Source organism: Schistocerca piceifrons, chromosome X, assembly GCF_021461385.2.
Source record: "Schistocerca piceifrons isolate TAMUIC-IGC-003096 chromosome X, iqSchPice1.1, whole genome shotgun sequence".
Taxonomy (NCBI): Eukaryota; Metazoa; Arthropoda; class Insecta; order Orthoptera; family Acrididae; genus Schistocerca; species Schistocerca piceifrons.
In genome coordinates, this window is record NC_060149.1 from 404,398,879 (window position 1) to 404,543,057 (window position 144,179).

Consider the following 144,179-nt stretch of genomic DNA (forward strand, 5'->3'; position numbering starts at 1 on the left):
GGATTGTAGATAATAAATTTCGTAAAAGATGTCCTGTGAGGCTGCAGTTAATATCCCAGCTGTTGACAGAAATGTATGCAGGACGTACAGTTGTGAACCCCACACACAATACTAATTACATTGTTTTATGCAACGAATAATTTTTGGGCAAGTGAAGAGTTACCCAGCATATGCTGTAGCATATTAGTGAATGAAAATGTGTGACATACGTTAACTTACTAGTTTTTATATCACCAAAGTTTGCACTTATTACGGCAAAAGTAGCCGAATCGAAATATTTTAGCAGGTCTACTATATGGTTTCTCCAGTCAAAATATGTACATATAAGAACTTCCTGCTGTGTTTATTATTTCTTTACAGTATACTAGCTTAATAAGAGGTGAGCTACTTGTGTTATTACAAAACTGGACGAGCCTTATTTTTTCAAAGTTTAAAGCTAGCCCATTTGTGGAAAATTAATTAGTATCTTTCACAAAACATAATTCATTATTTTCTCCGTTGAAACTTCTTCGCCCGGCTTCATAACAGATCTTGTATCATCTGCTCACAGGAGTAACTCTGCGTCCTGATTAAAATAAAATGGCAGATCGTTAACGTACAGCAAGAATAGTGCAGTATTGGGTAGTGAGCTAAGTAATTAAAGCAAAAAGTCAGATATTCTAGTATACACAACTAAATGCAAGTGCCTAAATTTCGATATTGAGCAATATGTATAATAAAAATAAAGGTTTCTAAAAAAAAATTAAAAAACTGAAAATTGTGTAGGCCCAGGAGCGGTTCAATTCAAGTCGGTACGAGAATTTTTTGCCGCTTACCGCTTCCTCCACCTCCGACAGATATATTTCAATGCGACAAATGTTGATTTGTACCCCAGTTTACAGTCCACGTTAAGGGGGCTGGTTAAGTCAGTTCCTAGGTCGGAGGAAGGCAAGCGCACACGACCTCCAATAGGAGCATGCCTAGTTACGGCGACATTCGAACCAACCATTGGGTGGGGTAGAGACCCACCCTTGCTAAGCACGTTTCCTTTTCTGTTCACGAATGTAAGGAGGGAAATTCAATAGTAATTTCCCTACTACAACTACATTTCTCTACGTTCTTCCGTATCTTGTGTTTTCCAACTTCCTCTATGAGCTGTTGTGGGTTCCATGATTATGAACTGTTCAAAGTTGCTACAGCACGCCTCAGTTATCTCGTATTGGTGCGAAAATCACCCTGCTCTTTTCTAGCACGGTATCCTGCTAACCACGTATGAAGTAGAGATGGCAGTTATCGCTGAAACAAATGGTCTGCGGTTATACGTTTTTTTCAACGACCATTTAACCGGAATGTTAAAACCGCTAAATTACTCAAAAATTAGGATGTAATCGGGGATCATACTACTACTACTACTACTACTTTGACATTAAGAATTCACAGCTAATGGGTGAAAACTGAGGTTTACAAAAAATTTTTCATGTTAATTTGTTCGTTTTCAAGGGCTACAGGCTGATAAAGGCATGTTATGTAGACACAGGCAACATATCAGCTGCTGACTATTTTTACTGTAACTACTAATTAACTGTTAGGTTTTCTCAAAATGGTTCAAATGGCTCTAAGCACTATGGGACTTAACATCTGAGGTCATCAGTCCCCAAGACTTAGAACTACCTAAAGCTAACTAAAATAAGGACATCACACACATTCACGCCCGAGGCAGGATTCGAACCTGCGACCGTAGTAGCAGCGCTTAGGTTTTCTCCTTATACACTGAAGTGGACAGCTAAGGTAGGGTAAGGAATGAGGTGGTTCTGCACACAGTCGCAGAGGAAAGGAATATGTGGAAAACACTAACAAGGAGAAGGGACAGGATGATAGGACATCTGTTAAGACGTCAGGGAGTGACTTCTATGGTACTAAAGGAAGCTGTAGAGGACAAAAACTGCAAAGGAAGACAGTGGAATACATCAAGCAGATCATTGAAGGCGTATGTTCCAACTGCTACTCTGAGATGAAGGGATTGTCGCAGGGGAATTTGTGGCGCGCCACATCAAACCAGTCAAAAGACTGATGGCTCGAAAAAGATGAAGGGCAACAGGCAGATTTCATATTACTGGATTTCTGGGAAGTCTGATACAGTGCCACAACACAGACTAGTAGCTAAGGTTAATGCATACGGAATAGGTTCAGATACGTGATTCGAAGACTTCTTATATAACAGAAACTAGTACGTTGTCCTGGATAGCAAATGTTCATCAGAGACGTAGATATCGTCAGGAGTGTGCCAGCCAAGTGTCACAGGACCGCTCTTGTTCTGTATACAGGGCGTTCAACGATTCCAACTGCAGGCTTCTCAGGGTAGTTGTTTTGGTAAGTAACCCAGAAATATGCCGGTGGATGTAAAATAAGTTTGGAGATCGGATCGCTTTCCAATCTGCCGTCTCACATTAGGGAATGAGCTCTGACCTGCGTGCTCTTCAGGAGCTGCTCCCCACGTGCTACACGTGTCCGCGCAGCGCAACAACCAACCAACCCTAGTTGCGAACGTACCAGTTTCTCGCAGCCGTTGTTTTAGTCGGGTGAAAATGGTGTGAGTGACAGATGATCCGGAAAACTTTCTCGATATTTGTTTGTGCAGCTCTATCAGTACCTACCATGTGGTGAAGAGAGGGTAGCCTGAGCAGCAACCTGCAACTGGTTGCTGGTGAAGCTGCAGTGATGGCAAATTTGAATGACTAACATAATACAAGGTCCTTCCAGTAAGGTGGTGCAAGGCCGTCGCGTTGAGCAGAGATTATGTTGAAAATTAGATTTTGTGGCGATAAGTCTGAGAAATAATATGGTGTATTGAAATCCTGAATGAAACCAACCTGTTTTCACGAAAAAATGTATTGGATTACTTACTGAACACACCTCTTAAGTTAATGGAGACGTATGGGGAAAGAAAATATATAATTTTCTAACATAGTATTAGTGGTGTGCGGCTTGACAGAAATCTATTAATATTTAGGATGCAACGCTGCAAAGCTATATGAAATGCAACGAACACCTAAGGACGGTAGTAGGGAAGGCAAATGGTCGACTTTGGTTTACTGGGGGAATTCTAGGAAATGTAGCTCCCGCGTAGAGATCACTAGTGCGATCCATTGTTCAGTGCTGATAGCGTTCGTGATCACCACGAGGTCAGGTTAATGTAAGGCCTTGAAGCAATTCAGTGGCGTACTGCCAGATTTGTCACCGGTAGGCTCGATCAACATGCGAGTATTACGGAAATACTCCGTGAAATAGAATGAAAATTCGTGGAGATAGGACCACATTCTTTTCGTGAACCACCATTAAGAAAGTTTAGACAATCGGCACCTGTGAGTCTACAAAACGACTCTTTTGCCACCAACATAGTTCTCTTGTAAGGAACGCGAACAAAAGATAAATTGGGGATCGTAGGGAATCATATAGAAAGTCGTTTTTCCCCCGCTCCATTTGCAGGTGGCGGAGGAGAGGGAATGACTTAGCAGTGGTACAAAGTCCCCTCTGCCATGCACCGCAATGTGGCTTGCGGTATACGTAGAGAGATGCAGATCGGTGAACCGTATGCGGCAGTCAGTTACCTCATATTTTAGACGGCACCATGAATGGTCACAATCCGTCATTTCCTGGAGAACGCCTTCGGTTCCGGTTGAGAGCGGATTCCACGACCGAACCTTACGCAATGTGTGTCGCGTACAGAGGAAGGGAAGACGGAACGTCATCAGGATCTAAATTCCGAGACAACGTCGAAGACCTCAATCATATCCTGCCGATGACTCTTCAATTTGGTGAAACAAGCTTCCTGAACACTAGCGTGGCAATCCGACGGAGCAAAGAGCCCAAGTATCAGTGGAGCTGTCGTCGTCAACGTCATATCTATCCCGCCCCCTATGAGGCCAGGCCGTTTCCTCTTATCTTTCGATGCGGCTGGTCCCGGCGGAGGTAGGTGTGTGTGTGTGTGTGTGTGTGTGTGTGTGTGTGTGTGTCCTTAGGATAATTTAGGTTAAATGGTGTGTAGGCTTAGCGATTGATGACCTTAGCAGTTAAGTCTCATAAGATTTCACACACATTTGACCATTATCTTTCGAAACCCAGCTTGCTTTGTTCGTTCATGAAATCCAGAGCACAGTAAACAAAAGGTGCCCTCGATGATGCCGTGTTCCTTCACTTTCGGAAAGCGTTCACTGCAGTTCCACACATTCTTTTAGTATACAAAACAGAACCTTAATGAGTAACGGGCAGATTTGTATTACTCGGCAAAGTGAAGTGGTAATCTCGCCAGTGGCAGCACCGTTGTGTTTACGCCTGAGAAACAGAGAGGGGGGGGGGGGGGGGGAAGTAATATTGATGTACAGTCCAGTATTCCTACAAGTGGAATGCTGTCACACGCCTCCAGGATCACCACGTTTACGAGCGACACAATTTGTGGAAGACGAAAATCTAATTTCGAAATCCGAACGCGATGTTCGCTGTCACGTTCACAAGTGAGGCCTGAATTTATTTTGACAAACCGATCAAATATCGGGTTCCCAGTGTCACGTGTTTTAAGATGTGTTTAAAAATCTTACTCTTGCGAGATCTGCCACTCCCGCCTGACGAGGCGCATTATTGAAAGTAATTGCTAAGTGATCACTGGTTTAACATTGGGTTCAAACATTTTGTAAACTTCCAATAGCTAGAAATGTTCAGAAATGGCAGAGATACTGCGATTAATCAACAAAAAGTAGTTCGTGGATGGTCTAGACCATGAAAATTAGTCTTATTGTCTCAGGCAGTGGTGTAGTGTAAGAGGGTAAAGACATTCGTGAAGAATCTGTACAGGTACCCTAAAACTTTAATTTTTAATTCTTCAAAATGACCATTATCTTTATTCAATTTCATTTCATTTCTTCTCTGCCACGCCATTTTAATCATCGCATTAACTTCATTTGCCCTCCACGTTATAGAAGGTTTCAAAAATTTGGTCCCTTCCTTTACATTGTGAGTTACCGAGTGCTTCGTCACCAGCAAATGTTTGTGGATGAGAGCGTTTGCCAGTAAGAGAAACTGAGTATAATGTTTACAAACTATCCTATTAAGGCTAGTACGATTGTCAGTGTTCTTAATTTAGATAATATTTGAGCATTTGTGTATCTTTTTTCGTCAAAGAAATATGAAATCTATTTCCTCCTCAAATGAATACAGGAAAGACTTCATGATCGACTTCTGAGTGACAGTCGGCTATTTTGGTTTTTGGTAAGAGAATCCTTAATAAACCCACATTACCGCCCGCATGCACAGCAATGAAATGCTGACCGATATCTTCATTCGACAATACTCCGAGCACGCTGCCACGTTGTCAACATTTATTTACAGTGTAATATTTTATGTAAGTAAGCTACTGGTCGTTTGGATTGTGACGATTCATTCTTCAGTAAAAACCTGATTTAGTATCCCTTTTTGCAACTATGTCCTCTCGTTCGCACGTAAAAATTTTATTGGCACCTTTTAAAATCTAAATCCCATAGGCAGAACAATTTTTCTACGAGTTCATTGCTGGCCTTTAAGTTCAGTTATGTGCGGCAAGAGGTATATAGTTTTCGCGAAACTTATTTCTTTCTTTATATTTTTCGTAATAGCGTAGAAATTACTGCTTGATAATGCGTTTATCCTAATTGCTTGTGGAATACTTACTGTGGGCACCTTGCTGCTTCGTTGGTGCGGAAATTTGAATTCCTTCTCTGCTCGGTTTCGTATCCTATTTGTAATTTGCAAACCGTCTTCATGCTCATCCTTTTCCGTTGCTTTCTCGGTCACTACGATAGATGCCTTCGCTTTCTCAGCATCAACAAATTTAATTACGTTAATTGGAAGCCGTCGCGGCTGCTCGCGAAGACATTTTTTCACGCTCACCTTCATTGCCTGCACTGCGGCGTAACAATGCGCATTATTTTAGTAGGACTGTCTATACCTAGTCACGTGACCAATTTATCTCCTGTAGCTACCACCGCATCACCACTTCACCTTTCCGAATAATAAACTGGTATAGGGTTTCCATGGTAACAGAACTTAACACGTTGCTCTTAACAAACAAAACTAGCCGGCCAGAGTGGCTGAGCGGTTCTAGGCGCTACAGTATGGAGCCGCCTGACCGTTACGGCCGCAGGTTCGAATCCTGCCTCGGCCATGGATGTGTGTGATGTACTTAGGTTAGTTAGGTTTAAGTAATTCTAAGTTCTAGGGGACTGATGACCTCATAAGTTATGTCGCATAGTGCTCAGAGCCATCTGAGCCAAACAAAACTAACAGACGTACACGTAATTTCTGGAGTACTCGAAGGGTGTGTTACAGAGCCGTTAATGTTTACAATGTATGTAAATAATCTAGTGGATATCGCCTGAAGGTCCGTGAGGCTATTCGCAGACGATGCAGTTTGTTGTGTATTGGAAGGTTGCAACGCCGAAAGACCTTACAAAAATGCAGGAAGACCGAAGGTAGATCGATGATTGTGCTCCCTGCCGCCGTTGGATAAGCAGCTGCAGCAGCCAGTCGTATACCCCTAGCTTATTTATTTGTTACATAGTTTAATTCTTAATTTCTTTGCGTGTTTTTGGGTGATTGCATTGTTTAAATCATAAATTTCGATCGTATTATAGTATTTGACAGTTGTAGCATCGCGCTTTAGTGTTTACTTCGTAGATTCTTAAATTGCGTGGAGTTTTGTATAGGAGGTGTAATTTCGAGTTTTAGTTACTGTAATCGTAAATTCAGGCAGATTGTAGCGCAGTCGTTAGGCATTTGTACATGTTAGTTAATACATTCTTTGCGTGTTTCTCTTGCGTTATCTAGGCACGGACTCTTGTTTCAGTAACTGTTGTTCAACAGATTAGAAGGGACAGGGACTGTGATTGCTGTGTTCGGATGAGGGCTGAGTTGGCATCCCTTCGCTCACAGCTGCAAGCGGCGCTGACTTCGGTCGCGCAGCTTGAGCCTGTTGCCAATGGGCACCACTGTGGGGAGCCGGACTTGGGTATCACGGGGTTGTCAACCTCTTCCCGTCTGTCCCCAGATCCGTCTGCCGCTGTGGTTGCCCCGGTTGCTGTCCGCAGTGGGGCTGAGCCCTCGCCTGTGGTTGATTGGGAGGTCGTTCCAAGGCGTGGCAGGCAGCGAAAGACGTCCCCGGAGGCTGATCAGAAAGCCTCTCCGGTGCGTCTGACAAACAGGTTTCAGGCACTGTCTCTGGCTGAGCCAGATGCAGCTGCCTGCCCTGTTTCAGAGGATGAATGTCAGCCTTCAAGGTCCGGGCAGTCACAGAGGGTGGGCTTATTGGTAGTTGGGAGCTCCAATGTTAGGCGCGTAATGGGGCCTCTTAGGGATATGGCGGCTAAGGAGGGGAAGAAATCCAGTGTGCACTCCGTGTGCATTCCGGGTGGAGTCATTCCTGATGTGGAAAGGGTCCTTCCGGATGCCATGAAGAGCACAGGGTGCAGCCAGCTGCAGATGGTGGCACATGTCGGCACTAATGACGTGCGTCGCTTTGGATCTGAGGAAATTCTCTCTGGATTCCAGCGGCTATCTGATTTGGTGAAGGCTGCTGGTCTTGCTTACGAGATGAAGGCAGAGCTCACAATCTGCAGCATCGTTGACAGAACCGACTGCGGACCTTTGGTGCAGAGCTGAGTGGAGGGTCTGAATCAGAGGCTCAGACGGTTTTGCGACCGTGTTGGCTCCAGAGTCCTTGACTTGCGCCATAGGGTGGTGGGGTTTCGAGTTCCGCTGAATAGGTCAGGTGTTCACTACACTCAGCTGGCAGCTACACGGGTAGCGCAGGCTGTGTGGCGTGGACTGGACGGTTTTTTAGATTAGAAGGCCTCGGGAAAGTACGGGGTGGGCTGCAATCTCAAAGGGTGCATGACAAATACAGGACGTACTTGGATCAAGGAACAGTCGGAATTGAAGTCGTAAATTGTTTTAGTTGTGCTGGGAAAGTCCCTGAGCTTCAAGCGCTAATAGAAAGCACAGAAGCTGAAATCGTTACAGGTACAGAAAGCCGGCTAAAGCCTGAAATAAGTTCTGCAGAAATTTTTACCAAGTCTCAGACGGTGTTCAGGAAAGATAGATTAGGCAGAATTGGTGGTGGAGTGTTTGTGTCTGTCAGTAGTGGTTTATCTTGTAGTTAAGTCGAAGTAGATACTCCGTGCGAATTGGTATGGGTGGACGTTATACTTAACAGCCAAACTAAGTTAATAATTGGCTCCTTCTACAGGCCCCCAGACTCCGATGATATAGTTGCTGAACAGTTCAGAGAAAATTTGAGTCTCGTAACAAATAAATACCCCACTCATACGGTTATAGTTGGTGGGGACTTCAACCTTCCCTCGATATGTTGGCAAAAATACTTGTTCAAAACCGGTGGTAGGCAGAAAACATCTTCCGAGATTGTCCTAAATGCTTTCTCCGAAAATTATTTCGAGCAGTTAGTCCACGAACCCACGTGAATTGTAAATGGTTGCGAAAACACACTTGACCTCTTAGCCACAAACAATCAAGAGCTAATAGAGAGCATCAGGACTGATACAGGGATTAGTGATCACAAGGTCGTTGTACCTAGGCTCAATACCGTTTCTTCCAAATCCACCAGAAACAAACGCAAATTAATTTTATTTAAAAAAGCGGATAAAGTGTCACTAGAAGCCTTCCTAAGAGACAATCTCCATGCCTTCCGAACTGACTATGCAAATGTAGACGAGATGTGGCTCAAATTCAAAGATATAGTAGCAACAACAATTGAGATTCATACCTCAAACTGGTAAGAGATGGAACTTATCCCCCGTGGTACACAACAGGTCCGAACGCTGTTGCAGAGGCAACGGAAAAAGCATGCGAAGTTCAGAAGAACGCGAAATCCCGAAGATTGGCTAAAATTTACAGACGCGCGAAATTTGGCTCAGACTTCAATGCGAGATGCCTTTAATAGGTTCCACAACGAAACATTGTCTCGAAATTTGGTAGAAAATCCGAAGAAATTCTGGTCGTATGTAAAGTACACAAGCGGCAAGACGCAGTCAATACCTTCGCTGCTCAGTGCTGGCGGTACTGTTACCGATAACTGTGCCGCTAAAGCGGAGTTATTGAACGCAGTTTTCCGAAATTCCTTCACCAGGGAAGACGAATGGAATATTACAGAATTTGAAACACAAACAGCTGCTAGCATGAGTTTCTTAGAAGTAGATACCTTAGGGGTTGCGAAGCAACTCAAATCGCTTGATACGGGCAAGTCTTCAGGTCCAGATTGTAAACCAATTAGGTTCCTTTCAGATTACGCTGATACAATAGCTCCTTACTTAGCAATCATATACAACCGCTCGCTCACCGATAGATCTGTACCTACAAATTTGAAAATTGCGCAGGTCGCACCAGTGTTGAAGAAGGGTAGTAGGAGTAATCCATCTAACTACAGACCAGTATCATTGACGTCGGTTTGCAGTAGGGTTTTGGAGCATATACTGTATTCAAACATTATGAATCACCTCTAAGGGAACGATCTATTGATACGTAATCAGCATGGTTTCAGAAAACATCGTTCTTGTGCAACGCTGCTAGCTCTTTATTCGCACGAAGTAATGGCCGCTACGACAGGGGATCTCAAGTTGATTCCGTATTTCTACATTTCCGGAAAGCTTTTGACACGGTTCCTCACAAGCGACTCTTAATCAAGCTGCGGGCCTATGGGGTATCGTCTCAGTTGTGCGACTGGATTCGTGATTTCCTGTCAGGAAGGCCGCAGTTCGTAGTAATAGACGGCAAATCATCGATTAAGGCTGAAGTGATATCAGGTGTTGCCAAGGAAGCGTCCTGGGACCTCTGCTGTTCCTGATCTATATAAATGACCTGGGTGACAATCTGAGCAGTTCTCTTAGGTTGTTCGCAGATGATGCTGTAATTTACTGTCTAGTAAGGTCATCCGAAGACCAGTATCAGTTGCAAAGCGATTTAGGAAAGATTTAGGTATGGTGTGGCAGGTGGCAGTTGACGCTAAATAACGGAAAGTGTGAGGTGATCCACATGAGTTCCAAAAGAAATCCGTTGGCATTCGATTACTCGATAAATAGTACAATTCTCAAGGCTGTCAATTCAACTAAGTACCTGGGTGTTAAAATTACGAACAACTTCAGTTGGAAAGACCACATAGATAATATTGTGGGGAAGGCGAGCCAAAGGTTGCGTTTTATTGGCAGGACACTTAGAAGATGCAACAAGCCCACTAAAGAGACAGCTTACACTGCACTCATTCGTCCTCTGTTAGAATATTGCTGTGCGGTGTGGGATCATTACCAGGCGGGATTGACGGAGGACATCGAAAGGGTGCAAGGAAAGGGCAGCTCGTTTTGTAGTATCACGTAATAGGGGGGAGAGTGTGGCAGATATGATACGCGAATTGGGATGGAAGTCATTACAGCAAAGACGTTTTTCGTCACGGTGAGATCTATTTACGAAGTTTCAGTCACCAACATTCTCTTCCGAAAGCAAAAATATTTTGTTGAGCCGAACCTACATAGGTAGGAATGATCATCAAAATAAAATAAGAGAAATCAGAGCTCGAACAGAAAGGTTTAGGTGTTCGTTTTTACCTCTCGCTGTTCGGGAGTGAAATGGTAGAGAGATAGTATGATTGTGGTTCGATGAACCCCCTGCCAAGCCCTTAAATGTGAATTGCAGAGTAGTCATGTAGATGTAGATGGTGAACGTACTGGCAGTTGACACTGAACCTAAATAAATTTAATGTATCGCACATAATCAGGCAAGATATCTACTACTGTTCTATTACCACTGGACACAGTAACTATACTAAGACACCTAGGAGTGACCAGCTGGACGACCTCCAATTAAGTAACTTCATAAAACCAATTTTAGGAAACGCATATGCCAGGATGATGATCGCTGGGTAAATCTTAAGGAATTTTATTTCATCCACGAAAGCAGGGGGCTTACAAAACACTTGGTCCACCGATTCTCGAGTACTGCTCGTCAGTATCGAACAGTTATTAGGTTGGAGCAATGGAAGGGAAGATGGGAGTGACATCCCGTCACGGGAACAAGAGCGTTTAATGAGCTCTGAGAAGCACTGTACCACAGTGAAGACGTTCTGGGAGTGTACGTCCAATGAAAGTAGGGAAACGGCTTTCTCCCGCCGAACAATGTCGACGAAAAAATTAAGAAACTCCGCCACACACGTGACTATCTGAGCATACATGTGGATGTTAATCTCTGGAATCCAGCAAAGAACTTCCTTAGCTCATCTACCACCCATTCGAACGGCATATTGTGAGAGCAGCCTCACGGACCTTCCAACGTTCTCCACTAAACTTTTTTCCATACATTGTAAACATCAGCGGCCCTGTAACACACCCGCTGTGCACTCCCGAAATTACCTGTACGTCTGTCGATTTTGTTTGGTAAGATCAATGTGCTAAGTTCTCTCAACAAGGAAGCCCTGCACCAATTTATTAAATGGCTCTGAGCACTATGGGACTTAACTTCTGAGGTCATCAGTGCCCTAGAACTTAGAACTACTTAAACCTAACTAACCTAAGGACATCACACATCCATGCCCGAGGCAGGATTCGAACCTGCGACCGTAGCGGTCGCGCGGTTCCAGACTGTAGCGCCTAGAACCGCTCGGTTACTGCGGCCGGCACCAATTTATTACCCAGCAAGGCGAAGTGGTGATGTGACGTTAACAGGAACCGACTTGGTCACGTGACTAGGTACAGTCGCACTCCTATTAAGGTAGTGCGCGTTGTTACGTCAATTTCATTTCTGTTACGGTCAGAATTTTATCTTTCACTCCATTCTGTTCCTTGGTACGTTAGTTCGTGTTCATTTCTCTCCTTGTAATTCGTATCACACCCCTTTTCGTTTCTCACTGAAGTTTTGAATAACTTTCGCTTTAGAATTCCACTTCCTATCCTCTTAAGTCAAAACTGGTAATAACAGGGCCCTATTTAGACTGTACAGACATCTAGGCTGAATCTTTCGTTCGGGCTAATTTTGTAATAACCCACAGATATAGCGCGTGAAGTTAATTTCGAATTAATAGTCTATTACGCAGAAGTTAAGGAGTGTTACTTAACTATGTAAAATTTAGTATACACTTCATGATATAATGACTTCAGATAATAGAAACAAGGAACTGCAATTGTTAAGGTATTAAACAGGATTTATTAACCTGACTGAACAACTATGTTAAGAAAAAAACAACAGAAAGTTAAGGTACGTGTCCATGTTCAAATTAGGAATTCAGTTTTCAAAATAAGATATTGTAACACGAGCAAACATTTGTTAGGCAAACGCAATATAAATTATCAACAAAGCAAAATTTATCTATGCTTAATTCAAATGCAATACCTTCCCAAATAATCGGGTCTAAAGTGAAAGTTTTAAATAATCTTATTAGCTAATTGGTTCGCGTCTTCACAGCCTGCTAACGAAGGTACTTACCTGTTTCGTGACTAATAAATGCTGGGTACTCGAGAACAATTACACACGAGTCATCCACGACGAACGTTTCTATATTTCTATAGCGAATCATGAATCATGTATTGTGGGAAATGCTTACGACGTGTCTCAAGGTCTTTAAGAGGAAGAGCATTCTGCAGGTACGAACTTTTGTGTAATGAGCAGAAATGCACCGCCGGAAAAAAAAGAGAAAATCGATGACTTCTGTGTTACCATTAATTCTTAGAAAGTCTGATTTTATGGGGGCAGGTTTTTACTACTCCATAAATTTATTTATGAAGTCAAAAAGAACCTTGAAATTAGAATTAATGTAGTAACCATTGGCCACAATATAATGACCACACTGGCAGCAATAGTACAGTGTCCTCTTGGGCTACTTCTTTTTCGAAGTCCGATCGGTTGCGATATGGAAATCTCAGTGGAAAAACATGTAATTTGCAACTTTTAGCTACTCCTTCCAACTACTCAACAGACGCCGCTCCGACTTAGACAATTCTGTCGTAGCGTGGTACCAACTTTCCACTAGCCTCAGAAGGCAGCCGCCTGTGCTTTCAGTCAAATCTCTACGCTAGTCTACAGCTTGTCATGAAATTTCGAAAAACGAGTGACTACACAGAAATTGTGAACCGATGATCCCCTCTAATCTTCTGACCCACTCGCTGAATCATATCATAGCTTCCCTTCCTATCCATCCGCATCATTAACCTCTGTACGTCCTGCATCATTGTCGTACTTTGACATCACACATACATGGGCTGCACGAAACTGAGCGGACCCCTCAGTATGAAGATATCTAATGACAGCACGCACTTCACACTTGATGGGATATCAATGTTCCAGCCACCTTTGCGTGCTCACTAGTAAGTAGACTGGGACAGTTCAGACTCCCTCTGCACTGTTGCCATACTTCCTAAGTCATCTATGATGGCACGCACTGCTGCCAGATTTTTGACAAAGGCCAGTTGCCCTATGTATAAAAGAATGGGAAATTCAGATTTTAGTGCGAAATTCAAAAGTAGCCCTATTGAACTAATGTGTGCTCCACATTCCCAAGTTCTCACAGTATGTAGGACTGTTGTCTTAAGTACAACCGGGGGGGGGGGGGGGGGGGGAATTTATTTAAGGTGGCACACTGACACCCTGGAATTCAACACGGTTGACAAGGCATATTGGCCCAGCCTGCATTGTTGTCAGATTTCCCCCTCAGACATAGGATGTTTGTTTCCGCTACAGGTCTAAGCCTGTGTGGTTCTGTAAGTGCGAGGTCAGCCCCTTCTCCCTTACACCAGTTCCAGGATAGAAGGTGTTCATTTGTCCTGTAGGTGCAATCCTGTCTTATACTAAATATGCCAGTCTGCTGAGCTACCCAAGATGTTTTCCCCATCATCCACTCAGTTATACTTTAATTCCTGCCTACTGCTCCTGCTAACTCCAAATCCTTTAAATTCGGTTCTTGCTACTTGTGCTATGTTAAATATACAAACACCACAATGTAGATGGAATGGGGCTCCGCACATCTGACCCACACCACGCAATGTGGGTGAGCAGGGCTGGACCATTGCACTGAGATGACACCAGCCACTATACACTGGGACATGCAGAAGTCACTCTGGCCAGCAGTGGCTCGGACCCAGAGCTAGTGCCAAGTGCATCTGTCACTGGGTGCAGGTGTTCATACTTCAACACAATTAATGAAGTGTAAATGCACCCCTCCTTATAGAAAGGGTGTGCGCTATGGAGATGTGTTCCTACTGTAAAAAAAATCATTTCATGTAGATATATGCATTCCTCTATAATAAAAATTGAAGTGTAGCTGAATCTCATATATGCTCACAATCCAGATATACCTGGCTACTGTAAAAACGGGGCACTTTATGCAGATATGTGTTTGTTGTATAGGGTTGGGGTCGACTGTTCATCTCTCTCAAAATCCCTGTGTAACACAGATCAGCATGTGTTTAAGTAATATCATCCAGTTACCCTTAGTTACACTTACATAAGCTGTTTAAATATTTAAGTTTTGTGTTGTAGGAGTTTATGTAAGTGTGTATTTACTTGCTTTAAACAAATGCAGGACATGCCCATGAGCAGTCCACATCTTACAGATGAGCAATTTATATTCATCCCACACAGCATCTCATCACACCACACATCACTCAGTGATCCAAAACAGATGGTTCGTTTTCGTTCTCTCTCTCTCTCTCTCTCTCTCTCTCTCTCTCTCTCTCTCTCTCTCTCTCTCTCTCTCTCTCTCTCTCTCTCTCTCTCTCTCTACCCTCATTGAAGTGTTGGATATACCACTAGTTGGAGTGCCACATAATGTGTTTTGGAGTCTAGACAGATACGTGCCAAATTGTGTTACGAACCATGCATGCCAACTGTGTGGTGTCTGTAGTGTAACCTGAGATACTCTCCATCACACTCAAAACCTGCATACTTTCATTGCAGAAGTGTAAATGTATTTCTTCCCACCTTGTATCAAAATCATTCTGACAAATGTCACCACACCTAAATCAAGCTGAATAGTGAGAGTACATTAAACTTCCCTTGCATAATTTTAACAAAAACTTAGGCTGCACTCAACTATACATTGAGCAGGAACCACTCTAGTGTTAACCCCCCAGTAACCAGCACAGTAACTGTTTGATGAAACATGTGATTTTCGCACACAGCAGCTGTAATGAAGGTAAAACATCACAGCAGTTTACATGTTAGTACAAAGTATGGAGTAAAAAACTTAGCCCTACAATGACATCAAACTGTTGTTAATGAAGGGTACGTATCTTTCTTTATGAAATATTTGCAGAGTATACAGTGTCTAGCAATACTATGGATTATTAATGCAAATGACTCACAGTTTGTAATCCTATCAACAATCACAAGACACTGTACCTAGCATGTACAGGGTGTTTAAAAAATGACCGGTATATTTGAAACGGCAATACAAACTAAACGAGCAGCGATAGAAATACACCGTTTGTTGCAATATGCTTGGGACAACAGTACATTTTCAGGCAGACAAACTTTCGAAATTACAGTAGTTACAATTGTCAACAACAGATGGCGCTGCGGTCTGGGAAACACTATAGTACGATATTTTCCACATATCCACCATGCGTAGCAATAATATGGCGTAGTCTCTGAATGAAATTACCCGAAACCTTTGACAACGTGTCTGGCGGAATGGCTTCACATGCAGATGAGATGTACTGCTTCAGCTGTTCAATTGTTTCTGAATTCTGGCGGTACACCTGGTCTTTCAAGTGTCCCCACAGAAAGAAGTCACAGGGGTTGATGTCTGGCGAATAGGGAGGCCAATCCACGCCGCCTCCTGTATGTTTCGGATAGCCCAAAGCAATCGCACGATCATCGAAATATTCATTCAGGAAATTAAAGACGTCAGGCGTGCGATGTGGCCGGGCACCATCTTGCATAAACCATGAGGTGTTCGCAGTGTCGTCTAAGGCAGATTGTATCGCCACAAATTCACGAAGAATGTCCAGATAGCGTGATGCAGTAATCGTTTTGGATCTGAAAAATGGGCCAATGATTCCTTTGGAAGAAATGGCGGCCCAAACCAGTACTTTGAGGATGCAGGGACGATGGGACTGCAACATGGGGCTTTTCGGTTCCCCATATGCGCCAATTCTGTTTATTGACGAAGCCATCCAGGTAAAAATAAGCTTCGTCAGTAAACCAAATGCCGCCCACATGCATATCGCCGTCCTCAATCCTGTGCACTATATCGTTAGCGAATGTCTCTCGTGCAGCAATGGTAGCGGCGCTGAGGGGTTGCCGTGTTTGAATTTTGTATGGATAGAGGTGTAAACTTTGGCGCATGAGACGATACGTGGATGATGGCGTCATTTGGACCGCAGCTGCAACATGGCGAACGGAAACCCGAGGCCGCTGTTGGATCACCTGCTGCACTAGCTGAGCGTTGCCCTCTGTGGTTGCCGTACGCGGTCGCCCTACCTTTCCAGCACGTTCATCCGTCACGTTCCCAGTCCGTTGAAATTTTTCAAACAGATCCTTTATTGTATCGCTTTTCGGTCCTTTGGTTACATTAAACCTCCGTTGAAAACTCGTCTTGTTGCAACAACACTGTGTTCTAGGCGGTGGAATTCCAACACCAGAAAAATCCTCTGTTCTAAGGAATAAACCATGTTGTCCACAGCACACTTGCACATTGTGAACAGCACACACTTACAGCAGAAAGACGACGTACAGAATGGCGCACACACAGACTGCGTTGTCTTCTATATCTTTCACATCGCTTGCAGCGCCATCTGTTGTTGAAAATTGTAACTACTGTAATTTCGAAAGTTTGTCCGCCTGAAAATGTACTGTTGTCCCAAGCATATTGCAACAAACGGTGTATTTCTATCGCTGCTCGTTTAGTTTTTATTGCCGTTTCAAATACACCGGTCATTTTTGAAACACCCTGTATATTTCTCAACAGTCCGACACAGTGTTAAAAACAATCCAAGATGACACTTAATGGCAGACATGTGAAGCATAGCTCACATAGCTCTGTGAGGTTTCTACTGATAATTATACCCAAACACATCCTAACAGAAAAGTTTCTCTTCAGTGTAGATGCAGTATCAGTATAGTGAGTGGATATAGACGAACTACAACAGATACAAAAATATTAACATAACACCAATTTATTGTTAATTACTTAAAAATTCATGATTTGATGGCAGAAACATCAGCATGATCATCATCATTGTCACCATCATCATTGTTATCAACCACAGCGTTGAAGTCCCCACCTGCAAACACACACGAACACAAACACCTCTTCTGAAAAATTGTTGTTGAACACTCACATCGTAATGACAAACCACGCCATACGGCTACAGATGTAGGTGTTTGATTTCCACACAGATGCCTGAACTCCAGCAACATCTGTACAGATTCGTGAAGGTATGTACCGTCTATGCAAATAAATGAAGACAGTTTGTTGCCATACGCGTTTCGCTTCACTTATTTGGGAAGCATCATCAGTGTCCTGAAATACATGTTTCTTTTTATACATACAATAAACGTATTATGTGATAGATATATTATGCTGATATATTACATTTTGTCGTTTTTCTTGCGTTTTAGGTTAGTAGAAACTTTTGTAGGGCAAGTTTCATATTGTGAATGTATCGTTTGGTATACTTACGATTTCCAGCACTGTTAACACGTGTGTGTTCCTGAAAATGTATTTGTTGGTTTTCATACTCCAGCTGGCCGATTTCTAGTGTTGTTTCACACACACTTAAAAATATCGCATGTTTACTTTCACTTCCACTTCCACTTGGTGATCAACATGTTTGTGTTTTTGGTGTGCAGTGTTGGCAACTGTTGTGTGTGATGTTTTTCGTGTGGGGGAGGGCAGTGGGGAGAGGGCAGAGGGGAGAGAATTAAGTTTCTACCACACACCACTTCGAACTGCAGTAAATACAAGAGATTCCATTCTTTTGCTTCACTTGCAGTACCACTCAGCAGTCATTATCAATATCATTTTCATTACAACAACTATACTTCTTGAATACTCAGAAATATCAAGTGACTATATTTGGCGATTAGTAATGTCAACTTTAGCTCTTAATTTATAAAGACTGGCGAGGAATAGGGGTGGTGACTCGAATGAGAAGTATAATTGTAAAAGGTTGATTCTGAACAGGGTTTTCTTTTGTCTTGGTGTATTGTAAAACACATATACTGTATTTTAAAAATAACCTGATTTCCATCACACTTTATCCAGGCTTTGGACTGGCTAAAGAGCAAAAGTCATTTAGGCGTGTTTAAAATCGGCTTATAAGCATCGTCAATATTTTTTAATTTTTATTATCTTTTATATAAGTTGCTACTTACATTTGAACACTATTGTATCTATATACATCTTCTGATAAATTCATGCAGGTTTCTGTAGATAGGATATGGCATTCAAGCAATCCTTGATCTCACCATCCTCTTCGTATTTTTTTACTATTTTTCCCAACCTTTTATCATGTTTCATGTAGACTATTTTTTCCGTTTACCATCCATGCTCAGTTCTGCCCCCAATGTGCACGCTGAATTTTCTGATTCTCTTTTCAAACACCTAATAACGTCAATTTTCGGATTTGGTTTAGCAAGTATGATATTAATTTTGTGGTGCCAACCTTCTACAGTATTGATTGTTCGGTGGCGCATTTCGTAGCAACTCCAAAGGTTGATAGGGATTTCTTCATTTTCCAACCATCTATCTACGAAGTAGTCAAAAAATTCAGAAAGTTTGGGGATATCCAGTGGATATGAATGTATCTCCAGCCAACCAGCGCATACATCTTCTGGCCGTAGAAACGCCAGCGCAACACACATGCTAATATGTTGTCTCACTTCTTCGTTTTCTTTGTATTCATGAGTAAGTCCTAGCTCTTTAACTATTCTCCAGACACACTTTTTCATATGGAAATAACATCCATGCACTTCAGCTGTCGGATATACAACTTTAATTGCTGAAATCGCAGCTGATTCGAAGTCTACTGTCACTTTTCCAGGTTTCCATTCTGGAATTTTTTCCATCACATTTCGGAAAAGACGGACGTACGTCTCTTCTTTTGTTTGGCAGTAGTGCAAAGGCAACTCGAAAGATATTTGTCTCATCATTTGTACTACCAAAGTCTGCGTGAATGGTGTATACTTGCGAAAACTGTTTGCTGCCTTAGAGCTTCTCTTCCTGCCCTTCCCCTAAAAACTATTATCCTCTCTCCTAGTTTGACGTCGCTTAACAGAAAACTACTGCCATCGTTCATAGTTAGCAAATCTGCCTTTAGGTCAATTTCTTCTCTTGTCTGATCTCTCTCCTGCGATTTTGCCCGCTGGTAGTACAAAGCTCTCTTCGTTGTTTGCTGCTCTGGCATTTCAGTGACAAAATCATAGCCTCGATTATGCTGGCAACCCAACTCCTCTGAATATATTTTTGAAATATCCGCCTCTTCGTCTCTTGCCCTCTTCTTTGCGTGGTTCGAAGCCTTCCTTACTTCCAACCAAGCGACATCCGGAGGTCCACATTGATGCTCGAATGAAAAAAGCCCTGTCGAAATCTTCATTTTCAGCATTCCTCGGCAGTGGTTTGCTCTTTGTCTTTAACAGCGCCACTTTACTGTTCCATCTTCTTTAGTTCTCTTCACTATGTAAGAATAACCTTCGTAGTGGCAACGTGGCTTACCGTGATTAGTGGTTGAAAATTCCATATCTGAACTACCGTGTCAAAAATACACGAATCGCACGATGTGACCTCTTCGACAGCCAGAGCAGCACTAAGGCTGTATTTGTGTATCACACAGTCGGCGGCTGTGCCTAGTACCGGTGGTGGGGGGGGGTGGGGGGGGGCAGGTCCTTGTGCCAGAGGAGCAGGTAGTTTATGGTGATTAGGACGGCCCGGGCGCGGGTAAGCCAAACACAAAGGGAGCAGGTATTGGGCGCGAATTTCACGCATTTCTCGTTGGGCGCGAATCTCACTGGGCGCGATTTTCATAGATTCCTTACCCATTGCAATTGCTCTTTGTATGTGAAAGCTTTCTTTCCGTACAGATCTTTCTAATTCTGGCATTAATCCCTCTAGCAGCTTTCCACCACCAACATCACAACCTGTAACATGTAAAATCATTGTATCAAACCCTTATTCAGCTATTACCAGAGTATGAATGTTTACACTACACTTATTAATACACAGCATGTATCACAGAATATTTCATTCTACACTGAGTAATGTGTGTGGACATCCTAATCAGATGAGATGTTTATAATATCACAGTTGTCGGCAGCTATGTGGATAAATAAAAAATAATCATTAACATCTATGATACCAAATATACACACAGAGATTACTAAAAATACAAATATATTAAAATAGTGGTGGTAGTAGCGTAACGTCGTCCACACATTCATTGTTATCTGAGTACCACTTACCTGTCACATCAACTGATATACTACTGATGAACATGATGGCATCAGCTATAGAGATAACAAAACAATAACTCGCCAAAATTCATGTGTTACTTCTTCATAAATACCGACTTCTGTGCTGATAAATAAAATTACACTAAATAACTGCTGAGGAAACAAAACTTTGAAACCACCTACCACAGAGCTAGGAGAATGTCATATTGAGCGGGTAGCTAGGTAGGACAGCAGGGTTCATTCAGCCATAGAGACAAGAGAGATGAGCACCCCATCCCCCCCTCTCCCACCATGTCTGGTGGTATGATAATTTAAGTTATGAGCAGTAGTTATCAGTGCCAGATCTCTCTGATCTGGTTGTAACCAGTTCCTTATCTCAAGGTCACTGACAAACTCCCATTGTCAGGTTTCACACTTGGGTGATCAAGGTCAACTCCCACTGACCACCTCCTGCAGAACATGAATGTGGTACATTCCATGGTATCAACATGAACTACCATCCTATCCATGCAACTCAGGCAAGTGGACTAGTCCGTGACGTAACTAGATACCAGTCCCGTTGTATAAAATTCGTGGGGAAACATCTGGACCAAAAGGATTTGCACTCCCCTTTATCCTTCATAGCTAGCTCAGTTGTGTACCTCCATGAAAATACAAAAAGGCAGTCACTATGTTTTCAGCTACCTACGTAGTTTCAGCTGCTTTTCGTTGTCACCCACATACCCAACCGAAATATGCATGTAAATCGATGTAAATAGGCTTTTTAGGATTATGGTGGGTTAGCAAATAAGGAAATCTTGTACAGAAAATTTAGTTTTTTGCATACACATTTAGACACACAAAAATTGTTCATATCTGTTTGGTATAGTTTTAATGACGTCCATTTTAATGGTAACATTCAATTTAAATCTACATTAAAATAACCTATTTCTTTTTCCAGTAAGTAATAAGAAGAACAAAAGGGTATATTCTAAAATTCTACAATTTTTGAGAGGATTCAGGGATTTTAATTTTGCCTCTTTTTCCTCTAACAGTGCTGTTAAAGTCCTCCACATCTTCCTTTATGTACACTGGTAACTCTTGTGTTCCACATTCTTGCAGAATTTCCATACAGAACTTTAAATTCACAGTTTTTGCAAATGAATTACCATTAAATGTAGTTATCACATCAGATTTAAATTATGAACAAAGTTGTTCTGTGCTAGGTGCACAACATGCAGATGCGATGTAACCTTACTGTTTAAGCAGATCCAGATAAGAATGGAGCGTTATGAATAGATTTTCCACTTGGCCTTTGCTGTAGTAAATGTCCTCCAATCTACTTTTGGCCAGTACTCCAAAGTATGGCCAGATACCATAGCTAGTAACAGCAATGCTAATATATTATTCGACTAGTATCCACATTTTCCTCACAAACGGTCGTTAAATGATTTGTAGTGTCTTATCTGCCCATGTACAATGGCTTCTTTTTCTGGCAGTAGTTTATGCTCTTCTGTCCTGTCAGTTGTCTTTGACATATACACCTGTTTCACACATTTTTAATTCATTCTCTTAAATTTTCCATTTTCTTTTTGATACACAAGACGCTGACTACATTTAAACTATTTCCCAGTTAAAAAATTACTCCTTTAAGTCCGTGCAATTTATTTTCCCATATTCTGAGAATGCGTGGTATAACATTGTTTGTGGGAACCAGTCCTAAATTGGCAATAGCTACATCTGATGGTAATGTGTAGAAGAATTTCTGGATTGAGATAAGTATGTTTCTCCTCCTTCCCCCCTCCCCCCCCCCCCCCCCCACCACACCACCCTACCACCCATGAACCATAGACCTTGCTGTTGGTGGGGAGGCTTGCGTGCCTCAGCGACACAGATAGCCGTACCGTAGGTGCAACCACAACGGAGGGGTATCTGTTGAGAGGCCAGACAAACGTATGGTTTCTGAAGAGGGGCAGCAGCCTTTTCAGTAGTTGCAGGGGCAACAGTCTAGATGATTGACTGATCTGGCCTTTTAACACTAACCAAAACGGCCTTGCTGTGCTGGTACTGCGAACGGCTGAAAGCAAGGGGAAACTACGGCCGTAATTTTTTCCCGAAGGCATGCAGCTTTACTGTATGGATAAATGATGGCGTCCTCTTGGGTAAAATATTCCGGAGGTAAAATAGTCCCCCATTCGGATCACCGGGCGGGGACTACTCAAGAGGACGTCGTTATCAGGAGAAAGAAAACTGGCGTTCTACGGATCGGAGCGTGGAATGTCAGATCCCTTAATCGGGCAGGTAGGTTAGAAAATTTAAAAAGGGAAATGGATAGGTAAAAGTTATGTATAGTGGGAATTAGTGAAGTTCGGTGACAGGAGGAACAAGACTTTTGGTCAGGTGAATACAGGGTTATAAATACAAAATCAAATAGGTGTAATGCAGGAGTAGGTTTAATAATGAATAGGAAAATAGGAACGCGGGTAAGCTACTACAAACAGCACAGTGAACGTATTGTTGTGGCCAAGATAGACACGAAGCCCACGCCTACGACAGTAGTACAAGTCTATATGCATACTAGCTCTGCGGATTAATAGTCATAGGTGACTGGAATTCGAGAGTAAGAAAAGGGAGAGAAGGAAACGTAGGTGTATATGGATTGGGGGGAAGAAATGAAAGAGGAAGCCGCCTGGTGGAATTTTGCACAGAGCATAACTTAATCATAGCTAACACTCTGTTCAAGAATCTTGAAAGAAGGTTGTATATATGGAAGAACCCTGGAGATACTAGAAGACATCAAATAGATTATATAATGGTAAGACAGAGATTTAGGAACCAGGTTTTAAATTGTAGGACATTTCCAGGGGCAGATGTGGACTCTGACCGCAATCTATTGGTTATGAACTGTAGATTAGAACTGAAGAAACTGCAAAAAGGTGGGAATTTGAGGAGATGGGACCTGGATAAACTGAAAGAACCAGAGGTTGTACAGACTTTCAGGGAGAGCATAAGGGAACAATTGACAAGAATGGGGGAAAGAAATACAGTAGAAGAATGTGTAGCTTTGAAGGATGCAGTAGTGGAGGCAGCAGAGGATCAAGTAGGTAAAAAGAAGAGGGCCAGTAGAAATCCTTGGGTGACAGAAGAAATATCGAATTTAATTGACGAAAGGAGAATATATAAAAATGCAGTAAATGAAGCAGGCAAAAAGGAATACAAACGTCTCAAAAATGAGATCGACAGGAAGTGCAAAATGGCTAAATAGGCATGGCTAGAGGACAAATGTAACGATGTAGAGGGTTATCTCACGAGGGGTAAGATAGATACTGCCTACAGGAAAATTAAAGAGACCTTTGGAGATAAGAGAACCACTTGTATGAATATCAAGAGCTCAGATGGAAACCCAGTTCTTAGCAAAGAAGGGAAAGCAGAAAGGTGGAAGGAGTATATAGAGGGTCAATACAAGGGCGATGTACTTGAGGGCAATGTTATAGAAATGGAAGAGGATGTAGATGCAGATGAAATGCGAGATATACTGCGTGAAGAGTTTGATAGAGCACTGAAAGACCTAAGTCGAAACAAGGCCCTGGGAGTAGACAACATTCCATTAGAACTACTGACAGCCTTGGGAGAGCCAGTCCTGACAAAACCCTGCCATCTGGTGAGCAAAATGTATGAGACAGGCGAAATACCTTCAGACTTCAAGAAGAATATAATAATTCCAATCTCAAAGAAAGCAGGCGTTGACAGATGTGAAAATTACCGAACTATCAGTTTAATAAGTCACGGCTGCAAAATACTAACGCGACTTCTTTACAGACGAATGGAAAATCTGGTAGAAGCTGACCTCGGGGAAGATCAGTTTGGATTCCGTAGAAATGTTGGAACACGTGAGGCAATACTGACCCTACGACTTATTTTAGAAGCTAGATTAAGAAAAGGCAAACCTACGTTTCTAGCATTAGTAGACTTAGAGAAAGCTTTTGACAATGTTGACTGGAATACTCTTTCAAATTCTGAAGGCGGCAGGGGTAAAATACAGGGAGCGAAAGGCTATTTACAATTTGTACAGAAACCAGATGGCAGTTATAAGAGTCGAGGGACATGAAAGGGAAGCAGTGGTTGGGAAGGGAGTGAGAGAGTTGTAGCCTCTCCCCGATGTTGTTCTATCTGTATATTGAGCAAGCAGTAAAGGAAACAAAAGAAAAATTCGGAGCAGTTATTAAAATCCATGGAGAAGACATAAAAACTTCGAGGTTCGCCGATGACATTGTAATTCTGTCAGAGACAGCAAAGGGCTTGGAAGAGCAGTTGAACGGAATGAACGGTGTCATGAAAGGTGGGTATAAGATGAACATCAACAAAAGCAAAACGAGGATAATGCAATGTATTCGAATTAAGTCGGGTGATGCTGAGGGAATTAGGTTAGGACACGAGACACTTAAAGTAGTAAAGGAGTTTTGGTATTTGGGGAGCAAAATAACTGATGATGGTCAAAGTATTGAGGATATAAAACGTAGACTGGCAATGGCAAGGAAAGCGTTTCTGAAGAAGAGAAATTTGTTAACATCGAGTATTGATTTAAGTGTGAGGAAGTCGTTTCTGAAAGTGTTTGTATGGAGTGTAGCCATGTACGGAAGTGAAACATGGACGATAAATAGTTTGGACAAGAAGAGAATAGAAGCTTTCGAAATGTGGTGCTACAGAAGAATGCTGAAGATTAGATGGGTAGATCACATAACTAATGAGGAAGTATTGAATAGGATTGGGGAGAAGAGAAGTTTGTGGCACAACTTGACCAGAAGAAGGGATCGGTTGGTAGGACATGTTCTGAGGCATCAAGGGATCACCAATTTAGTATTGGAGGGCAGAGTGGAGGGCAAAAATCGTAGAGGGAGACCAAGAGTTGAATACACTAAGCAGATCCAGAAGGATGTAGGCTACAGTACGTATTGGGAGATGAAGCTTGCACAGGATAGAGTAGAATGGAGAGCTGCATCAAACCAGTCTCAGGACTGAAGACCACCACCACCACCACCACCACCACCACCACCACAACAGCAACGTGTTTCTCCTGCTTTCAATAGCAAAAATGGTTCAAATGGCTCTGAGCACTATGGGACTTAACATCTATAGTCATCAGTCCCCTGGAACTTAGAACTACAACTTAACTAACCTAAGGACAGCACACAACACCCGGTCATCTCGAGGCAGGGAAAATCCCTGACCCCGGCGGGAATCGAACCCGGGAACCCGGGCGTGTTTCAGTAGCACTTCTGATTAATATTTATATCGTCTTTGTTGGAATTACATACCTCCATGTAGTTTACAAGTAGATAATTTAAACAGTATTCAGATGGCACATAGTTTATAATTTTTTCTCAGTCTTTAGTGTCCGGAAGTTTATTTGTACACCAGTCAGTTTTTGATATCTTAGAATTCTAGCACACAAACTGAAAAACACTGTTGTAAGGCACACAGCTGCTCTTCTGTAAGTTATTCGTTATTTGACACCACAAAAACTGGCAGGAAGTACAGTGGGGCATACTGCAAATACTGTCTGTTGGTATTTAATACACTTTCAGAGTAACGCACAGGGTCAAATACACGTTCTATTCTGTATTTTTAGTCTCCAGCTTGGTAATACCATGTTGTTTAGCCAAGGAGGCTGTAGAAGTTTCTCATAGTAGCATGTCTGAACACACTAAAATCTGTTACGTGGTTACCAGAAACTATGTTCATCCCCAAACTTGATTTGATATTGATACTTGTCACATATCTTTCCTGCACAATTGAAGGTCATCCACATTAAACCAATCACCCTAATTGTCTTCTCGATGTATAAAGTAACATTGCTATTCCCTGCAAGCCTCCTTACATGCAAAAGTTGTGTCTGATATTAGGTAGTCCATGATTTACATTTTATTAAAAATTCTGGCGAAATCTTGGGATATATCCAAAACAAAGGTAATAGTCTCCTACACGTAGCTGCTGCAATATTGCAAGTAGCTCTTCCATTACAACATCCATTTCAATGTCCTCTAATTTCACTTTATATGGTAAGGCCACAGGATTTTTGTATTTCTTTGAAATGGTTTCTACTACTTCCTTGTCGATTTTTTTCGGTATTCCTCTTGCTGCCACATTGTCGTTCCCATTTAGTAGAAATGGTAGCTTCGTCTTGACACTATCTCGCAGTGACTAACTTTGAGAATTTAACAGGTAGATAGCTGTTAAATGCACCACACATTTTTCTTCAACATCACAGGTAGTCCTTTCCGGGTTATTAACAGTCCAGTCGATTGCATAGTAACTACCATAACGTTATCGCAAAATGTTTCTGTAATAGGCGTAAAATTATTCTTGCTAAGGAGGATACCATTTTCGGTGTAATTTGTTGCCAGTAACACTAGCAAGCGTGTCCAGGTTCTTCAGTAATATCCAGAAACCGAAGCATCCATTTATTGGCCTCTACTTCCTACCTAATATTTGAGGGGTGGTTCGCGCGTTGGAGGAAATCAAGTTGACACTTTCAGCTACCACAGAGGCCCGATCAGTTGCAGCTGTCCTTTCATGCTGTAAAAATCTACGACAGCGGCATGTCCAGTCACATGATCTTCTGGACCTGTCTTCTGAGCGTAGTTTATCTTGCAATCCATGGATTGCAATTACGCTATTTTGTGACTATTTATCGCGGGGCAAACCACTGTCCAGAGTAGGGTTTGGAAGTCGTCTGAAGGTATTTTCATGAGTGTTAGGCCCAGGATACTGCGTAAGAATTGGGCAGGACGTAAAGAAGGAACCACACGCGTTTTCTAAAGGGTAGTATCTGAATGCTAATGAATTGGACCCTTTAAAATATGATACAGGGTTAGGGTCTGAAGATGGATCCACTCCCGTAGGCCCACTGGGGAAGAGGGTGGATGAGTGGGGGCTCTTCTGAGAAACAAAAAATAGCGTATTTTCAATCCATGGATTGCAAGTGCAACCAAATTTAGAAGGTACATCCCGAAGATCGCGTGACCCAAAGTGTCACTATCTCAGATCTTCACAGTATAAAGGGTGTACTGGCAGCTGTAGCTGATAATTCTGTGGCTGCTGAGTGTGTCAACATGGACATCCCTCTACTATTAGAGAAAGAGGAGACCAATCAATGTATGCTTTGATTTGTGGATATTACTGGAGAAAAAGTAAAATCTTGCTATTGACATTGGCAACCAGTAACACAGAAAATGGTGTGCTTCTTAGCAAGAATTTAATTTCACGCCTATTACAAACGCATTCTGCGGTTACATTATGGTAGTTACTCTGCAATCAACTAGATTGTCAACAGCAATCAGAAAAGGGACTATCTGTAATGTTGAAGGAAAATGTGTGGTCCATCTAACAGCTATCTACGTGGTAAATTCTCGAAGTTTGTCACTGCGAGACATAAGGCAAAGCTACCAGTTCTGCTTGATGGAAACGACAATGTGGTAACAATAAGAACATCGGAAAAAAATGTGCAAGGTAGCACTATCGTTTTACCACGTAAAATGGAATTATCTGATATTAAAATGGATGTTCTAGTGGAAGAGCTGCCTGGAATATTTAGTAAGCTTCGTGTAGTCGACTTTTTTAATTTGGACAACGCAAAATTTGCCAGAGTTTTTAGTAGACTGGGGATGTGGGACTACCTAGCATCAAACCATGACTTGAGCATGGCAGCAGACTGTCAGAGAAATAGCAATGTGACTGTCGAAAACGTTGAGGCAGTTTGAATAGAATGTTTAACATGGACGACCCCAAATTTAGACTCATTTGAATGCGAGAAACGGTTCTAGGCGCTCAGTCCGGAACCGCGCGACTGCTACGGTCGCTCCCGCCTCGAGCATGGATGTGTGTGATGTCCTTAGGTTAGTTAGGTTTAAGTAGTTCTAAGTTCTAGGGGACTGATGACCTCAGCAGTTAAGTCCCATAGTGCTCAGAGCCATTTGAACCATTTTGAATGCGAGAAAATATGTTGTTTGTACTTGTTAAATTACTTTTTCGAGAAAGAAATATGTCATTCTAACGCAGGTAAGATGAACATCAACAAAAGCAAAACGAGGATAATGGAATGTAGTCTGATTAAGTCGGGTGATGTTGAGGGTATTAGATTAGGAAATGAGACACTTAAAGTAGTAAAGGAGTTTTGCTATTTGGGGAGCAAAATAACTGATGATGGCCGAAGTAGAGAGGATATAAAATGTAGACTGGCAATGGCAAGGAAAGCGTTTCTGAAGAAGAGACATTTGTTAACATCGAGTATAGATTTAAGTGTCAGGAAGTCATTTCTGAAAGTATTTGTATGGAGTGTAGCCATGTATGGAAGTGAAACATGGACGGTAAATAGTTTGGACAAGAAGAGAATAGAAGCTTTCGAAATGTGGTGCTACAGAAGAATGCTGAAGATTAGATGGGTAGATCACATAACTAATGAGGAAGTATTGAATAGGATTGGGCAGGAAAGTTTGTGGCACAACTTGACCAGAAGAAGGGATTGGTTGGTAGGACATGTTCTGAGACATCAAGGGATCACCAATTTAGTATTGGAGGGCAGCGTGGAGGGTAAAAATCGTAGGGGGAGACCAAGAGATGTATACACTAAGCAGATTCAGAAGGATGTAGGTTGCATTAGGTACTGGGAGATGAAGCTTGCACAGGATAGAGTAGCATGGAGAGCTGCATCAAACCAGTCTCAGGACTGAAGACCACAACAACAACAACGCAGATTTAAACTACAATTAAAAATTTAAACTGGATGTTATTAAAACTACATAATGTATACGCAAAAAATTAATGAAGTTTACTGGAAAAGATTTGTTTCTTATTCGCTATACTACCAAACATCCTAAAAAGTCTACTATTTATACTGATCTACGTATGTCTTGTACGGGTAGTTGGGCGACCTTGAAAAGTAGCTGAAACTAGGTAACTGAAACCATTAATATTATCATATAGCCTCTTAATTTTTCTCATAACCTACTGCTTATCAGTTATGGAGTTGATCGCCAGATCTGATGCGCTGCCCGATGTTTATCTGTGCTCATACCTATCCCGCTACTGTACTTATCTGTATCTTATCAAAAAGAAAGGGTGCAAATATAGGAACAGATCACTAACCACAATAAAAATGGTACTTTTTCCACAAACGAGGATTCGAAGTAAGGGCATAGGATACAGAAAATGACATTGAAGCTTTGGACACGAAGAAACAAGAATTTGAGAAATGGTTAAAGAGAGACTCAGCAGACAGGGAGGAGATTAAATCAAAAGTAGTCAAAATGGCTGTAAGTAGCAACATTCAACAGACGCAAAAAGCACAGATGGTGGAATTAACTGTGTGAAATGCATTAGTGTTCAAAAAATGCAAACAGGCCTCTACCAAAACAAGTAAAGGCTATCAGCTTTAAACAATAAAGGTGTAAAACACAAACGGTAAGGGCTGTCAGGAGGAAGTTTTTAAAACAACCAGCGATCACTAACTGACAAAGACTTCCAAAAGAACAATACAACCAGTGTCTATAAGACTTTTGAACAAAGCCTTCAAACTTCCCAGCCACCTAACTTGTGCTTCAAAAAGGAAGATGGAAAATTAACCCCGAACAACCATGGAAACCGAAATATTAGCAAGGTGCTTTAAGAAGTTGCTAAATTGCGAGGCACACAGTAAAATTTCTAAAACAAAATCCAGGATGCACTAATACAAACTCAGAACCCTCACCCCCACCACCGTAAAATGAAATCGAAAATATCGTAAGGTGTTTTAAGAATTATGATGCCCACAGGGAAGATTAAGTAACTGCTTACATATGGAAAATGGCAACAGCTAGAACAGTCAAGAAACTGTATGGGGTCTGTCAAAAGGTCTGGGAAACAAGCTATACCAGGAGATTGGAGAAGAGCATGAATTTAAAAAAAGAAAAAACGCGGGGTAAAACTGACCCAACGACTACAGAAGAATTCCCCTCCTTCCAATGACTTACAAAATTACTTCAGAAGCATTTCAAAACAAGCTGGAAAGCGAACTAGATCAGCAATTAGGGGTACCAACGTGAGTTAGGAAAGGACGACCCTGTGAGGAACGAATTTTATATCTGTAATTTATAATCGGGTATGGAGGAATGAGATCGAAATGCATTTATAGAACACGCCGAGTGCCTAGCGTTGTCCACGTATGTAGTCATTCCCGTCTTCTATTTAGCTGCTCTCCCCCATCCCTATCTCAAACCCCCACCCCCCATATCCATCACCACCTTCCACCTGTCTATCCACTTTATCGCTCTCATCCCAGGAGGAGGATGGTGGTTCTTAGCCCCCAAAGTATCTCTTTCCAGATCATAGCTAATGTGTGTACCTAACGACTGAAATCGTTCCAGGGGTTTAGGATAAGATTTTAACCCATGGCTTTGCCTACATACGCACATATCAAATATATTTCCACATATATTTTAAATATTTCATATCTGTACACACATTTCACCTTTATCGATTTCAGCACTATCTCCAGAACTATTTGTCTTACAGTGACTTCATTTTGCTGATACGTCCAGTAGCATATGTGAAATGTGTCGTGGATACAATTAGCAATAAACTAATAATCAAAATGTCATTCTGATGCGGCAGTTTTACTGCATAAACCGCAATAATTTTTTCCTTTCATCATTTTGTAGTGGGTTGTCAGAGGAAGTTTCGTAAAGGTTTGAAATTATGTGTAATGTTTGTTACAAATTATTATGTGCTCACATTCTTCTGTGGTAGCTTAGTGTCTCAACATGGATTCCTCCCAAACTGTTCAACATCCCTCAGCTATTAGGGAGGAAGAGGAGACCAATCTAGGGATGCTTCGGTCTTTAAAAATTACTGTAGAACCTGGAAAAACTTGTTACTAATATTGGCAGCAAATTACACCGGAATTGGTATGCTCCTTAGCAAGAATAATTTAATTTTATGCCTATTACAGAAGCATTCTCGGGTAACATTCTGGTAGTTACTCTACAATCGACTGGACTGTAAACAAGTTAGAAAAGGAACTATCTGCGATGCTGAAGAAAGAAAAGTGTGGTGTATTTAACAGCTACCTACGTGTTAAATTCTCAAAGTTCGTCACTGCGAGACAGGGTCAGAGCGAATCTGCCATTTCTGCTACATGGGAATGACAACGTTGCAGCAATAGGAATACTGGAAAAAATCGGTAAGGAAGCACTGGAAACCATATGGAAGAAATATAAACATTCTGTGGCTTCACCAAACAAAGTGGAATTAGACAACGTTAAAATGTATGTTATAATGGGAGAGCTACCTGTAATATTGCAGCAGCTACATGTAGACGGCTATTATCTTTCATATTTGGACATAAAATGGAGATCAGGTAGTACCTAATAACGAACCACTTCTGCACGAAAGCAGAGTGTCAGGGAATAGCAGTGTGAATTTAAGCCATGAGAAAGTTCGAATGAACTAACGTGGATGACCAATTGTGCCTACGTCAAATCACAAGCCTGGGGATGAACAAAGATATTGGTGATCACATTACAGATTTAATAGTGTCTGATATGGTGAAAATTTTTTGCATCTACCTTGTCTAAAGAACATTCCATTACCACACTGGACGTTAGAGTTTACAACTACAAAATGGACTGAGTTTGACCCTGTACAAGACAGTTTAAGTATTAAACAGCAACAGACAGTACTTACTATGAAGTTAAAATCTTATGGGTTATTAGGTCGCGTCATATTTTTACTAATATGATAGACCTAATAACCCAGAAGATTTTAAGTTCAGTGACAACGGCCACGAAAGCCTGCAGAATTAAGTACTTACTACGTTCTGCGCTGTACTGTCAATCACATTCATGTTGGTTTTGCTAATAAATAACTCCGAGAAGAGCTGCTGTGTGGTGTTTAACAGAGTTTTTCAGTAGGTGTGTTGGAGAATACAAGAAAACTGACTGGTGTGCAATGCTAGCGTTGGCGTCTGCGCAGTGCTGCCTCTGACATTGTGAAGCTGACGGCAGCACAGCGAAGGTTTGCAACAGACGCTGAGCGTCACGTGGAAGAGACCGCCCCTTGTGGTGTTTGTTTTAATAAAGATGCAGTTTCTCCTATCCTATTCCTACTAAACATGATAGTGAAAATGATACAGGCCGCAGGAGCGAGCTTTTCAGTTTTAAAGTTAAGTCAAAAACCAGCAGGCTACGCTGTATTTTAAACCTGGAGTAAGTGGAGTTTCTCACCATTTTAAAGTTATCGCAACTGATGTGGAGGGATATTGTTCCGACTGTAGATTTTCAGAGGAATAAGAAAATCTATACAGCTCATAATTACAATGTCAAATAGTAGACTACTTTTAACATCCGTCCCGATCCGCTCTCTCGTTCTCGCTGTGTGTACGCGCGTCGTCGAAAGGGCAGATCAGGCGGCTTTTCACAATATATATATATGACCTAGTAGATAGTGTAGGAAGTTCCATGCGGCTTTTCGCGGATGATGCTGTAGTATACAGAGAAGTTGCAGCATTAGAAAATTTTAGCGAAATGCAGGAAGATCTGCAGCGGATAGGCACTTGGTGCAGGGAGTGGCAATTGACCCTTAACATAGACAAATGTAATGTATTGCGAATACATAGAAAGAAGGATCCTTTATTGTATGATTATATGATAGTGGAACAAACACTGGTAGCAGTTACTTCCGTAAAATATCTGGAAGTATGCGTGCGGAACGATTTGAAGTGGAATGATCATATAAAATTAATTGTTGGTAAGGCGGGTATCAGGTTGAGATTCATTGGCAAAGTCCTTAGAAAACATAGTCCATCAACAAAGGAGGTGGCTTACAAAACACTCGTTCGACCTATACTTGAGTATTGCTCATCAGTGTGGGATCCGTACCAGATCGAGTTGACGGAGGAGATAGAGAAGATCCAAAGAAGAGCGGCGCGTTTCGGCACAGGGTTATTTGGTAACCGTGATAGCGTTACGGAGATCTTTAACAAACTGAAGTGGCAGACTCTGCAAGAGAGGCGCTCTGCATCGCGGTGTAGCTTGCTCTCCAGGTTTCGAGAGGGTGCGTTTCTGGATGAGGTATGGAGTATATTGCTTCCCCCTACTTATACCTCCCGAGGAGATCACGAATGTAAAATTAGAGAGATTAGAGCGCGCACGGAGGCTTTCAGACAGTCGTTCTTCCGCGAACCATACGCGACTGGAACGGGAAAGGGAGGTAATGACAGTGGCACGTAAAGTGCCCTCCGCCACACACCGTTGGGTGGCTTGCGGAGTATAAATGTACGAACGAGACTGCTGCGGCACCCAGGGTGGCCACAGCAGAACCACAACCGTAACGCCGTGTGGCCGCTAGTGGCCACGACAGAGCCTCAGTGCTGAAGCCATGAGTCTGGCCTCGCCTGGCTGTGAAATATCCACCACTAAGCATGTGGTGGTCAATGTGTTAAGCATAGCACAATTTGACTTACGGAAAATATGGGATCCCGATTTCTGAGTCGAAGAAACAATACTGTATGACACGTGCCGACCATTTTGAATTTACCACCAACCTTGAATTTGGGATGACAATTCCTTAAACTGTGAAGTCACAAAGGCAAACCTGGGAAATCCATACTTAGAACAAGTGACTTAACTGCTATAAACAGCCATGCACGTCAGAATAACAGCTTGGGGAAACATGTTAAGAAGGCCACAGCAGGTAGGTTAAGATTATTGACCTCTCTTTGTCCTAGTAACTTTGATTCTGGTATCACAGAGCTGTGTCAGTATTCCAGGTCATCCTCCTTTGCGCAAGTGACCTCCTTATACCAGCATGACAGTGCACCATCTTTGATTTTGAATTTCCTGCTAATTTATACTTCGGGAACCATCCCAATTTCCAAGTCAGAGGAGAGGAGTGGTGTGGTAACGATGTAGGACAACTAGGGTATTTTTGAATGTCTCGCCATTTTATACATAGGGCAATTGGTCTGTCATTGGGAAGTGAGACGGGAAAGCTGGTTGGAGTGCATGACATCTGAAATTTGGCAAAATTTTACTCTCTGCCTGAACGCCATAAGCCTATATACAGGGGGGGGGGGGGGGGGGAAGGGAGGGAGGTGGAGAGGAGGTATGTCTCCAGGACAGAAATTCTACGGACTAGCAACACACAATTAACCTCTTTTCGTGACTTTACTGCTTCATTCATTTAATATCAGCTAAAACATTATGAATTTTAGAAACGTCGTTTGTTCAGAGTTGACTCACCGTATTGATCCCAGAACGAGATGGGCCATCCTAAATTCCTAATCAGGCTGTCACGCAACAGAATTCATTTCCAGTATCGTCCTAAGCTTTACAGTCTTTCCGGAGAGGAAACTGGAGAAGAATATGTCACACAAAAATGAAGGCTTAGTAAAATATCCGGCAGTACAAACAATTGCATTTCTTCCGACATCTTCACAGAGCTGCTTCGATGTCAGTTTATTACAACAAGGGTGGATTCTTTGCTATTTACATTTAAAAAGAAACCGATTTTAAATGCGAATATTTTCATCAGCCTCGTGGTATTTCGTTAAGAACTACTGAAATATGTTGCTTCAAATGTTCTCAGTGGAATATTTAAAACGTTAAACATTGAGGTGACGAAAGTCATGGGTTACCTCCTATCATCGTGTCGGACCTCGTTTTGCAGCAACTCGGCGTGGTATGGACTCAGGTCATTGGAAGTTCTCTGCAACGAAACTGAGCCATGCTGGCTCTATAACCGTCCATAATTGCCAAAGTGGTTCCGGTGCAGCATGATGTAGACGAACTGACCTCTAGATTATGTCCCATGAATGCTGGATGAGAATCATGTCAGACGATCAGGGTGGCCGGATGATTCATTCTAATTGTCCGGTATGTTCTTTAAACCAATCGCGAACAATTGTGGCCCAGTGAAATGGCGCATTGTCATCCATAAAAATTCCATCGTTGAATGGCTGCAAATGGTATCTGAGTAGCCTAACAACAATTTCCAGTCAATGATCGGTTCAGTTGGACCAGAGGTCCCTGTCCATCCCATGTAAACACAGCCTACGTCATTATGGAGCTACTGCCAGCTTGCACAGTGGCTTGACAACTTGGGTTCACGGCTTCGTGGGATCTGCGCCACGCTAACCCTCCCATCAGCTCTTACCAACTGAAATCGGGACTCATCTGACTAGGCCACGGGTTTCCACTCGTCTAGAGTCCAATCGACATGGTCACGAGCCCAGGAGAGGTGCTGCAGGCGATGTGCTGTTAGCAAAGGCACTCGCGATGGTCGTCTGCTGCCATAGTCCATTTCGCCGTACGTCCCACATTGATTCCTGCGGCTATTTCACTCAATGCTGCTCTGTTAGCACTAACAACTCCATGCAAACGCCGCTGTTCTCGGTCGTCAAGTGAAGGCCGTCAGCCACTATGTTGTCTGTGGTGAGAGGTAATGCGTGAAAGGCTGTATTCTCGGCGCACTCTTGACACTGTGGGTCTCAAAGTATTTAATTCTCCAACGATTTCCAAAATGGAATGTCCTATGCATGTAGCTCCAATTACCATTCCACTCTTTCGGAAGGGCACGGCTGACCACCTTTCCAGTTCTTCCCTAATCCGATGGGACAGATGACCTCGCCATGTTTCATCACCTGTCACAATTCTTCCAAGAAATTCATCTCCATCATTCTCTTACTGTTCCAAAATGTCGGTGCATACCGTTTTTCTTGTTTCCTTGTGAGCCACTGTCAACATCCTGGGAAACCACCTGGCACAAACTTTTTTTAACGCCAACACTTTCAGTATTCTGCAAACACTTCCTTCCCCTATCCCAACGTAGCGTGACAATTCGTTCACTGTGATGCGTCTGTCAGTAGTCACCAATTCGTTAACTCTCTGCACATTGTCTGGAGTGTGTGCAGTACGAGGCCTGCCGCCGCGAGAACAATCCTCAATATTTCCATGCCCGCTTTCATCACGTAACCTGCTTGCCCACCGACTAACTGTACTGCGATCGACAGCAGCATCTCCGTACACCTTTTACAACCTCTTGTGGATGCTTCCCACTGTCTCGTTTTCACAGCACAGGTATTCTATAACAGCACGTTGCTTCTGACGCACGTCAAGTGTAGCAGCCATCTTTAAGACACGCTGTGACGGCGCCACGCAAGGGAACAGGTTTAACTAAGTTTGAAAACAAGCTGGAAGGATGGATCTACACACTAAAACTTTCACACATTCAGAATGAAAATGTATTTTTACAAAAATAGTATGCATTTCTTTTGGAGTGTCCCTCGTATCACTGGTGGCGGGTAACTGTTTGTTACTGGCTTCTCCTCCTCCTAAAATAAGCAGGGAGGTCAGAACCAACCTGAAAAGCTTGTAAGGGTGTTGCAGTATAGGTTGTGCTGAGAATCATTAAGAACAATATTCGACACGTTGCGCCCTTTCCGAGTTGACTGGCATTGAAGTTCGGTCATCAGCCCGTTGTGCGCACGAAGTCAAGCGGCCCGCCAAATATCGTTAACATAGCGTAGGTGATAGCACACGAGACTGCACAGACTACGGCTCGGGTTCGACTCTTACTACCACGCTGTGTTCATTTTAAGAACCCAAACGGACACGTGAGCCGACACGTTCTCTAGCGTGCGCTTGAATCTGTGCGCGCAACAGCCTAATTGGTTAACTTTAATACTAATTAACTCAGGACTCGCGCAACGTATCAAATTCTTTTTCTGAACAGTTATTTCTCGGCATAACCTACCCATTAACAACCTTACAAACTTTTCAGGCAGTTTGTGATCACCTGGTACAACGTGCGGTCACCCTCACAATATGCAACAAATGTGTTATTAAAATAATTATGTATATAAAGTGCTTTAATATACCAATAATAATAATAATAATAATAATAATAATAATAATAATAATAATAATAATAATAATAATAATAATAATTCCCGTGGAGGCCCGGGAAAAGAATAGGCCTCCGGTATGTTCTGCCAGTCGTAAAAGGCGACGAAAAGAACAAACCACTAATAGGGCTAACCCCCCTTTTAGTGTGATTAGTTGGTTCAGGACAGAACTAATGAAGCCTCGGACAAGTGCCGTCATGGTCGGGGACGACGCTTGAACTCTATGCCCGCCCACAATGGTAACGACACTGCTAGCCAACTGGAAAATGATTCAAATCCAAATAGAGGTGTTTTGCAGGATATGCTTCCTGCAACCACTCTAGAAGGAAACCAAAGAGGATGAGATGGTAAGATGAAGTTAATCGACACCTCATGTTCTGTTATTACCAAGCAACAAACCTAGGAACCAACACAACTGGATACAGATCACAAGTATACACAACATTTATTACCAGATACCCAGAATTAAAATTTTTAACAGAACAACGACTAGCTGATCAGATCCGTGCAATAAAAAAAACAGGATACCCCAGTCAGAATTAGAAAACATCAAACAACAAGTACAACAAATACTGGAACAAAATAATGTGCAATCAGAAGAAGAAACATCCCAGAGCAAACAAAGAACAACACGCATCAGTTAAACAATCAGAGGAAAACGAAATCTTAAGACAGCCACCAGAACAAGCACAAATAGAACACGAAGTGACACACATGTTAGATATAGAAGAAAAATTTCAGCTGACATATATAGAATACAAAGACACAAATACAGACATTAGACCATTCTTGCATAGACCGCCAAATAACCCACAAGTCGAAACAACAATAAAAACTATCAACACAATCATACACAACAAAATAAATAAAAACAACTATGGAAGAGTTACAACTACTGGTTTATATAGGAGCACTTACTACACTAAATATATACACTAGGCAGAGATCAGAACCAACGAACACACAGAAAAAACCCACAAAACCAGCATGGCAACACAGGCTACAGATCAGAATAGAAAAACTGAGAAAAGACATCGGACAGCTAACACAATTTATAAGAAATGAAATGTCACAAAAAGAAACGAAAAAGGTTACGTAAAATCTCACAACAAGAAGTGATACAGCAATTAGATGAAAAGAAGCAGAAATTACAAACATTGGCCAAACGACTTAGAAGATACAAAAAAAAAGTGAAACCAACATTCAACATAAACCAAAAGAAATTTTACCAGACAATAGATACACACATTAAAATAGACAATCCACCAAACATAACAGACATGGACCACTTCTGGAGCAACATATGGTCAAACCCGGTACGACATAACAGCATGCACGGTGGATACAAGCAGAAACAGACACATACAAGATGATACCACAAATGCCTGAAGTGATAATTTTGCAACATGAAGTCACCTGAGCAATTCTATTCACAATTGGAAAGCCCCTGGAAAAGATAAAATAGCAAATTTCTGGCTAAAGAAATTCACCTCAACACATTCACATCTAACTAAATTATTTAACAGTTACACTGCAGACCCATACACATACCCTGATACACTTACACATGGAATAACTTATCTCAAACCTAAAGATCAAGCAGACACGGCAAACCCAGCTAAATATCGCTCCGTAACATGCCTACCAACAATACACAAAATAACTTCAGTCATTACACAGAAATTAATGACATACATAGTAATGAAAAATTGGAAAACCACACTTAATATCCAAACAAATTCAAGTAATATCACATCACAGCCAATACAGATTAAGCGTGGAATATACCAAGGACACTCATTAAGTCCTTTCTTGTTCTGCCTTGCTCTGAACCCACTATCCAACATGCTAAATAATACAAATTATGGATACAATATTACTGGAACATACCCACACAAAATCACATCTGCTATAGATGGATGATCTAAAACTACAGGCAGCAACAACTCAACCAATTACTAAAGATAACAGAAGTATTCAGCAATGATATAAATATGGCTTTCTGAACAGACAAATGTAAAAAAATAGCATAGTCAAGGGAAAACACACTAAACAAGAAGATTACATATTGGATAACCACAGCGACTGCATAGAAGCGATGGAAAAAACAGATGCCTATAAGTATCTAGGATACAGACAAAAATAGGAATAGATAATACAAATATTAAAGAAGAACTAAAAGAAAAATATAGACAAAGACTAACAAAAATACTGAAAACAGAATTGACAGCAAGAAACAAGACAAAAGCTATAAATACTTACGCTATACCAATATTGACCTACTCATTTGGAGTAGTGAAATGGAGGTACACAGACCTAGAAGCACTCAAACTTAGACGATAACAATGCCACAAATATAGAATACATCACATACATTCAGCAACTGAAAGATTCAGATTAAGCAGGAAGGAAGGAGGAAGGGGATTTATCGACATAAAAAACCTACATTATGGACAGGTAGACAATTTAAGAAAATTCTTTCTAGAACGAGCAGAAACTAGCAAAATACACAAAGCAATCACTCATATAAATACATCGGCTACACCACTGCAATTTCATAACCACTTCTACAACCCTTTAGATCACATAACATCAACAGATACGAAGAAAGTAAATTGGAAAAAGAAAACACTACATGGCAAGCACCCATATCATCTAACACAGCCACACATCGATCAAGACGCATCCAACACATGGCTAAGAAAAGGCAATATATACAGTGAGACGGAAGGATTCATGATTGCAATACAGGATCAAACAAACACCAGATATTACAGCAAGCATATTATTGAAGATCCCAATACCACAACAGATAAATGCAGACTTTGCAAACAACAAATAGAAACAGTAGATCACATCACAAGCGGATGTACAATACTAGCAAATACAGAATAGCCCAGAAGACATGACAATGTAGCAAAAATAATACAACAGCTTGCCTTACAACATAAACTTATAAAACAACATGTTCCCACATACAAGTATGCACCACAAAATGTACTGGAGAATGATGAATACAAATTATACTGGAACAGAACCATTATAACAGATAAAACAACACCACATAACAAGCCTGACATCATACTCACCAATAAAAAGAAGAAATTAACACAACTAATCGAAATATCCATACCCAATACAACAAACATACAAAAGACAACAGGAGAAAAAATTGAAAAATACATCCAACTGGCTGAGGAAGTCAAGGACATGTGGCATCAGGATAAAGTTGACATTATACCAATTATACTATCAACTACAGGAGTCATACCACACAATATCCACCAGTACATCAATGCAATACAGCTACATCCAAACTTTTATATAGAACTACAGATATCCGTAATTATTGACATTTGTTCAATTACCCGATAGTTCCTAAATGCAATGTAACATATACCGTACAGTTAAAAGGAAGTCACGCTTGATCAAGGTCCGCGTCACCTTCCATTTTTAACCAGACATAACGTCTGAGACAAGAAAGAAATAATAATAATAATTTATTAGATGACGCTTATTACATCACTTGACACAACTACCAAGAACCTGCGATTCAGAATTTGAAAGCCATTCATTCGAAAAATCAAAGTTTACAGCTGTCAAGCAGTTTATTTAAGAACTGTAATAGCAACAGACTGACAACTTTGACTTAGTCGTAATTTACACTGAGGTGAGAAGATTTGTGGGATAGCGCGAACAACTCATAGGGATGACGGGAGTATCGCGTTCACAACATATAAAACAGCAGTGCATTGGCGGAGCTGTCTTTTGTACTTGGGTGATTTATGTGAGAAGGTGTCTGACGTGATTATGACCGCACGAAGGGAAGTAACAGACTTCGAACGCGAAATGGTAGTTTGAGCTAGACGCATGGAACATTCCATTTCGAAAATCGTTAGGAAATTCAATATTCTGAGATCCACCGTGTCAAGAGTGTGTCGAGAATACCACATTTCAGACATTATCTCTCACCACGGACAACGCAGTGGCCGACAGACTTCACTTAACAGAGAGCAGCGGCGTTTGCGTGCAGCTCTCAGTGCTAACGGACAAACACTGCGTGAAATAAGCGCAAAAAACAGTGTGGGACGTACGTTGAACGTATTCGTTAGGACAGTGTGGCGGAATTGGCTGTTGCCACACGACCGATGCGAGTGCCTTTGCTAACAGCACGACATTACCTGCACCGCCTCTCCTGGGTTCGTGACCATATCGATTCAACCCTAGACGACTGGAAAACCGTGGCTTACTCAGGCGAGTCCCGATTTCAGTTGGTAAGAGCTGATGGTAGGGTTAGCGTGACGCAGATCCCACGAAGCCATGGACCCAAGTTGATGTCAAGCCACTGTTCAAGAACATGGTGTGGGCCACGTTTACATGGAATGGCAAAGTCCTATGGTCCAGGTGAATCGATCATCGATTGGAAGTTATGTTCGGCTACTTGTCAGTCATGGACTTCATGTTCCCACACAATGATAGAATTTTTATGGATGACAATGTGTAATGTTATTGGGCCACAATTGTTCGCATTTGGTTAGAACATTATGGACGATTCGAGCGTATGACTGGGCCAAGGAGATCGACCGGCATGAATGCAATTGAACATTTATGGGACATGATCGAGAAGTCAATTCGTGCACATCATCTTGCACCGGAAAAACTTTCGCAGTTATGGAGGGCTATAGAAACGTGGCTCAATGTTTCTGCATGGGACTTCCAGCGACTTGCTGAGTCCATGCCACGTCGAGATGCTGCACTAAGCCAGGAAAAAGGAAGTCCGACGCGATATTAGGTGTCCTATGACCTGTCAACTCACTACTTGATATGAAGTCCATATGCTGTTCAAATGGCTCTGAGCACTATGGGATTTATCTGAGGTCATCAGTCCCCTAGACTTGGAACTGCTTAAACCTAACTAACCTAAGGACATCACACACATCCATGCCCGAGGCAGGATTCGAACCTGCGACCGTAGCGATCGCGCGGTTCCAGACCGAAGCGCCTAGAAACGCTCGGCCACACTGGCCGGCCCATATGCTGTGTTTCTGATGTTTCCGCCTACATCAAACTGCTTTTTCTTATAAGGAAACAGCACCAACTTAATACATGTTAAGGACAGAAAAGCACACATGCATGGTATCGATTCCAGTGATCTGTTCTACAGCAAACTTTGGACCATAATTCTGATAACACGCATTTATGAGCTCCTGACAGAACAAGTTTTAAAATTTCGTGTGCACTGTGTTTATCACTCGCCCTGCCCCATTTCAGCTGCCAAATGCCCGAGCGCGAATTAACCGACATTGGAAAAAACCTGAGCTAATCGCATGATGCGGAAGGTTAGAGAAGAGGGGGACAGTGGACACAGCTACCGAATATTTTTTGAAATCTTGTTCAGAACATCTTTTTTGGGCGAAAAATAGTAAATAATGTAAGTACGTAGTATGTCAACCGGACGCACGTACACATTCAATATTATCTGAACAATACTGCCGTATTGATAATCTGCCTCTACGTATTTGCCTCAAAATCAGAATGAATAAACCTAAGCAACTTAATAATTATTGTGAAACGATGGTAATCTTTTTCGGTTAACAATTTAAACATGCTAATCACGTTACAGAACTGCTTATCTCCTGTAAATGTACTTCACTTTAAAAACGCCAGTTTTAAAATCAAAAGAAAATGTACGACAGCGATGTAAATAATTAAACAGCGCTACGTTACTTCTTTAATGACACACATTTGTTTCATTCGTTTAGACTGTATTTGCTAACCACAACAAAAACGTTAAATTCAAAACAAATCTCTCTCAACTACAAACTGGAAAACATGCATTTTGACACAATGAACAAATCATGTTACCAATGCCAAAATAGTATTTCGCAAATCTACTTCCTCCACTGTACAGTACGTTGCGCTCAGACACTAAGCGGCTGCAGCGGAGCGGATCGAGTGAAACAAACATGTGCGCGCGGAAGTTTAAAAGCTTTACTCGGCAGGCGATAACTGCGTAGTAGCAGAATTATGGACCACATTTTCGAGCGGGACTGATTGCTGGGGATGATATCTTGCTAGTGTACTTTTCTTCTTAAAATACACTGAAGCACAAAGAAGCTGGTATAGGCATGCCTACTGAGATACAGAGAAATGTTAACAGGCAGAATACGGCGCTAAGGTCAGCAACGCCTATGTAAGACAAGTGTCTGGCGCAGTTGTTAGATCGATTACTGCTGCTACAAAGGGCGTGATGACTGGGTGTTGTGTGCTGTCCTTAGGTTAGTTAGGATTAAGTAGTTCTAAGTTCTAGGGGACTGATGACCATAGATGTTAAGTCCCATAGTGCTCAGAGCCATTTGAACCTTTTTTTTGCTACAGTGGCATGTTATCAAGATTTAAATGAGTTTGAACGTGGTGCTATAGTCTGCGCACGAGCGATGGGACACAGCATCTCCGGGTTAAAGACGAAGTGGGGATTTTCTCGAATCACCATTTCACGAGTGTACCGTTAATATCAGGAATTCGGTAAAACATCAAACCTCTGGCATCACTGCGGCCAGAAAAAGATCCTGCAAGAACGGGACCAAAGACGACTGAAGATAATCGTTCAACGTGAGTGAAGTACAACTCTTCCGCAAATTGTTGGAGATTTCAATGTTGGGCCATCAACAAATGTCATCGTGCGAATCATTCAACGAAACATCATCGATATGGGCTTCCGGAGCCGAAGGCCCACAACTGTATCATGGATGACTGCAGGACAAGGCTTTACGCCTCGCCTGGGCGCATGAAAACCGACGACCGACACTGTTGGACTGTTGACAGGAAACATGTTACCTGGTCAGACGTGTGTTCCTTAAAAGATTAAATATTTCTCTTTAAATAGCACAACATTGTATCGAGCGGATGGACGTATACGGTTATGGAGACGACCTCATGAATCCATGGACGCTGCATGTCAGCAGGGGACTGTTCAAGCTGGTGGAGGCTCCGAAGTAGTGTGGGGCATGTGCAGTTGGAGTTATCTGGGACGCCTGATACGTCTAGATACGACTGACAGGCGACACGTACGTAATCATCCTGTATGATCACCTGCATCCATTCGTGTCCATCGTGCATTGCGTATGATTTGGGCAATTCCAACAGGACAGTACCCCACCCCCACACGTCCAGAATGTCTCCAGAAACACTAAGTTTAAACGCTTGCACTGGCCACCAAACTCCTCAGACATGAATATTGTTGAGCATATCTGGGATGTCTTGCAACGTGCTGTTCAGAAGATCTGCACCCCCTCGTACTCTTACGGATTTATGGACAGCCCTGCAGTATTCATGGTGTAAATTCCCCCAGCACTACTTCAGACATTAGTCGAGTCCATGCCACGTCGTGTTGCGTCACTTCGGCGTGCTCGCGGGGGCCCTACACGATATTAGGCAGATGTGCTAGTTTCTTTAGATCTTCAGTCTATTAGGTCACGTTGGTGATGTTTCCTTGTTATTGGTGAATCTTCGTCTTTACTTTCCTTTGGTTTTCTGCATCTACCGGTGGACTAGTGCCGGATTTGTTGTTGGCAACATGTACCGCTTAGCCTCTGAACGGCCGCCTAGCTGGGATGTTTTCTGCAACCGGTCACGCCGCATACCGATTCCTACAGCTACGTTTTGCAAGGTGCGGAAATTTATACCAGCGCGCTGCGGATTACGCTTGCGTCTTCCGCTGTCCAATGCAGGCAGCGGGATGCTGCGTCAAACTTTTTCCTTGACGCGGGGCGGAGCGCGTCAAAAGGTAAAAAATGAAAGTTGTGCTTTTTATAATGTGACAATTACACATGATACAGTGATACGGGAACTACCTTCCGACACCTTTCTTTAATTCAATGAAATTTTTGTGCTATTTAAAGAGAAATATTTAATCTTTTAAGGAAATCTGATTTTGCCGGCCGATGTGGCCGAGCGGTTCTAGGAGCTACAGTCTGCAACCTCGCGACCGCGCGACCGCTACGGGCGCAGGTTCGAATCCGTGTGTGTGTGTGTGTGTGTGTGTGTGTGTGTGTGTGTGTGTGTGTGTGTGTGTGTGATGTCCTTAGGTTAGTTAGGTTTAAGTAGTTCTAAGTTCTAGGGGACTGATGACCTCAGAACTTATGTCCCATAGTGCTCAGAGCCATTTCAACCATTTTTTTTAAATCTGATTTTTCGTGATACTCAGTATTTATCACTCTGTATCTCCTAAACTATAACATAATTTTATAGTCGCTTTGAGAAGTATACGCTGGTAACGTGTGCATACTTTCTGGCCAACTTTCTGGTCAGTAGCAATGAAGCAATAAATTTAAATCTCAAGTAGACGCGAAATTTTTACCAAACCAACATACGAAGTAGTAAACGCCGAACTTTTTGCCTTTACTTTTTCTGTGGGGGTGAAAGTGAGAAAAAGTTCCGGAAAGGTATGAATTTATTTTTACAGTTTGTTGGAAGTCGGCGGGAGCTACAGTTTCCCTAGACGAGGGCAGTATTGTGTGGTTCGTTGGCGCAACGCGAGTTCCAGCGCACTGCGAGAAACCTTTTGCTATTACAGGCGACGGGCAATGCGGCGCGACAGTAGCGGAAGCAGCAAAGGCAAAGCATGGAGGGCAGTGACCGATATAAAAACCGGTTAATGTTGGCACTCCGAAAGTACGTGCAAGTTGGTGAAGAGAAGGAAGGTGTATACTATTTGGAAGAGTAGTGATGAAGTGCAAAGCCGTCAGACAAACTGAAACGTTCTTACATCGTGAAGAAGGAGCGTATAACATTTTACTAACGAAACAGTTGCTCGACGATGGGGAGGAATGCCAATTCCCACTGCCTTAAAACGCAGACGTATCAGAAATTAATGAACTGAGTAATTCACTGAGAGGCGCGGGTTGGAAGATTACCTCAACGGGAAGAATTTTGATCGTCGTTCACAGTGCTGGTCACAATAATTTGTAACTCCTAACTATGCTTAAAGGCTCAGTACAAATACACTTATAAATGGATTACAGTGGACATAATGACATTTAAGAAATGTTTCATTCATTTTTCTGCCCAAATTAATTCCTTTTTCGTTTGGTTTTTCAACTCGGTGTCAGCCATGTTCTACAAAATATGCTGTTCGTATACCAACTCGATAAGATGATCATCCTCAGACAGAGAGGGGGTCAGCCGACATTTATGGCTAATGTTTCAGTAATTAGATAGCAAGAATTAGCTTCTCTAATACTGACCGTGCGCACGAAACAAGCACTGCAGCTATCGCGTAGTAGTTTGCTGTGGCCGAGTTCAGTTTCCCCCAAGCGAACAAATCGCTGCAACGTGCAGGACAGGCGTCTCCCGACGCATGTAAGCGTTTCTTGCAGGTATAGCCCGCATCGGAATTGCGTAGCCCGCACCCTACGAAAATGGTCTGCCATTTTTACTTTGTGCATGTGAGAGCGCGGTCTTGCACGCGTTTTACGCAGCACGTTGCGGGAAATTCCCGCAGCTGGGGAAGCGTAGCTGAAGGCAACCGAATGGGCAGTCCAGGTAACGTCTGTGGCGCACGCCCGTGACTCACTTATCGACGTGACTGCACGTAGAGATTAGCCCTTCTATCGCCCAGGAAGATCCTGATACTCATTCTGACAGCAGAGAGTGGACCCAGAGGTGCCTGGATAGACTTGAAAGAGGAAAATCCACGTCTCCACCTGAGACTGAACCGGAAATTCCAGGGCAGCAGTCTTCTACTTGCTCGATCACAACGGCCACTAAATGTGTGTGTGTGTGTGTGTGTGTGTGTGTGTGTGTGTGTGTGTGTGTGTGTGTGTGTGTAAGATTATAATCTTTTTAGAGTCCTCACAGTTTTCGACAGTCCTGGTTTTCATAGCACTTTTTTTCTGCGAAAAGTTGCTGAGAAAAGTGAAATGGTGCTAGCCGTTTTGGCAGCCAGCGTGCCATTTTCGCTGCTTGTTTTTAACAAGCGATTGCTTATTTGGTCTGAAGGTGCTTAGACCCCGTTTCAGACCTTTTCACAACACAAAAACCTGAGGTGGTCACCAGGAAGTGAACCTGACACCTCCGTGTCAGTTTCCTGCGACACTAGCCACGTGACCAGTGGTCGTCAAACTGCTGCCTGCCGAGAAGTGGTCCAACTGTAGTCCGATTGGAATTACTTGATAGTTGACGTCCGTCACTCGTCGATACGGTGTTACCACATCGGTTGCCGGCTATTGCTTTGCTATAGGTGACGCTCAAACACGGCGGGTCCTACACAAATGTTAATGTGTAACGCGAAGTAATGCTGGAAGTGGTCACCGCAAGGCATGTCGGAAAAGAGAGATGCTCTGTCGACGGCTAATTTTAAGCGACCAGTGAATGAACTGCGCCAGACGACGCGTTTTGTACCCCTGAATTTAAACTCGTGTCTTCAGGTAACCACAACCTCGCCAAGTGCAACTTTTCTACGAGGAAACGGCAGTCAACAATCTGACAGAACTAAAATCACGATCGCTTTGTTCACAGTGGTTAAAGTTAACCTCTACGGGAAAATTCAGTTTCAAAGCAAAATTTATTTTCTCGCGATCATTTGTTACCTGAAACTTTCCTTAAACTGGCTAGACGAGTTGCCGCGTTAGCAATCGATGAGAAGTACTCGTTGGCACTTGGTTCCAGATTACTGGCGTCACAGGCAGAGTCCAGAGGAAAAAGCAATTATAGGACAAAAAATAAGACCAAACAAAAAAGTTTGGATGAAAATGACGCGGCAAAGTATTAGAAAATCAAAATACATTTAAACCAATATACTGAATAAAAATAAACATCTTTTGATTAGCCCTAGAAATAAAAATAATCTACATCTACATTTATACTCCGCAAGCCACCCAACGGTGTGTGGCGGAGGGCACTTTACGTGCCACTGTCATTACCTCCCTTTCCCGTTCCAGTCGCGTATGGTTCGCGGGAAGAACGACTGTCTGAAAGCCTCCGTGCGCGCTCTAATCTCTCTAATTTTACATTCGTGATCTACTCGGGAGGTATAAGTAGGGGGAAGCAATATACTCCATACCTCATCCAGAAACGCACCCTCTCGAAACCTGGACAGCAAGCTACACCGCGATGCAGAGCGCCTCTCTTGCAGAGTCTGCCACTTCAGTTTGTTAAAGATCTCCGTAACGCTATCACGGTTACCAAATAACCCTGTGCCGAAACGCGCCGCTCTTCTTTGGATCTTCTCTATCTCCTCCGTCAACTCGATCTGGTACGGATCCCACACTGATGAGCACTACTCAAGTATAGGTCGAACGAGTGTTTTGTAAGCCACCTCCTTTGTTGATGGACTACATTTTCTAAGGACTCTGCCAATGAATCTCAAACTGGTACCCGCCTTACAACAATTAATTTTATATGATCATTCCACTTCAAATCGTTCCGCACGCATACTCCCAGATATTTTACAGAAGTAACTGCTACCAGTGTTTGGTCCACTATCATATAATCATACAATAAAGGATCCTTCTTTCTATGTATTCGCAATACATTACATTTGTCTATGTTAAGGGTCAATTGCCACTCCCTGCACCAAGTGCCTATCCGCTGCAGATCTTCCTGCATTTCGCTAAAATTTTCTAATGCTGCAACTTCTCTGTATACTACAGCATCATCCGCGAAAAGCCGCATGGGACTTCCTACACTATCTACTAGGTCATTTATATATATTGTGAAAAGCAATGGTCCCATAACACTCCTCTGTGGCACGCCAGAGGTTACTTTAACGTCTGTAGACGTCTCTCCATTGATAACAACACGCTGTGTTCTGTTTGCTAAAAACTCTTCAATCCAGCCACACAGCTGGTCTGATATTCCGTAGGCTCTTACTTTGTTTATCAGGCGACAGTGCGGAACTGTATCGAACGCCTTCCGGAAGTCATGAAAAATAGCATCTACCTGGGAGCCTGTATCGAATATTTTCTGGGTCTCAGGAACAAATAAAGCGAGTTGGTTCTCTCACGATCGCTGTTTCCGGAATCCATGTTGATTCCTACATAGTAGATTCTGGGTTTCCAAAAATGACATGATACTCGAGCAAAAAACATGTTCTAAAATTCTACAACAGATCGACGTCAGAGATATAGGTCTATAGTTTTGCGCATCTGTTCGACGACCCTTCTTGAAGACTGGGACTACCTTCGCTCTTTTCCAATCATTTGGAACCTTCCGTTCCTCTAGAGACTTGCGGTACACGGCTGTTAGAAGGGAGGCAAGTTCTTTCGCGTACTCTGTGTAGAATCTAATTGGTATCCCGTCAGGTCCAGTGGACTTTCCTCTGTTGAGTGATTCCAGTTGCTTTTCTATTCCTTGGACACTTATTTCGATGTCAGCCATTTTTTCGTTTGTGCGAGGATATAGAGAAGGAACTGCAGTGCGGTCTTCCTCTGTGAAACAGCTTTGGAAAAAGGTGTTTAGTTTTTCAGCTTTACGCGTGTCATCCTCTGTTTCAATGCCTTCATCATCCCGGAGTGTCTGGATATGCTGTTTCGAGCCACTTACTGATTTAACGTAAGACCAGAACTTCCTAGGATTTTCTGTCAAGTCGGTACATAGAATTTTACTTTCGAATTCACTGAACGCTTCACGCATAGCCCTCCTTACGCTAACTTTGACATCGTTTAGCTTCCGTTTGTCTGAGAGGTTTTGGCTGCGTTTAAACTTTGAGTGAAGCTCTCTTTACTTTCGCAGTAGTTTCCTAACTTTGTTGTTGTACCACGGTGGGTTTTTCCCGTCCCTCACAGTTTTACTCGGCTCGTACCTGTCTAAAACGCATTTTACGATTGCCTTGAACTTTTTCCATAAACACTCAACATTGTCAGTGTCGGAACAGAAATTTTCGTTTTGATCTGTTAGGTAGTCTGAAATCTGTCTTCTATTACTCTTGCTAAACAGATAAACCTTCCTCCCTTTTTTATATTCCTACTAACTTCCATATTCAGGGATGCTGCAACAGCCTTATGATCACTGATTCCCTGTTCTGTACATACAGAGTCGAAAAGTTCGGGTCTGTTTGTTATCAGTAGGTCAAAGATGTTATCCCCACGAGTCGGTTCTCTGTTTAATTGCTCGAGGTAATTTTCGGTTAGTGCACTCAGTATAATTTCACTCGATGCTCTGTCCCTACCACCCGTCCTAAACATCTGAGTGTCCCAGTCTATATCTGGTAAATTGAAATCTCCACCTAAACCTATAACATGCTGAGAAAATTTATGTGAAATATATTCCAAATTTTCTCTCAGTTGTTCTGCCACTAATGCTGCTGAGTTGAGAGGCCTGTAAAAGGAGCCAATTATTAACCTAGCTCGGTTGTTGAGTGTAACCTCCACCCATAGTAATTCACAGGAACTATCCACTTCTACTTCACTACAGGATAAACTACTACTAACAGCGACGAACACTCCACCACCGGTTGCATGCAATCTATCCTTTCGAAACACCGTCTGTACCTTTGTAAAAATTTCGGCAGAATTTATCTCTGGCTTCAGCCAGCTATCTGTACCTACAACGATTTCAGCTTGAAGTTCCGGTACTTTACCAACGCAGCTTCGACAGTTTACAATGACAATACCGATAGCTGCTTGGTCCCCGCATGTCCTGACTTTGCCCTGCACCCGTTGAGGCTGTTGCCCTTTCTGTACTTGCCCAAGGCCATCTAACCTAAAAAACCGCCCAGCCCACGCCACACAACCCCTGCTACCCGTGTAGCCGCTTGTTGCGTGTAGTGGACTCCTGACCTATCCAGCGGAACCCGAAACCCCACCACCCTATGGCGCAAGTCGAGGAATCTGCAGCCCACACAGGCGAACGGTCTACCCGACGGGAGGCCGTAGCCACAGGACATTTCCGTATTTACGGTCGCAGAACCGTCTCAGCCTCTGATTCAGATCCTCCACTCGGCTCTGTACCAAGGGTCCGCAGTCAGCCCTGTCGACGATGCTGCAGATGGTGAGCTCTGCTTTCATCCCGCTAGCGAGACTGGCAGTCTTCACCAAATCAGATAGCCGCCGGAAGCCAGAGAGGATTTCCTCGGATCCATAGCGACACACATCATTGGTGCCGACATGAGCGACCACCTGCAGATGGGTACACCCTGCACCCTTCATGGCATCCGGAAGGACCCTTTCCACATCTGGAATGACTCCCCCCGGTATGCACACGGAGTGCACATTGGTTTTCTTCCCCTCTCTTGCTGCCATATCCCTAAGGGCCCCATTACGCGCCTGACGGAGCTCCCAACTTCATTTCGCGAAATACGAACCTACGACCATTTGCACGTCAACTTGATACGCTAACCATTGCACTACGCTACAACAGGACTATACTCTGCTCATCGCAAGAATAAGTCTGATGTAAACATTAAGCGATATATTCTTCCGCGTATGCTTGAATCTCATTGGATTTCGTTTCACGTGGAGGGGAAGCCAAGTTTTGACCGGCCCAGTCAATGGCGATCATAAGGATAAATTTTATGCTGTTACACGCACAAAGACTGAGCGATAATGAGGGACATCAGCATTAGCGGCGCATTAAACTTGAACAGCACTGGCCAGCCAGCGGTCCAACTAGCCTGCAATGATGTGAGCAGTTGCAGTTCACACGTAGAAAGACTGGTAAAGAAAAATAGCTTCGAATGACATTTGATTTTTAAAGAGAATGAAATAATAATCGGCGAAACTCCAGCACTACCGCGTGCTTGTTAGGTGACCGGACGGAAAGCATGAAATGCGCTCGTTCTCACTTGACATAGTATTGTAACCACAAACATGGGTGATGAAAATTCCTGACTTAAAAACAGCGTAAATTCTCTGGGCGAGCTATGTGTAATACAAAGTATACTGCAGGGATTTCGCCGTACTGTTTAATACTGAAGCCACTGAAGGTATTACAGTCAGTCGTCTGGTAATCTCTTAGCTCCTTCCTTATCCGAATCCGAGAAACACATTTCAGTACTGGGACTGTCATCAGCTACGTCGGTAAGGAGTTGATCAATAAGAGAACGCACAAAGCCACCCAGGCGCCGCATTTTGTCCTCGTTTATGAGGTGTCATTCTGTATCACGCCAACGTTCGGCAATGACATGAAAATGTTGCGTGCGTTCGATCCAGTACGTCTGGCAGCATAACAGTCTTGTTATTTCTCAGGACAAGTCCCTTAACTTGGCTTCAGTTCAGTTCTGTTGGTATCATATTGTAATGGTACAGTGGCAAACTTAAAAATGCAGTATTTGTAAGGTGTTCAAAAATGGTTCAAATGGCTCTGGGCACTACGGGACTTAACTTCTGAGGTCATCAGTCCCATAGAATTTAGAACTATTTAAGCCCAACTAACCTAAGGACATCACACACATCCATGACCGAGGCAGGATTCGAACCTGCGACCGTAGCGGTAACGCGGTTCCAGACTGTAGCGCCTAGAACCGCTCGGACACTCCGGCCGGCTTTGTAAGGTGTGCTCGCTGCTGTGAAAATGATTATTTTTCACGTTTCTGCGACATCTGTTGTATAAAACAAAGAATATTTAGTTTCTCATTTTTGCCTTAAAAAATTAAATCGTTATGTTTTCTTAATTTAAGCAACCATTATTAAGAGGCTTTCATAAAATGTAGATAATTGAGAATTTATATTTGAAAACAGGAATTTCCCGTGCAATATGTAATTAAAAACAAGAAGACGTACATCATTCATAAAACATTATGAATTTTACAATTACGAGATTTAAGTAATTCAAAATGAACGAGAAAAAAATGTCTCAGGAGGGACTAGCAACAGAGAAACCATGTACTGCAATCTGTCACCAAACTTATGCTACTGATTGCGCTGTACATTTAATTTCTATTTGAGATGCAACTGTAATACAGTCCCTCGAAAAACTTCGAAGCCGATTATTCCTGTAAATTTATGACAAACATTATGAACAACCTATTTCTCGGCACTTCTTAACCGTGTATCACACGCGTGTTTTGTCACACTACCGAACAGGAAGCAGCCCCAGCCATTTTCATACTGCGTATTAAAAGCGCAACAATTAGAGCACAACAATGCAGAGTTAAAGTTTAAATTAATGTCACTTAGTAATACATCTAATACGTAAGTAGGGCCGGCCGCTGTGGCCTTGCGGTTCTAGGCGCTTCAGTCCGGAACCGCGCGACTGCTATGGTCGCAGGTTCGAATCCTGCCTCGGGCATGAATGTGTGTGATGTCCTTAGGTTAGATAGGTTTAAGTAGTTCTAAGTCTAGGGGACTGATGACCTCAGATGTTAAGTCCCATGGTGCTCAGAGCCATTTGAACAATTTTGAACGTCAGTAGGACCTACTTTCAAGAGCGTAACAACATCAGTGTACATGTGCTACGGCTTCTGGTCTGTAATCGTAACTGTTTGTTTACGTTAGGTTTATTCTTATGAAGAAGAGAGTATAGCAGTTATATTTATGATCCGGGATCCAAACTCATCAAGAAAGAACGCCGAACAAGAAATTAGACGTGAACTGGCTAATTATCGTGGCAGTTTGGCAACGGCAAACGGTTCGGACGTTGGCGTTGTAATTAGAGGAAACCCTCTCCAGCACGTGAACTGCCAACTATCAAGTAACTTTGATCAGACTATGGTTTTAACTTACACTGCAATTTTTGTCAGGAAGACTGGCAGAGGAAGCTTGTTCCGTTATTTTTTAGTAAAAACTATTTTCTTTTTGAGTCGTCTGATGTAAGGTAAGCCATTTATATTTTTGATGTCTCATTTGTATGGAGAGTAATAATTTTTTACAATTTCAGTGTTTAAACATTATCATTTGGCCAACAAATTTAGTTCCTTTTTTTTCAGTTAGATAGTTTCTTCCGTGGATCGGTAATGCCGACATGGCATCCAATCGGGAAAAGTGGTCGCACGACTCATCGGGAAAACTAACAGAAGTGTTTACGCCAATAAGAGTTACTTACAAGGGAACCTCCCCATCGCACCCCCCTCAGATTTAGTTAAAAGTTGGCACAGTGGATACGCCTTGAAAAACTGAACACAGATCAATCGAGAAAACAGGAAGAAGTTATGTGGAACTGTGAAAAAATAAGCAAAATATACAAACTGAGTAGTCATGTGTAAGACAGGCAACATTAAGGACTCTGTGAGCCCAGCAGTGCCGTGGTCTGGTGGTTAGAGTGAGCAGCTGCGGAACGAGAGGTCCTTGGGTTCAAGTCTTCCCTTGAATGAAAAAGTTTACTTTATTTTTGCAAAGTTATGATCTGTCCGTTCGTTCATTGACGTCTCTGTTTACTGTAATAAGTTTAGTGTGTTTTGCGACCGCACCGCAAAACCGTGCGATTAGTAGACGAAAGGACGTGCCTCTCCAATAGGAACCGAAAACATTTGATCGCAAGGTCATAGGTCAACCGATTCCTCCACATGAAAACACGTCTGATATATTCTATACGACACTGGTAACGGCATGTCCGTCACATGACAGGAATATTTTGTCGACCCACCCAACATTTACATTTGGCGAATCGGTAAACAGATTCTTCTATCTTGCCCAATACTACGGCGCAGTTACCTCGCATCGGACGGACGGACGGACGGACGGACGGACAGATAATTGTCTGAAAATAAAAAATTAAACTTTTCACTCGAGGGAAGACTTGAACCAAGGACCTCTCGTTTCACAGCTGCTCGCGCTAACCACGAGACCACGGCGCTCTTGAGATCATATTATCCTTCATGTTGCCTATCTTGCACATGGACTACTCAGTTTGTGTATTTCGCTTTTTTTTTTTCATAGTTCCACACAACTTCTTCCTGTTTTCTCGATTGATCTGTGTTCAGTTTTTCAAGGCCTATCCACTGTGCCAACTTATAACTAAATCTGAGGGGGATGCCATGGGGAGGTTCCCTTGTTAGAAGAAACACGCACAATGCATGTATAAAACTGACTTCTATACCCTTTCATATTCAGAGTTATCATCCGCCATTCTATCCCTCTGACAATTTTGAATTAAGTTGCATTACTGAAAACCGTCACTGTTCTGATATATAAATACGAAAGTCCGATTGAAAATGGTCTGCAGCAGCCGCTTAGTATTCTTTCAGATAACAGGTCGTGAGAATGTCTGAAACGTGTGATGTGCCTAGAAATCAGATAAACAAACATGGAATCCTTTTGCGATGGAACTGGCCACAGTACCCGATAAGGTACTGAAAGTTTATTGATTGGCGACTCCATAGTGTCCTGTGCACTACGACCAGATAATGGGTATACTTGGAAGAAGAGTTTGGCACTATGCAATCATGTAGCTCAAATACATATTGTTTGATTCACAAATATTAGGCAGGATACTTTATAATACCTAGATTCAAAACGTGTAAGTGGTAAGCTATCAATAACCATGGTTTGGTGAAAATTGAATTTTAGTTTGAGTGGTCACTTCCCCCTCCCCTTTATGCCATTCTTCCTACGCGGCCCGGTGCGTTGCCGTACGAATCGGTATTGGCTCGTAAGCAAAAAAAGTTTCGCGTCCTCTGTACGAGACCGTTATGACGCAAGGGGAGACGTAACCCCAATTAAGCCCTCCCCTCTCCTTTCTGCATCCGCTCCCGGAAATACGAAGATTAAGATAGTATAAATAGGTGGCGGGCAACATGAAATTAGTCGCAATACTGATGAGAAGAAATAAACACTGAAAAGTACTGTTCTTATTGTTCTACTTTGAATGCAATAATAATAAACTTGGAAGCTTTGTTTATGAGATAGAAGTACTGGCCAAAAACTGTACGCGAAAATTGCTTTTAAAACTTAATATTGCTATCTAGCCGGAGCCTGAAATCACTGGAGAAAGTAAGCGGTGAAATACGTGTCGCGTTGTCAGCCAACTTCACTTAAACACTAATGCTACAGTACTTCGCTGTTGAGGGATTCTGAAACCTTACCATTGCGAAGATTCGCATGTAATTTCAAGGATCTACAGGGCCAGCCACGGAGCCGCAGAAAGATATGAATCTTAGATCACAGGCAACACACTGCATATACCCCGATCTGCCGTGTTCAGGTTTGAAACCAGCATCTAACTCACATGAAGGGCAGAACCTAGTTTGTTGTTAGGCTCTGTGTGAAGTACAGCTGAGTTACGGTTTCTCATTTGTAGCTGAAATCAAGCACTGACTTAAACTTTTATTACTCTTACATATGTAGTACAGTCAACCCAATGGTACCGAAATTCCAAATATTAATACGACAGTTATCGGCTTTACATGCCAGCTAAAAGATCACGCTGAGTTTCCACAAGTGACAGAATTACAGTTCATTGAATAACACTTTTTCGCACTGTGCCTTTTAGTTCACCTATTCCCTACGAGGAAAAGACAAAATATCAGTTTTGCTCAGCTATATGTGTAACATTTAATTATGTTTCGAAGAAAATGACATTTTTATGCATAATGTCCGGGTTTAACACAAAAGAAGCGTTTATGTTTTATGATATTAGCTTAATCCACTAGAGATACAGAACCAATGTCAAGAAGCATAACATATTGCAAAACGTTGGTTAAAGGGTTAAAGAGTAACGTTCTATTTCCTCAAAATTCCATCATTCGTCGAGTTTTACATCTGAGGCTCAACATGCATCCTAATTCTTAAAAAATCTGTCCAAAATTTGTTTGCATTCATAAAACAACTTTGCGATAGAATTTAAATATTACTTACTTTCTGGTATCTTTCGGTACGACTAAACGCTGCCCAAGATTTCACTGTTGTTATAAGGCAACCTTTACTGAAAATACAATATGGGGTACATCTGCACTACGTACAGTGTTACTAGTTAACAATACTACATTGCGAGAAACACACAGCACGTCAAATCGATACAAAGCTCTGAAGCGCACCCATTGACTCAGACCCGCAGATATCACACACCAGGGCTGCGCGCCTCTTTGGTCTGCGATACTGATGGCACTCTCGTCGGAAAAATTCAGTAAATTTAACAGTATTCCCGAAGTCATCTACAAATGGATTCTCCCACTAGTCAACTTACAGATGTTGGTTTCAATACTGTGACGCCATGTCAGTCTGTATCGTCTATCGTCTAAGACATGACTGCTGCACGCAAATATTAGCTTACATAAACCGCTGTTGAGTAATGAACCTAGGCAACCATTAGAGCAGAAATATCTCTAGGGTGAGCATTCATATGCGCAGAGTAGATTTTGTGTAGATTGATACTGTGTGCCAGACCAAGACTCTTACTCGGGACCTTCGCAAAGGTCCCGAGTTAGAGTCTCGGTCCGGCACACAGTTTGAATCTGCCAGTAAGTTTCATATCAGCGCACACTCCACTGCAGAGTGAAAATCTCATTCTAGATTTTGTGTTGTTAACATATACATTGCCACAATCTCGGGAAGACGTGGGTTTGCCTTTAAGACGAGACGTTTATAATGTCATAACTAATAAAGGGTCCCTTTGGAAATGCCGTGGATTTTGTATTGGGGCTACACAGAAAATAAGTTGCATTTGTTACCTTTAAAAAACCTAGGCTTGCAGCTCTGAAGGGCTAAATGAAGGGCCATTTCGTTTGCGACGAGCGTCAAAGCTAAAACTTGTCTTTTTTCTATAACAGCCACAGCTATTTCTCTGTTTTGTGACATGTTCATCCTATTGCCGCGTCTGTTCTCACACATTTTTGCTTTAATGGCATTGCAAAACGACTTGACAGTAACCCACTGCCTTTGAAAGTGTCCCGTAAGACAATTTTTGGAACATTAACGGCTATACCACCCCCATCTTCAGTATTTTTGGTTATTTATCTCTTTTTGCAGGCTGTCAATTTTATAACAACTTATAGTTACATTTGAGTTGTGCGTTCACCAGTCTTTTGTTAAAGTTCACAGTGATTGTTCTGCTTCCACACTTCACTAAAATGGTATTTGAGGCCTCGCCTGTTGCACAGTTTACAGGTGCAGTCCTCCTTGGAGTCTTGACACGATCCCTCCTGGCATATCTTCCAGTGGAAACCACGAGCTTTAAACATGTGTATGGATGACGGAGCTGGACGTTCGGTGCTTTCCAGATATTTTAGTTCCTCACTTCTTTCCATGACTTCATTCGGTACCTCCCTGCCCTAGTTTTTTATCTCCTCAATAACGGTTTCGTACACTTGCGTCTCTAGAAGATCGAAGGACTGTCTACGATCGTATATAAGCAAAGATTCCTGCGCTGTTATGCTGGTGTAGTTATTTCTTCTGAAATCTGAAAATGATACTCGTTTGAGGGATCTGTCTTTAACAGTAATTTCTTGAGGTTTTTCATCGTTAGGTAAGTCCATATTTATTGAATCACAGTTTTTCTTCTCTATTGTGAAAGCTGTTTCCCCTTGGGGAAGTACACTGCAGTTTAAAACAACAAAACTGACCTTATCTAATATAGGTGTGAGCTGTCAAATGAATCAGGAAGGGAGAGGAAGGTCTAGCTTTTACAGTGTCTCTTGAGTATCACTATCGAAAGATATTAACATCTTTTAGCTGTTTATTTTCATTGCCGTTTATGTATCTTAACACTAAAATGAAATTCTCTACTGGTAAAATCAGAAGACTTTGTTCAATAATTCGACACGTTTTGCACATATAACAGTGTTTAATACATTTAATCAAAACGCAACCGAAACACCATAATACACAAACGTAATCACCTAACACAAAACTTTTCTCCTTTCAAGTATTTCTCTTTGTATCAGCTGTAAATAGTAATTCATTACTGCTATTACGGACAAAAACTGTAAAAACGCAGCGAAAGAAGTCTAATACTGAAGTTTCGGAAACTGCAGAAAGCGATTGCTAACAGCGGTATGCCGAGATCACGTGACAACCTCAGTTCAATGTTAATATGTGCAGAACGCAACGCTCACTCCAGAGATTTCTACTGTATGGTGCAACCCGCAGTTTCATTAATATGTTGCAACACACTTTGATCGCATGACATATTACGGTTTCAAAATCAAATGGCGCTAAGCACTATGGGACTTCTGAGATCATCAGTCCCCTAGACTTAGAACTACTTAAACCTAAGTAACCTAAGGACATCACACACATCCATGCCCGAGGCAGGATTCGAACCTGCGACCGTAGCAGCAGCAGCGCGGTTCCGGACTGAAGCACCTAGAACCGCTCTTCCACAGCAGCCGACTATTACTGTTTAAGAGAAAAAAATCTCAGAAGTATTGTACCAACCTAGCAATAGTAGTCCGCCGGCCGGAGTGACCGAACGGTTCTAGGCGCTACAGTCTGGAACAGCGCGACCGCTACGGTCCCAAGTTCGAATCCTGGCTCGGGCATAGATGTGTGTGATGTCCTTAGGTTAGTTAGGTTCAAGTAGTTCGAAGTTCTAGGGGACTGATGACCTCAGAAGTCCTATAGTGCTCAGAGCCATTAAAAAAAATAATAATAATAGTCCAGTGTCTTGTCGGCACGAGCCACAAGAAACATTCTGTTCCGCTATTATGAACTACATCCCGCCTTTTCTTACACCACAGCGCGGTATTTGCAGAGAAAAGGGAAAACCGGCCACATCTGCATCTTAACTTAGGAAGCGATGTTGTTCGCTGTAAGTTTACATACTGGTTTGGGGATTCTTCTTCTAAATCTGTGGGTATAAGGAGGAGAAAACTGATGTAAGGTCAGGGCCGGGTAGGGGGGGGGGGGGGGGCGGCGTGCGTCAAATACAGCAAAATTTTCCGGATAAGCACAGGTCGAAAACGCAGCGTTGTGAACTTGCAGTCGTAAGACCACAGCCAATTATCGACGAGCGCAATGAAGTTGGTTGAGTAAGCAAACCTATTTGGGTGTATTTATTTACCAGCGAACTCGTCAGTGCTTCGCAATTGCTGAATATGCATGGGAACTGGATATACATTCCAATCTCTTCCTCCCCCTCTTCTCTATCCATTTCCCCTCCTCCCCTCCCTCACTGCAGGTGCTAAATCTGTGAGGATAATTGCGTCACCGAAAGTATTTCGCACAGTTTTAATCTGCGAACGGATAGGATTACAAACATTCAGACGATTGAGATTCCTTAGCAGTATTCTAATCATAAGTCGATAGCCCACAACTACAGCTTTCCTGTTCTTTGCTGAAACAGTTGCGAGGAAGGAAACTAAAGAGCACATTTCCACAGAACAACATTCTTTCCCGGTTTCAACAGAAAATCTGTACATTGTCATATAATAAAATCCAATCTGCTGCTTTAGTAGTTTAATTACAACAGCAGCTATCTGGATATTATTACATAATTTAAGACATATTCTACACTGCAGGCCCATTGAATCTTAGATCTATACATCGTTTAAAAAATATGTGGCCTATGTCGGTCCAAATATTTTATTAAATATCATGTAGAAACATGAAATCAATCTGTTACTAATTTTTCGAGATTTTCTGGTGACGGCATATTCGACTCGTCTACACACACACACACACACACACACACACACACACACACACACACACACAAACACAGAATTTACAAGAAGTATACTTCTATGAGGATAGGCCATGTGTGTAACAACGTCGTTGGTTCGATTATGCTGCTAGGTTGTGTTAAATGTTCATGCATGGTGCCTGCACATTAGCAAACATTAAAACATGAGGCATTTGTATTTCACTGTTAACAATGCACCTTTTAAGACAGCTTAGCAGCTGTAGCTCCAGTACCTTAAATTAATGACACAGTAATTCAGGAATTTAAGGTTTGTCCAACTTTGATGGTTTAGCTAATTTAATTAGTAACTGCTCTCGTTAGCATGAGAGGTATTAACTGGGGCAAGTTAGTTTAAATGAACACAGTGCCGTGTGCTCGCCGCTAATTGGCTGTCGTTTTATGTCCGTAACTCCACAACGGTGCATCACGTGCTCGTAATGAGCAGCGCCGCAAGTCTGGAGACAACGCATTACGCCCAGATGGTACAAGGTTTAGGAAATTGTGATGTAGCTTTTATGCCCACACAGTAGTGCAACATTCAAAATGTATTTATTTTGTGCGAAATGTTGCGTAAAGCGGCCTTCACGTGCTCAGTATTATTGACATCAGTACTGCGCGAAAGTGCGTGGCCAAGAAGGCACGTAATTATTACGCAATATAATATGTCCGGGACGCTTTATAACTCTGCACGGATAGCGAACATGTCGGCACTTGACGTCCAAGTCTCAGGTATTGCGATTTAGTTTCTTGCGTAAATAATACAGAACGGATGGAACAAGCCTCAGAAGCTTTCTGCTAATATTTCAGTAGGCCAGGGTATCTTTCATGGCAGCATAGATCTGTAAACCACAACAACTAATTACAAATTAAACAGTGAACTGTATAATTTATCGCGTACCTGTGCCCTTTTTTACGTTTTTCTATATTGTGACTAATACTGCAGATTAAATAAAACAAATATGCTATATGCAAGCTCGTATGGTCTCAACATATGTACTGTAACAACTGTTCCAAGAAAAATAAACCACCACCACCACAAGCATTGAGCCTTATTTTGTTTTGCGTGTTACGGTACTCACCGCTTCCTCGGTCTTCCTAACTTACTCCCAACTAGCTTACATTTTATCTGGGGAGGTATCTTCCGTCACTCATTCTATCTAGATATTCATTCCAGTTTCTCCTACGTTCTTTTATTTTATTGAGGATGTTAATTATCATCCTGATCTCCGAATTTCGGAATAGGTCAGCTCTTGTGCTTCCCTTTTACTGCTCTTAGAAACATCTCTAACGCTTCTATGCAACTTTCTTGAAGTATAGTTATAACCCACGATTCATTTCCGTAAACATTTGCCTTTGTCTTCTAAAATTTCAATCTTGTTTTTTCCTCTTTTTTAAGACATCTGTTTATTTTTCCACATGTAAACCCCAAAATCTGCTAATTTATTTCTGTCTTCCGTCATACATGACACCACAACCTAAATAGTTAAAATATTTGACCCGTTCTATGGTTTATCATATTTTTCCCATACAGAAGTTTCCCTTTACTAGAAGCCAATGATTTTCTTTTTCTGAAATTTTCCAATGGTTCTCTTCACGAACTTTAATCAATATATTCCCCTTTGTGGGCCATATTCAAACTCCAGCGGTGCGGCGACATCCATCGAGAACCTCAGTTCAATAAAGAACCACATGGTACTTTCATTTACATTTTACAGCCAACTTCCTGATATTTTGCAATTTACGTTTTTCAGTTCTCTGCAGAATTTAATTCGGAGAGAATAGATTTTTTCGGTCTTGGCAGGTATTTATATATTACGCAATACCACCCACACGGCAAAAGATATTGTAGAATACACTTAACAAGTGTAAATACTTTTCAAGCCCTGGTGTCTTCAGTATACTGCGCAAACGTAATACCTATCACAGACGCTCAATATTATTGCACAATACTCACTATTGTGCAACAGATACTGAAGAGCCCTTAATGGTGTCACGCCTTTTTTCCGTGAAACTTTTCTTTCCAAATTCCAGGCGGTTTCTTGCAACTCTTTAGCCATCAGTGGATATTTATGTATTGTTTTACTTCTGCACTAAAAATGATACGAGTTTTCTTTGTGTGACCTTTTTATTTCAGTTAGTTGGACTGTCTTGTAAAACGGACTGTCACAAGAAACTAAAATTCCAATGATAAACAGGTAACCTTTTATCGTTTAGATATGAAAAAATGCGTGTGACCGTTTTCAAGTGATGTTCAAATGTGATGCAATCCGAGTTCAAAGATTAGCCGCCGGGCGTGACATCCAGTTCTTTTGATTCTGTGCTGTCGCTTAGAGTATTTCCTCAGGCTCAAGTCCCGTTAAGTATGTTTAAATTGGCTCATCACGCCGTGGTTCAAATGAAGAGTTAAACATTGCAACTTCCTTTCGACATATGGCCACCGCAGTTACAAAGAATAACGGAGGAAGAACAACAGTTAACTAATTGACTACGCAGTTCAAATTAACTAACTGGTTCACCCCTTGCTGAAATGCTGTTAAGAAGAGAAGCTTCGCTGGAGCTTTGATTGTGATTCGGTTGCTGGCCTATGTGATCCACCAACTTATACATCTTAAACTGAATCCCTCAAAAATTAGTCGCGAAACCCAGTGCTGCAAGTATTTAATGGAGGGGTTTTACTATTGTGTGTAGATTCACAAAAAAAATCTTGTTAGGTTTATGGTCTGTTCCACTGGCATAATGTATGACTTATTATTTTGTTCATTTTCTAACGAATCAATGTCCGTATATTTCACCCAGCGGCGAAGTTAATCTTATTCTATACGGTTTTCGATAATAGTTAAAGACATTACAAAAATAAACATGTATACATTATGAATATTGATTTTGTTTAGAATTACAACAGTAACTGCAACCGCTACGCTTTGTGACCACTAAGCACCATGAGTCAGATTTGAATTACGCAGTTGCATGGCGAGGAGAGGGGGGGGGGGGGGAGGTAGGGGGCTAAAGAAGAAATAAGTGAAAAGACATCAGGAAGACAGATACGCTCTACAGAACAAAGAATAACGATTCGTTGATATGAAGTATAACCTCGGATTGGGCAACAATACAGAAAGAGGCCGGCCGTTTTGTAACTGCACTGGCCGTAATCTCAAATGATTTAAAGAAACGGCGAATATTTAGACTGAAGTTCAACGAACGTCTTAGTTTTTCGTCTAAAGTAAACAAATAAATTAGCTGTAGCTTTTCATTTGCTTGAAACTGGAAACATTTGATAACATTAACAACACATTAAATACTGAAGTAGTTTACATGAAAAATTTCTTGTATGCCGCTGCTGGAATTGTTCACAAGAAAATTGACATATATTCTACATGCACAACACAAAAATCGCATCTTGACATTCTGGAATGAATAGAAATTTTCAGACACAAATCTACATAACCATATCATGTGGTTAATGAAGAGAGAAAATGCAATGGAGTTCTCAATACTTTAAAGGAATCCAGCCACTGTAGATAGCCGTTTTTTCTCGTTTCTTCAGTTCACTTTAAAATTAACATTTCCCAATTTTTCTTGAAAGCACTTACATGAGAAACCTTAACTTCACGTTTTACATCATTACTCAAAGTTCTTTACAAGCAACCCTGTTTCCCCAGTATAGTGTATCTGCATACCTGCTTTGAGTGTGTTTTGTAAGACAGGCTATACGGCCAATATTTCCGATCATCATACTGTAGTGGTGATACGTGAGTAAAAATGAAGCTGTCAGACTAAGGCTTTACTAGGCTTTGTCCTATTGGAGGTGCTAGAGCGTTGCATACCGACCTCCGAACAGACGTCCCCAACCAGTGCTAGGGGGAGCTACAGTTTAACTTACAAGGGAATCGTCCAATCCGACATGTCGAAAGCTACCCTGAAATTTTTTACGTAATAAAGAATACTCAGAGATAAAAGCACTGTCAAAATTTTACGCGTACTACAAGTATTTTTTTAAAAAAATTGAAGCTACTCTTTTGTTCGCACGAAGAACCCCTTAGAACAGCGGTTTTTACACGCCTAGCGCGCGAATCTGCGAATAAGTAGATGCAGCCGTGACAAGAGACCATAGACTCACTCGCACGCGCACGCACACGCGAGCGAATTTAAAGCACTTAAACCATATGAAAAATCTCAGATCTTTAATTTTTTAACTTTCAGTTCATATCGACAGCTGAATTATTGTAGATGCTATTGTTATACAAGTGACGAGCGTAGGTAAGAAAATCGAGGCAGTGTTCCATGTTACATTACATGCATGGTCTGTCAATCGGGATTTCAAATTTGTTGACATTAAGTATTTCGCAACAACTCCTGTAGCAGTTTTATGATATTTTTGAATGATGTATAGTTCGTTAACTATGAAACAGTTCCTTGTTTATTCCCTGTAGCCATCACAAAAATGCGAGGTGTCTACTGGATGACATTTTCCTTACATCAGGCACACCTGATTACAGAAAAATTAATGCTTTCAGGCGCTTCCCACGAATGGCTAGAGTTCAGACAGGACTTTAACTAAGAAGTGGTCCTGGCCGTTGTTCTGCATACTGTGCTTTGTACCGGGCATACTCTATCAAGTTCATAATATGTGGTAATGCAAATGATAGTACAGAAATGACCGAAGTTTATCAATACTGTTTCGCTGATAAACCTGGTGACAGAATTACCTGGAATTATATTGCCCGACAGTTTTCTGAAAAACGCTTCGCACTATTGATTCTTTTCCATCAAGAGGCTGAATCACACTCTTAGTCCAAGTGGTATCCGAATTACATTAACGACTTCTCGGCGTCCTTCTAAAGAGGTGTCGTTATGTCTAGTTTTTTCCAGATTTTGCTACGTCGATTGCAAGACTTTTGCAAGTAAACAGGCTTCATTTTTGCTTCTAATTTATCTTTATGCTCCTGAAGACAGAGGTAAGGCTGCTGGAACAGTAATACAATGATAAGAATCACTGGCACTGTTGTATCCTAATATGTTCTACCTTTCATGAACTACACAAGCGACTTTTTCGCTCGAAATGATGAAGTCCGCTTGCACAAAACTAAGTTTTATGGGACAACAGGTAGTTTCGTCTTTTACGTCAGCTACGAATTTCTAGACGTTTCCTGGAGGTAAGATTCGTAATTTTGCGACTTACTTATCCGTATAATTTACTGATTCCGCTAAAGCGTGTCGAAGACGCCTGGAAATCAGTAGATTTCACATCCCTTGCAATTCAGAGCACCCACTCTCTTAGATCTCCGTCGGTAACGGTGCACTGACTCACGAGCAGTTCTAAATCTTGTGCATAGGTTTTATTTCCCACTTTTTGCAAGTTTCATTTTGGCGCGTATTTCGTACTTTGAGTAAACCTTTCTTCCATTTATACAATTCATGTTCAGATTTTACGAAACTAAACCGGTTTTGCACACTGCTAAAGCTCAATCGTCTTCTCCTTCCTCCGTTTAACAAAAAAAAATACATCTTTTTCTTTCTCACTGCAAGCTATTGCTGTACATGTTTTCTGTGGGCTTGGAAGGTGCTCTAGTTTTTTGTGGATATTAGTTAGCACAACAGCCATCATTCGAACTACAGTTACAATTCACGGAATCGTCCGAGGTATTTCCTGTTACATCTAATGTTCATACAATTTCTAACGAAATGTCGACGTTACTGGAATGAACGTCCAATAAATTAACTAATTAATAACACATATATAGGTATTTATGAGAGGTACGTGATCTCGATTGAATAATACGTTCAACGTACTTCATCTTTGTAAGGTTGAAAAAATTAATTGGGATCTACATTACTGTGAAACCGGAGCTTGCACGAAAGCAGATGATATAAGCAAGCACATACGAAGAAATCACGAAGGAAATTAATTCAGTTGTATCTCCATTGTGAACACTTAGCGATACCGCAAAGGCCACTGCTAATTACTATAGATATCAAATGAGCTGCAAATTCGAGCGAGAATAACTAAACAATTGTGTCAGAGAAACTATCAACGGAAACAAATTCTTTTTACAAATTATAATCTAGTTTTGCCGTGTTATTTGTTTACACGTAGACGTATGCCCATTGTGTTGCGCATGCATTGTTTCTTACAGCTACGGCAGGGATGCACATTTCGTCAGCCGCCTTTTTTAGTTACTGCAGCGTGTCTCAGTTTAAAATTTGACATTGTGTTTCGACATGGATTGGATAGTACCCTTGGTAGACCCTGAATTGGTACAGTTCGGCATTTTTCACATTAAACATTGCCAGAGGTCAAAGAAATAATGACAAAAATCTTTTGACTGTCCAGACATCGAACCCACTACCCTTTGATTTGCAGTCTGGCACTAACAGTTTTTGTTGATTTTATCCTTCGGTTTTCGTAGATAGTTCTGTGTTGATGTGGCATGACAGTTTTCAAATTCCACAGAAAGTTTTTTTTTTCCAACTGGTGGCGAGTCACCTGACGCAACACGCTACCATGCCGGCCCCGCAACAAAGGCCTCAGATATGGCCAACAGACGCGGCTCATACCTGGCAGGTCACTTTGTACACTAAAATGAATAAGATGTTTTGGCTCAACATCCCCCGTTTTTGAGAAAACCATCCCTAAAGTTCTTGACTCGCGAGCGACTCAGCTGACGAGATCGATAGCTAATGGAAAATTTATGGCATTTCTCATCGTCATACATGGTGACCGCAAACGCATATTTTCGTAGAAATCGAGGAGAAACTACTATGGCTCTCCTGGTGTAACGACCAAGGCATGTCGGCACGTTATCTCAGTGTGTTTGGTCAGGGAAGTGGCCATAGTCTGTAATAAACTGAAGTTCGTAATTTTGGAATTTGAGACGTTGTGTAACACACACACACACACACACACACACACACACACACACACAGAACTTTAGTAGAAAAAGCAATGAAGAAACAGAAGGAAAGAACAGAGACCCTGTGTTCGCCGAACTGTATTCTGTAGCTTCTTTTCTTCTTAACTTTTATTTTCGAAAAATTTATTTTTCTACATTACTACTATTCCTTATTTCTCATCTTGTTAACTCTCCTGTTCCTACCAACTTCGATATGGAAGAATACAGTCGGGAAAAAAAAAACAGGTTCTCTGCTCCGCAACCAAACGCCTTGGTCGTTACGCCAGTGGCCCGTTCAAATGGATCTGAGCACTATGGGACTTAACTTCTGAGGTCATCAGTCCCATAGACTTATAACTACTTAAACCTAACTAACTTAAGGACATCACACACATCCATGCCCGAGGCAGGATTCGAACCTGCGACCGTAGCGGTCGCGCGGTTCCAGACTGAAGCGCCTAGAACCGCTCGGCCACTCGTCCCGGCCAGGGGCCTTTGTCTTAACGAGCTCATAAGAGGGTAGTCGAAAGTTGCTTTCCTCGGTTTCTAGGAAAATAAGCGTTTGCAATGGTGAAAAATGCTCAGTTTTCAATCACCTATAGATCCCGTCAATTTTGAATGTTACACTGGTGAACTTGTTTGTTTGTATGTGTGTGTGTTTTCTTTCTTCAGAAGAAGAGGGATTATTGAGCCAAATAGCTTCTAGAGTTTCATTTCAGGTTGTCTGAGGCCACCTCCTAAGCCACACAACTACTCAAAAGGCGTACAGTATAATTAAATTTCAGTGCACATTAGCAGCGAAGCAGATTTTCGTAAAAATTCAAATTTTTATAACACTAATTTTTATATTTCACTGATAAGAGAGCCGTTTGATATATTTAACAAAATAACCTTCCTCTGATGCAGCTGCTTCGACGGGCAGTGTGAAAACGCAGGACTTAAACTCTGAAACCTGAAAGATAGAACTGTCTCAAATACGTATAGCCAAACAATAAAAAGTGGGCGAACTTTTCTGGGTAAAATTTATATCTTACATTGTCATAGTGTACCAAGCGGAAATATTGATTCGTTGAAACCACGAAAAACACCTACATCTACATGGATACTCTGCAAATCACATTTAAGTGCCTGGCAGAGGGTTCATCGAACCACCTTCACAATTCTCTATTATTCCAATCTCGTAAAGCGCGCGGAAAAAATGAACATCTGTATCTTTCCGTACGAGCTCTGATTTCCCGTATTTTATCGTGGTGATCGTGCATCCCTATGTAGGTCGTTGACAACAAAATATTTTCGCATTCGGAGGAGAAGGTTGGTGATTGGAATTTCGTGAGAAGATTCCGTCGCAACGAAAAACGCCTTTCTTTTAATGATTTCCAGCCCAAATCCTGTATCATTTCTGTGACTCTCTCCCATATTTCGCGATAATACAAAACGTGCTGACCTCCTTTGAACTTTTTCGATGTACTCCGTCAGTCCTATCTGGTAAGAATCCCACACCGCGCAGAAGTACTCTGGAAGAGGACGGACGGACAAGCGTAGTGTAGGCAGTCTCCTTAGGTCTGTTACATTTTCTGCGTGTTCTGTCAATAAAACGTAGTCTTTGGTTAGCCTTCCACCACAACATTTTCTGTGTGTTCCTTCCAATTTAAGCTGTGCGTAATTGTAATACCTAGGTATTTAGCTGAATGTACGGCTTTTAGATTAGACTGATTTATCGTTTAACCGAAGTTTAACGAGTTCCTTTTAGCAGTCGTGGATTACCTCACTTTTTGTTATTTAGGGTCAACTGCCACTTTTCACACCATTCAGATATCTTTTTGCAGTTTGTTTTGATATTCTGTGACTATTAGTCGATAAACGACAGCGTCATCTGCAAACAACCGAAGACGGCTGCTCAGCTTGTCTCCCAAATCGTTTATATAGATAAGTAACAGCAAAGGGCCTGTAACACTACCTTGGGGAACGCCAGAAATCACTTCTGTTTTACTCGATGACTTTCCGTCAATTACTACGAACTGTGACCTCTGACAGGAAATCACAAATCCATTCACGTAACAGACGATATTCCATAAGCACGAAATTTCACTGCAAGCCGCTTGTGTTTTACAGTGCCACAAGCCTACCGGAAATCCAGAAATACGGAATCGCTCTGAAATCCCTTGTCAATAGCACTCAACACTTCATGTGAATAAAGAGCTAGTTGTGTTTCACAGGAACGATGTTTTCTAAATCCATGTTGACTGCGTGTCAATAGACCGCCTTTTTCGAGGTAATTCATAATGTTCGAACACAATATATGTTCCAAAATCCTGCTTCATATCTGCGTTAACGATATGGGCCTGTAACTTAGTGGATTAATCCTACTACCTTTGTTGGATATTGGTGTGACCTGTGCAACTTTCCAGTCTTTGGGTACGGATTTTTCGTCGAGTAAACGGTTGTATATGATTGTTAAGTATGGAGCTAATGCATCAGCATACTCCGAGAGGAACCTAATTGGTATACGATCTGGACCAGAAGACTTCCTTTTATTAAGTGATTCAAGTTGCTTCACTACTCTGAGGATATTTACTTCTACGTTACTTATGTTGGCAGCTCTTCTCGATTCGAATTCTGGAATATTTACTTCGTCTTTTGTGGAGGCATTTCGGAAGGCTATGTTTAGTAACTTTGCTTTGGCAGTACTAATTCGGTACTTGTGGTTTCGAATGCCGAAAGAGTCCAGTGCCGTCAGCAACTACCTCGATTCAGCAACGAAAAAAAACAGCGTACTCGGCACGCCTTGTCCAAAGGTCACAGCACGTCACAGAAAGGAAAGCGTGCCCGTAGCCACGTAGTTCCGCATTAGCTGCCGAATATTAATGGCGTTTGCTCCGAAGGCCTGGGCCGCACAATTCCAAACCTGGTCGTAAGCAGCCTAAGGACGATTCCTAAAAGTCGCGAATTCGATAAACTATTACGAAGATTTAGTCATTATGGAACCTTTACTACGATTTACTTAAGCTACTCGCTCATTTTCGGACTACACCGTGATAAGTACTTTACTGTTAGGGTTAAAAACTTAATGGCTATCAAACACGCACGAACCATTAATGTCCAATGGTAAATATACAGCGAGGGATTCTGCATTCGATACTCTACAACAGATGGGAGTATCTGAAAGGATATTGCCCAGTAAGAGCGTTCTACAAGCACGCAATTTATTATAGTCAGTTTGGTAACCGTTCTATTTTCTATCGTAACAGCGGTTACTATGTTTCTTTGTAAATGAGTATTTCTAAAACATGTCCTCATAGATGGTTCAATAAAACTCTCCCTGAGATACAAATTCAACGTTCCTGGAAGTGATATGAACGTCTGCGTAAGTGTTATTTCGCATCTGCTACAACTTCAGATAAGGATCAGTTTGAAGTGTTCACTAGTGGCCGAAAGCTATCATCATTTGCATAAGCTATTTTTCGCAAAGTAGCCACACACGAGAGGGAGATGTGCAATACAAAGCTTTCAAAACACTAATAATTGTAACGTTGCTAGTAAAACAAAATTTCTGCCCGCTAGCCAAGTATAGAGCCCGGAAAGAAGCCATAGAGGGACACACTTTACTCCAAAAATAAAACTCGTCCGACTCCTTTGTTCGCGCTAACCAGCCACAGCGTCACGCAAGCCTACCCGAACAGCTGGGTGGCTTAGCTGGTAGTCCTCCCCCTCCCGTCTCTGAAGGCAGCGTTGTCAAATCTCCGCGCGATATCAAAGGAACAGGCCGCGACGTTTACATATCTGTAAAGGTGTCCTCGACGTCACACGGAAAGGAAAATTTCTAGCTCTTCACAAGCACAGCCGAAAGGTCTTCGAAAAGTAAATGGTTGTGGAACACTGCGACTGTGCTGAATGTTTTTAGAAATGATTACAGTTTGTCGCTTTTTGCGACTTTAGTATTTATCATTACCGGTTTAAAATCGCCTAGCGACACAGATGGCGTTCATTACTAAGTGCTTATTGCATTATGGGTATAACAGTGGCCAGACAAAAGTCAAGCATTAAGTTTAGCGTATCATCGACTTTATGGCATTACTTTGTTATATGAAGCCGTGAGATTAAGCCTCGTGCACAAATCACTTTGGAAAAAATGTTATGCTTTACAGTTATATGGAAGAGTTTCTGTAGTGCTGTGTGATTAACATAACTGGAAAACGAAGTATGGTTTCCAAAGTTGTGTGTGCATCATGATTAATTCCATGAATTAAATAAGAAATTAACGCAGTCAGTTCGAAATTATTAGGTAAATTATTGCAGATACTTTGCTAAATTGCGTTGCTTACTTGTTTCTTCGTTCTTCTGTCTTGCCATAGCTACACGACTCCTCAAATGCTATAAACAAATCCTAATAACTGTTTACCATCTGATGATTAATAGTTTGGTAACTTGAAACCTGTGACAAATATGTACCATCACAAAAGGTGTAGCCACTTCGGAAAACTTAACAGAGAAGCATCAAAAACTGAGAAAAGTGTAAATGCGAGGAGATTAAGCTGCAACTGCTTACAATATTATATTCAAGTCAGGCAAGCACTTAATACTGAAAGTTATTCGCAAAAAAGTCACTATTTCAGGTCAAGCACGATAGTTTGTTTGCGCTGCGAAACATAGCAAGAGTTTTGCGGGTCATTAATTGCATTTCCTATCTCTTAAGTCCACAATCTGCTATTGGTAAAAATTCAATGCACAGGATTATGTTTAAGACAAAGCGAAAAGATTTTATTAGAAAATCTACTTAGATCTTACACGATACTAAAGACAGCTACATAAGTCTTAACAGTACGTCCCTAATTAATTCCGGAAGTTATAATTGCACGACCAATAGGCTCACGGCAAGCAAAATTCCCTTTAATATGCAGTTTCAATCAACTCCGGTTGAACGATATGTATCCTGTAGACGTTTAATAGAGAGCCACATAATAGTTTTAGTATTAAAGGTTTAAAAGAAGTATGGCTAAAACACTGATTGCATTTAGGAAAGTTGAGGGAAAATTGTTCTTTAACAGTTTTATTTACTCACTGCTCATTTCAAGTGACACTGACTTCGAATTAAGGAAATATACACGCCGCCATTTGCGACGACGTAAGCGCCACGTTCATCACGCAAGCAAGCGGCAGCAACCAGCTGCTCCGCTCTTCTTCAGCCTCGACTCGTCTCTCTCTCTGCAATAGTGTGTTGTTATAACCTTATTCCCTTACTTCGCCTCCTGGCACTTGTTTACTAGGCGCTCATTGGATACGTCCAGCGAAGCTTCGTCCGATTGGCCGCTGCGTGTGACGTGCTTTCCCCCCACCTCAGCGCCCACGTGACTCTCGCTCGTTGGTATACCAAGCTAACAGTAGTGTCGCGGAGTTAGTCTGAGTCGTGACGGTCTGGGTTGCAGTTGAATGTTCGTGTGCATATCGGAGATTTGAGTGAGAGTTGCTTGGTGATGTTCTAAGTCCTACCAACGAAGACTGAGTTTACCGAACGATAAACTTTCGGTTTTTTCGTCATCTAAATTGTTATAATGCGGGTAGAAATCCATTCTGCGGCAAATTTCCTGGTCCATCTGCTGAGGCTGAATCATAATGGTCTCAGCGAAACTCAGCTGGAGATGTTCAAAGCATCGCTTACTGAAGTTCTGCGTATGCGATACAAGGAGCATTGGTTCCCCGAAAAACCATCTCGTGGATCTGGTTACCGATGCATACGTATCAACGGCAAGATGGACCCAGTGGTAGCGCAAGCTGGGAAAGCTGTCGGACTGCCGCCTGCGTACCTGCACAGTCTGTTTCCTTCGGAGTTAACGATGTGGATAGATCCAGCTGAAGTGTCCTATAGGATCGGAGAGAACGGCTCCATCTGTGTTCTGTACGAAGAGACAGCACCAACGACGTCGGAGGAATTCGCACTGGAAAGGCCCCTGACGAAGTGTGATGTTCCTGCGTGCAGTACGGGCAGCGGCAACAATGGTGGCGGTAGCGGCAGCAGCGCGTCCTGCAAGGAGAGCTTGATGTTCCTAGACCCACGGGGAGTGCAGCATCTGGCGGCGTACGTGTCCAGCTGAACATCACGGCCAGCATCGTATGATTTCCCGGTCGCAAATTTGCCAAACTACATGAACAATTGTGATCTCAGTGTTTCCTTATGTCTTGATTTGCTCGTGTTTATTTGTCTATTACCCAAATTCTGTCTTTCAGAGCGAGTCTTCAGGGACCAAATTTGTGCAAGGATGGCCCGATCCTATCGAAGCGGCCAGTCGTGTTTTTTTGTCTACGTCATTTTCAAAGGAAAAGAACGAGCTTGAACGTTGTTAGATGAATGCATAGAGAGAGAGATTTCCAAAGTCTGTTAATTTATGCTTTACTAAATGTACAAACATGTGAGGAATCTGTGATGTATCTGAAGAAACAGGGCTGACTGTTTCATGCAGGGTAGGGCAAATCTAGTTTCACTGCCGCGAGCCCTTTTACTGTTTACTATAGACTGAAATTTAATTCAAATGCGTTAAAGGTACAAAGCTGGTAACAGCATTCTGTGATTTTTTTCGGTTGCAGTATTCGTTAAAAAGTGAAGCTAGCTTCTCTTTTCTCGTTAGCTTCTACTTTCTCGCTCACGAGTAGTTATATGCAAGATAGTATTTAAACTATGTCGGTGCATGATTGTAAAATATTTTGCTTGTACATATATTTTAATGTTTTCATACTTACGTTCATTCTATTTTCATGCCATTTTTCAGACAGAATGTATGTGTTTCTCAGAGGCAAGATGACTTGTGATTGTAAAAAGTTCAAAGTTTTGTTACTGGAACTGTTTTGTACAGGAGAATAAAGCGTTTACCGCAATAAATATTCGAATCATAAACATAGTTCGCAATTTTTTAATCTTCCTCAAGTCATTGTTTTGCGGTCGGCGTCGAAGTATCGCTTGAAAGCATTTCATTTTGCGGCGCATGTTTCAGTCTATCTTAAGTGTTGTTTCTTAGTAGAAGCAAGCTTGAAGTAATATGAATTGGCTCAAGCTTTGCGAGAATACAGATATATTGTATGGCCTGTAAAGCTGTTAAGAACAAATATTTTGTGTAGCGCAACAATACTTATGCTTGAGATCGGAAAACAGGATAATGAAGTGCTTTCAGGTTTGGCACAAGCAGTAATATGTTAAAGGAGAAGATACTGAGGCTGCAGATTCTTAACTACATTCCAGGCAGACGAGCAGTAACAGGTAAGTTCTAGGTTGTTATAACATTGTATGCTGCGGACGTCAAAGCATCATGATTGTCTCTTGAATTGATCGTAGGGCTGCAGAGACGAAATGTCAAAACATTGAAGCCTTTTTCTGATAATTTTTCAAGTAATTGTAAGTTTGATGTTGTGGAATGTTATAAACTGTTGTTGCGGTGGTACGCATAGTTGGTAATGAGTGGAATAGGGTACAGTACATAGAGCCACAGGATTGATAAAACGAAGCTTTATCGAACTGGCAGCTGTTGCATTTTGGAGACTTTAACGAAGTTCTATTACGCAGTGTAGTATTGGCTGAGCAGTATTTAATCTCTGCTTTCCGTCTACATCTAGACGGAAAGCGTATTTTAATACATGTAGGGATAGTGAACTCTTAAAGTTTTATTTTCGTTAATGAATCGCGTTTTGTTTTGTCTGCTTCCACGTCAATGATTCGTTACCCTTGTGTAACGAAAGCAGTTTGTAATAGTCTTGGGAGGACTAAAGCGACATTTGCAGCTATATTTCAGTGCAAGTATGACCTTCGAATTGGCTTAATACGGAATGAGATAATCTGTTTCTTTGGGAGACAGACCATGAACACTAGTGTCAAAATTTCTTACCCCACATTTACTTATGATTCAGCAAGTGAGCTGGAATCTAGCGAATTTTCTTTTTGGGTCTTTAACAGTTGACTAACATCACTCATTTGCTTGAATTTCTCCTGATTGCATTTCAGTCACATCAGTAGATACTTCGGTAGTTAATGATTATAATTCAATTACGCTACAGTATTAGATAAAGATGTTCAGCTCGTAACTCTTACATAAATTAGCTGACACGAGAAAGATTCAAAAAGTGATTTACTCTTATCTGGAAAAAAGAAACTAGCTTTAGTTAATTTAGAATAAAGTGTACAAAACCTGCTAAGAACTTCAGATCTACTAAACACTGAACATGGGAATCTTCATCAGTTAAGCTCTAGAATTGTCAATCAGTTTACAGATTTGGTTGTTATCAGAAGAAACTGAGGTCGAAGGTAGTACTGTAGTTTTGTATCTTTAATTGGTAGTTACTGGGTCATTAACTGATGATAGTGATGAAACAATAGTTCCAGACTAAACTTACCTGTCATGTTATAGTCAGATGGTTCAGCACAGACTTCTGTGAAAGGTTTTAATGCCAGAGCAAGCAAAAGCATATAAAGCTGAAACGTACACCTATGAAACACACAACTATCATAACATGCTGGTGATGTGGTTTGTCAGTCAGTTAAAAGTGAACACTTTAAACTGCACATACTATATTTTGTCCTTGGCAGTTCTAATGTGGAAAACATTTTGTGGTTTACCACTGTTAGGAAGCTGCTTGGTTTTGGTTTATATTCTACCATGTGTCCTTATTGTTACAGTTGTAAATTCCCTTCACTGTACGAAAGGTTGTCTTGGCCTCATATCAAGAAAAATGAAAATAGGTGCTGGATAAGAGGGGATGGTTTTTACAGTTCCTCTGAATATAGAACTCTTATTTGCATTGTAAACATGCCATGTGTTCTCATTGTGTAATTTCGTTATATTCTTAGCAGCTTAACTGCCTGTACCTTGAAGGTTTCAGACTTTGAATAAATGCAAAGTACAAAATTTCTTCCACTTGTACACAAGCTCTTATGTTTCTAGACATCATTCTAATTCAGAAAAATCATCATAATTTTGAGGTATCATAAAGGGTTTGAGTCAAAGAATGAACATGGCTAAAAAGCAGGCCAGACGTTCAAGCTCTCAATACATTTCTCCTCATGTACAGATCTTTTTTCCTTTCAAACAAGACTGCCATGTTATCTCAGAAAGATCTATTCATTACCACATTGTTGTGTAAGTCCATCACCGGAGAATCCCATGTTACAGTTGATTGTTCTGGGAACTGCCACACATGTGGGAGTTAAATTAAGCCCATTGTAACAGGACTTTGTGTGTATAGGTACAGACTGTGTACCCTATAATAAATAAGTTTAGGTAAGCATAATGTAATTTGCCACTGTAATGTTGGGTATATACATATTTCTCAGAGCAGCACAATGTAACAGTTACGTAAAAGTTTGACACTTCCATTTTGCATTGGGATGTACTTTGCACATCTTTACAAATGTGTTAACTTGATAAATGGACAGTGGTTAGGTTTTTTAAAAAATCTTGCATGACACAGGTGTGTGTCACCAAATTCACCTGGTAATTACAAGGTTGTAAGTTCAAACTAGCAGAATAACAAGAGTTGATGGTAGGCAACATGTTCTTAGGTGACTGGATGATTGACCATGTGCCACTGGCTTGGTTCTATTGTTTCCTATGACTTTGTGTAGGTTCTTGAGTATCAGAGAACAACATATTTCGTGTAGGTATGTTTTTCTTTTAAAGTCCTGGTCAGAGGTTTATTGTCTTCGTTTGATGCTTCCTGTGTATTGAATGATAGTGTGATAGATAAAAGTAGATTGACCCGCCTCATTTGGGATTTTTAGATTTTTCTTCCAGGCATTGTCAAGAGTTTTTCACAGGTATTTACATTTATTGCTTGGTATCAGTCCTTCAGATTTGATGCTGAGTGAGTACTGTTAAAAACAACTTCATGGCCCTGTTGTTAAATTACATTGATGGCAAGTAATAGCTCTGTAAATAAGTCATATTGATCATATGCATGGGCTGCTTATATCACACAGTTGATGACTGAGTTGTTCACAATTTCTACATGCTGCAGAGCACCACAGCTACAAGGCATTCGAGTAATAGTTTTAATTTACTTTGACCGAAAGCCAGTTATGTACTGCAACTGTATGTGGGTTCCATTACACCTACTTTGTAGACAAGAATTTCCTTTAGTTTTTAGGTGGTTTCTCTCATGATATTGTGAAGCAAATTAGAAGTAATTCCTGTGATTATCAGCGTTGCTCAAAATTTTTTGTTTGTATGCATTGCAAAAGTAGCCTGCAGTGGCTCTTTACCCCAGAGATTGGTGAACGGAACAGTTTGTGATGTTGGTTCACGAACTCCATGTAACCCACTGTTAGAAAATTTTGACGTGGCCATCTCCCTCATGGAATTTGTAAACAGCAATATAAACTCTCAAAAAGAAGGTACAACATTAACATATATTTTATAAGAGTGTTGCACCATTCTACAGCTTCTCTCTTTGGTAAGCTTCTAGCAGAAGTGAAATTTATAAGTTTATTTCTCAGATATTCAAATCTAAGTTAGAAGGAAGGCTATGCTGTGGCACACACATTTTTAATATTCTGAACTAGGTTTGGGATACTCCAGATTCTTTCACTAGACTTTAGCACTCTTAAGCATTTACAATCGGACATAATTTATTTTATGATTTTATTACCAGAATTAGTGGCATCATCACTGAGTAGCTTCTACCAAAGCAAGGAGGATAAATTGATAACATTGCATTAATTTTCTTGATATGACTTAATTTACACTAAAAAAGGCATTAAAAGTTTTGAGAGGTTTTTTTTGGGGGGGGGGGCGGTTGTTGTTGTTGTTGTTGTTATAGTAGTACACTTTTAATTTTACATGTGGAAAAAACCAGTTTCTGCTGTTTTTTATTAAAATAGTTATCTTCATCCTTTGACACACCCATGATTATCGAATCCAGATGTTTCCAAAATGCACAAAGGAAATCTGGTCTCATCATATGTATGGATATATAAATGATCTCTAATTCTTTTGCAATTTGAGTAACCTGAAAGAAAAAGACATTGATTTTGATGTTTCAAAAGGCATGTTCTATATTTTGAGATTTGTATGTTCTGATGCCCTCTTCCTATGTGTGTACCAATTATTGTACATGCAGAAAGTGGTCAAGTAAACTGTTGCAAGGGACAATATATTGTTTGGAAATTTCAGTACTTAATTTTCAACTTTAAATGTCTGTCATTATGGCCCAAAGTGCTACTTTCCACAACTCAGTTCTATTCATGTCTAGGTGACGTGTAAAATTACTCTCACAATGACTAATGTCATCTGTTAGCTGACATTTTAAACTGTTAGACATTTGTGTTTATTGGTTGCACTGAGATTGTTAAATAGTTAATTCTTAATTCCTTAATGCAGTCTGAAGCCCAAGACATTCAACTACACAAAGCATTTCTTCTAAGAATAATGAGGTGATTTTTTGTCTGTTATTTCTGAAAAATATTTTTGTTCTTACAGTGAGTAGGTGGACTCATGTCATATAAAAGTTGGTCACTGAAGATTTCGTGGCATACCCAATGCCGAAGAAAATATTGTTTCGTCTCTCTTCACATTTCCAGTATTATTTGAAGTGTAACTTTCTGAGCTTAATCAGTAGAACAGCCTTAAATTAATTTGTTGCTGTACTTAGTACAATCATATTTACTGGCCATTACCACACATTATGAAGAATAATCCAGATTTCCAGCAGTAACTAAATAAAGCTGTTGTATCTTTGAAAAGGGTTGTAGCTTACACTTTTAATACCATTTTGTTTGTGATGGAAAAGAAATCATTTGCTGTTGACTGTATGCATTCTCTGAAACAGTCTGTGAGCAACACATCAAACTTCATGGTAGGTTAAAACTGTATGCCAGACCAGGATTTAAACCTGTAACCTTGTCTTTCATGAGTATTGCTCTTACAGGTTGAATTATCCAGAAAAGACCCATTACCCTTCCTCACATATTCACTTCCAGTACTCTCTCTCTCTCTCTCTCTCTCTCTCTCTCTCTCTCTCTCTCTCCCTCTCCCTCCCTCTCTCTCTCTCTCTCTCTCTCTCTCTCTCTTTCTCTTTCTCTTTCCTACTTTCCAAACTTAACTGAATTTCTCCTATGTACCTTGTGGAACTAGCACTCCTGGAAAAATGGGTATTACAGAGAAATTGCTGAGTTGCAGTATTGGGGGCTTTTTTTAGAATGAATTTTTAATTTTCTAGCAGTGTGTTCTAATGTGTGAGAAATCTTATGGGACTTAACTGATACGGTCATCAGTCCCTAAGCTTACACACTACTTAACCTAAATTATCCTAAGGACAAACACACACACCCACGCCCGAGGGAGGATTCGAACCTCTGCCGAGTTCTAGCCGTGTGTGCACTGTTTTGAAACTTTCTGGCCAATTAATACTAAATGCAGCTAATTACTTAATATGCCAGTTCCTTATTGTTCAGTTATGTTTAGTTGCTTATTTGAAATAAGATATGCAAAGCAAAAAGTTTTCTTGAAAGTTGCCAGTACAATGCCAGCATTGTAAAGTCAAATTAATGCTGTTGTTTGTTTAAAGTAAATTCTTAGTATTCCACATTTACTTAACTCCTCCATTCCCATTTCTGTGTTGTATCTTGTTTTGAAGCAAGTCCTTAGTAGCTGATTTCAGGATGTTCTGGTCTGTGAGGAGTGTACAAATCCTTTGCTTGTGGCCACTCTCCAAATCATCATGATTAAAATTTTCAAAAAAAAATTGATGACTCATGAGCTGAATTACTAACATTGTGGATGAGTTGCAAAACATACATAGATGGCAAGTTGGATGTCAGACCTAGTTGTGCATTAGTCATGTGAAATGGAGAGAAGATACATACTTCTCAGCAGATAATTTTTAGTGATATGTACACCATCAAAACATGGTGGAGCAGGTACTGGTGTTATTAGGAGTGGGAAGACAACAATCAACAACGCAGTGAATGAATTATTGTTCTCAGACATGAAATGTTGCTAAATCGATCCCTGCATTGTGTGCTCTTGAGCATTAATGAGAAAATATTCAGGAAAAAGATAGCTAATAAAATGTGTGGAAGGTTTTAACAGTTTGTATTATTTAGAGAGTGGACTGCAAGAGATGGGAAGGAAGGCCAACTTATTGGAGACTGTGCTGAGGGTAACAAACAAAAGGAGAGTTTGTTGCTGTTGACCTCCACCAGAAGATTAATCCATCAGGTGTCCAATCAGCCTCTTCCCTCTTGCAGTCAAGGTATATCATTTTGCTCATTTCTCCAGGATTTGATTCAGTAGTATAGCCATCTAGCCTAATCTTGAACATTCATCTGTGACACCACATTTCAGAATGTTTTATTCTTCTCTTGTCTGTATTATTTATCATCCATGATTCACTTCCATACAATACCAAACTCTGTACAAATACTTTCGCAAAATACTTGTGCACACTTATATTTATAAAGGATGTTGAAATATTTTGGATTTTCAGAAAAGATTTTGTTCTTAAAGTCTGCCTGCATTTTAAATATCCTTTAATTTTGCTACTGTCTGTTACTTTGCAGTTCAAATAGCAAACTATGTTCTTCTATTTACCACATCTCATTTCCAAATCTAATTTTCACATCAACATCCAACTTAATATGACTGCACACCTTCACCTTTGTTTTGTTTTTATTGGTGTTCATATGTAACCACTTTTTAAGACACTGTCTATTCTGTAACACCAGTCCTTTGTCATCTCCGACAGAAAAACTGTCATTGGCAAATACCAAATTGTTTACATGGGAATGATTGTCCCCTACAACCATGATGTAATTTAGGAAAGAAAGGTCAGCATCAGCCATAATGTCATCAGTCTTTTCTTTATTGCATTTCAGATCTAGATTTCAACTGACAGTGCAGCTATCACCGGTGTGTGATAAGTGGCAATGTAGACTGAACATAACTCATTCTAACTCAGGCATGTACCAGCATTAGTTGGACATGGGCTGCATATCTTATGACTGTTGACCGCATGGGAAAAAAATATACTAATGGGAATTCTGTGAGAGGCTACAGAGTGTGTCTCAGGCATCACAAAATAAATGTGAGGAATTGTAGGTCACACATAGAGGATGAATTTACGTTAAGGAACATTTTCTTTTTAACTCTTCATTATCAACCAGTAAGTTTCAGACAGTGAATAATTACTAAGTACAGGTTATGGATGGTACATTTGAATTGACAGATCGTAAAACAATTGCTCACAAGCTTCACTGTGTGTCTGAGTCCATTGTAGCAATGACCACCCAACTGTGGCAAGTTTGGCAGAGTTCTATTTCGTGTCATGAAATGAATAACTGATTTTGTTGATCTGTTTATTTTTACTAGCAATCTGAGAAATGTGCACCACACTGTTGACTTTATTGTAGACAAAAAAGTCAAGGGGCATAAAGTCATGTGAAACCACATTATGGGTCGTGCTTGATGTATTCAGTATCATTGAATGCTGACAAATTAGCTTTAAACTAATGCTGATATGTTGCAGGGCTCCACCATTAAAGGACTGTTGATTATTACTTAGAGTGACAGTATTGTGTCCAGCAGTTCTGTTAGTTTGGAATTCAGAAACTGTTGTTGAAGTTGCTCAAGTTAAGCATGCAGGCCCTAGAAGATGTTAAGTGATCATAACAGTCGAAATGTCCTTATAAAATCTTTGTTGATGATGGCCAGTGGCAATCACATTTGTTCTTATATTCCCAAAGATGAATAACCGGATTTTTGTAATAACTGTCTTGCACAAAATATGGATTACCTATGTATAATGTGTTTGGAATGTCAGCAGTATTTGGTGAATAACCCACTATACAAATTCCATACAAGGTGTGAAACCAGCGAACATTTTCTGAGGGTAAGCCGTATGGTAAAAGGTGTCAGTTCAACTGGTTCTTGTGCTGTATCTTCTGAAGGTGGTTCTCAGATAGGTTAGGTTGCAGTGTTTAAATTACCACCCCCCTCTCCTCCTTCCTCAAAATGCTTATTAGACCTGTGCCCCAATAACATGGGTGGCATATGAAGTTACATTAGTAAAGTCTTCTATGTAATGATCACATTGTGACAAAATTTGTGCTAGATCAGGATTTGAATCTGGATTTCTTACTTGTCAAATACCGACAGTGGTCATTTGTTATGACATATTTATTACTTTTAGAATAATTCCACTGGTATCATTTCATGCGGGGCTCGTCACAGATGAGTGCTCAAAAAAATGTACAGAGACAGTTAGGCTTACAATGCCTGGTAAATCAAGTAAGACAAGCTGGGTGTCAAGATGTGATTTAGAGAAGCAGTTCATAAATTGAAAAAGCATTGACTGGTGTGAAATAATATTTTGTAATGGGAAGAAAACTGCATGAGCAAGAGGCATGAGTGTACATTTCATAGTCAACATAGTCAGTCTGCCTACATTTAAGGGAAATAAAGGAGATTACATCTACCAGTATGGAGGGGTGAAAAAATTTGAGGGGTTGGAGGGCAGTGTTTAACTACTCGTAGGAGTGGTGATTGGTAAATCATTTACAGGATAACAGGTTGAGAATGGAAGGTAACTTTATACCCACTACTTGCAAACTTATCCGTATTTTTGCTTGCGGACACAGGCACCGGAAATTGTGTACCTAATTAACATTATGCACAGCATATGCAGCAGGAAATTTGTGATTGAATTTGTGAACAACACAGGGAATTATCACATCCTGGAGATCATTTAAATACATTTTACTGTGTACAGTGGGTATGGAATATTAAATGCAAATTTCAAGCTCACTGCATTCTTATCAGCAATGAAAGACAAATTTACCAGTTGGGTCACGAAGAGAGAAGTCGAGCATTGATGAATATTGTTAATGTTACGGTAGTCTGTTCACGGTTTTTACTTCTCAAGTAAAATGTCAGTTTTCTGTGAGCTTCCACCTCTACTTACTAAGCCGTTCCAAAAACAATTAACCATTTAATCAGAATGTAACTAATTTAATTTTGTTTCATCTTTGGATGCTGTACATGCATTTCAAGTGACATATTTCTGACTGTGAGATTTGACAGCCTTAATAATGAAATTTTTGAAGTAGAATGTATGGATATTCTGTTTTGCAAGATGTTGTTATAGGAAGAGTACTGATTGTTGCAATAATAAGTTACAAAGTTACAAGCTAAGTGGATGCACTCAGCACTGATCTTGCAAAAGGATTCGTAATCTCATGAGGTGTGATGAGGGAAGATTTCACACTGTGTTGGTCATACCACAGAACTCACAAACAGCTTCTTGTTCTTAGCCCACTGCCTCACTGAGTTTAACTTATTCATCTTAGGTGAACAAAACTAAATATGCCCTGAAATAATTTATGTGCAGTAGACATGCATCCTAGAAGAAAGTCGTTTTCAGTTTCATTTACAAATCAGAGTATGAAAAACACTAAAGTCTTCTTAGGTTTTCTCAAAGTGTGTGCTCTGTATGTACATTTTTCCTAGTTTGTGTCCATTTATTTTGGTCCTGTGAGGTATTATGTAGATGTAGTGCAAGTCAGTAGAAAATACAGAGATAAATGTTTCAGGTACCATATGCAACAATATTAATAAAATTTATTACAGGCGACTGCTGAAGACAACACAGAGTTTGGCCATAAACATATATGACTATGTCAATGTAATTTAAAATAAGAGAAAAGACAACCACTACTGTACAGTGGGCCAATGTGTGGAGGACAGAGATACAGAACAGGAAACAGCATTCATACTAACTATAGAGTTCTTGTCCTTTTCTCAGTGAAAGTGAACACATTCACACACACAACTACACACACATACTTTTGCTAGAAAAAGAGCAAGAGGTTAAAAACTAAGCTGAATGCTGTTCTCTGTTCTGTATTGGTCTGCTGTAGGAGAGTGGTTGTCTTTCCCTTATTTTATGTAGGTATTGCTCCATCCAGGAATTTCCATCATTGTTAATACAGTTTACCACCTATACAATTAATGCAGTTTAACACAGACAATTACCATAGACAATACAAATTTAGACATACTTATGTTTGGCACCAATAGTATAATTTACTGTACACATTTTCTATTTTGTCTGCAGTTCATGATCTAGTGGCTAGCGTTGCTGCCTCTGGAGCACAGGGTCCCGGGTTTGATTCCCGGCTGGGTTGGGGATTTCCTCTGCCTGGGGACTGGGTGTTTGTGTTGTCCTCATCATTTCCTCCTCCTCCTCCTCATCATCATCATTCGTGACAGTGGCTATATTGCACTGTGAAAAAAACTGGACTGTGTAAAAATTGGGAATTTGTATGCGCGCTGATGACCGTGCAGTTGAGTGCTCCACAAACTAAACATCATCACTTTTGCTATTTTAAGTATTTCACATTATTTGACTAGGTGTGTGCTGCTCAAATAGCAGATGATCAAAACAGATTACTTAGCATATAAAATTGAGCATCATTACCTTTCATAAAATATACAAAGTTAGTTAATATAACTGGTGATTTTGAATTATAAAATTCCACTACATTTAGTGAGGAATTCATTCACAGAGTAAAAACTGTGGCCCATTGTTGTTAGGAAGGTGGTTGTATAATTGTGTTTCAATATGAAGTGCTATTTTCTGTCAGACCGATGTTCTGGCATGGGTGACATGAACTTTAATTTATTGTTCCCTGGCTGTGCATGATTGATTGACTGCAGCAGTTCCTCTTGAAAAGATGTATGCTAGTGGTAGATCATACGAGAAATATGTTGCGATAAGTGGTAGACTACATTTCCAGGATTCAGTTCGTTGTTAGTAGTAGTTTTATTTTCTGCAAGTTATCACTACCTCCGCCTTCGGCAATGGTTTGTTGATGCGAAGAATGCCAGTTTGCACCATGATTCAGATTCCATGTTAAGCATAGGATCTCCTATAAATGGCTGGGTAAGTTGGTTCTGAAGTTTGGAGGAAGGAAAAGCATACGTACCATCTCCAAACATAATCTGTCCAAACAGAGCTCTAGGTTGAAGACAGCCTTACTTATTTTTTTATTACTCACTTTAATAACTTTTAATTTTTATATGGCCTGTAAAGTTTTTGGTTTTAAATAGCCTTACATACTGCCAAGAAGTTTTGCATATGTCCCGAAACTGTTATCCCCAAATATTTCACTGAAGAATGGAAGCAAGAGAAAGACAGATGGTGTTAACATACTTATTCTTGATTGCTCTGACGATTCTCACACCATAGACATGAGCTGTCCACAACTTTCTATTGTGTAAGTCTAATGCAATAAACTAAAATGACAATTCAGTAACTCTATTGCATTAGATTCTCACTCCTGACAGAATTACGTGTAAGAAACAACGCAATGGATGTTGAAGTCACTGAACAGTTTAGTGCTTGTAATGTTATCTAGCTCCTATTCTGAAAACGTTCATTAATGCATGAGTGAGGTATGTACAGGCATGTTCTTGTATAGTGCCCATACAAGGATTGAGAGGCATCGCAGGTGGTTCAGAAGCTACTTCTAAAATTTGAAATAGGGTATCTGTATTATCTGAAGAATGTAGGAGTACTCTATACCCCACCATATAACTAGGGAGAGCAAAATGGGAGGAAATATGTGTGCCTGGCAACCGAAAGGGTATGGGATCGAACCCCGTTCGACCACCGAATTATCTGTGTGCCTTTAAGTTGGCTTTCACCTCATCAATGGTGTGAAGATTAGCCATGAGCGACACGTAGGTCCGCTCTTCCTGGTAGGATTTGTGGTGTTAAGTTTTAGAACACGCAAGTCGCCGAAGTGGGTCCAAATGAAAGACTTGCAGCAGGCCGTTGCACCTATGGCAGCAGACTTCCTTGATGCGCTCACACTTTTTATGGTAACAGAGCACGTAGTAGATGAAAAGTACTCATAGGATACCGTGTACATCTCTCAAATCCCGGGCGTCAAATTTCGATTACTGACTGGTCAGAAGAAAGGCACTTCATTTGGTAAAGCCGCTTAGGACTTTTAAATGAGTGGTTAACGGAATTTGGCAGTTCGAAGTGAGTTCCAACTAGCGGAAAGCATTTTTCCATACCTCATTTAACCAAATGAGGACCCATAACTTTCTGTCACCAGAGTCACTTTTTTCTCTTAAATTTTTTGAGAACCATTTTCAGATAATTTCATTCCTTAACGAGATACTAGCCGGAACGCTCCAATACGTCTTTAAGATCTAAGGCGTGTGACAGACAACTTACCGACTCGTGACGTCATAGTAAGATCACTCGATCACCGTGGGCGTTTTAGCAGGAAATATCACTAAAGTAAAAAAAAAGAACAACTTTTTTAAAAATATATTTTTGTCATAATTGTATTACTACCATTACAGCTATACATAATGATGTTAGTAAATTGTGTTGAATACTTTAAGGCTTTCAATTTTTTAACATCTCATCAATTCATTAAATCACAAATTTCGTAGCGTCATTTTATACAAATAAACAATAAAATCTTTAATGTTACGTTATAGGCTTTTGATTCTAAAACTGCACCAAAATGATATTTTTGCGGGTCAATTATCGTACGATTTCCCTTCTAGGGCCCGCATCACATGTTCTGTATATGGCTCTATACGTCCTGAATACGGCAGTTTCGGACAGTTTATACTCTCGCAACCTCCTACGTGTAATCGTATATGTACGACGAAGGGTGCATGGTACGATTTTCTTTTGTATCCCATTTTTATATTTAACGAAGAAAAAAATGAATATCTGTATGCACCTTAATCTTTCTTATAATCACGCGGTCGTTGCGTGAAATACACAGGGTGTTACAAAAAGGTACGGCCAAACTTTCAGGAAACATTCCTCACACACAAATAAAGAAAAGATGTTATGTGGACATGTGTCCGGAAACGCTTAATTTCCATGTTAGAGCTCATTTTAGTTTCGTCAGTATGTACTGTGCTTCCTCGATTCACCGCCAGTTGGCCCAATTGAAGGAAGGTAATGTTGACTTCGGTGCTTTTGTTGACATGCGACTCATTGGTCTACAGTACTAGCATCAAACACATCAGTACGTAGCATCAACAGGTTAGTGTTCATCACGAACGTGGTTTTGCAGTCAGTGCAATGTTTACAAATACGGAGTTGGCAGATGCCCATTTGATGTATGGATTAGCACGGGGCAATAGCCGTGGCGCGGTACGTTTGTATCGAGACAGATTTCCAGAACGAAGGAGTCCCGACAGGAAGACGTTCAAAGCGATTGATCGGCGTTTTAGGGAGCACGGAACATTCCAGCCTATGACTCGCGACTGGGGAAGACCTAGAACGACGAGAACACCTGCAATGGATGAGGCAATTCTTCGTACAGTTGACGATAACCCTATGTCAGCGTCAGAGAAGTTGCTGCTGTACAAGGTAACGTTGACCACGTCACTGTATGGAGAGTGCTATGGGAGAACCAGTTGTTTCCGTACCATGTACAGCGTGTGTAGGCACTATCAGCAGCTGATTGGCCTCCACGGGTACACTTCTGCGAATGGTTCATCCAACAATGTGTCAATCCTCATTTCAGTGCAAATGTTCTCTTTACGGATGAGGCTTCATTCCAACGTGATTAAATTGTAAATTTTCACAATCAACATGTGTGGGCTGACGAGAATCCGCACGCAATTCTGCAATCACGTCATCAACACAGATTTTCTGTGAACGTTTGGGCAGGCATTGTTGGTGATGTCTTGATTGGACCCCATGTTGTTCCACCTACGCTCAATGGAGCACGTTATCATGATTTCATACGGGATACTCTACCTGTGCTGCTAGAACATGTGCCTTTACAAGTACGACACAACATGTGGTTCATGCACGATGGAGCTCCTGCACATTTCAGTCGAAGTGTTTGTACGCTTTTCAACAACAGATGACCTCAGCAGTTTGGTCCCTGAGGAATTCACACACACCGACCTGTTATGGTCCTAGCAACGCGCCCATGAATTCATTCGATGGGTGTTGTCATGCCTACTTGATGAGGACTGCGTCGTATGAGGCATTTCCTTTATAGGTGCATGCATTTTTTTTAGAATCCTTCCAACAAGCCTTAAGTATTCCATTCGCCGTCCTCAGTACTGATTTTACCAGATAATTTAATTTTGTATCGTTTCTGTTACCTCCAAATGGTTATAGCATGTGACGTGCTCAAAACTTTCAGCACTAATATTGTAATTAGATACTACTATGTGCTTTCTCTTTGTAATAGGAATTATTTTACATTTATCCACGTTTAAAGAGAACAGCCGTTCATCACACACAGCGGAAATTTTGTTCAAGTATTTCTTGAAATTGTTTCCATATTGATCGTGCAGCGACAACAGTATCCTATACACGATAGCATCAGTGGACGACCTTCTGTTGATCCTATCTGATAAATCGTTTATGTATACTGACAACAGAGGACCAATATTACGCTGTCTTGGGGGAACATCGTCTACAACTGTCGTTTATGTGGAACATTCACCGGCCAATGAAACGCACTACGTGATACTGTCAAATATTCCTCGAGCTAATGACATATTTGCGAAGATACACTGTGTGACTATGTATAGTCGAGCGACGTAAGCTGACGCCAGCTTTCCACTACAAAGTGCCAACGGCTGCAGGCAAAAGCAAAAGCAGTATATAGCGCTCTGGCAACGCTGAGGCGTTGCTATAGAGACGTTAACAAAATCGCGAAACGTGATTGGTCGCTGTAGATGCGCGAAGCTGCTGCGCCCAACCCACAGCAATTGTCAGGGATCTTAATACAGCGACGCGAATACTGGTAGTGTCGAACGCCTTTTAGAAATCTAGGTCGAGGGTGTTGCATCCTGCCCAGTTGTCAAATATGGGATGTCTAGGAAACCTGCTTTCTCGGTTCGCTAGACAACAATTCAAGCAAATCTTATTAATGAATTTTATTACAGAAAGTAAATGACAATATTTAACTTTGAGAAATACATGGATGTGTTGTAAGCAAAGGGCGACATGCAATATAATCAGTGCCTTTCAGCATAATGAGTCCAATACAAGTGAAATAATATAGTGGATTAATGGATGCTTCTATCTAGGTTGCTGATCTTTACACTACTGTAGATCTGGTAGAAAGGTGCCCAGGCGGCTCTGCGCTTATGTCCTCTTCGTGTAGAAGGCGCTGCTGTCGCGTTGTCCTCCTGAAGAGGGGTCGGTCAGTTGCAATTGGCTGCCATCTCACAGCCCTCTCTGCTGTAACGTTCCCGCTTGTCTGCCGGCACTTGACTTGACGCCGGTTGGGGTCGGGTTGTTTTGGGAAGGAGACCAGACAGTGAGGTCATCGGTCTCATCGGATTAGGGAAGGACGGGGAAGGAAGTCGTCTGCGCTCTTTGAAAGGAACCATCCCAGCATTTGCCTGTAGCGATTTAGCGAAATCACGGAAAACCTAAATCAGGATGGCCGGACGCGGGATTGAACCGTCGTCGGCCGGCCGTTGTAGCCGAGCGGTTCTAGGCGCTTCAGTCTGGATCCGAGCGACCGCTACGGTCGCAGGTTCGAATCCTGCCTCGGGCGTGGATGTGTGTGATGTCCTTAGGTTAGTTAGGTTTAAGTAGTTCTAAGTTCTATGGGACTGATGACTGTGTTAAGTCCCATAGTGCTCAGAGCCATTTGAACCATTTTTTTGAACCGTCGTCCTCCCGAATGCGAGTCCAGTGTGCTAGCCACTGCGTCACCTCGCTCGGTACTTTACGTCGGAACGGAGGGAATTTACCTGTTCACCTGCATCTTCTGTTTGCAAGATTTCGTGTATGAATAAAGCAAACTGTGTTCTGAAACCAGTGATTTTTCCAGAATCCGTCCTGGTCCTTTGAGAGAAGTTTGATTTCCTTAGGGAACAGGGTAATGTCTGAACTTTAGAATATGCTCTAGAATACTGCAAAAGACAGACACCAGCCTTTTTGGTCTGTTATTCTGTGCATCTGATCTTTTAGTCTTTTTGTAAACATGAGTGACCTGTGCTCTTTTACAGTCACATACGACTGTCCACTGGTCAAGAGATTCTCGATACGGATGAGCTCAGAATGAATCTAATTCTGCAACGTATTCAATGTAAAATGTAACTGAAATTCGGTCAGGGCCTGATGCTTTGCACACTATTAGTAATTTTCAATGTTTTTTAATACAGGGGATGCTAATATCGATTTTCCCATTTGTGAGTCTGTGGTGATCAAACGTTGTGTGATAGTATCTTCTTGTGTGAATACATTTTTAAATGTGCAATTCAAAATTTCTTCTTCCTGTCTGCTGTCTCCAATTTCAACACCAGACGGCTCAAAAAGAGATTGAATGTAAGGTTTGGACCCATTCATTGACTTTACATATGGCCAAAACTTCCTAGAATTCTCCGGGGCATAGCGAGGGCTGTTGTTGGACATTGAAGCGAAGGTACTTGGTTTTATTCCTGGCATTTGTCTTATTCATCATCAGCATCTTTATAGTGGACCATGAAACCTGTTTCGTTCAAAGAGGAAGTGAAGGTCATCCTCACATCTCTGTTGCTTTCTCAGGAGTCCTATATTTCTCCAACCAGTCTCTTTGTACAGGAAATGCCTTTCCTTTCGGAAGAGGTTCTTTCGTTATCATTCGTCTATCTTTTCATTTATATGAAATATGCGGGTTAATCTGATTTCACAAGATTATATCTTCTTCGTGTATGAAGAAAGCAACTTGGGTACATTTTAACTTACCTATAAAAATGCAAAGCTTTTGCCATCCAGTTTTTACATGCATGCACATACGATCTTGGAGTGCTTTTTATAATTACGTTTAGGATCACAGTTTTCATTTATGCGCGTAAAATGTTATGTGTACCCTCCACTGGACGCACAATAAAGATCCAGACGATAGTGAAACTCGTTCCATACTTTAGCGAGCATGTCTGGAGTTTCCTGCATTCATTGCGTTTGCCATGTGGCGTCGCCGAACACCCTAAGTTGTTACAAGTGCAGGAATACAGACGAAGCCTTTTTCTCTTAAAAAGACCTTGTCTTTCGAAGTTTTATGAAATGTTTTTGTATAGCCGAGGACCGGTCGCGGCGTGCCAAACTTCAAGCGGGCAGGAGTGCTGGCAGTGTGGGGCCAAGAAACATCCTGTTTCGGCATTGGTCGGTAAATTTCATCGAGCATTGCGGTGTGGCATTTTTTGGCCGATAACACTCTTGAGTTCGGCAGATATTTGGTGTCAATGTTGTTTACCCTCTGCTATTTGTGTGTGGTATCAAGGACGTTCATAGGTCCAATGGCTGTTTGCACAAAAAGAGGGAGTACAGCAATCTGTCGCCAGAAGCCTTTAAAAATGAATGGGACTGACAGAACAGTTGGATGAGAACTCTCAGTATATATTATGCAGTCACATAAGCGACGGGAACTGCAGATTTGCTTTGAAAGGGCGTTACAATACCATGCAGAAATGATTTAAATATTTAGTTGAGAACAACGGTAGACAGACGGGATTCATTGTTCTGTACGTCAAGAAGCACTTTATGCTAAATTTGCAGGCATGGAACATGTGAAGAAATTGGTGGTACAAATAGTAAAATTTCTGAAGTCGCACACATTATTCTGTTGTCAGTTGCAACAGTCTTCGATGGAACTGAACAAAAAAAGAAGTTCCAATGTGTGTGAAACCTTATGGGACTTAACTGCTAATGTCATCAGTCCCTAAGCTTGTTGTTGTTGTTGTTGTGGTCTTCAGTCCTGAGACTGGTTTGATGCAGCTCTCCATGCTACTCTATATTGTGCAAGTTTCTTCAACATCCAGTACCTACTGCAGCCTACATCCTTCTGAATCTGCTTAGTGTATTCATCTCTTGGTCTCCCTCTACGATTTTTACCCTCCACGCTGCCCTCCAATACTAAATTGGTGATCCCTCGATGTCTCAAAACATGTCCTACCAACCGATACCTTCTTCTAGTCAAGTTGTGCCACAAACTCCTCTTTTCCCCAATTCTATTCAATACCTACTCATTAGTTATGTGATCTACCCATCTAATCTTCAGTATTCTTCTGTAGCACCACATTTCGAAAGCTTCTATTCTCTTCTTGTCTAAACTATTTATCGTCCACGTTTCACTTCCATACATGGCTACGCTCCATACAAATACTTTCAGAAACGACTTCCTGACATTTAAATCTACACTCGACGTTAACAAATTTTTCTTCTTCAGAAACGCTTTCCTTGCCATTGCCAGTCTACATTGTATATCCTCTCTAGTTCGACCATCATCAGTTATTTTGCTCCCCAAATAGCAAAACTCCTTTACTACTTTAAGTGTCTCATTTCCTAATCTAATTCCCTCAACATCACCCGACTTAATTCGACTACATTCCATTATCCTCGTTTTGCTTTTGTTGATGTTTATCATATACCCTCCTTTCAAGACACTGTCCATTCGGTTCAACTGCTCTTCCAAGTCGTTTGCTGTCTCTGACAGAATTACAATGTCATCGGCGAACCTCAAAGTTTTTATTTCTTCTCCATGGATTTTAATACCTACTCCGAACTTTTCTTTTGTTTCCTTTATTGCTTGCTCAATATACAGATTGAATAAAATCGGGGATAGGCTACAACCCTGTCTCACTCCATTCCCAACCACTGCTTCCCTTTCATACCCCTCGACTCTTATAACTGTCATCTGGTTTCTGTACAAATTGTAAATAGCCTTTCGCTCCATGTATTTTACCCCTGCCACCTTCAGAATTTGAAAGAGAGTATTCTAATCAACATTGTCAAAAGCTTACTCTAAGTCTACAAATGCTGGAAACGTAGGTTTCCCTTTCCCTAATCTTTCTTCTAAGGTAAGTCGTAGGGTCAGTATTGCCTCACGTGTTCCAACATTTCTACGGAATCCAATTGATCTTCCCCGAGGTCGGCTTCTATCAGTTTTTCCATTCGTCTGTAAAGAAATCTCGTTAGTATTTTGCAGTAATTAAACTAATAGCTCGGTAATTTTCACATCTGTCAACACCTGCTTTCTTTGGGATTGGAATTATTATATTCTTCTTGAAGTCTGAGGGTATTTCGTCTGTCTCATACATCTTGCTCACCAGATGGTAGAGTTTCGTCAGGACTGGCTCTCCCAGGGCTGTCAGTAGTTCTAATGGAATGTTGTCTACTCCGGGGGCCTTGTTTCGACTTAGGTCGTTCAGTGCTCTGTCAAACTCTTCACGCAGTATCATATCTCCCATTTCATCTTCATCTACATCCTCCTCCATTTCCATAATATCGTCCTCAAGTACATCGCCCTTGTATAGACCCTCTATATACTCCTTCCACCTTTCTGCTTTCCGTTCTTTGCTTAGAACTGGGTTTCCATCAAAGCTCTTGATATTAATGTAAGTGGTTCTCCGTTCTCCAAAGGTCTCTTTAATTTCCCTGTAGGCAGTATCTATCTTACCCCTAGTGAGATAAGCCTCTACATCCTTATATTTGTCCTCTAGCCATCCCTGCTTAGCCATTTTGCACTTACTGTTGATATCATTTTTGAGACGTTTGTATTCCTGTTTGCCTGCTTCATTTACTGCATTTTTATATTTTCTCCTTTCATCAGTTAAATTCAATATTTATTCTCTTACCCAAGGGTTTATACTAGCCCTCCTCTTTTTACCTGTTTGATCCTCTGCTGCCTTCACTATTTCATCCCTCAAAGCTACTCGTTCTTCTTCTACTGTTTTTCTTTCCCCCATTCCTGTCAATTGTTCCCTTATGCTCTCCCTGAAACTCTGTACAGCCTCTGGCTCTTTCAGTTTATCCAGGTCCCATCTCCTTAAATTCCCACCTTTTTGCAGTTTCTTCAGTTTTAATCTACAGTTCATAACTAATAGATTGTGGTCAGAGTCCACATCTGCCCCTGGAAATGTCTTACAATTTAAAACCTGGTTCCTAAATCTCTGTCTTACCATTATATAATCTATCTGATACCTTTTAGTATCTCCAGAGTTCTTCCATGGATAGAACCTTCTTTCATGGTTCTTGAACCAATGTTAGCTATGATTAAGTTATGCTCTGTGCAAAATTCTACCAGACGGTTTCCTCTTTCATTTCTTACCCCCAATCCATATTCACCTACTGTGTTTCCTTCTCTCCCTTTTCCTACTCTCGAATTCAAGTCACCCATGACTATTAAATTTTCGTCTCCCTTCACTACCTGAATAATTTCTTTTATCTCATCATACATTTCATCAGTTTCTTCGTCATCTGCAGAGCTAGTTGGCATATAAACTTGTAATACTGTAGTAGGCATGGGCTTCGTGTCTATCTTGGCCACAATAATGCTTTCTCTATGCTGTTTGTAGTAGCTTACCCGTACTCCTATTTTTTTATTCATTATTAAACCTACTCCAGCATTACCCCTATTTGATTTTGCATTTATAACCCTGTATTCACCTGACCAAAAGTCTTGTTCCTCCTGCCACCGAACTTCACTAATTCCCACTATATCTAACTTTAACCTATTCATTTCCCTTTTTAAACTTTCTAACCTACCTACCCGATTAAGGGAACTGACATTCCACGCTCCGATCCGTAGAACGCCAATTTTTCTTTCTCCTGATAACGACGTCCTTTTGAGTAGTCCCCGCCCGGAGATCCGAATGGGGGACTATTTTACCTCCGAAATATTTTACCCAAGAGGACGCCATCATCATTTAATCATACAGTAAAGCTGCATGCCCCCGGGAAAAATTACGGCTGTAGCTTCCCCTTGCTTTCAGCCGTTCGCAGTACCAGAACAGGAAGGCCAATTTGGTTAGAGTTACAAGGCCAGATCAGTCAATCATCCAGACTGTTGCCCCTGCAACTACTGAAAAGGCTGCTGCCCCTCTTAAGGAACCACACGTTTGTCGGGCCTCTCAACAGATACCCCTCCGTTGTGTTTGCACCTACGGTACGGCTATCTGTATCGTTGAGGCACGCAAGCCTCCCCACCAACGGCAAGGTCCATGGTTCATGGGGGGGGGGGGGGGGGTCCCCCTAAGCTTACACACTACTTAAACTAAATTATCCTAAGGACCACCGCCGGGACCATCCACACAATCCATGACTGCAGCGCCCTAGACCGCTCGGCTAATCGCTCGCGGCTGAACAAATAATACGGAGATTTTATATATTGTTGGGAAGTACGTTGGTTAAGTCAAGGCGTATGCCTAGAACGATTTTTCGGGTTAAAACTCGCTTATGTTGAATTTGTGAAGGAAAAAGGAGGGCAGGAACGAAAATTAGAACATCCGGAATAGACTGCAGATCTCTCATTTTATGTGGACTTGAATGCACACTGCCTACAGAAAGACACTGCAAGGAGAGAAACAACGTCTTTCTGATCTTATGGTGATGCATTTAAAAAGAAAACCCCGTTGTAGAAGGGAACACATTCTGACAAACACAGCACAGCTCATTGACGTTAAAGATAACGTGAAGTTTGAAGAATTCATTGTGACGTTGAAAGAATTACAAGGATAGTTTCCTAAACGTTTTGAGGACACTGCCAATATTACAACTGCTTCCGAAACCGTTTACCATTTCAGTTGAGAGCGCTCTTGTGAAGGGGTAATGGAAGGTTATTCTCCTCTTAAAGACAAATCCCTTTGACGTTCAAACTGTCCATTGCTTTCTTTCGGTAGAGGTTCCACGCCTCCATAATGAGGTTGCAAGAGTGCTACATTATTTCAACCAAAAACTATGTCCATGAAATACGTTTTTTCGATTATGAAATTAACCTGAGTGCGAAACTCTGTGAAATTGTCTGCATATGTCCGTATGGCGACAGTTTGTACCAGATAAAAATTATATTATGTCTTCAGCTCGCCAAAAATATTTAAATTAAACTGATAATTTATTTTGTTTTTCATCGGTGTTGTTGAGGAATGTGAAATATAAAAAATGGTTCAAATGACTCTGAGCACTATGGGACTTAACATCTGAGGTCATCAGTCCCCTAGAACTTAGAACTACTTAAACCTAACTAACCTAAGGACATCACACACATCCATGCCCGAGGCAGGATTCGAACCTGCAATCGTAGCGATCGCGCGGTTCCAGACTGAAGCGCCTAGAACCGCTCGGCCACTCTGGCCGGCAAATGTGAAATATAAAATCAAGTCGTAGGAAGTGCGACTGCATTGCCATTCAAATGCGGCGCATTCGCAGTTTCCCCTATTGCCCCTCCTCGCGCTCAGACAGCGTGGCGTGGCGGTGGGGGAAATGTGCCAGCCAGACTGAGCGCTATGGCATTAGTGTCAGGGCGCGGCCTGCGAACCGGATTCATAGGCACATAAAGAAAATGTGGGTGTCTATGTTGAAATCTCGTCTATTCTGGATCAGTTCTTTTAATGTGAATGCACAGTCGCAACAAGAACACCTTTTGCAGAAGCCACACTATTCTGCTAAAGAAAGACCCACTATTTGAAGTGCTTTGTAATGTATTTAGCATAGATTTAATATGCTAATGGCAATAGCCTTGTGCTCCTATAACTGCCACATGCATCCCTGTTGCCATTCTGGAAATGGATCTCACAACTGCTGTCACCCTCTCTTCAAGCATCTTGTTTGTACTTCAGAATATGTTAAGGATATTATTATTATTATTATTATTAATCATTGGCGAATGTCCCCACTGGAGCACAATAAGCAAGCGATTTTTGGTCTTTCTGAAGGTTCTTCTTCTTTTCCCAATATTTGTTCCTTTTCTCCTCAAAGGACTTTCTTTCTTCGGTCCACTTTGTTCGGTATGATTTTGGTTCTGTCTCTGAAGTAAACTTCCATTTGCTTCCGAATGTATCCCTGTCTGATGTGTTTGTTAGGTCAATTTTTGCTTTTATCAAATCCTTCTTAACTTCAGTTACCCAGGGTACTGATGCTTTAAGTGATGTCACATAGTCCAGTAGACGTTTAGTTAGTGTGTTTTCATGTAATCTGTCTAGGTGCACATAGAACTTCAGTCGTCTTTTTCTGATGTCAGTTTCGACATTTGTTACTTTTTCTATTGTCTCGATGGTTTGCAGTCTGTATCCATCTTGTGCATATCGTGATCCCAGAATTTTTCTAACAATCTTTCTGTCTACTTTTTAATTTCTTGTAAATCTTGTTTTCGATTCAGTGAGAGTGTTTCACTTGCATATGTGACTGTTGGTTACATTGCTGTGTTGTAGTGTCTGATTTTAGTGCGTTTTGACAGGCATTTTTTGTTGTACAAATTTTGAACGAGTCTGGACGCTTTCTTGAATTTCTGCGATCTGTTTTTGTGTGCTATTTTTTCAAGAGCTTTTGGTTCAATAATATCACCGAAATACGTAAAGTGTTTGACTCTGCTGATTTCACCGTAATTTGTTTTAAGTTTCGGAATATCTAACTTGGAACAGATGAATTCAGTCTTCTCAAAGACGATTTGCAGGCCAACCTTCTCCCCACATTCTTTGAGGGTCTCTATTTGTTTTACTGCTGTTTCTTCAATGTCGGTTAGAATCGCTAAGTCATCTGCGAACGCTAACTATGGAACGTTCAATTTTCCTTGACCTCTTCCTAGTTCGACTGGCTTCCAAAAGTTTTGTTTTCTTAGTTCCATTTCCCACTCATTCATTACTCTGTTCAAAAATGGCTTTATGGGACTTAACATCTGAGGTCATCAGTCCCCTAGACTTAGAACTACTTAAACCTAACTAACCTGTAGACATCACACACATCAATGCCAGAGGCAGGATTCGAACCTGCGACCGTAGCAGCAGCGCGGTTCCAGACCGAAGCACTAGAATCGCATTACTCTGTCTAAAGCTATGTTGAATAATAGTGGCGAGATTCGATCTGCCGGCCGAAGTGGCCGTGGGGTTAAAGGCGCTGCAGTCTGGAACCGCAAGACCGCTACGGTCGCAGGTTCGAATCCTGCCTCGGGCATGGATGTTTGCGATGTCCTTAGGTTAGTTAGGTTTAACTAGTTCTAAGTTCTAGGGGACAAATGACCTCAGCAGTTGAGTCCCATAGTGCTCAGAGCCATTTGAACCATTTTGAGATTCGATCTCCTTGTCTTAATCCTGTCTCAACTAAGAATGGTTCCGAAATTTCATCTATGAATTTAATTTTTGATTTGATTTCTATCAGTGTTTGTTTGATCAGTTTTTGGGATTTGCTGTCTAGTCCGCGTTATTCTAGAATATTTCGTAGAGATTGTCTGTGTATAGAATCTTATGCTTTTTTAAAAATCTACGAATGTGCAGAGTATTGGTTGCGACCTGGTTGCTTTAATTTCTTAAATAGTTTTAAGATTAAAGATCTGCTCCGGGCACGATCTACTAGGTTGAAAGCCTGCTTGGTAATCTGAAATTGTATGTTCTAATTGTATTTGTGGTCTGCAGCTAGTGGTCGTGCGGTAGCGCTCTCGCTTCCCACGCCCGGGTTCCTGGGTTCGATTCCCGGCGGGGTCAGGGATTTTCTCTGCCTCGTGATGACTGGGTGTTGTGTGATGTCCTTAGGTTAGTTAGGTTTAAGTAGTTCTAAGTTCTAGGGGACTGATGACCATAGCCATTAAGTCCCATAGTGCTCAGAGCCATTTGATCCATTTTTTTTTGTATTTGTGCCCTCTTTATTATTACTATTATTATTGATTTTGGATTTTTACAGTGTTAAAGCCGCTAAACTAGCTTTACGTTTTGTACAACACTCCTTCATCTGTACCTCTATTTTCTTGTCTGTTTTCATCCCTGTAGTCCTCGTGCTGAGCTGGGTGGTAACGCGCTTGCCTCCCATACAGCGGGCCAGGGTTTCAATTTCCGGCGATGTCGGAGATTTTCTCCGCTCGTGCAGTGGGTGTTGTGTTGACCTCGTCATCATTTTATCCTTATCACCGGCCGTAAGTCGCCCAATGTGTTGCCGAATGAAATAAGACTTGCACTTGGCGGTCGAACCCGAGTGGGGCATCCCGGCCAACAATACCATACCACCATTTCATTTTTCTTTTCATCCCTGTACGTTGGAACTGTTTTCCTTGGAATCCTTGTCAAGTCTTTATATTGTTTCTATATTTGGTGTGTCTTCAGTTTTTGATTGTTTATTCCAATTTCGTCTAGGTCTTCATACACTTTCCTAAGTAAGTTCGGTTTACCTTGTAACTTTTTATACGGGTTTGTATACTTCCGTTTTACTTCTTAATTTAGTTGTTTACACTACACGTTTACAGAGGAGCGTTCTTAATAATTTGTCTCATCACAAGTGAAAGATGCTTCGTCAGTAAAAATAATTAATGAGATTATTCGACAATTGTAAACTAGCAAACGATTAAGTTGCAGTCGTCTACCTTTATCTCTTCCTCGAATGTGCTGATTTTGCTGCAGATGAGAAGCACAGAGGCCCTGCTTACGTAATATCCTCCATACTGTTACATGTGGGACACAGATGCTTGTAGAAATTCTGCGTGTGCTTGTTGAAGGACTATTTTCTATCAACTGAATAGTGTCTTCTAATTCATTGCTTCATTATTTTTATCATGTTTTCAATTTAATTATTTCTTTAGCTGTTTGGGTACGTTTTCCCTTCTTAACTTATATACGTTCCTTTTCTTACGGTTTCTTTTTCTTGTGTTCATTTGCACGTTCAGATGAAATATGACCGCCGGGCACTGCAAAACTCTCACGCCGTTTAGAGAAAACAATAGTAAACATTATTGAATCTGGTACTCTGCGGTTAGGAAATCGTCTATCATATTCTCTAGAAGCAGCAATAACGACTCCATCACAAAACCGGAACGCAATACCATTACGGGATACTCATAATTTGTAAATACGCGCAGCAATGCTTAAATAGTACAGTAAAATTTTGGCAACAAATCACAATCACATTTCAAAAATTCAATTATGTAAACTCTAGCGCAACTTCACAACTTTAACTTCGAAACAAACAATTAGCAGCTGGAGGAGGAGGAGTTTAGTGTTCAGCGTCCTGTCGACAACGTGTCATTAGAGACGGAGCACAAGCTCGGATTAGGGAAGGATGGGGAAGGAAAGCAGCCGTGCCCTTTCAAAGGAACCATCCCGGCATTTGCCTGAAACGATTTAGGGAAATCACAGAAAACGTAAATCAGGATGGCCGAAGACGGGCTTGAATCGTCGACCTTCCGAATGCGAATTCAGTATGCTAACCACTGCGCCACCTCGCTCGGTTTAGCAGCTGGAGTGACGATGCGAAATGAACACTTATCTCCGTAACTAGCTGGATATCTACAACCAATTAGAAGTGGACACGTATTATACGGAATATTTTATCGGGATTGTCTATACTACCACCTCTAGCATATGTACTATTCCTACCGAAACACACCGTGTATACACAACTTGCCACCAACCAGTAATTAACTAGGGAGCGTGTTTATGTTGCTTGCGTATCTTGGCAGCTCGGAACGTAGCTGCGGACAACGAAGCTTTACAGCGTAAATTTTGAAAGCGCATCGTTTCATGTGGAGTGAAAGCGGTGGTGATAGTTGACGTCCGTATTTGGTGCCTCGGGAGGTCGGCGTGGTTGGAGGCCGTACGCTACCTGACCGGAAGCACGAAGTGCTGTAGGCAACATACAAATAACTTCCTCACTCGTCACAGCTCGTAAGCTGTGCCACCTGTTTGGTAGTTTTTTGCGCGCTCCATATTTTGAATGAAAGTTTTACCTGCAACGCAGTACGTGCTTTTTGGATAATTGTTGTCTCATGAAAACTGTGTGCCGCACTGGGTCTCGAACCAGAGGCCTCGCCTTTCGTAATCATTGCTCTTACCTGCTGCGCTATCCGCACACGTTTCATGGCCCGCCTGATGGTTTCCATTAGGCAGTGCCTCTCTCACACATTCCGAACTCCATACTTGTCCTCCCACTAACCGTGTTCTTCAGTGATCAAACACAGTTTGGTTTGCAGTAGCAATTCTCCAGCGTCTTTCCTCCTCAGCTAGTCTCTTCTGCCATTGAAGTACTCCAGCTCGAAGTTCTGTAACCGAAAAAAAATAATTAAAATACAGACGGGTGCGAGTGAGTCATCATTTCGGGGGAAGGGGTGGGGGTTGCCACTGTTTTTTTAGGATTCCGTATCAGTTGGTAAAAACGGAACCTTCATGGGATCACTTTGTTGTCCGTCTGGTGATACACCATTCCCTTAGGAGCAGATAAAGGTATGAAGGTCAACGGTCTCTTGGCGGCCTAAAAGATTTAAAATTCTAAGCTATTGCAATCAAAAGATACGACCGTTTGGGCCACATATTTTGATACTCGCGAACTATCTCATCAAAACAGACTTTGACACGGCTGTTATCCCGTGCACCTATATCGGTTGAAGATTGGACACTGCAATGAGGACACAACGGCAGTAGCGGATCTTAACCACATCATATTGACATGTTCCAAGTACATGACTCCACAATCAGACTTCTATAAGAAATTGTTTGCTGGAGATTGCCTCCTCCCGACCAGTGCTCTTGTTTTACTCCGCCGTTTTGATAAATGTAACTTGCTCACAGATTATTTGCAAGTCACCGGCAACCAAATTTAATTCATGAGCTGCCAAAGTATTTATTAACACATAACGTCAGCCCGGTTCGTAATCTGATTTAATTTGCGTACAGACCTCTATTTCCACATTAAATTTTCATTATTGCTCTCTTTTGTATTTTATGTCGCTGTTCTACTGGCACTATTGTACATACCGTTGGCTGAATTGTGTTTGTCATTTCGGCTTTTCTTTTATTTGAAGTACGTCTGTCTGTATGCTATACTTTTCACATCGTTATATAATATTATTTGCAATTTTGTTTTTCAGCTATTCTTGTTATTATGTATGGTGTATGGTGTTAGCCCTTTCATGTTTCGTCTTTTACTGTACGAGCATATGCATATTTGTCATAATGTTGCTGTCTAATGCTGTTTGTAATTCTGCTCCCGTGTCATTGTCATCATTGTCGCCGGTTGTCTGATATTTGTCTAGTTGCGCTTTCATTTTCCTTTAAGAGTGTGTTTGTATGCTAACTTCGTAGTTTTGTGCTATTCTGCTTTTTTGTGATTATGTTTCTTTGGCACTTTTACCAGTTGTTGGCGGAATGGTCCTTGTAATCCAAAGCCAAAATGAAGAAATAAAAAAAAAAAACTTCATCAGAGTCTATAGCGTACTTGCCGTTGACCTGGAAATATGAAATTTGGCAAGAGGCTGGGTTTCACAGTACAAGCAAAAGACAAAACCCGAAAAGTTTTAATATGTTATTATATGTCATAAAAATATATTTTTGTCACTCTTTGTCCGTCTGTTGAGACCCCTTTTTCCCAGGAACGGGTAGATGTATCAAAATTGAAATTAATGTCAAATACTAAGATCTACGGCCCTTGACGGTGTAAAAAATTTAAGCTTCTAAGTCAATGCAAGCAAAAGGTACTGCCATTTATGTTACATATTTTGATACTCACAAGCTCACACATCAAATCCTATAGATGAACTGTCTATAAACGTAATTAAGTTTGTACAGAACCTCAGAGCGCGAGACCTACTCGCTCTTGTTCGGTTTTTTTGTCAGTACTAATACAATTTGCAGTTTTTTTTTTCCAGTGGGCTGCCGATGCCATACGCGAAACGACTGAACAACGAAAACCACGGTGGGCGGCCATATTAACATTTAAATAAAGCTACAGCTGCTTGGGTCGCGGAGGATCAGCACGCGCCTGATATGACGTATTCATTTGTCGTTGTCGGTCATTGACTTCACCGTCACAATAAGCGCCTGCGGTGCAGCTGAAAAAACATTCGTGCTGTATCTTAGCGTCAGCTGGACGTCGCCTGATAGTTCATATTAAGCCCATTGTATATACTCAGCGGAATTTTCCACATAGTGACTGATCAGCACCTGTGTCGTCACAGTACACAAGTCAGCTCCTTCTGACAAGTATCTGTGCACAGCCTTTTTCTAAACCGCCCTTCTGATAGGAATGGCGAATTAAATTCGCGAACGGGAAGAATAAAATTGAGATAGTTGATGCAATATGCAGAGTATCCCGTTTGTCTTGATCACGCCAAGTAACTTCTTGTCCAAATGCAAAATAAAAAAAATTACTAAGTGCACTGACGCGGAAAATGTCGTGGGATGGGCACCTAATATCGCGTGGGGCCTACTCTGACTCTGCGGATTACAGTGAGATATCGTGGAAGTGGGTCTACAATCCCTGACACTCCACTGGAAGCAGGATTGATGGCGCGGAGCCTGTGTTCCATGACATCCCGGATATGCTCAGTGAGGTTCAAATCTATCCTCCTGGGTGACTATCTCAGTCTGTGAGCCTCCTCTGCATGTTCCTCTAACCATTCCCGGGTGACGTGGGAGCGATGTGGTGGCGCGTTATCATCTTGAAACACTGCAGAGCCGTCACGGTGCTGGATGGCCAAAAATTGGTGCAGATGGTTCCCTAACAGCGGGCAATTCAAGGTCACTTGCAGAACAACTGCCGGCCGCGGTGGCCGAGAGGTTCTAGGCGTTTTAGTCTGGAAGCACATGGCCGCTACGGTCGCAGTTTCGAATCCTGTCACGGGCACGAATATGTGTGATGTCCTTAGATTAGATAGGTTTGCGTAGTTCAAAGTCAAGGGGACTGATGATCTCAGATGTTAAGTCCCATAGTGCTTAGAGCCATTTGAACCATTTGCAGAATAACTAGGGGCCCATTCTATACCAGGAAAATGCACCTCCAGAGACCTTAGACCACACCGTTTAGGCAGGCGGGATCCATCGTTTTATGCGGTGTGCGCCACACACGGTGGCTCACATCGGCATGGTGCACTTAAAATCGTGATTCGTCCGACCATGTCACATAACGCTATTGTTCTAATATCCATTCCTGGTGATTGGCGACAAATGCAAGGTGTTATTCCCGATGACGTTGGGTTTGACAGTGGCACCCGTGTGCGGCGGCCGGCTCCCATAGCCTATGGAACCCATGCTCCTACCGATTGTCCACCAGCACGTCATGTGTTGAATTGAGCCGTGATTTGTTGCACTTTTGCCTTTCTGTCACTATAGACGATCCGTCTAAGACACGGATGGGCAACCGGCGGCCGAGGTCTGAATCCGGCCCGCGATTGGTTTCAATCCGGCCCGCGGTACAACTTCGTGGGAGTTAACGGGGAGGGGGCGCTCGCAGTGTATTTATTTGGTGTTACAGAAACAACCCTTCTCTGTGGTATCTTCCACCATAAGTCTTTTTCGTCAAATATTTAAAAAAACGCTTGCTAGTAGTGCTTGTGGATATTAACATTGTCAGTTTCAGACAGTCGAACGAGCTACTCTTAATTGCCTGTCGGCTAGTATTGGCGACCTCATTGCCAATTTTTTTTCCTGTCCTTTCTCATATCGACATTAACAAATATTTCTTGCCCGTTGTGGACTTATTAGAACTCTTCAGTTGTTGAAATTGAAGGTAATTTATCCTGAATTTGGTGCAACCAGTTGCTCTTATAGGAGTTTAATTTTCCACGATGCCATTACAAGATGCCTGAGATCTCGTCTTCAGGTGTTCGCATTTATTTACGTGTCGTTCTTTATTAGCGGCGTTGTAGACTTTTTCAACGGAAGTTTTTAAGAGAGCTATTGGAAAACGTTTGTAAGTAAAGAAACAACGTTCACGACGCGTAAATAAGTGTAAAACGTTTGAAGATGGGATGAATATAAATTGAAGGTATTCTCAAAAAACGTCTTTTGAGGCATAATTTGTTGGCGTGACGTGTCGGGAAAGGGACGCCATTCACATCAATGCATTACCGAATAAACGTTAACACCACGGTCGCTATAGTTTTGATTTTGTGCGCTAGGACCGCTGTTGTCGCGTCGCGTGACAAGGAGTCCCGCGAGATTAAATACGTATGTCAGTCAGGCCAGCGGGCCAACAAAAATTGCCAATGTCTGGTCTAAGATGTTGCCGGCCACGGTCATCGAGGGTGGCTGAACGGTCAGTAGCTCGTCTGGTGTGGACTGTGATATCCTCATTGAACCATTCGCGCCGGCCGCTGTGGAAGAGCGGTTCTAGGTGCTTCAGTGTGGAACCGCTCGACCGCTACGGTCGCAGGTTCGAGTCCTGCCTCGGGCATGGATTTTGTGTGATGTCCTTAGGTTAGTTATGTTTAAGTAGTTCTAAGTTCTAGAGGACATCAGATGTTAAGTCCCATAGTGCTCAGAGCCTTTGAACCATTTGAACCATTCGCCATGTTCGGTCAGAGAGCTGGCTGGCCTCTGTAATTAAAAAACTGAGTGAAAGGATCAACAACGAACTTCAACGGATGTCATGTGACGTCTGCAACGATCAAATGCAACGAACAATAACGGACAAAATGAAAAAAAAAAGAGTGGTAACGTACTTGCCTCCCATGCAGCGGGCCCGGGTTCGATTCCCAGCCTGGTCGGAGATTTTCTCTGATTGTGGACTGCTCATCGTCATTTCATTATCACCTAGGCGCATGTCACCAAATGTAGCGTCACATGGAATAAGACTTACAACCTGGCGGCCGAACTTCCCCGGATGGGGACTCCCGGCCAAAAATGCCATGCGATTATTCATTTTTTTATTGTTTAGCTGCCAGTGCGACATTAACGGGCATGATTGCCTTTCTTGTAACTTTGTTCGTTGTGAAGATATGAACAGCAGTACGTATTTTTTAAATAGCACAGTGAATTTTTAATCGGTAATCCTCTTTCTTTCCTTAAGACCTGTTTAAAACCGAGTAACAGTGTGCTGTTCACGTAAACATCGAGTAGTTTTTAAAAACATAGCACGAAACTGATTTCGATTAGCACACACTGCAGATACCCATGGTAACGTAACTCATCCACTTGCTGGAGATGACAGTAAAGAAATGAAGAACAAGGAAAATGCACAAATGTCATCTACAGACACAGAAGCAGTATTTATTGTGCGCCAGGGGGTGGGGGGTGGGGACGGGGGACGGAGTTGGTCATTTTCAGTTATAGATTAATGACTAAGCGGACAAAATTAGCTGCATAGCTGCAGTCTCATGCTATTTGCAGATGGTGCTGTTGCTTGTGAGGAACTTCTGTCCGCTAAAAACTGCAGTAATACACCGCCCGATCTCGAAAAAATATCAGCTTGAGTCAAATATGGGCAACAAGCTCTTCACAGAGATAAATACGTACAGTGTTGTGGGCTTAACGAAACGTAAAAGTGTGCAATATTTACGAATAACTGTGTATATGTGTTCGAAATGCTGTGATTGCAGATCAAACAAATGACAGCTCCAGTGGCAGAGTTAAGGGGGAAGAGAGGGTGGCTTGGCCCGTCCTCTGGTCCTGAGGGCCATCCACATTTCGAGGGCCTCTATATTAGAGGCACGCCAGGATTAGACCATTTTTAATAAAATCCCAAGCAAGGTCAAAATATGTTCAGTAAAAAAGAGGCATTTCGGAGTCAGAGGCTTCATTTGTATGCAAAATATAAACACAGATATCTACTTATCCATTATCAGGCCATGGCAATTGTTAATGAGTGTGTTCAGAATTTTTAGAATTTTTTAAAAGATTGCACGAAAGTTAAAAGCTGTTGAATGGTGAACAGTTGTTTTCTAGATTCAATTCTTCTTCATAAAACACTCTGTGTGTAAGATAATTTACTATATTTGTTTATAAAGAGTTTATTTAATCTCCCAAAAGTTTTATCCTTGCTTATTTATTAATTTTTTTCAACTGAAGTGTCAAGTTTCCTTTGGTATCCCGCCTCAGTGAATGCTATAAGAGCCAAAACCTGATGTACACAGCCTGTATCTGGTCTGAAACCAGATTGCTGAAGAGGTACAGTGCTCAGTATCTTCTGAGTAATTCTGTTATACAGTATCCTCTCTAACAGTGTATAGATCGTGCTAAGAAGCAATATAGACTGCTAGGTTTCAGGCCTATCGCTTTGTTTACCAGGCTTGAGAATGGTAATAATTTTTGCTGTCTAAGTCAATGTGCCATAATACCAGGTTGTGAAACGTGGCTAAGAAAGTCCGCCAACCATTGTATATTTTCCACAATTTGTTAAAAATTCTGTGCATATATCGCCTTCATCTGGAGCCCTTCCAAGTTTTATGTCATATGTTGCTGTATTCACTTCATCTACTGTAAAGGGAGCTGAATATGTAGTTATTGTTGCTGCTTGTTCCAGTGCATTGAGAGCCCGCTTAATCTGAGTGGTAAGACTGCGATCCTGAGGTACTTTGGACGTTTTTCTATATGGTCAGCTATTACGTTTAGCGAGATGGATGAACCAGTGTGGGTGGGTTTGTTTTCCGCTGCCAACTTATGTGCCGGCCGGAGTGGACGAGCGGTTCTGAGCGCTACAATCTGGAACCGCGCGACCGCTACGGTCGCAGGTTCGAATCCTGCCTCGGACATGGATGTGTGTGATGTCTTTAGGTTAGTTAGGTTTAAGTAGTTCTAAGTTCTAGGGGACTTATGACCGCAGCAGTTGAGTCCCATAGTGCTCAGAGCCATTTGAACCAACCAACTTATGTAGCAATGACCATGCCTTCCTACTTGATGCTGCAAAATTCCTTTGCCCAACCGTTTCCACCCATTTTAATCCTATTGCGGAGTCTAAACTGCGTAATAGTTCATCCCCGATTTCACGATCTTCGCTTTCCGGGAACTGTTGATAGAGCTGTTCCGTAGTTTCACTCCACTCCGGAACATATTATTTTCTGCAGCCTCGAGGAATACTTTTGTTAGCAGCACGTACTGCCGCTCTGACAAATCTTTGATAGTTATTACGTATCGGGGGAATCCAGCCGAATGTTTTATCAAGAATGTCTGACAATGTGTTCCAATTTGCTTTTCTAAAGTTCCATATGGGGATGAGGATATGAAGACACAGAGCGTAGTGATAACTATTTCAATAATTACAAGTCTGTGTTGAGAGTGGGGGTAATCCGTCAAAACATTGCGAAAGGGCGGCCGAGAAGAATCTTTATCAGCTGTTGGAAAACACAAATCTGGGCAACCTCCACCCCCCGTGCTGCTGACTTGAAGGTTCCACGGTCTTTAGCATTAAAAATTACGTGTATGTTTTTTTCATCAGCCCAGTTTAACAGTTGTTCGCCGTTTATATCTGTAGACCTGTATTTCAACTGTGCGTGGTGACTGTTGAAGTCACCGACATAAATAACTGGAAGGGCAACTGACTGAAACATGTGCCGGGGCCATGGAATATTTGGTGGCTTATAAATATTATAAACGATTACTTCACCAACTTTTGTAATAACCTCATGTATGTTGTCTGCTGAGGAAGAATTTACTGAAGCTGTACCTTCTATGTTGTTTCGTACATATGAGGCTGTACCATAATATGAGGCTGTACCATAAGAATGGTGAAGAATGGCACCGTGCAGGTTATACCCTGGTATCTTGCCCCTCAGGTTCAGTTATTCTTTGCTGCTAACGCGCGTTTCCTAAATTACGACGACGTCAATATCATTCTCACTAAGGATCTTCTGCAGATATGGGCATTGTTTCACAATTTATGATAAACACTTGTAGATGTTGTAGAGGGGACTTAGTAGATCAAATTTCACATAGGAACCCGTATCCGGAAACGATTCGTTTCCATGTTACAAGGAAAACGAGATGTACAAATGTCACTCCTATTTACTGCGATATTACAATGGCTGTTCGATATGACGACCACGCAGTGCATCTACGCAGTAAGTTCGCATAAACTCTGTCCAACATGTGTGATGTATGGTTAATCACTTTTTCCGATTGGACAAGGGTCTCATAAACAAGACTCTTCATTTGGTCCCACAAGAAAAAGTCCAAAGGGGTTAAATCTGAGGATCTTGGTGGCTAAGCTTGTGGCCCATCTCGACCGATCTACCTGTCCCTGTGGAAGACGTTCGGATGGTTTCCAACGCGACCTACAAAATGTTCTACCGTGCCATCTCGCTGGAACCCCAATAGTGTCGAATGTCCAATGGCACATCTTCTCAAAACTCCGCCAGCACTTGCTGCAAGAATATCAACACTTACTGCAAGAATATCAAGTATCTGGCACCTATTAGGTGGGGAGGAAGGATATACGACCCAATCACACGACCATCGCTGATACCTACCCAGACATTGATGCCGAAGGTGCACTGAAATCATTGTGTAAACGTGGCTTTGCGGTTTCTTGATCCCATATGTGGCTATTTCGAGCGTTCAAAACACCTCCCCTGTCGAAATGCGCTTCATTGGTGAAACTGGGGAAAATCCACACGACGGTGTAAAAACCAAGCACAGAAATTGACATATGGCACAAAATCCACGGGGAGCATGGCGAGTACCTTCTGAGGGTGATAACGGGTGGAGTTGCTGTTCATACAGAACACGACAGACAGACGAGTGAGACACATGCAAGTCACGTGCAATGGCTCGAGTACTAGTCGATGGCTTCTCTTCAGCTTAATGAAGCATTTCCTCTTCCAATATGAAGTGCACCGTGTTTTACCGTCTGGCAACATGAGATAAAATGGAGTCGTACGATTTGGAAAGTACTCGTGATGCAATCGTTGAGCTTCTCTTCCATTACGGCGAGCTTCACCGTAAATTAACAACATAACGGTGTACTCTGCGAACGTGTACTCAGTTATCCTGTTTTTGCAGTACTAGTCACCGTAATGTCAACTGACGCGTCCCCAGGCAGCATGAAAATAAGGCAGATGGAAACAGAGGACATCACGTGACATCACCTCATCGTACCATTCATGAATGTGGGTAGCTTACCATAACAGGTGAACTGCAGAAGAAACATCTAGCGCGCGGTAGCCTACCGCAACAGGCGAACTGCGTCAGGAACATCTAATGCGCGATTGAGTAGCTCTTATTTTTCTTGCAACATGGAAATGAACTCTTTCTGGACTTGGATTCCTGTGTAAAACTTGATCTACCAAGTCCCCTCTGCAATCTCTTAGAAGTGTGTGACATGAATTGGAAGCACCCTGTATATGTATTTGACAAATTCAGTCGCGAACTTTCTGGACAGGTTGTCTTCAAAAGGATTATTTAATCTCTATTTCCATTGCGTCCTTGTGATTTGTTTTCTGGTTCAAGAGAGCTTGAAGACTGTTTGTCTGCCAATTGTGCTAGTTCATTTAGCGTTACTGACGGTGCACTACGGGGAGACGAACTACCTTTACGCTCTGAAGAATCAGTACTCTGACAAGACAAAGCCATCGTATAATTTAACACGTACCTAAAACTTCGCAATTCAAGCAGGTATTTACTTATCGTATCGTAAAAGTATACGTATTATGCCTTAAACAACGTGGTACTAAATAGCAAGAATTACTAGAGAGATTAATTTCGTCCCCGTTGTGTTATTTACTAACTACGCTTCACATTATTTCCTTTTATTAAAGGTACAGTAAAACCTCATTATACCGTACAAAAATATCATATATAATACTTAAAGCAGCACTTATAAAAACTCAGAGTGTCTAATTTTGTATGAGGGATGCAATAATATAAAATAATGTTTGTTGGCCACGAAAATTAAAAGTAATTTTTATTAATTATCTCCTTTCCAAAATCTTCTATAAGCGACCGAGATCTTCAGGGGTGTTGGTCTTCGACATACAAGGAGGAAAGTAAATCAATGTACCGCAGAGAAAGCTTATAAATTTCTTCCGCCTCAGCTCCAAATCGGATCGACGCTTTTATTTTCCCCTCTCTTTGCGATAAAATGTTCGAAATGAGTCGATCATTTTGGTGACCATTTCTTTTGCACTTATTGACCAAAGTGGCGTATGCTTCGTTTTCCTTGTCTCGATTGCTGTAATCTTTAGATTTTACTCGAAAGAAGCAAGAAAAACTGTGGTACACCTCCATGAACCCTGTGAAAAACTCATGAACCGCGTGCCGTAAGTCTACTATCTTCTTTCGCCACCAAACACACTAAAATAACGGTTGGAACCTCAAGCGTAGTGACCCGCAACCTTTCTTAGACAATTACCTCCCTCAACACGACAAAATGGCTCTGAGCACTATGGGACTTAACATCTGCGGTCATCAGTCCCCCAGAACTCAGAACTACTTAAACCTAACTAACCCAAGGACATCACACACATCCGTGCCCGAGGCAGGATTCGAACCTGCGACCGCAGCGGTCGCGCGGTTCCAGACTGTAGCGCCTAGAACCGCTCGGCCACCACGGCCGGCCTTAACACGACACCCGCCGCCGCTGCTCCGCCCCCCCCCCCCCCCACCGTCACCCACTTTAGCTGAAAATGATGAAAGATGAATGACATTTAATTTTTGTGGGTGTTTAATTAAGCCAAGAACAAACAAGTCAACGAGAGAATTGGTACTGCTTGTGTCTAACAGTCTCTTTTATATTTGAGTTTTCAGTCAGTGCACATAATAAATCATGCTCCAAACATATTCAGCTCACTGTTTTATTTTCATTGCTATCATACTAAAAAAGTCTACTTTCACACTTACGGCGATTCCCGCTGCATTGCGAGTGCAAGTTACAACTCCTACACAGGTGAGAAAGCTCACTACCCATAGTGAGAGTAGACATTTGTTACAAAGTATGCTTCCCTTGCATTATTAATCTGCATAGCTGACCTGCGACCTGCATCCCCATTTAAAATTATTTAAAATTAATCATTAATCATTTAAAATCAACCAAGTTAAAATGTGTGCACTATACTCATTGTTTGTATACCACTTGATTGCAGGACTCCTTACTTTTGAACTGGCAGAAATTGGAGGACTTAAGGCTCTTAATGCTTAATGTCTGATCACTCTAATAATAACAATAATAATAATAATAATCATTCACATCTAACTAAATTATTTAACAATTACTTTGCAGACCCATACACAGTCCCTGAGTCCCTGATACACTTACACAAGGAATAACTTATCTGAAACCTAAATATCAAGCAGACACAGCAAACCCAGCAAAATATCGCCCCATAACATGCCTAACAACAATATACAAAATATTAACTTCAGTCATTACACAGAAATTAATGACACATACAACACAGAACAAAATTATAAATGAAGAACAAAAAAGGCTGCTGCAAAGGAGCACGAGGATGTAAAGAGCAACTGATAATAGATACAGAGGTGACATATCGAGCTAAAACTAAACAAAGGTCGCTACACTATGCATACATTGATTACCAAAAAGCTTTTGATAGTGTACCCCACTCATGGTTGCTACAGATATTGGAAATATACAAAGTAGATCCTAAATTGATACAGTTCCTAAACATAGTAATGAAAAATTGGAAAACCACACTTAATATCCAAACAAATATAAATAATATCACATCACAGCCAATACAGATTAAGCGTGGAATATACCAAGGAGACTCATTAAGTCCTTTCTGGTTCTGTCATGCTCTGAACCCACAATCCAACATGCTAAATAATACAAATTATGGATATAATTTTACTGGAACATACCCACACAAAATCATACATTTGCTATACATGGATGATCTAAAACTACTGGCAGCAACCAATCAACAACTCAACCAATTACTAAAGATAACAGAAGTATTCAGCAGTGATATAAATATGGCATTTGGAACAGACAAATGTAAGAAAAATAGCATAGTCAAGGGAAAACACACTAAACAAGAAGATTACATATTGGAAAACCACAGTGACTCCATAGAAGCGATGGAAGAAACAGATACCTATAAATATCTAGGATACAGACAAAAATAGGAATAGATAATACAAATATTAAAGAAGAACTAAAAGAAAAATATAGACAAAGACTAACTAAAATACTGAAAACAGAATTGACAGCAAGAAACAAGACAAAAGCTATAAATACTTATGCTATACCAATATTGACCCACTCATTTGGAGTAGTGAACTGGAGTAACACAGACCTAGAAGCACTCAATACACTTATACGATCACAATGCCACAAATATAGAATACATCACATACATTCAGCAACTGAAAGATTCACATTAAGCAGAAAGGAAGGAGGAAGGGGATTTATAGACATAAAAAACCTACATTATGGACAGGTAGACAATTTAAGAAAATTCTTTCTAGAACGAGCAGAAAGTAGCAAAATACACAAAGCAATCACTCATATAAATACATCAGCTACACCACTGCAATTTCATAACCACTTGTACAACCCTTTAGAACACGTAACGTCAATAGATACGAAGAAAGTAAATTGGAAAAAGAAAAGACTACATGGCAAGAACCCATATCATCTAACACAGCCACACATCGATCAAGACGCATCCAACACATGGCTAAGAAAAAGCAATATATACAGTGCGATGGAAGGATTCATGATTGCAATACAGGATCAAACAATAAACACCAAATATTACAGCAAGCATATTATTAAAGATCCCAATACCACAACAGATAAATGCAGACTTTGCAAACAACAAATAGAAACAGTAGATCACATCACAGGCGGATGTACAATACTAGCAAATACAGAATACCCCAGAAGACATGACAATGTAGCAAAAATAATACATCAACAACTTGCCATACAACATAAACTAATAAAACAACACGTTCCCACATACAAGTATGCACCACAAAATGTACTGGAGAATGGTGAATACAAATTATACTGGAACAGAACCATTATAACAGATAAAACAACACCACATAACAAACCTGACATCATACTCACCAATAAAAAGAAGAAATCAACACAACTAATCGAAATATCCATACCCAATACAACAAATATACAGAAGAAAACAGGAGAAAAAATTGAAAAATACATCCAACTAGCTGAGGAAGTCAAGGACATGTGGCATCAGGATAAAGTTGACATTATACCAATTATACTATCAACTACAGGAGTCATACCACACAATATCCACCAGTACATCAACGCAATACAGCTACATCCAAACTTATATATACAACTATAGAAATCTGTAATTATTGATACATGTTCAGTTACCCGAAAGTTCCTAAATGCAATGTAACATATACCGTACAGTTAAAAGGAAGTGACGCTTGATCAAGGTCCGCATTACTTTCCATTTTTAACCAGACCTAAGGTCTGAGAAAGGAAAGAAGATAATAATAATAATAATCAAGGCAAAATTAGCAAATGTAATTCATGAAACTCTAACAAAGACGATATCTAAAGTAAAATTTATGGGAGAACCATCTCAGACGTCTGAAGTTAAAACTGTTGTTGGACAAGGGGATGATTTATCACCAATAGTGTATAACTGCACTCTAGAAAACATTGTAAGGATCTGGGATTTGGAGCTAAAGAATCACAAAACTGAACCAATAATTCTAGGAAGAAAAACAAATGGAGTTAAGGTAAACTACCTGGCTTTTGCAGACGATTTTGCAATACTTTCAAAAAATATGACAAACGCAGATATTTAGATAATTCTTCTGGAAGGAACAGCAAATAGAACTGGTCTCAAAATTTCAGCTAAAAAATAGATGACAAATATAAAAATGCACACAAATTCATAGAAACACAGATAGGTAAAATACAGCGAGTAAGTAAATTCGAATGTCTTGGAGAAACTATACAACAGACTGCAGTAGATCTAAGTTAACAAAATGGAGAGAGCATATATTTTGACAAAGAATATTTACAACGAAAAATGCATATCTAGAAACACAAAACTAAAATACCATATCACGGTGTTACGACCAGAATGTTTATACGGACGTGAATGCTTAACAATGAACTATAAGCTGGAGAGAATAAAGGTTCTTGAAACAATGATAGTTAGAAAAATAATGGGTGAATTACAAACTAAAGATGGCTGTCAAATGAAAAGTAATGAGGAAATCTACAAAAATGGAGAGGAAATATCAGAAGGCTAAAAGATTATTATTTGTCGGACACCTCTACCGAATGAATGAGGACTGGCTTACGAAACAAATATTCCTGTATTTCTGGAAGAAGAAATCGACAAGACCATGGCGTACAGTAGTAAGGAAAGATCTAGAAAGAATTAGAAATAAGAGACAGAATTCTTTTCAAGAATAAAGCATTACATTTAGAAGGCTTTCAGTGCAGAAGAAATAAGAAATCTGGAACAACATGGACCGAAGAAAGGAGAAGACAACATGGGGAGATGATAAAGGAGTACTGGAAAAATAAGAAAGTACAAGGAAAGAAGAGGAATTGAAGTTGTTACGTGGTCCCACTTGGTGAATACTAAAATAGAAAAAGTAATAATAGTATAATAACAACACTATGTTTAGCACTATAGAAGCCCTTATGTAGCTACTGTTGTGTCGTGCTGTCAGTTAATTTATCTGTTTCTAAGTGTGAAATGAAGAAAATTCTGGTCTATTGCAAGAACTCTCTACAAATTGGAGAAGACCTTTTCATGAGATACGCAGCGTTTGTTACGTATATGTCTCACTTTTACCATCATCGATGTATGGTTGTTGTGGTCTTCTGTCCAGAGAGTGGTTTGATGCAGCTCTCCATGCTACTCTATCCTGTGCAAGTTTCTTCATCTCCAACTACCTACTGCAACCAACATCATTCTGAATCTGCTTAGTGTAATAATCTCTTGGTCTCCCTCTACAATTTTTACCCTCCACGCTGCCCTGCAGTAATAAATTGGTGACCCCGTGATGCCTCAGAACATGTCCTATCAACCGATCCCTTCTTCTAGTCAAGTTGTGCCACAAATTTCTCTTCTTCCCAATTCTATTCAGCATGTCCTCATTAGCTACGTGATCTACCCGACTAATCATTAGCATTATTCTGTAACACCACATTTCGAAACCTTCTATTCTCTTCTTGTCTAAATTATTTATCGTCCATGTTTCACTGCCATACAGGGCTACACTCCATACAAATACTTTCAGAAAAGACTTCCTGACTCTAGATGTTAACAAATTTCTCTTGTTCAGAAACGTTTTCCTTGACATTGAGAGTCTACATTTTATATTCTCTCTACTTCGACCATCATCAGTTATTTTGCTCCCCAAAAAGCAAAACTCATCTACTACTTTAATTTGTCTCATTTCCTAATCTGTTTCCCACAGCACCAGCTCATTTAATTCGACTACATTCCATTATCCTCGTTTGCTTTTGATGATATTCATGTTATATCCTCCTTTCAAGATACTGTCCATTCTGTTCAACTGCTCTTCCAGGTCCTTTGCTGTCTCTGACAGAAATTCAATGCCATCGGCAAACGTCAAAGTTTTTATTTCTGTAACCCTTGGATTTTAATTCCTACTCCAAATTTTTCTTTCGTTTCCTTCACTGCTTGCTCAATATACAGATTGAATAACATTGTGGATATGCTACAACCCTGTCTCACTCCCTTTCCAACCACTGCTTCTCTTTCATGCCTCTCGACTCGTATAACTGCCATCTGGTTTCTGTACAAATTGTAAATAGCCTTTCGCTCCCTGTATTTCATCCCTGCCACCTTCAGAATTTGAAAGGAAATATTCTAGTCAACATTGTCAAAAGCTTTCTCTAAGTCTACAAATGCCGGCCGGGGTGGCCGAGTGGTTCTAGGCGCTACAGTGTGGAACCGAGCTACCGCTGCGGTTGCAGGTTCGAATCCTGCCTCGGGCATGGATGTGTGTGATGTCCTTAGGTTGGTTAGGTTTAAGTAGTTCTTAGTTAAATGGGACTGATGACCTCAGAAGTTCAGTCCCATAGTGCTCAGAGCCAAGTCTACCAATGCTTGAAACGTAGGTTCGCTTTTCGTTAATCGAACAAGGTTTTAAATTGTAAGACATTTACAGGGGCAGATGTGGATTCTGAGCACAATCTATTGTTTATGAACTGAAGATTAAAACTAAGAAACTGCAAAAAGGTGGTAATTTAAGGAGATGGGATTTGGATAAACTGACTAAACCAGAGGTTGCACAGAGTTTCAGGGAGAGTGTAAGGGAACAATTGTCAGAAATGGGGAAAAGAAATACAGTAGAAGAAGAATGGGTTGCTGTGAGAGATGAAGTAGTGAAGGCACCAAAGGATCAAATAGGTAAAATGACGAGGGTTAGTAGAAAACCTTGGCTAACAGAAGAAATACTGAATTTAATTGATGAAAGGAGAAAATATAAAAATGCAGTAAATGAAGCAGGCAAAAAGGAATACAAAGGTCTCAAAAATGAGATCGACAGGAAGTGCAAAATGGCTAAGCAATGATGGCTAGAGGACAAATGTGGGGATGTAGAGGCTTATCTCACTAGGGGTAAGATAGATACCGCCTACAGGAAAATTAAAGAGACCTTTGGAGAAAAGAGAGCCACTTGTATGAAAATCAATAGCTCAGATGGAAACACAGTTCTAAGCAAAGAAGGGAAAGCAGAAAGGTGGAAGAAGGATATAGAGGGTATATACAAGGGCGATGTACTTGAGGACAATATTATGGAAATGGAAGAGGATGTAGATGAGGATGAAATGGGAGATATGATACTGCGTGAAGAGTTTGACAGAACACTGAAAGACCTGAGTCAAAACAAGGCCCCGGGAGTAGACAACATTCCATTAGAACTACTGACAGCCTTGGGAGAGCCGGTCCTGACAAAACTCTACCATCTGGTGAGCAAAATGTATGAGACAGGCGAAATACCCTCAGACGTCAAGAAGAATATAATAATTCCAATCCCAAAGAAAGCAGGTGTTTACAGATGTGAAAATTACCGAACTATCAGTTTAATAAGCCATGGCTGCAAAATACAAACGAGATTTCTTTACAGACGAACGGAAAAACTGGTAGAAGCCGATCTCGGGGAAGATCGGTTTGGATTCCGTAGAAATGTTGGAACACGTGAGGCAATACAGACCCTACGACTTACCTTAGAAGAAAGATTAAGGAAAGGCAAACCTACGTTTCTAGCATTTGTAGACTTAGAGAAAGCGTTTGACAATGTTGACTGGATACTCTCTTTCAAATTCTAAAGGTGGCAGTGGTAAAATACAGGGAGCGAAAGGCTATTTACAATTTGTACAGAAAGTAGATGGCAGTTATAAGAGTCGAGGGGCATGAAAGGGAAGCAGTGGTTGGGAAGGGAGTGAGACAAGGTTGTAGCCTCTACCCGATGTTATTCAATCTGCATATTGAGCAAGCAGTAAAGGAAACAAAAGAAAAATTCGGAGAAGGTATTAAAATCCATGGAGAAGAAATAAAAACTTTGTGGTTCGCTGATGACATTGTAATTCTGTCAGAGACCGCAAAGCACTTAGAAGAGCAGTTGAAAGGAATAGACAGTGTCTTGAAAGGAGCATATAAGATGAATATCAACAAAAGCAAAACGAGGATAATGGAATTTAGTCGAATTAAGTCGAGTGATGCTGAGGGAATTAGATTAGGAAATGAGACACTTAAAGTAGTAAAGGAGTTTTGCTATTTGGGGAGCAAAATAACTGATGATGGTCGAAGTAGAGAGGATGTAAAATGTAGACCGTCAATTGCAAGGAAACGTTTCTGAAGAAGAGAAATTTGTTAACATCGAGTATACCAGGTGTACCGGTATGAAATGAGCGTTAAGATACAAATGTGTCGATAGGGAACATTTGTTGTGAAGGAGCCTTAATTTTTTTTGTTTGGTTGGTATGACATCTGTCAAAGATATTTAGTATACATCAAGTCATGTAACAAACAACATCATATGTTTTCATCATGTTAACAATGTCGAATTTTGTACCAGAAAGTGATGATTTGCGGAAAGCATTAATTTTTTTGTTTTCATTTGAAAAAAAGTGCTGCAGAGTCGCATCGAATGCTTGTCGCGGCATATGGTTATCATGCTGTATCAGAAGCAACATGCAAAAGATGGTTTCAACGTTTCAGAAATAATGATTTTGACGTAAGAAATGAATAACGTGGAAGACCACCAAAAAAGTTCGAAGACGCCGAATTGCAAGCAATATTGGATGAAGATGACACTTTGAGTCAGAAGCAAATGGAAGCAATGCTAAATGTTGTACAACAAACAATTTCTGACCGTTTGAATGCTATGGAAAAGATCCAAAAGTGTGGGAAACGGGTGCCACATGAATTGAATGAAAGACATATGGAAAACCGAAAAACCATTTGTCAAATTTTGCTTCAGAGACATGTAAGAAAGTCAATTTTGCATCGAATTGTTACTGGCGATGAAAAATTGGTTTATTTTAAGACTCCTAAACGGGAAAAATCATGGGTTAATCCGGGACCACCATCAACATCGACTGCAAAACCAGATCGATTCGGCAAGAAGACAATGCTCTGTGTTTGGTGGGATCAGAAAGGTGTGGTGCATCATGAGCTTCTAAAACCCAGTGAAACTGTGAATACTAATCGCTACACACAACAAATGATCAATTTGAACTATGCATTGATCGAAAAACAGAATGGGCCAGAAGACATGGCAATGTAATTTTTTTACGCGACACTGCACCTGCACACAAAGCAAAACTGGTTCAGGATACAATCAAAACACTTGGCTGGGAGCTGCTACGCTACCCGCCGGGTTCACCAGACTTGGTCCCTTCGGACTACCATTTGTTTTCATCAATGGGACACGCATTGGCTGAGGGACACTCCGATTCCGACGAAGAAGTCGAAAATTGGGAGTCTGATTGGTTTGCTTCTGAAGACGAACATTTCTATTGGCGTGGTGTCCACAAATTACCAGAAATGTGATCAAAATGCATAGAAAGCAATGGTCAGTACTTTTAATAAAATGTTTTTCTTTTCAGTTCAAAATTAGTGTTTCATTTTCACAAAAAAAACGCTCATTTCATACCGGTACACCTGGTAGATTTAAGTGTTTGGAAGTCGTTTCTGAAAGTATTTGTATGGAGTGTAGCCATGTATGCAAGTGAAACATGGACGATAATTAGTTTGGACAAGAAGGGAATAGAAGATTTTGAAATGTGGTGTTACAGAAGAATGCTGGAGATTAGATGGGTAGATCACATAACTAATGAGGAGGTATTGCATAGAATTGGGGTGAAGAGAAATTTGTGGCACAACTTGACTAGAAGAAGGGATCGGTTGATAGGACATGTTCTGAGGCATCAAGGGATCACAAATTTAGCATTGGAGGGCAGCGTGGAGGGTAAAAATCGTAGAGGGAGACCAAGAGATGAATACACTAAGCAGATTCAGAAGGATGTAGGTTGCAGTAAGTACTGAGAGATGAAGCAGCTTGCACAGTGTAGAGTAGCATGGAGAGCTGCATCAAACCAGTCTCAGGACTGAAGACCACAACAACAACAACATCTTCTAAGATAAGTCGTAGGGTCAGTATTGCCTCACGTTTTCCAACATTTCTCTGGAATCCAAACTGATCTTCCCCGAGGTCGGCTTCTACCAGTTTTTCCATTCATTTGTACAGAATTCGTGTTAGTATTTTGCAGCAGTAACTTATTAAACTCATAGTTCGATAATTTTCACACCTGCGATTGGAATTATTGTATTCTTTTGTATTCTTCTTGAAGTCTGAAGGTATTTCGCCTGTCTCATACATCTTGCTCACCAGATGGAACAGTTTTGTCATGGCTGGCTCTCCAAATGTTATCAATAGCTGTAACGGAATGTTGTCTACTCCGGGGTCCTTGTTTCGACTTAGGTCTTTCAGTGCTCTGTCAAACTCTTCGCGCAATATCATATCTCCCATTTCGTCTGCATCTACGTCTTCTTCCATTATATTGCCCTCAAGTACATCGCCCTTGTATAAACCCTCTATTTATTCCTTCCACCCTTCTGCTTTCCCTTCTTCGCTATGCATTGCTTTTCCATCTGAGCTCTTGATATTGATACATATGGTTCTGTTTTCTCCAAAGGTCTCTTTAATTTTCCTGTAGGCAGTGTCTATCTTACCCCTAGTGATATATGGCCCTACATCGTTACATTTGTCTTCTAACCATCCCCGCTTAGCCATTTTGCACTTCCTGTCGATCTCATTTTTGAGACGTTTGTACTCCTTTTTGCCTGCTTCATTTACTGCATTTTTATATTTTCTCCCTTCATCAATTAAATTCAGTATCTCTTCTGTTACCCAAGGATTTCTACTAGCCCTCGTCTTTTTACCTGTTTGATCCTCTGCTGCGTTCACTATTTGATCTCTCAAAGATACCCGTCCTGCTTCTACTCTTTTCTTTCCCCTGTTCTTGTCAATCGTTCCATAATGCTCTCTCTGAAACTCTCTACAATCTCAGGTTCTTTCAGTTTATCCAGGTCCCATCTTCTTAAATTCCCAACTATTTGCAGTTTCTTCAGTTTTAATTTACAGCTTATAACCAACAAATTGAGGTCAGAGACCACATCTGCCTCTGGAAATATCTTACAATTTAAAACCTGGTTCCTAAATCTCTGTTTTACCATTATGTAATCTATCTGAAACCATCCAGTGTCTCCAGGACTCTTCCACGTATATAATCTTCTTTCACGTTTCTTAAACCAAGCATTAGCTATGATTAAGTTATGCTCTGTGCAAAATTCTACCAGGCGGCTTCCTCCTTCATTTCTTACCCCCATTACATATTCACCTACTGCTTTCCTTCTCTTCCTTTTCCAACTATCGAATTCTAGTCCCCCATCACTATTAAATTTTTGTCTCCCTTCAGTACCTGAATAATTTCTTTTATCTCATTGTATATTTCTTCAATCTCTTCGTCATCTGCGGAGCTTGTTGGCATATAAACTTGTACTACTGTGGTAGGCGTGGGCTTCGTGTCTATCTCGGCGTTCCTATTTTTTTATTCATTATCAAACCCACTCCTGCATTATCCCTACGTGATTTTGTTGTAGCGTAACAAGCTAGCTACGCCACACTGAGCAGGGAGCCGAAAGGCACGCGTACACACACGCCGACTGGCGTCAAGTCTGGAACAGGATACGTTATGACTGCTATAAAGAAAATACGTAGCTTTGGAGTATACTTAACTTTATTCTTTGTTGGTTTACAACGTTCTTCTTGAGACATTTATACGATAACTCTCAAACTAGGTAAGGCTAATGGCGCCTTGCTAGGTCGTAGCCATGGACTTAGCAGAAGGCTATTCTAACTGTCTCTCGGCAAATGAGAGGAAGGCTTCGTCCGTATTGTCGCTAGCAATCTCGTCGTACAACTGGGGCGAGTGCTATTCCGTATCTCGAGACCTGCCTTGTGGTGGCGCTCGGTCTGCGATCACACAGTGGCGACACGCGGGTCCGACATGTACTAAATGGACCGCGGCCGATTTAAGCTACCACCTAGCAAGTGTGGTGTCTGGCGGTGACACGACAGATTTTGTAGTTATAACCCTGTATTCACCTGACCAGAAGTCTTTTTCCTCCTGCCACCGAACTTCACTAATTCCCAGTATGTCTAACTTTAACCTATCCATTTGCCTTTTTAAATTTTCTAACCTACCTGCCCGATTAAGGGATCTGACATTCCATGCTCCGATCCGTACAACGCGTTTTCTTTCTCCTGATAACGACATCCTCGTGGGTAGTCCCCGCCCAGAGATCCGAATATTTTACCCTCGGTATATTTTACCCAAGAGGTAGCCATCATCATGAAACCATACAATAAAGCTGAATGCCCTCGGGAATAGTTACGGCTGTTGTTACCTGCCGGCCGTTGTGGCCGAGCGGTTCTAGGCGCTTCAGTCTGGAACCGCGCAACCGCTACGGTCGCAGGTTCGAATACTGCCTCGGGCATGGTTGAGTGTGTGATGTCCTTAGGTTAGTTAGGTTTAAGTAGTTCTAAGTTCTAGGGGACTGATGACCTCAGATGTTAAGTCCTATAGTGCTCAGAGCCATTTGAACCATTTGAAAATTTCGACAGTAAAATAGAGAACACATCCACACTTCCACTCATTCAAACCTACACATGGTGTCCTTAGGTTAGTTAGGTTAAAGTAGTTCTAAGTTCTTGGGGAGTGATGACGTCAGATGTTGAGTCCCATAGTGCTCAGAGCCGTTTGACCCATTTTGTAGTTACCCCTTGCTTTCAGCCGTTCGCATCTCCATCACAGCAATGCCGTTTTGGTTAATGTTACAAGGCCAGATCAGTCAATCATCCAGACTCTTGCCCTGGCTGTCTGTATCGCTGAGGCACGCAAGCCTCCCCACCAACGCCAAGGTCCGTGGTTAATGGGGGAGGGGGGGGGGGGGTATGTACGGTACAAAGTACAAAGTGAGTATTGGGTGGACCATGTGAGGAACCTATAACCTCCACTGCATAGTATCACACATTAAAGCTAGCAGCTGAGGAAAAACTAATTAATGATGACTTATATAATACTAGTACGTTCAACATTGCAGCCCAGTCAGCAATCTTGATTATCTAATATATAAGAAACTATCAGCCTCGACTGTGGTAATGAAACCAATGTGACTACGCCTGTTCAGGCTGTTTTAGTTTTATTTCTAGACCATGCCCTCGTTGACATATTACAGAATCAAGTTTATATTCTGAAGAAGGCTCAATCACTTGGGCTGAAACCTAGGTAGAGGCTGGTTTCATTACCGCAATCGAGGCTGATGGTTACTTATGTATTAACTTACGTAATAAATATTAGAGTGTAGCAAAATTTTCGTAGTGGTAATGATCTTTTAAAAACGAATATGACTGAAACACAATCAAACGTTTTTGGTTTTTACCCCTCAGAATATTGCATTGTACCCATCGAATGGTAATTACCCACAAGGTTGAAACCACTGGTGCAGCGTCACCGGGAGTAGACTGTCAGCGGAGCTACGCTTGAGCGATAAGACTGACGGTCATCTACATGCACAGACTTCTCGGCAGTCTTGCATGTACGCAAAGCTCCAGTGCACCACTATTTTTCGACTTTGTCAGACTTCATCCACTTCTTGCAAGACCGTAAAACTTCCGTCTATACGCAGCGTATTATTTGCAAATCTGGCATGATCACGCAAGACTGATGAGAAAATATGGAACAACATGGACAGAAGAAAGGAGAAGGCAACATGGGGAGAAGATGAAGGAGTACTGGAAAAATAGGAAACTACAAGGAAAGAAGAGGAATTGAAGTTGTTACGTGATCCTAGTTGGTGAACACGAAAATAAAAAAAAACGTTTCTAGCATTTGTAGACTTAGAGAAAGCTTTTGACAGTGTTGACTGGAATACTCTCTTTCAAATTCTGAAGGTGGCAGGGGTAAAATACAGGGCGCGAAAGGCTATTTACAATTTGTACAGAAACCAGATGGCAGTTATAAGAGTCACGGGGCATGAAAGGAAAGCAGTGGTTGGGAAGGGAGTGAGACAGGGTTGTAGCCCGTCCCCGATGTTATTCAATCTGTATATTGAACAAGCAGTAAAGGAAACAAAAGAAAAATGCGGAGTAGGTATTAAAATCCATGGAGAAGAAATAAAAACTTTTTTGTTCGCCGATGATGTTGTAATGCTGTCAGAGACAGCAAAGGACCTGGAAGACCAGCTGAACGGAATGGACATTGTCTTGAAAGGGGGATATAAGATGAACATCAACAAAAGCAAAACGAGGGTAATGGAATGTAGTCGAATTAAATCGGGTGATGCTGCGGGAATTAGATTAGGAAATGAGACGCTTAAAGTAGTAAAGAAGTTTTGCTATTTGGGGAGCTGATGGTTGAAGTAGAGAGGATATAAAATGTAGATTGTCAATGGCAAGGAAAGTGTTTCTGAAGAAGAGAAATTTGTTAACATCGAATATAGATTTAAGTGTTAGGAAGTCTTTTCTGAAAGTATTTGTATGGAGTGTAGCCATGTATGGAAGTGAAACGTGGACGATAAATAGTTTAGACTATAAGAGAATAGAAGCGTTCGAAATATGGTGTTACAGAAGAATGCTGAAGATTAGATGGGTAGATCACATAACTAATGAGGAGGTATTGAATAGAATTGGAGAGAAGAGATATTTGTTGCACAACTTGACTAGAAGAAGAGATCGGTTGGTAGGGCATATTCGGAGGCATCAAGGGATCACCAATTTAGTATTGGAAGGCAGCGTGGAGGGTAAAAATCGTAGAGGCAGACCAAGAGATGAATACACTAAACAGATTCAGAAGGATGTAGGTTGCAGTAGGTAGTTGGAGATGAAGAAGCCTGTACAGGATAGAGTAGCATATAGAGCTGCAACAGCGATCGTGTGAGACCCAACTCGCTTTATTTGTTCATGAGACCCAGAAAATATTAGATACAGGCTCCCAGGTAGATGCTATTTTCCTTGACTTCCGGAAGGCGTTCGATACAGTTCCGCACTGTCGCCTGATAAAGTAAGAGCCTGCGGAATATCAGACCAGCTGTGTGGCTGGATTGAAGAGTTTTTAGCAAACAGATCACAGCATGTTGTTATCAATGGAGAGACGTCTACAGACGTTAAAGTAACCTCTGGCGTGCCACAGGGGAGTGTTATGGGACCATTGCTTTTCACAATATATATAAATGACCTAGTAGATAGTGTCGGAAGTTCCATGCGGCTTTTCGCGGATGATGCTGTAGTATACAGAGAAGTTGCAGCATTATAAAATTGTAGCGAAATGCAGGAAGATCTGCAGCGGATAGGCACTTGGTGCAGAGAGTGACAACTGACCCTTAACATAGACAAATGTAATGTATTGCGAATACATAGAAAGAACGATCCTTTATTGTATGATTATATGATAGCGGAACAAACACTGGTAGCAGTTACTTCTGTAAAATATCTGGGAGTATGCGTGCGGAAGGATTTGAAGTGAAATGATCATATAAAATTAATTGTTGGTAAGGCGGGTACCAGCTTGAGATTCATTGGGAGAGTCCTTAGAAAATGTAGTCCATCAACAAAGGAGGTGGCTTACAAAACACTCGTTCGACCTATACTTGAGTATTGCTCATCGGTGTGGGATCCGTACCAGATCGGGTTGACGGAGGAGATAGAGAAGGTCCAAAGAAGAGCGGCGCGTTTCGTCACAGGGTTATTTGGTAAGCGTGATAGCGTTACCGAGATGTTTAGCAAACTCAAGTGGCAGACTCTGCAAGAGAGGCGCTCTGCATCGCGGTGTAGCTTGCTCGCCATGTCTCGAGAGGGTGCGTTTCTGGATGATGTATCGAATATATTGCTTCCCCCTACTTATACCTCCCGAGGAGATCACGAATGTAAAATTAGAGAGATTAGAGCGCGCACGGAGGCTTTCAGACAGTCGTTCTTCCCGCGAATCATACGCGACTGGAACAGAAAAGGGAGGTAATGACAGTGGCACGTAAAGTGCCCTACGCCACACATCGTTGGGTGGCTTGCGGAGTATTAATGTAGATGTAGATGTAGAAACCAGTCTCTGGACTGAAGACCAGAACAACAACAATAGTATAATAATAGCATTGTGTACAGCGCTATAGAAGCTCTTCTGTAGCTACTGCTGTGTCGTGCTGCCAGTTAATTTATCTGTTTCTAAGGCTTAACTAAACCGCTCAAAAATGTTTTGCACTACCATCGTTATTTGCATGGTTTTTATAGTGGTCAGAAACCACTTTTTAAATACTCTCTTGAACATAGGTAAAACGTTCAGCCTCCTATCTGTTGGCACTAAAAGTAAAGCTGCACTTTCAGTGCATTTCAGCAGAGTGCGCTGTGTCTACAGCTGTGAACGAGACAGTGCGGTTTGCGTATAAAGTCTGTCTATATGCCTCGAGGGGTCATTTCAAGATTAGATCGTGCACCCAGTATAACTTTACATGGACGTTTGTCAGCACGGGAACTTTCTTGAAAGAGTGTCGTACACCAAAGCGACATCATTCCGACATTCAACCGCCATCGTGAGAGACAAGACATTGGACATATGTCTCATAGTGGTCACAAACAGTTGATAACACCAGTGGTAGTATCTACAGACTATGATACGTAGGTACCTCAAAGAGAATGCAACATGTAAGGCCGTTACCCTATATGCGGATTAGATGTTAGTTCTTGAAGACTTCTCCTTCAGTTTTCTGTGCTATTAGTTTGGTTTTTGCAGCATGGGTGGGTAGCTTTACTCCCAAGGCGCAGGTACCATAGTAATGAAGGTTCTAACCGTGTACCGAAGGCTACTTTTATGCTGCAGCTTCGCTACGGGTACATCACTGTCTGTTAAGTACGCTGCTTTCATCTGTGTGAAGCGAAGAGTGACCTTGAAGCAACAAATTACAGCTCAACTTTGGGAGCGTGTTCGCGATGAAATTACTGCTCTTGCTAATACACATAACTAATTCAGTAAACTCGTAAAAATGACGAGAAAAGTATATGGAAATCAGAAAAATTTATACTAAGACACTGAATTTATAACATCTTGAGTTCTAGGCGCTACAGTCTGGAAACGCGCGACCGCTACGGTCGCAGGTTCGAATCCTGCCTCGGGCATAGATGTGTGTGATGTCCTTAGGTTAGTTAGGTTTACGTAGTTCTAAGTTCTAGGGGACTGATGACCTCACAAGTTTAGTCCTGTAGTGCTGAACCACCTTAACTTCAACGGGAAACTTCCTTACGATGTCGAAAATTTCATGCACTACGCATTGGCAGTCACACGATTTCACACCTCCCCTCAAGTTAGCCATTGCTTTCGGTTTCAGAATTGTTGCCGTTTTCGCCTTTTACATCAAAGTAATGTGAACCCACAAGTAGTAACCTTCAAGCGTACTTTCCATACCACGGACTGTGCACGCTTCACTTGTCTTTCTCGTGAGCCTCGGTCGGACTCATGCTCGCCGGACTCCGATCAGCTGCGGCGCACCAAATCTGCGGGTGTCAGAAATAGTTATATACTTTGATGATGGAGCATTCCTCTGCCACGTACGACCTTCGTCCCGGCGGAGATGAGTAAGGGGAAGAACCAGTACGCATGAAATATATCGATATCTGTACCCCTATATCCCCCTCCCCTCCAAAGAAACCTTTTCCAAAATTTGAGAAAAGAGAAATTTGGAAAAGAAAGAAAAACCCCCTGGTAACCCATTCAAAACCCGAGAATTTAGGCTAAACGGGCTATAAACGCCAGATTTTCGTAATGAACCCAAAATCTCTGATAAAATGCAAAATAATAATGGCTCCCTCTTAATTCAACCACAGTACCGGAAATTTTGAGCCGAGCGGTTCTCGACGCTTCAGTCTGGAATCGCGCGACCGCTGCAGTCGCAGGTTCGAATCCTGCCTCGGGCATGGTTGAGTGTGTGATGTCCTTAGGTTAGTTAGGTTTAAGTAGTTCTAAGTTCTAGGAGACTGATGACCTCAGATGTTAAGTCCTATAGTGCTCAGAGCCATTTGAACCATTTGAAAATTTCGACAGTAAAACAGAGAACACATCCACACTTCCACTCATTCAAACCCACACATAAGGATTTTACAACAGCTTTACAAAGTTTTCATAACACAAATATCCCTACACATGAAGATTTTGCAATAGCTCTACAAAGTTTTCTTAAGACAAAAATTTTTACACTGAAGCACCAAATAAACTGGTACAGGCATGGTTATTTAGATACAGATATGTAAACAGCCAACGCTGCAACCGGCTTTCTGCTGCTACAATGGCAGGTTATCAAGATTTGCGTGAGTTTGAACGTGGTGTTATACTCGGCGCACGAGCGCTGGGACACAGCATCTCTGAGGTAGCCATGAAGTGGGGATTTTCCCGTACGACCGTTTCACGAGTGTACCGTGAATATCAGGAATCCTGTAAAACAACAAACCTCTGACACTGCTGCGGCCAGAAAAAGATCCTGCAAGAACGGGACCACCGACAACTGAAGAGAACCGTTCAACGAGACACAAGTGCAACCCTTCCGCAAATTGCTCCAGATGTCAATGCTGGGCCATCAGCAAGTTTCAGCGTGCGAACCATTCAACGAAACAGCATCGATATGGTTTTTCGGAGCCTACTCGTATACCCTTGATGACTGCATGACACAAAGCTTTACGCCTCGCCTGGGTCCGTCAACACCGACATTGGACTGCTGATGACTGGGAACATGTTGCCTGGTCGGACGAGTCTCGTTTCATATTCTATCGAGCGGATGGACGTCTATGGGTACGGAGACACCATCATGAATCCATGGATCCTGCATGTGGTTCGTGGCTCTGAGCACTATGGGGCTTAACTTCTAAGATCATCAGTCCCCTAGAACTTAGAACTACTTAAACCTAACTAACCTAAGGACGTCACACACACCCATGCCCGAGGCAGGATTCGAACCTGCGACAGTAGCGGTCGCGCAGTTCCAGACTGTAGCGCCTAGAACCGCTCGGCCACCCCGGCCGGCGATCCTGCATGTCAGCAGGGGACTATTCAAGCTGGTGGAGGCTCTGTAATGGTGCGGGCGTGCGCAGTTGGAGTGATATGGGAGCCCTGATACGTCTACATACGACTCTGACAGGTGACCCATACGTAAGCATCCTGTCTGTCACCTGCATACGTTCATGTCCATTCCAACGGACTTGGGCAATTCCAGCAGGACAATGTGACACCCCACACGTTCAGAATTCTTTGTATAGGGCGGCTTCAGAAACACCCTTCTGAGTTTAAACACGTCCACTGGCCACTAAACTCACCAGACATAAACATTATTGAGCACATCTGGGATGCCTTGCAACGTGCTTTTCAGAAGATATCCCCACCTCCTCGTATTCGTAAGGATTTATGGACAGCCGTACAGGATTCATGGTGTCAATTTCCTCCAGCACTACTTCAAACGTTAGTCTAGTTCATGCCACGTCGTGTTGTGGCACTTATGAGAGCCCACCGGGGCCATCACTATATTAGGCACGGGTACTAGTTTCTTGGGCTCTTCAGTGTATGAAAGGGGCAAATTCAAAATTACATTTCCAATGACATTCCATAAACTTGTTCATTCCCAAATGTTTGTTTATGAATATTTTCCACATTTCCAGTATAAAGAAAAAAACTAATATTCTTCATTTATAGAGAATACATTTAAGATTCAAAAAAATACTCTGCCTTCATCACAGAATTACAAAAGACGGTCAAGGAACATTATACATCCTCACACGTTCAAAATTAAAAAAAGTAATTGATAGTTTGAAACTTAATAGTCTAAACACACAGTAATTGTAATTAATCTTGAGAGCTGAGACAAAAGAGTGTACCTTTATCAAAGTTGACAGGTAGCGTTAACAATTTTCAAACCAAATTACATGTCCGTCATATACTGATGTGTATTTGTTGCAATTGAATCAGTTTAATTACTTAATGGAAAGCCTTCATTTAGTGTGCATTTTGTACATTTGATGACTGTAAGGACCAAACATAAAGCAAAAGAAAATCTGTCCGCTTTAAAAAAAGGTCAGTTCACTACGTGTACTTGTCGCATTGTGACTTAATATTACTTACAATGGATACCGCCCACACACGCTTACTTAAGGTACAGTATGTCCACACAATGCGTCTTTCCCCGTGCGCAATAGTAGACACACGCGAATAAAAGGGAATACACAAAAGTTTGTGGAAAGAACGCATATACGCATGGACGTTCTTATGACCACACGTTGCCTCATTTTGCAAGCAGTCTGCTATAGATCTCCTTCTTTGCTTGGGAGCTTGTGCTGTATTTACAGTGATGAAAAGGCTACAGAAAAGGAAAACAGGTGGAGAAGTATCTGCCGGCCGGTGTGGCCACGCGGTTAAAGGCGCTTCAGTCTGGAACCGCGTGACCGCTACGGTCGCAGGTTCGAATCCTGCCTCGGGCATGGATGTGTGTGATGTCCTTAGGTTTAAGTAGTTCTAAATCTAGGTGACTGATGACCTAAGATGTTAAGTCCCATAGTGCTCAGAGCCATTTGAACCATTTTTTTTGAAGAAGTATCTCAATAATAGAGGCGCGAGAAATACGATTTTCTGCAAATTTCAGAAGGAGATCACAGTGAGATTTTAAATTTTCTGCTTGGGAAACTGCAGCGACAACGCTGACAGTAACATTTCGTTAGTTAGTATCTGGCGACTTACATACCAGTGTGAACTATTTATTTCACATTTCAAAGCAAAGCATTTAAGTGCTTGTTCCTAAAACTGAGAAATACCCGATGGAGGTTCTTAGTCGTTATGTGAATGTTCAAATGTGTGTGAAATCTTATGGGACTTAACTGCTAAGGTCATCAGTCCCTAAGCATACACACATACCTAAATTATGCCAAGGACGAACACATACACCCATGCCCGAGGGAGGACTCGAACCTCCGTTATGTGAAGGTCAATCAACTTTCAATGCGTCATTCGTATTTTATTTTACAAAAAAGTCGTTTACACAACTTTAATCGTGAAAAAAATGGTTCAAATGGCTCTGAGCACTATGGGACTGAACATCTGTGGTCATCAGTCCCCTAGAACTTAGAACTACTTAATCCTAACTAACCTAAGGACATCACACACATCCATTCCCGAGGCAGGATTCGAACCTGCGACCGTAGCAGTCCCGCGGTTCCGGACTGAGCGCCTAGAACCGCTAGACCACCGCGGCCGGCAATCGTGAAAAGTTATATGAAAAATTACATGTAGATTAGCATCCTCGGACAAATTTGGGAATTTCATAGACGCCAGAAATCCACTAGAGTGTATGTTTTTTTCCAATTTTGTATTTATTGCATCATCAGTATCCTTAATTTCCATTTCTAGCAGTTTGTTGAGGAGTTACACATACTACATCATTTCTTTTGTTCAGATTTCCGGATCCTTATTTGTGATATTAAATCACCATAGCATGAATAGTCGTCCACAGTCTTCTTATATACTTCTCTAAATTTCTGGTTTACTTTCCTTTGTTTTCCTGCTTCGAAACTTATGGTATCTTATTCTTTACAGTAATATGATTGGAGACCTTTTATCTAGCATTTGATGCTCAGGCATCACGTCTCAAATTTCTGTTCAAATAATTCTTACAAGTGGCATTCCATACGACTTTTCTTCGTTCGTAATCATGTATAAATTTAAGCGCGCTTCCTTTGAAGTCAAAGGGCATTATTGCACATAAATCGCTTCACAGCATAACCTTAACATACTACACACACACACACACACACACACACACACACACACACACACACATGGGCCCGAGCTGCCTGTCGCCTCCAAAAAAAGCGCCAAGATTCGCACGGAAGACGGGAAGAAATGCACTTTACGTACGGTCTCCATTTCCATGAAATTACGCATACACAAATGCGCATGCGTACTTGCGCTGTTGGAAATTTATGAGCATGACAAAGTTGAACACAAAAAAGTCATCCTAAACGGTGTTTCGCGCAGTTAGCCTAAATCTTTCGAACCACTCCAGTACGGTGGTGCATCTGGTGTAAGCGATGTCTATGCCAGCTGCCTGTGGTCCTCCGGCCTGATGTTTGCACTCAGCTGATAAGGTGGAGAGGTCATCGGCCAGCGCCCTCCCCCCTCCCCCCCTTCCCACCTAGCTTTCAGTCCACTAGGTAAAATGCTGGCCGCTGCAGGCAGCCGCTCTGCTCTTGACATCTCTGTAGTCACGCAGCGCCAGTTGACAGCAGCCCGCTCTGTTCTCCGGCTCGTAGCACGAAAGAAAATTAACACCAATGAATGGTGTCAGTCAAGCTCAATAGCAGGCCACACACGAGCGGATTTCTGTGACATGCAATTTCCGCGGATATTTTTGACGGATCCAGTCCGTCGATCTCAGGCCTGCGTTTTCCACCAACGTGCAGGCCCGCCTGTCGGATCTATTCTTTCACGTCTACCCGGAAACCGGGGCCCTTCGTGTGTGACGTAAACTGTCAGATCTTCGCTATTGTCGACGGAGAGTTAGTATGGACGACAGGAGGAAGAAAACTGTGTCAGTCGCTGGCGGTTTGTACGCTATGTATCCACATATTTCTCGAAAGAAAAATCGCACAAAAATGTCAGAAATGGATTGCCGAGAGGCAACATACCAGACATTTGGATTGATTCAGATTCGTGAGTATTACTTTGAGAACCTTGAAGGTCCGATATGCTAGGAAGAGGGTGCTGGTGATCCTGTGTAAAGAACAGTAATTCGTAATACCTGTAGAATAATGGACCTAACATAGTTATGGGCAATATATAATGAGCATAGTACTTGCAACTTTTTGTTGGAAGTCACGTGTTGGTTTATACACTTCACCCTCTCCTTTTTCGCTTCTTTCAAAAATGTTCAAATGTGTGTGAAATCTTATGGGACTTAACTGCTAAGGTCATCAGTCCCTAAGCTTACACACTACTTAATCTAAATTATCCTAAGGACGAACACACGCACCCATGCCCGAGGGAGGACTCGAACCTCCGCCGGGACCAGCCGCACAGTCCATGACTGCAGCGCCTAGGACCGCTCGGCTAATCCCGCGCGCCGGCCGTTGTGGCCGTGCGGTTCTAGGCGCTACAGTCTGGAACCACCGGACCGCTACGGTCGCAGGTTCGAATCCTGCCTCGGGCATGGATGTGTGTGATGTCCTTAGGTTCGTTAGGTTTAAGTAGTTCTAAGTTCTAGGGGACTGATGACCTTAGAAGTTAAGTCCCATAGTGCTCAGAGCCATAATCCCGCGCCCGCTTCTTTCAAGAAGCTTACAAGAAAACCCGTGTTTTTATCGTCAAACGCGTTTAGGTTTATTCACATGTAATATAATCAGTGGTCTATAATGAAATATATTAACAACTTGTCTTGCTTTGTAGGTCTAGAAACATTTTGTTACGAAAGATATAGATTTTACTTACGGTATTTTATGTCCGATTTTCGCTCAGTTCAGGCAAAATCGTCCGCTTTTGTGTAGTACGGTAACTGATGCGAAACGCGACATGTTTCACATCAAGAAATGTACAGTTCTGCAAATCAGTGTGCAATTTGGTGGCAAACAACTGTGCCAAACGACGGAACACCTCAAAAAGGTACAAGAAGACCGAGTCCATTTCAATATGCCACGAAACTTTGAACTTTCTGAGGCAGTTTGTTTCTTCTGATCTTTTGTGGGTCTTTACCGAGTCTAGGTCTCCAATATTTTCCTTTGTTTCCTTTTCTCTCTTTTCTCATGGCTTATGCTTTCTTCTTCCATAGTACCCTGCTTCAAATTCTGCTTTCATACCTGCTCCCCATTCTTAGATATTAGTTTCTTTCCTATCAGATCTCTCTCCAACTGATAATTTAAAAGCTGCCAACACATTTATTACATCGAAATTATTTCCTAACCCTGCATTTAGCGGTTTTGCGTATTTGACCTAGCTGCGGTCTTCCTTTACCTCATTGTTTGGGGCGTGGCTGTGTTCCCTTTGCTTTTTTCCGTGCTGATATCTGCTTACGTGAATTCCTTATTATTTAAGTGACCTGTCTGATAATTCTCCGGTTCTAGGCGCTACAGTCTGGAACCGCGCGACCGCTACGGTCGCCGGTTCGAATCCTGCCTCGGGCATGGATGTGTGTGATGTCCTTAGGTTAGTTAGGTTTAAGTAGTTCTAAGTTCTAGGGGACTGATGACCTCAGAAGTTGTCCCATAGTACTCAGAGCCATTTGAACCATTTGTGATTATCTGCTTCCGTGGCTGGTGCGTGCTGTGATGTTGCATTGGCTCGTCCTGGCTGTGGTCGTCAGTTGGTGAGTCATCTTCTTTTCCAAAGATTTACAATTCCTTCTCTTATGCATTGAATCCACATCTAAGGCTGTACCACAGTAATGATGGTTCTGTCCAATGTGCCAGAGTTACTCGTGGCTATCAAACTCCTACTTCCACTACTCGTAAACGTGATGACAATGGGCTCTTCAAATCAGAAACAGTTTCTACTACACAATAAATTTATTATACTTTTAGTTGAACTGAGAACATCTCTGGGATGTAAGAGTTTTCATTCACTACACAGTACATACCAACATTCACGCGATTTCACAACTCCCTCTAGATAGCTGTATTTTTAAGTTTAATCTCAGTCACAGTAAAATATTAAATGTGTTCACCTTTTACATCAAACATACTTGAATGCACATTTACCAAACTTCGATCATACTTTCCGCACCCCGAATGCGTGACTTTGCACAGTTCACTCGCATCCGACCCTCACTATTGCCAGACTACGACCAACTGCCTCGCCGCTAACGGGCAGGCGCCAAGACGCTACTATAAGGGGATGAAAGGGTATTCCCTTACCATCTCTGGCCACCGGTCGAGTAGATGAGTAAAGGCAAGATTCCATACGCGTGAACTGTTTCGGTAAATGCACCCTTACAAACAGAACCGTGTGCGACCTTTCTGGAGGCAAATGCGTGAGCTGCGTCGACGCAGATGGAACGCAGCAGTCAATGTGACCTCTAGACTAGGCTACCAGATTATATTATGGGAATGTAGGACACAATGGTAAACAATGAAGGACATCTGACTAAATTGCAGGACGTTACCGATCAATGAAAAAGTAACGTAAAGTTATAATTTTAATGCTATTTATGTTATGACGGAAAAAATCGTAACACCAAAAAATAATTAATGTAGAGCAATGAAACTTCGGGAATACATTTGTCTAGGTGACATATTTAAGCGATTAACATTGCAAGATCACAGGTTAATGTAAGTACGAGATAGGCCCCTGAAAATATGAAATGCTAGGACATTAATAACTGGTGTACGTGTCAGAATGTTGAATGCAAGCATGCAAACGTGCATGCATTGTGGTTGTGGATGACGCTGGAGCTGCCGTCCGATGATATCCCATACATGCGCGATTGAAGAGAGATATGGTGATCGAGCAGGCGAGAGCAACATGTCGACACTCTGTAGAGAATGTTGGGATATAACAGCGGTATGTGAAAGAGCGTTATCCTGTTGAAAAACACTCCTTCAAATGCTGTTGATAAATGGCAGCACAACAGGTCGAATCACCAGACAGACGTACAGCTTTGCAATCAGGGTGCGTGGGATGACCACGAGAGTGCAAAAATCGCACCGCAAATCATAATTCCAGGTGTAGGTCCAGTGTGTAGCACACAGACAGGTTGGCTGCAGGCCCTCAACTGGCCCCCTTTCAATCAACATAAGGGCATCACTGGAACCGTGGCAGAACCATCTTTCATCAGAAAGCACGACAGAACTCCACCGTGCCTTCCAATTAGCTCTTGCTTGACACCATTGTTGTGGCAAATGTCGGTGTTTTGGGGTGAGTGGAATGCACGCTACAGGATTACGAGCTCGGAGGTGTCCTTGAAGTAATCGATTTGTAACAGTTCGTTGCGTCACTGTGATGGCAACTGCTGTTCAGTTTGCTGCTGCAGGTGCAGTGCGATACGCCAAAGCCATTCGCCGAACACGATGGTCTTAACTCACGGTAGTGCCACGTGGCGGTCTGGAGCCCGGGCATCTTGCAACCGTAGATCGTCGTGACCACCACTGTCAGCAATCACATAGTGACTACGTTCCTGCCAGATCTTTCTACTGTATCGCAGAAGAAACATCTAGCTTCTCAGACCTATTATACAACCTCGTTCTAACTCTGTGAATTACTAGCAATGGAGTTATTGTATCCTTAAAGGCATTAGTGACTAACATCAATTCACCACGACCAGTCTCAAAGGTAAATAACGCTCACGACCGTTACTGTGAGTATTTTAAACAAACCTGATTTGGATCCTCATAGTGCCACTACTAGCACCACTCTTATGCGACTGGCGTAAAATTTGAACAAACATTATCTTTCAGATTTAGAAATACACCTACCAACTTTCGTTTATGTGCCACAATTCCATGGTGTTGCGATATTTTTTGCGTCACTGTATAAAGGGCGGCGCAACCTATGGAATATTTTTGTTCTGCATAGTTATCCTCCTGTTTGTTATTTAAAAATGAACAGTATTCATAGCAAAATTGAAATTTTCAGTGTTTAATTCAGGTTTTATTCGAAAATTGTTGCTTTGTAATGTGAAACAAAGGAATGTTGTAGCAAAAATAAAAAAGGGCAACATAGGCTTATCATGTAGCGCTACAAAACGCAATTTTCTTAAAAAAAGGTAGAACTAAAAAAAAACGCAAAACAAAAGCTTATTAAACATCGCTTCAATACCTTTCCAAGCTTGTATAAAACATGTTCCTGTTATTCATAAACAACTTTCGCACTTATCAGTAATCTCTTGCCATTGATCTTGTTGAAGAACTTTAAGTACAAAATAACAAGAATTATTATGCAGATTTCTTAAGTTTGATCATCTAAACTATACTTGCATCAAAAGTAATTGCTTTGGTTACATAAAAACACAGAAGTTATGTGATCAACAAATTTTTATTTCGTGTAAAATGCAATTTACGTTTTGTAAGGATATAAAATAAACAATATGACTAATACTGAGTTATGTCTAGTTCTAATTATCTGGAAAATAAACAAACAAACAAAAAGCAAACAGAAATCGCTCGCTCCCAGTTTCTCCTGCATACATTCCTTTATATTTCTTACCCCACCAATGCTACCAGGAGAACAGGTAAATTGACCATTTACTATGTCGTTTATGTACTGTATCAAAACTAATGAGCGTAGAGCGCAACTCTACTGGCATCCAGTGAATGTTGGTGTCTACAGTCTGAATACTATCGTTCCATATTGGGTGCTTCGGTAGTTCAGCGGACCAGTGCATTCCTGGAGAGGTATGTTCAGCCCGTTGCAGCTTCAGCGCTATATGTTGGGGTTGCAGAACGTGGTGGCCGGTTGCAACAGCAGCTGGAATATTTTTTCTCTTGGGGATGTTGGGAATTGAGAAGAGATTCCAGTGATTCTACATTTATCTGTCTGCTTCATGTCTGCTGTGCAGCGAGCTACGTTAATTTAAGTATTCTTCATCTTCCGTGTGTTTTTGCTTTTAGGAAGCTTTAATTGTCGAGTGCTAGTAATAGTGTTCCATAGATTTCGTGTTTGTTTTGAATACAGTCAGAGAGAGTCCCTTTAGCCAGCCGTAGTGCCAGTAGTGCTAGAGTTTGTTTTCAATACAGTCCAGAGACAGGTAGTGCTATTTTCATTGTTTTCTACAAGAAGTGTCTAGCAACCACAGTTTAGTCAACAATCAGCCGCCTTTGGTGAATTAGCAGTCTAGTTAAAAGTTGACTAACTCTCTACAGTAAATTGATTTCTTAGGATGTGTGACTGCTGTGTACGGACACAGGAGGAGCTGGCCACTGTTCGCGAACAGCTTAACGTGTTGATGGCCGCGGTCAGCCGTCTTCAGGCTGCTGCCCCGGAGTGTAGCGGCAGTGGGGAGTCTGGTGCGTCGCATGGTACACCCCAGGTGTTACATGCTTCACCCACTGTCCCTGCTGTCGAGACATCTTCGCGGGTACCGGGCGCGGTTGGGCCACCCTCTCCCCAAGGGGAGTGGCGGGTTCAGCGGCGTTCGCGGCGCACGAGGCGGAGGGTCAATGTGGAGGCTGGCCGTGTGACATCGCCCGCTCTGCCTGTGAGTGGACATGTGGCCGCTCCTTCGGCAAGGTCCGAGCAGGCACACGGGGGGAGGGGTTTATTAATTATTGGGAGCTCCAACGTTAGGCGGGTGATGGAGCCCCTTAGGGAAATAGCGGAAAGGTCGGAGAAGAAGGCCAGTGTTCACTCTGTCTGCTTGCCGAGATGTGGAGGAGGCCCTGCCGGCGGTGATAGAGAGCACTGGGTGCACTCGACTGCAAATTGTTGCTCATGTCGGCACCAATGACTCCTGCCGTCTGGGTTCAGAGGTCATACTCAGTTCGTACAGGCGGTTGGCGGAATTGGTGAAGGCGGAAAGCCTCGATCGCGGGGTGGAATCTGAGCTAACTATTTGTAGTATGGTTCCCAGAACCGATCGCGGTCCTCTGGTTTGGAGCCGAGTAGAAGGCTTAAACCAGGGGCTCAGACGATTCTGCGGAGATCTGGGGTGCAAATTTCTCGACCTCCGCTATCGTGTGGAGAAATTTAGGGTCCCCCTGCATAGGTCAGGCGTGCACTACACGCCGGAAGCGGCTGCAAGAGTAGCGGAGTACGTGTGGAGTGCACATGTGGATTTTTTACGTTAGAGAATGCCCTCACTAGGCCCGACAAGACGCCTCCTGAGACGCGGAAAGGTAGGAGTAGGCAAAATGCAACAGGGAATAACAATATTAATGTGCTAATAGTGAACTCCAGGAGCGTCCATAGAAAGGTCCCAGAACTGCTCTCATTAATAAACGGTCACAATGCCCATATAGTACTAGGACAGAAAGTTGGCTGAAACCAGACTTAAACAGTAATGAAATCCTAAACTCAGATTGGAATGTATACCGCAGAGACAGGCTGGACAATGAAGGGGGAGGCGTTTTTATAGCGATAAGAAGTGCAATTGTATCGAAGGAAATTGACGGAGATTCGAAATGTGAAATAATTTGGGTGAAGATCACGGTTAAAGCAGGCTCAGACATGGTAATTGGACGTCTCTATAGGTCCCCTGGCTCAGCAGCTGTTGTGGCTGAGCACCTGAAGGATAATTTGGAAAATATTTCGAGTAGATTTCCCCACCATGTTATAGTTTTGGGTGGAGATTTTAATTTGCCGGATATAGACTGGGAGACTCAAACGTTCATAACGGGTGGCAGGGACAAAGAATCCAGTGAAATTTTTTTAAGTGCTTTATCTGAAAACTACCTTGAGCAGTTAAACAGAGAACCGACTCGTGGCGATAACATATTAGACCTTCTGGTGACAAACAGACCCGAACTATTTCAAACAGTTAACGCAGAACAGGGAATCAGCGATCATAAAGCGGTTACTGCATCGATGATTTCAGCCGTAAATAGAAATATTAAAAAAAGGTAGGAAGATTTTTCTGTTTAGCAAAAGTGACAAAAAGCAGATTACAGAGTACCTGACGGCTCAACACAAAAGTTTAGTCTCAAGTACAGATAGTGTTGAGGAACAGTGGACAAAGTTAAAAACCATCTTACAATATGCGTTAGATGAGTATGTGCCAAGCAAGATCGTAAGAGATGGAAAAGAGCCACCGTGGTCCAACAACCGAGTTAGGGAACTGCTGCGGAAGCAAAGGGAACTTCACAGCAAACATAAACATAGCCAAAGCCTTGCAGACAAACAAAAATTACGCGAAGCGAAATGTAGTGTGAGGAGGGCTATGCGAGAGGCGTTCAATGGATGTCCAGACACTCTGTGACCAAAATGGTACTGAAACAGAGGAGGACAGACTAAAGGCCGAAATACTAAATGTCTTTTTCCAAAGCTGTTTCACAGAGGAAGACTGCACTGTAGTTTCTTCTCTAGATTGTCGTACAGATGACAAAATGGTAGATATCGAAATAGACGACAGAGGGATAGAGAAACAATTTAAATCGCTCAAAAGAGGAGAGGCTGCTGGACCTGAAGGGGACCAGTTCGATTTTACACAGAGTACGCGAAGGAACTTGCCCCCCCCCCCCCACCCCCCCCCCTTCTTGCAGCGGTGTTCCGTAGGTCTCTAGAAGAGCGTAGCGTTCTAAAAGACTGGTAAAGGGCACAGGTCATCCCAGTTTTCAAGAAGGGACGTCGAACGGATGTGCAGAACTATAGACCTATATCTCTAACGTCGATCAGTTGTAGAATTTTAGAACACGTCTTATGTTCGAGTATAATGACTTTTCTGGAGACTAGAAATCTACTCTGTAGGAACCAGCATGGGTTTCGAAAAGACGGTCGTGTGAAACCCAGCTCGCGCCAATCGTCAACGAGACTCAGAGGGCCATAGACACGGGTTCCCAGTTAGATGCCGTGTTTCTTGACTTCCGCAAGGCGTTCGATACAGTTCCCCACAGTCGTTTAATGAACAAAGTAAGAGCATATGGACTATCAGACCAGTTGTGTGATTGGATTGAAGAGTTCCTAGATAACAGAACGCAGCATGTCATTCTCAATGGAGAGAAGTCTTCCGAAGTAAGAGTGATTTCAGGTGTGCCGCAGGGGAGTGTCATAGGACCGTTGCTATTCACAATATATATAAATGACCTTGTGGATGACATCGGAAGTTCACTAAGGCTTTTTGCAGATGATGCTGTGGTGTATCGAGAGGTTGTAACAATGGAAAATTGTTCTGAAATGCAGGAGGATCTGCAGCGAATTGACGCATGGTGCAGGGAATGGCAATTGAATCTCAATGTAGACAAGTGTAGTGTGCTGCGAATACATAGAATGATAGATCCCTTATCATTTAGCTACAAAATAGCAGGTCAGCAAATGGAAGCAGTTAATTCCATAAATTATCTGGGAGTATGCATTAGGAGTGATTTAAAATGGAATGATCATATAAAGTTGATCGTTGGTAAAGCAGATGCCAGACTGAGATTCATTGGGAGAATCCTAAGGAAATGCATTCCGAAAACTAAGGAAGTAGGTTACAGTACACTTGTTCGCCCACTGCTTGAATACTGCTCATTGGTGTGGGATCCGTACCAGATAGGATTGATAAAAGAGATAGAGAAGATCCAATGGAGAGCAGTGCGCTTCGTTACAGGATCATTTAGTAATCGCGAAAGCGTTACGGAGATGATAGATAAACTCCAGTGGAAGACTCTGCAGGAGAGACGCTCAGTAGCTCGGTACGGGCTTTTGTTAAAGTTTCGAGAACATACCTTCACCGAAGAGTCAAGCAGTATATTGCTCCCTCCTACGTATATCTCGCGAAGAGAGATTAGAGCCCATGCAGAAGTATATCGACAATCCTTCTTTCCACAAACAATACGAGACTGGAATAGAAGGGAGATCCGATAGAGGTACTCAAGGTACCCTCCGCCACACACCGTCAGGTGGCTTGCGGAGTATGGATGTAGATGTAGATTTAGATATCAGGTGTGTGTGGGACTTCTATCCAACAGTCACTGTGCATCTGTTGTGATCACGACACAATGAAAACAACACCAGGGGAAGGAGACACAAGAAAAGGGGAAACAAAATGGCAAAAAAGACCAGACGATAGGCAGGAAAAATTGTAGAGGAGAACCTGTCCCATGTGAAGGCAAGGCCAAGGCCTCCATTACCAACACCAACACTAGTCAAGGGACTGCAATTCCAGAAGGAAATTCAGGAGTAGAGATAAAATGGAACAATCAGTGCATATTATGTGTGTGAACCGCTTTTATCATTATTCAGTCAATTTTATCTAATAAAATTATTTTAAATAAAACTATGCCAATTTTAATCAAATTTATTTTTTAATTTAAGTTAATTACATCAATAAATATATCAGTTAAAATTTATATGAATTTAAATTTATATGATATAATATTCAATATATAAACATATATTTCTAAATTTTTGATTTTTTGTTTTTTAATTTTTTAGTTTAATTTTTCATTCTTAAAATTAAAAAAAAATTTATTTTTCATTTTAAAAATTTCGTATTAATGCATTTTTGTTTTCAGTTAAAAAATAAATTAGTTGTATATTCTTTTATTCCTAAACTATATTACCAATCATCATAATCTTCTTTTAAACTTGTAACTTCAATAAAATCTGAAAACTTTTTTATCATAACTCCAAATATATAATGTGTGTATGATAATTAACATTTTTGTAGATTTATGAAGTAACTGTTTTGATGTTTCTTTTAGAATATATTTTATGTTAAAAGTATCTAACTCTTCAAAATCTTTAAAATTCTAGAATACACTTTGTTACATTTATCTGAGTATTTGTCTTTAGTTGCTGTATTCTTAAAAACTTTAAATGTATAAATTTGTTACAATTTATGAATCTATAAATTATAGATCATTTTTTATGTTTTCACCACTTTTAAAATTTATAATATATTGAAATGTACATTAGTTGGAGTCTGTTTTAAATGGTCTTTGTAATGATATTTTGAAAAAGGTTTTCCACATAAAGAAAGAATTTGATTTTTATTATACATTTTTTATGATATTCATTGAAACAAGGTCTATACCTTGTTCTGTAACTATTTTTGTATATTTCCGTGAAGTAAAATTATCATTTCATTTCTTAACCTTAAAATTTTTAGAAATCTTAGATAAATGGCTTCCATTTATTACGAAAAAAATTATTAGAAGTAACAAAAATAAAAAATTTCTAATAAAAATTTTCCAAAAAAATACTGATAAGTATAAAATAAATAAATATAAATATATGAAAAAAATAAATATGAATAGGTATAATTAAAAAATAATATTTAATTATTACTAATGGATAAATAATTTTTTATTTTATGTTGTAATATTATTTTTTCATATGCATCTGTTATGGAAATTATGAAAACCAAGGTATTTAACAAAAACTTTATCTTTCCTTCTTTTATAACTGTTTCAACAAGATATGCAGCTGGGAAATTTGTATTTTGTCGTTCTTTTTCATAAAAATTTACTTTCACTTCTTCTCAACCTAAAGCTTTTAATTTGTTCATGATTGGATAAGAATAAACAACTGCTTCAGTTTCGAAAATTTGTATTCACCAATTAGCTGTGTAGTCTTTCTCAAAAATTCCTTTTAATTTACTTATTCTTACTTTATTCCCTATTTTATATTCAGGCTTA

General features: G+C 41.4%; 1 protein-coding gene and 1 long non-coding RNA gene across 2 annotated transcripts; one reads left to right on the forward strand and one right to left on the reverse strand.

The window, feature by feature from the left end:
- Window positions 1–17,238: 17,238 nt before the first annotated feature.
- LOC124722995 lies at window positions 17,239–72,933 on the reverse strand. Its single transcript, XR_007006475.1, has 3 exons — window positions 72,806–72,933; window positions 20,035–20,136; window positions 17,239–17,521 (listed from the first exon to the last, which is right to left on the reverse strand). It is a non-coding gene; the product is annotated as an uncharacterized LOC124722995 (long non-coding RNA).
- A 204-nt stretch (window positions 72,934–73,137) lies between these two features.
- Window positions 73,138–74,632, forward strand: LOC124721858 (protein BTG2-like). Its single transcript, XM_047246993.1, has one exon. The coding sequence runs from the start codon at window positions 73,296–73,298 to the stop codon at window positions 73,833–73,835; it is 540 nt and encodes a 179-aa protein (XP_047102949.1). The 5' UTR covers window positions 73,138–73,295; the 3' UTR covers window positions 73,836–74,632.
- The last annotated feature ends 69,547 nt before the right edge of the window (window positions 74,633–144,179 follow it).

Coding starts and splice junctions, on each gene's coding strand:
- LOC124721858 (XM_047246993.1), top strand. CDS start 73,296: ATGCGGGTAGAAATCCATTCTGCGGCAAATTTCCTGGTCCATCTGCTG.